The 144,179-nt window shown below is 41.7% G+C and overlaps 2 protein-coding genes, 1 long non-coding RNA gene and 1 other non-coding gene across 9 annotated transcripts in view; 1 reads left to right on the forward strand and 3 right to left on the reverse strand.

The window, feature by feature from the left end:
* LOC101104287 (serpin B8) overlaps positions 1-13,594 on the reverse strand; it is a 19,817-nt gene extending 6,223 nt beyond the window's left edge. Inside the window, exons 1-4 of one of the 5 annotated variants that reach the window (XM_015103582.3) lie at positions 13,531-13,594; positions 2,529-2,666; positions 966-1,051; positions 193-310 (exon numbers count right to left, since the gene is read on the reverse strand). In XM_015103582.3, the coding sequence (XP_014959068.2) occupies positions 193-310; positions 966-1,043 (196 nt within the window). In that variant the 5' untranslated portion in view covers positions 1,044-1,051; positions 2,529-2,666; positions 13,531-13,594. Of the gene's footprint in view, positions 1-192; positions 311-965; positions 1,052-2,528; positions 2,667-4,970; positions 5,149-9,354; positions 12,881-13,530 lie in introns of those variants that run through there. The other 4 variants (XM_027960758.2, XM_060405194.1, XM_060405196.1 and 1 more) reach the window with 4 other exon arrangements.
* TRNAK-UUU (transfer RNA lysine (anticodon UUU)) lies at positions 10,547-10,619 on the reverse strand. The gene has a single exon. It is a non-coding gene; the product is annotated as a tRNA-Lys (tRNA).
* Positions 13,595-39,336: 25,742 nt separating the features above from the next.
* On the reverse strand, positions 39,337-56,649 carry SERPINB2 (serpin family B member 2). Of its 2 annotated transcripts, none has more exons than XM_004020408.4 (8): positions 56,605-56,649; positions 52,159-52,338; positions 47,877-47,996; positions 46,043-46,171; positions 45,280-45,397; positions 42,019-42,161; positions 41,162-41,326; positions 39,337-40,536 (listed from the first exon to the last, which is right to left on the reverse strand). In XM_004020408.4, the coding sequence occupies exons 2-8, from the start codon at positions 52,327-52,329 to the stop codon at positions 40,132-40,134; spliced, it is 1,251 nt and encodes a 416-aa protein (XP_004020457.2). In that variant the 5' UTR covers positions 52,330-52,338; positions 56,605-56,649; the 3' UTR covers positions 39,337-40,131. The 2 variants fall into 2 exon arrangements, with proteins under 2 accessions (XP_004020457.2, XP_060261180.1); XM_060405197.1 differs by having other exon boundaries at positions 53,765-56,649.
* Positions 56,650-71,876: 15,227 nt separating this feature from the next.
* Positions 71,877-99,711, forward strand: LOC121817743 (uncharacterized). Its single transcript, XR_006057784.2, has 3 exons — positions 71,877-72,204; positions 96,385-96,465; positions 97,147-99,711. It is a non-coding gene; the product is annotated as an uncharacterized LOC121817743 (long non-coding RNA).
* The last annotated feature ends 44,468 nt before the right edge of the window (positions 99,712-144,179 follow it).

Consider the following 144,179-nt stretch of genomic DNA (forward strand, 5'->3'; position numbering starts at 1 on the left):
ATCCCATGGACAGAGAAGCCTGGAGGGCTCCAGTCCATGTCAGAATGGCGTTACCTGCTTCAAAACCCAGCAAGCATACATATAGGCTACTGGAAACAGCATCAGAGTGGTCACACTGCGGAGGTCGCATCTGGGCAGTCTTGGCTCTGTCTCCCTGATAACACCACCTTTCCCGAAATGAAAACCGCTCACCTTCCGTCTTCTCCATCACCCAGTCGTTTATGTGTTTCCTGCATTCTTCAGTGTCTTCAGCAAAGGACAACTCCTCCAGGTCAGCCTGATAGAACTTCTGGCAGGATTCTTTAAAAGCCTACAAATGCAGAATACCAAGTGTGGCCATATTCTACTTGGCAAAATTCCCCTAAAAGTGTGAAAACATTTTTTTTTCTTAACATGTTTCTGGCATAAATGCTTATACAGGGCACCCTGTACTTTAAAACTCATTTGCGTAATTAATCAAAATGTACAGACCACTGGCACTGTGCCAGGTGCGGGACACCAGGGTAAAGACAAGACTTTGGACCTGAGATGGCTCACAGTCTGCGGAGAGAGAAATATATATATACAGAGAGCTACAAGATGTTTTGAGAATATGGACAGTGGCAGCTATGCACAAAACAGCCTACGAACTTTCCTGTCAAACACTTCAACTCCATGTTGACCTTCTATTTGATTTTTATCTCCTCCACTACGTGGTCTAACCATGTTTTACTCATTTCTGTATGACCAGAACAGACCAGAGTGTCCAAAACATCCTTATGGAATGATTGGAAGGCTTGAACTAGACTATCAAAAAATCTTCCAGGTCTTCCAGGAGTGGAATCATTGTGTGTGTGTGTGTGTGTGTGTGTGTGTGTGTAGGGAATTAGGCAAAAAATGAGCAAGGGATAAGCCATGAAATGTAAATTGGGGTCAAATCAGGAAGGGCATTACATGCAACACGTTAAAATCCACAGGTAACTCACCTCACGAAAACTTGTTTTCTGATATAATGTGCCTGGCAATTGGCTCCCATCCTCCGCCCATCTCCTGTCCTCAAACATTCTAGTTTCTATGGAGGAAAGAAGATGCAGAGAGAAGAAGAACCCAAGCGACCATGAAAAGTGGAGAATGATCCCCTGTGTCCTCAGTATTCCCCAATTACAATATTCAAAAATCTGGCTGATATGCAAAAATGAACATCCATTAACCAGGAGATTCCTGGAATCACAAGTACTTACCCTAGAAAATCTAACTAGCTGAAGGACTCAGAATCATCTCCAAGGATACTGAACCCCAGAGCAGGCAGTCCGCACTGGGTAGCACCAAACAGCAGCCAGGACAAGGTTATATTTGAGTCTTACATAATAATCCTTGGAACTGCCGACCGCTAAGATGGCCAGACTTACCCTGATCATTTCATTAATCTTAAAATAACATCCTTCTGTTTATTGTAGAGCACAATTTTTTTGGATCTCACTTATTGAATAATGGCAGACTCTTACTGGACTAGGGACCTTTGGAATTATACACTGCAGTAAATAGGAAAAACTCAAATTCAAAATCTTATTTTTTAGGAACAGATTTTAATTTTAGAAAGACTATTCTATCATTTACCAACAAAGGTCCATCTAGTCAAAGCCATGGTTTTTCCAGTAGTCATGTATGGATGTGAGAATTGGACTATAAAGAAAGCTGAGTACTGAAGAATTGATGCTTTTGAACTGTGATGTTGGAGAAGACTCTTAAGAGTCCTTTGGACTGCAAGGAGACCTAATCAGTCCATCCTAAAGGAGATCAGTCCTGAATATTCATTGGAAGGACTGATGCTAAAGTTGAAACTCCAATACTTTGGCCACCTGATGCAAAGAACTGACTCATTGGCAAAGACCCTGATTCTGGGAAAGATTGAAAGTGGGAGGAGAAGGGGACGACAGAGGATGAGTTGGTAGGATAGCATCACTGACTCAATGGACATGAGTTTGAGTAAACGCCGGGAGTTGGTAATGGACAGGGAGACCTGGTGTGCTGCAGTCCATGGGGTCGCAAAGCGTCGGCCACAACTGAGCAACTGAACTGAATTGATTCTATCAGTGGTGTGCAAGGACCAGGTTGGACTTAAGAGAGATCAGATAGAAAACAATTAAAATAACAGTGTAGAAGGTGTGAGAACCTGGACACAGGCAATGACGATAGTGATTCAGAAGAGAGGACAAATTTAAGAGACTGTGCATGGTCAGCTCCACAGAAAGTGCCCAGTAAAGATGAGACAAGGGTTAGGGGTTGTGGTCATTGAGATGGGGGTGGGGGAAAGACAGGTGTGGGTGCAGGAAGATGGACAAATTGAAATTGACATCTGGGAGTATGATATATCAGAAACAGTCATTTTTTAAAGGACACAGTTCAGAAGTAATCATAAAATTCTCAAATACAGAAGTATAATTCTAAGCACATTTTTAAGGCAGCACAACTATACTTTATTTCTGCTCTTCCATAATTTCTGTTTTATTTTCAGTGTCTTTTTTCATCGATATGGGAGCATTACTTACTGGCAGGAAATCACATGTCTTTTCCCCAAAGAGCCTGTTGGCAGTTCTGAGCAGGCACTGCGGGCCGGACGTGCTGACTTCCCTGAGGAGTGACTGGAAACCTCGGTGGACATCTCCACCTTCATTCAGACAAAGTGCCTGGTGATAGAAGACAAGAACACTGACTTTTAACATGCCATTTTCTCCCTCGAAGAGCTCTTCCCAAACAAATTTCTGCGCCGAAAATAACAAAGGATCCTATTTTAAACCATCCTAGATGGTTTGACCATCTAGCACAGAGTTTCTCAACCTGGAAATATAGACTTTTGGGGCCACAAACCTCAGGGCTCAGTGGTAAAGAATACGCCTGCCAATGCAGAAAACCTAGGAGAGGTGGGTTTGATCCCCGGATTGGGAAGATCCCCTGGAGCAGGAAATGGCAGCCCACTCCAGTATTGTTGCCCGGGAAATCCCATGGTCAGAAATCCCAAGGTGGGCTACAGTCCATGGGGTCTCAAGAGTTGGACCCAACTTAGCAAATAAACCACCACCACCACTTTGCTGCGAGGCTGTCCGGCACACTAGAATATTTAGCTGCATTTCTGGGCTATGTCCACTAGATGTCAGCAGCACCTCTCAGGGATGACAACCAACACAGTCCAGACCTTGTCAACTGTCCCGGGGATGCCGAATCGCCCCCAAGTGGACAGACCTACTCTAGCAGGTTTATCTATGCCAGGAAGGCAGCGCTCAGGAGGGAGACTGAATAGAACAAACAGGGATATGGAATAACCTCTAGGATACAAAATCACTGCAGATGGTGACTGCAGCCATGAAATTAAAAGACACTTACTCCTTGGAAGAAAAGTTATGACCAACCTAGATAGCATATTCAAAAGCAGAGACATAACTTTGCTGACTAAGGTCCGTCTAGTCAAGGCTATGGTTTTTCCAGTGGTCAGGTATGGATGTGAGAGTTGGACTGTGAAGAAAGCTGAGCGCCGAAGAATTGATGGTTTTGAACTGTGGTGTTGGAGAAGACTCTTGAGAGTTCCTTGGACTGCAAGGAGATCCAATCAGTCCATTCTGAAGGAGATCTGCTGTGGGATTTCTTTGGAAGGACTGATGCTGAGGTTGAAACTCCAGTACTTTGGCCACCTGATGAGAAGAGTTGACTCATTGGAAAAGACTCTGATGCTGGGAGGGATTGGGGGCTGGAGGAGAAGGGGACGACAGAGGATGAGATGGCTGGATGGATGAGTCTGAGTGAACTCGGGGAGTTGGTGATGGACAGGGAGGCCTGGAGTGCTGCGATTCATGGGGTCGCAAAGAGTCAGACACGACTGAGCGACTGAACTGAACTAAACTGAACTAGGATACAAGAATGAGCAGAAATAGACATGGGAATGTTTCATTGGGAATTCCACAGAAGTCCTCCAGTCTAGACGGGATTTAAATGTCAAATAAGAGTGAGAATTAAGGCTGTTCTCTTATCTCCCAACAACACCAGCCCAAAGCCCCCCTCCTCCAGGGAGCTGAAGGAAACAGCCACCAGGGACTCAACTGTGGCTGGGGACTGATTCTGAGGAGGGTCCGTGCACCCTGATATGGAAATATGTGTATATGACAGTTTTCTGGGACACTTTCACCAGGGAGTCTACTTCCCTAAAGCAACAGCCACTACCTCCATGGTGCATGCGTGTGTTCTCAGTCACTTCAGTCGTCTCCGACTCTTTGCGACCCCGTGGACTCTAGCCCACCAAGCTCCCTTGTCCCTGGGATTCCTAAGGCAAGAATATTGGAGTGGGTTGCCATTTCCTTCTCCAGGGGATCTTCCTGACCCAGGGACTGAACCCGATCTCCGACATCTCCTGCCTTGGCAGGCTGATTCTATACCCACTGAGCCACCTGGAAAGCCCCCTTCATTGATAGCTAAGATCATATATAAAGCATATCAGGTCAATCAGATTATATATTGATTGACTGATTACATATACATATATATATGGCTGAGCTCTCTCTATATATTATATATATATTATAATCTAATATATATAGATAGATTATATCTTAAAAATTCCAGAAGTCCCCATTTGTGCCACACTTTTTCCACTTATGTATAATCTTATACTAGAAACAACGCATTAAACAAAAAGTTCATTTACACAGTTGCATTTCCATTTGAAATATAACATTAGCAAAAGTTTAAAATTGAACGAAGTTGAAATTCTTGGCTTTTTTGTGGAACAGAATTGTAGTTTCCCTTGCTCATCAAAGATGCAGCAAAGAGCGCTCAGCGTCTCCCATGAACACTGGCAGGAGATGTCTCTCACACAGTTCTTTCCACTTTCAGGTCTGCATTCTTTCCATCACTCCAGTGCCCCTCCCAGCCTCACTGGGGTCCATCAGCGGGTGTGAGGCAGGAACAGAGCAGGCCTGTGAAAGCAGAGGAAGCCCACATACCTGGGACATCTGGGCCGCCGTGTTCCCCTTGGCCCCCATTAAGACCATGGTCAGGACGGAGGAGAGGCTCAGGGGAGAGAAGAACACGTTTCGCGAGTGGTCCTCTTCACCCAACATTTTTAGTAAGTTGATGGCAAAAGTGCCATTTGCTTTGCAGAGAGCATCCATCAGTGGAGGTCTGTATCAAAAGCCAAACACAGGCACGTCAGCCACGCCCTCCACTAGTCACCTGCTCATTCGTGCCCCATCTGCGGACGCTGGGTGTGGTCAGCAAAGTAGCTGCACCCTCAAACATGCGCTTCGAATCTCAGAAACCTGTGCTTGAGTCTGAATTAAGGATCTTACGATGGAGAGCGTCACCTGGATTACCGGGTGAGCTCAGTTTAGTCACAGGCTTCTTATAACAGGACTGCAAGGGACTTCCCTGGTGGTCCAGTGGTTAAGCTCTGTGCCCCCAATGCAGGGGGTTCAGGTTCAATCCCAGGTCAGAGAACAAGATCCCACGTGCCTAAACTGTGATTTATTCACAGCCAAATAAATAAATATTTAAAAAAAAAAAAAGCAGGCGGGTCAGAGGAAGAAAAGGAGATATGAGGATGGAAGCAAAGATCAGGATGACTTGGGGTCAGAAACCAAAGAATGCAGGCAGCCTCTATGAGCTGCAAAATGCAAGGAACTGGACTCTGCCCTAGAGCCTCCAGAGAAAAAAAGTAGCTCTGCCAACCTCTTATAGACCTTTGACCTCCAGAAGTGTAAGATAAACCCCCTATTGCTGATCGTCTCCCTCAGTTTTGTGTCTCTGGCATAATCTTTAAGTAATGTTCTATGAGTTATTAACAATTTTGTATAAATAAAAATGTCATACATCTTCTTACATAGTTGCATATATAGTTCAGTTTAGTTGCTCAGTCTTGTCCAATTCTTTGAGACCCCATGGACTGCAGCACACCAGGCTTCCCTGTCTATCACCAATCCCCGGACTTTATTCAAACTCATGTTCATAGAGTAGGTGATGCCATCCAACCATCTCATCCTCTGTCGGCCCCTTCTCCTCCTTCCTTCAATCTTTCCCAGCATCAGGGTCTTTTCCAATGAGTCAGTTCTTTGCATCACGTGGCCAGAGTATTGGAGTTTCAGCTTCAGCATCAGTCCTTCCAATGAATATTTAGGACTGATTTCCCTTAGGATGGACTGGTTGGATCTCCTTGCAGTCCAAGGGACTCTCAAGGGTCTTCTCCAACACCACAGTTCAATTCTTCTGCGCTCAGCTTTCTTTATAGTCCAATTCTCACATCCATACACGACTACTGGAAAAGCCATAGCTTTGACTAGATGGCCCTTTGTTGGCAAAGTAATCTCTGCTTTTTAATATGCTATCTAGGTTGGTCATAGCTTTTCTTCCAAGGAGCAAGCATCTTTTGATTTCATGGCTGCAGTCACCATCTATAGTGATTTTGGAGCCCCCAAAAATGAAGTCTGCCACTGTTTCCATTGTTTCCCATCTATTTTCCATTACGTGATGGGACCAGATGCCACGATCTTAGCTTTCTGAATGTTGAGTTTTAAGCCAGCTTTTTCACTCTCCTCTTCCACTTTCATCAAGAGGCTGTTTAGTTCTTATTCGCTTTCTGACATAAGGGTGGTGTCATCCGCATGATATTCCTGACCTGCATAAAAATTTCTAAAGAGGCAGGTCAGGTGGTCTGTATTCCCATCTCTTTAAGAATTTTTCAGAGTTTGTTGTGGTCTGCACAGTCAAAGGCTTTGGCATAGTTGCATATATAATATCCCTACAATTGTAGTATTCTGTTCCTTTTTATTCATCATTAGAGCAATTTTTCCCTCATTAAAACTATTTGTAAACATGTTTTTTCTTTGCCCCCAACCCCCAAACTCTGTTGTTATTGTTGTTTCTCTGTTGGTTTTAATCAGAGGCACAGAGGTTGAGTTAATCATCTTGCTCAGTTCATGGGCTTTGAAAAGCCCACCTCCCCTCCATCCTATTTCCAATCCCATATTATGTCACATGGAAACAGCCAGAAACAGACTTTCCTGGTGGTCCAGTGGTTAAGACTCCATCTTCCAATACAACAGGTGTGCGTTTGGTCCCTGGTCTCAGATCTAAGGTCCATATGCTATGGGATGCAGTCAAAATTTTTAGAAAAAGAAAACAGCTGGATGGATTTCAACAGATTTGTGGGGTTGGTTTGGGACAGCCTGCCCTAAAATGCAAGTTCCTAGAAAAACACAAAAAGGACTTTAAATCCGAGAGACTAAAAAAATATATATATATATAGACACATCATTTTCCACTGGTGTTGTTGAAATTGGACTGAGAGCTGTGAAATGGGCCCCCTGGGAATGCAGATGGGATACGAAGCCCAGATCTCAAGTCATCAGGTGGACAGATAGAATCAGGCACTCATTATAGATCCAGCCTTGACCTTCCCCCAGCTTAACTAAACTGCAGACAAGTTTCTTTCTGCCTCTGATCCCTGACCTCCCTTTCCTTAAAGAACTTACTTTAGGCAATTGGTCATCGTAAGTTTTTTCTCTGCTTCTTGGCAGCTAAACATTTTGAAAAGCCTCTTTCTTATTTTACAACCCCAGACACTCTTTCTCAAGCCCCTAGAAGCCAGCCCTTTAAAATATAATCATCAAGGAAGATGGTCTCCATGGGACAGGGCAAGAAAAATGTCAGCAGGCACCGTTCTGCCAGTTGTGATAAGTTTTTGCGGCTATTATAATTTTAGAAAAAATTATAAAATGTGCATTTATTTCTATTAAACCTTCTCAAAACCTGGACTCCTAGTCAGTAAATTAATAAAACTCATCAACTCATCTCAGTTTCCCTGAGTCTCTTTGCTCTTACAGTTGAGAGCACTTTGAAAAATAAAAGGACAAATAATTACCCATGATCCCATGATCCTATAAGCTCATCTTTTCTATTATGTGATCTTTTTAAAAAATGTATGTGCATCTTTTTAACTCAAAAATTTTAAGGTGATGCAAGAACAATATGTTCCAGTTTGAAAAACTAGCAAACAAGCAAAACCAAAAGTACTGGAAGCTCTACCTAGAGATAAGGGTCATCACATGTTTGTTCATTTTTATAAGCATCTTTCAGTCTCCTGGTGGACTGAGCCGTCTTGAAAGTGAATCTCATTAAGCTTTGGAGGGGGTCAGACAGAAGGGGAAAGTGAAGGGGGTGGGGGGAAGGGCAACATTTCAACCAGAGCCTCCTCACTGTTGAATGGTTCCTTTGAAGCTTCTAAGAAATTTTTTCAAGAGAAGATGTCTTTGGCTTAAAAGAAACAAAAGCATGGTTGGGGGGAAAAAAAAAAAGTATGACATTTACCCGGTAAGTATAAAACTGTCCCATCCAGTACAGATTCCTTAAAGTTTGGCGGGAAAAAAGTATTAAAACATCATCCAAGAAAATACAACAGTGCTCTATAGTTAATACACTTAATAGAGGGACAAAATGTTGTTTTATTCTGCCCTCACTTCAGTAAGTCTCTCCAGACTCTTCAGCTGCTAGGTTCCAACACGAGGGCTGCCGGAGTTGGAAGGCTGATGTACCTGCAATGGGCAAGTCTCAACACAGAGCAGGACCCAGCCTGCCTCCTCGCCACTTCTGGTCAGAAAATAAAAACCCAGGAGGCAGGAAATTGTTATTCACTCAGTCATGTCAGACTCTTTGTGACCCCATGGACTGTATCCACCAAGCTCCTCTGTCCATGGAATTCTCCAGACAAGAATACTGGAGAGGGTAGCCATTCCCTTCTCCAGGAGATCTTTCCAACCTAGGGATCGAACTGGGGTCTCCCGCATTGCAGGCGGATTCTCTACCGGCCAAGAGGGATATTGAAACTTGATAGCACTGCACCTATCAGAAAATGGCACCAAAGAGATTCAAAGAAGGAGAGAGTTGGGTACCTGGAGATGAAACACAGGAATAAATTTGGATTGGATTTTACAGGAGCATAGAACTTTGGACTGTGGACTGAAAATGCACAGCATGATATTAAGTTGTGGTTAAGTTTTACTCAGGATCTCACTGAGGACTATAGTAAGGGAGATAACCTCTCTGACATAGCTCCGAGGGGGCAGGCAGAAAAGCACGATTTGGGCTACAGAATGCCTGCAGTCAGCCATTCAGCTCAGTAAAAGGTCACTGCTAGTCACGAGGACCAGAGGGCACAGCTAGTGTTTTTAGTGCTTTGTGATGTAGGGGAAGATGCAAGATCTCGGCTTATTAATTTTTTTCCAGTGAAATCTCTAAGGAGCCCATTTTCCCGAAGTACAGAGTGGCTTATCCTGTTCTTCATTCTGAGTTTTGTTCAGGGTGCACTGGCAGCCAGTGACTGCAGCAGCTAGATACCTGATCCTCGTAGAACTGGATGGTGAGCAACATTCTTTCTGTCACAGGAGCCAGGGTGAGGCTGGCATAAGCTTACGCTGGTGAGTGAGTCTGCACACGTGTCTGTGTGTGTCTGTGAGTATGTAGTTGTCCAATCTGCATAGGCAAAGGAATGAACTGGAATATCACATTAATTTCCTCTTTACATTTCAACTGCTCTTAATTGTAAACATCTATTTCGGGTTTCTTCTACATTTCCCCTTTCTTCCTCTCATCTCCTCACGTCCATTCCTTTGCAACATCAGGGTGCTAGTCAGCAGCTGAGTATTTTCCATCATCATGTCCCCCAAACACTGAAACACCTTTGTACACACTCACACACAAGTGCACCTCTCAGATGTGTCCCAGCTCACACCAGCGAAAAGATTTTACTTCTAGCCAATAAAATGGATTGGCATTAAACTTGTTTTCCTTTTACAGGTGAACAACATCAGGACAATTAAATACTGTCCTCAGGTCTCAGAAGAAACTAGAAGATTCAGCCACAAAAGCAAGCCTTCTGCTTCCAAGGAGATGTCTCTCAATATCCATGAGGGGCTGGTTCCACAAGCCCCGTGGATACCAAAATCCAAAGACACTTAAGTCTCTTCTATGAAATGGGATAGTATTTGCATATAAACTACACACATTCTCTGGTCTACTTTCCATAATCTCTAGATTATTTATAATCCCTCACACAATGTAAAATGCTATGTAAATAGTTGCCAGAGGGTGCAACTTCAAGTTTTGCTTTGGGGAACTTCCTGGATTTTTTTTTTTTTTTTCAAATATTTGCAGTCTCTTGCGGGTTCTGTGGAAGCAGAACCTCTAATAGAGTAGAGGACTGATTGTATTCAGCATAATTTCCTCCTGGGGCAGAATGCCTGTCACCCCCCTGCTCCACCCCCCACCTCCAACCCATGAAGTGAAGAAAGTTGCTCAGTCGTGTCCGACTCCTTTGGAGCCCATGGACTAAACAGTCCCTGGAATTCTCCAGGCCAGAATACTGGAGTGGGTAGCCTTTCCCTTCTCCAGGGGATCTTCCTCACCCAGGGATTGAACCTGGGTCTCTGGCATTGCAGACAGATTATTTACCATATGAGCCACCAGGGAAGCCCAAAATTCTGGAGTCAGAGGCACTACCATTGCGCCACAAGGTCACAAAAAACAGAGACGCTCAAACAGGGTCATGAACCCTGGCCCCTCAGATTAAAAGTCTGATGCTCTACCGACTGAGCTGTTCAGGCATACATACATCCAACCCATACATACATACAAAAGTGAATTTTTCCAAAAAGCGTTTATGTGGAACTTTCCTTATAAGATTAAAAAAAAAAAAAACAAAGGCCATAATTCCTGACTATGAAGAGGAAAAGTTAAAATTTTATGTAACTTCCTGCTCCTTCTGCCTCTGTAACTCAGCTTGCTCCTTGCAAAGTCTGGATCACGCAGGTCACGCAGTCTCAGAAAGTGGGGACTTAAAATACTAAGAACTGGAGCTTATCTCAATCATCCTCCTCCTGCTCTTTTCAGCTGTCCGGCCTCTGCAAACTTGCTTAATCCTGCCTTTCCCTGTAAAGGTCAGGCATTCCCCTCCCTATCTTGACTGCTGTCCCTGCTCACACGTAACCCCTTACCAGCCCGTTAACAGCTAGTGTTGCCCACTATAGTCTGTCTATAAAAACTTTGTAATCCCTTGTTTGGGGCTCAGAGCTTGGAGTGTCCTCAGTCCTCTGGGTCCACCGGCATAATAAGCCTGAGTTCTCCAACTCTCCCAGTGAGGTGCTTGGTTTCTTGAGTACTGGTTTCTGCAACAACTGGGAGCTCCCACCCTTGGGGAGATACACATGCGTAAATGCCTGGTTTCAAGCTGGCCTTGTACTCTGTACCAGGATAAACAACAAAGTGCTAAGGAAGCTAACAGTAAAGCAGAAAGAAATCTCTTCAGAAGCCCAGGAGAAGGGGAGCAATAAGCTGGTCCTTAAAGACTGGCAGGAGCTCGGGAAGGCAGTGAGTGTCAGGGCCAGCCGGTGCACAGAATACACAGGAAGCGCGTGGTCTGTGTGGGGCCCAGGGAGCAGGTGACTGCAGCTTCCTACCGGAGGCACAGTGCCCGAGACAGGAAGGGGGTGCCCCATACACCAGGTTGAGAGTTTGGGACTTGAGCTATGATCTAGGAAGCCAGGCACTGTTTTCAAACAAAGGCTTTATATGAGTTTTAGAAAAAGATTGTGGCTCATGGTTTGGTGCAAAAAAAAAACAAAAAAAACAAAAAAACGGGGGACCCCTGCTACTGACTGGAGACTACCCAACACAGAGGAAACGTCTGCACTAGACAGTGAGTGGAAGATGGAACTGCCAGGCTGGGGGGCTGATCACCTGAGGATAAGGAGGAGGACAGAGTCCCAGGCAGAGGCTCTTAGCTAATCCATCCAAAGGGTGGGACACCAACCACAGGAAGTCATACAAGTCAGCTTGGAATGGGGAAGGTGCTACATTCCATTTGAGATGAGTGGAACATTCCATTTCAAGGGCTCCAGTAACAAAGACAGTCCTAGGGTGTTTGTCAACAAAGGGAGGGGACTTAAGAGGAGAGGAAGCTCTAGAGCAAGAGATTGACAGCCCTTAGTCTGCATCCACATTCCAGGAACCTCTAGGTAAATGGATGGAATTAGAATCTACAGGTGGAAGCCTAAGAGAAAAAAAAAAGAAAAAAATCCACTTTGTTATGGGTAATTTCCAATTTTCGCAGATAGTGAGAGGAAAAGCCAAGAGACTGGGACTCAGCAATCCTGATGTCCTGGGAGAACTGGACATGAGTGAGGGACCAGGGAAGTGGGGAGGACGGAGGAGAGGAAGGTAGCACCCCAGGCTGGACCGGGGAGCGGTGGGGGGTGGCAGTTCAGACCTCAAATCCCTCAGCAGAGTTAGTGGGAGCAGGAACCAGGGAGCTGGGGGTATGGGGGAGTGTGCAATCCACACTGTGACTGCTGAGGATGGGGAGACGGGGAGGAAGCTGTTTGTTTCACTTGACAGAGAGGGCTTCCCTGGTAGCTCAGCCGGTAAAGAATCCGCCTGCAATATGGGAGGCCAGGGTCGGCAAGATCCCCTGGAGGGAGGGCATGGCAACCCCTCCAGCATTCCTGCCTGGAGAATCCCATGGACAGAGGAGCCTGGCGGGGTAGACCCCATGGGGTCGCAAGGAGTCGGACATGACTGAGCGACTAAGCACAGAAGAACACAGAGAAAGGACCCCATGAATAAGAACAGATGAACAGATGTTAAAGGAAAAAAACAAGGGGGGGGCGGAGAAATACAGAAATAAAGAAGGGAGGGACATAGGGGAGGAGGAACACAGAGAAGAATGTGGAGGAGGGGAGGGGAAGGGGGCTGGTTACACCCAATAAGCTGGGGGCCCGGCACCTCCCTGAGCTCACCGGAGGTTTCACTCACCAGGAGTTTCCCAGGCGAGGCTGCGGTGGGCGCCACAGACCTCCCGCTGCGCCCCGCCCCACCCCTCGTCCCCCGCCTACTCCCCCTCCCCCAGCCCCAGCCCCCTCCATTCTCCCCCTCCTCCCCCACCTTGTTAGAAGTATCACAGACTTTAGAACACTTGATAATAATCGTGGTCTATTAACCGTTTTTGCCCCGGGAAAACAAAACTATTAATGGAAATTCAGTATAGTAATTAAAGAGCTTACAGGCTTCCCTCCCTCCTCTCACCCTTCACCCCTCCTCCCCCGGCGAGGGCTCCTGCCAGTCCTCCTGCAGAAACCGCAGCCGCGGCGGGGCTCCCGGCCGCACCCTCCCTGCCGGCAAATCGCAGCGCAGTGGAGTCAGCAGGCCCGGGTCGCCCCTACTGCGGGGACCACCCTGTGGACCTCGGGCCTCCGAGTCCCGTCCTTGGAGAGTCACCCTTGAGGCCCCAAGGAAGCGGGCCCGGGATCCCGCGGGTGCGGCGGGGACCGGGGCGACCCCAGCCCCGCGGCTCTCCTGCCCGGATACCCCCGCGGGCCTTCCCCGGGTCCTCTCCACCTCCCTGTTCTGACCCGCCTTGCCTCCGGCCTCCCGCTGTCCCTACAACTCTCCGCTGGAGCTCCCGGCTAGAGGCAGCCGCCAGGGGATCCGGAGGGCTCGGGAGCCCCCGAGACCCGGTACCTGGGAGATTCCTGCTGCTGCGGCGGCGGCTCTTCCAGGTCGGTTGATGCTTCACGTCCGCTTTGAGTTCGGGCCAGGCTTCCGGCTGTGACTCAGAACTCCGGGAGATGGCCCGGCCTGTGCAGCGGCTGGATCGTGGGCGGAGGCTGAGCCTCTCGTGTATCTCGCTTCCCCGGGCCCGAGAGAGCAGACAGACTGGTGGCGGAGGCTAGCGCCTGGTCCTCTGAGGGTGTTTGCAGAAGGCCTCGCCCGTTAGGGCCTAGGTTTGCTTTCCTGGATTAATTTGCCTTAGTCTTAGGACTTCCCTGGTGTCTCAGATGGTAGTGTCTGCCTACAATGCTGGAGGCCTGGGTTCAATCCCTGGGTTGGGAAGATCTGGAGAAGGAAATGGCAACCCACACCAGTATTCTTGTCTGGAAAATCCCATGGACGGTGGAGCTTGGGGGCTACAGTCTATGGAGTCGCAAAGAGTCGGACAGGACTGAGCACTTCACTTTCACTTTTCTTTAGCTTATTTAGAGGGCTCCGCAGATGGAGCTAAGTGGTATAAAGAACTTCCCTGCCAATGCAGGAGACATGAGTTGTGGGGTTCAATCCCTTGGTTGGGAAGATCCCCTGGAGAAGGAAATGGCAACTCACTCCAGTATTCTTGCCTGGGAACTCCCATGGAAGAGCCTGGTGGACTACAGTCCATGGGGTCACAAAGAGACAGACACAACTGAAGTGACTTAGCACGCATGCCCAGCTTGTTTAGTAAGCCTTGTTTAGTAAGCCTATGGAAGAGCACTTTAAAAATCCAGATTCCAGTCTGTCTAGTTTCGTTTTTAGCCACTACACAAATGTCTATATTATTGAACATGTTGTTCAGTTGCTCAGTCCTGTCCTTTGCCCCCCAGGTCCCTCTGTCCAAGGGATTTCCCAGGCAAGAATACTGGAGTGGGTTGCCATTTTCTTCTCCAGGGGATTTTTCCAATCCAGGGATTGAATTTGCATCTCCTGCACTGGCTGGCAGATTCTTTACCACCAGAGCCACCAGGGAAGCCCATATGCTCTTTAGTTAATAGTGTTGTTTTCCCTGGGGGAAAAACGGAGATTAACAGACCATAATTATTTATTGTTCTAAAGTCTATGACACTTCTAAAAAGACAGGCTATATATGTTTGCACTAAAGGAGAAAAACAAATATCAGGGAATACTTTAAGCCTCATTATTGAAAAAGCCTGATGAGTGCACACACATACATGTGTGTCCAGGATGACTGCAATTTATTTTGCAATCATTCTTTGTACTAGCATCCACTTTGAGTCTATTTCCCCCTTGAGTTTGCAAGCTCCATGACTCCGGGAGACAGGGGACCAGGATCCGTCTGTGTTCAGAGGCATAGTATTCATGCCCCAAATATCAACTGATACAGCATAGATGTCTAGTAACCATTTTTTAAACGAATGACTGCCTGAATGCATCGTACTAACCTGCAGTTTCTAGTATCATTCTTTTTCCTCTTGTTTGTTTGGAAAATATTCTGTTGAATATTCTTAGACTGTCAGCTTCTGACAGAGTCACTCTGGTCTTCCTTTATCTTGGCTTGGTTTCCAGGCTCCGTGTTCACTTGTTAACCTACTTTTCTTTTGAGTCCACATGATACTTAAAGCCTAAGGACTTTTAGTGCGATAGAACATGGGAGAAGGCAATGGCACCCCACTCCAGTACTCTTGCCTGGCAAATCCCATGGACGGAGGAGCCTGGTGGGCTGCAGTCCATGGGGTCGCTAAGAGTCGGACAGGACTGAGCGACTTCCCTTTCATTTTTCACTTTCATGCATTGGAGAAGGCAATAGCAATCCACTCCAGTGTTCTTGCCTGGAGAATCCCAGGGACGGGGAAGCCTGGTGGGCTGCCGTCTGTTGGGTCGCACAGAGTTGGACACGACTGAAGTGACTTAGCAAAACACAGACACAGGGATTTCTTTTGTTGTTACTTAATGTGAGGTGCTATGGGTAGAGGCAAAATGTTTCATGATGATATGATAAAATGCCATATATATTACAATTTCCCTTCTTTGGAGCTAAAGCAAAGGACCCAGGTCTCCTGTATTGCAGGCAGATTCTTTATCATCTGAGCCACTAGGGAAGCCCAAAGTATAGGATCTCTTTTTTTAAAATTCTATGATACCAAACCAAGATTTTATACAGAAAACACGTTTTCTTGTACTATTTTATACACTGTTCATGTCAGATCCACAGTAGATTATATCTTTCACTCAGTAGATTAAAATGAAAAAAAAAAGTAACCTAGAATGATACACTCAGTCTCTAAAATTAGAATAAGAGCTAATGAGACTACCAATAAGCCACTGTGTAGGAGCATTTTTAGTAGGAGTTGGAAAAACAAAGGCAATTTTGTGGCGATAAAATTTTACTAAGAATATCTTCTTATACCTGACAATATGCATTTATATAAACTAGAAATTTACTCTTCTAGTTTATAAGATTTTTAAAAGCAAAGATGTTAATGTGACAACTTTTACCCTAATAATTCTTTCTAATAAAATTTTTATTTTAAAATACTTTTAAATTCACATATTAATATCAGTGATATCACTATATCATCTGTATAAAGGTTTTTCTTCACTAAATGATGCATGTGAAATATAAATGACAATGGAAATATAGTGACCAGGTAGGTCAAGCATTGTAAGGCATTTGATTAACCGAATTTCTGAAAGGTAAATAAAAGTCACATTAAAATAAAATGTTAAAAAAATTAAATTAGCCATTCTCTCTAGCTATATAGGCCTCATAGGATCACTAGAATATATTATTTCAAAGTAATTTTGCTAATATTTATGCATAAGAAAGAGGCTACAAACTGGTTTTATTAGAATTGTGTTTTCGATCATATGTGTATTTTTCACACTAAGATGCCCTTGTTTGATGAGAGACACAGGCTTTAGGGGGAGCAGAATCTCCCATAAAATAGAATGCTGTTGGTTTTGTTGTGCCTGATGAAGGAACGGGTGGTCTGCACTGAATTTGATGGAGGGGAGTTTAATTCTTACACTCACTTCACTCCCAGTACCAGCTGCAGCCTCTGTACCTTGTTCATTTATTTCCACAAAAGACTTATGGAAAACATTGGACAGAAATAGGTTTCTCTGAGGACATTCCTGAGAAATCAGCTTTGCTCTGGTTAAAGGCATCACTCATCCCTATACTTCTCAAAGTTGACTTGACATTATAAGTCTCTTCCAGCTTGAACTTGGGAGGTTTAACTGCACGTTGCCCAACTCCATCATGTTTGCGCTAGTCTACTCCCTCAGCTTCTTGTAGGTAATCGCCATTTCCAGCTGCAATTTGCAGCTGATGAAGAAAGAGTCAGTAATTTCCAATTAAGAGATAGAGGTTGAGTGAGACCTCTAGATATTACATAGATGAATTATAATCGCTCCTATTACCAAAGGTAATAAAACACACACATTTGGAAGTTTTTTGTTTATAATGAGATCCTTAACCCTGCTGACATATCATTTTGCAGATTAATAGTTCTCAGGATATAGGTTTAGTAGATTAGACCTTGAAATGGAAGTGCTTCTGTGATAATTTGCATGACAGCAACTACATACACAAATATATTAATATAAATATACATTTAGATGTCATCGACACAAAAGCATATACTCTAGGACATATTGTATGCCAGGGAACAAAAAAATATATTTTTATTAGTTTTATTAACTAGTTTAAAACTAGCTTATTAATTCATAAACTAATAGCTGATTTGTTAAATTAGTTTTATTAACACAGCACACAATCCTTCGAAAACAAAATCTGAGATAAAGTAAAATGTCTATAATCACACCAGTGTGAAACTAGTAGCTATCAATCATGGAAAAAAAGAAAGAAAACTAAAGAAAAGAAAATCCTTCTATCTTAAGAGTAATAACTTTTTAAATAGTAATTTTGAAGCTGCTTTTTCTCTTCATATTTAAAATTTTGAAACAATAAATATATATGTATATACACATGCTGCTGCTGCTGCTAAGTCGCTTCAGTCGTGTCCGACTCTGTGCGACCCCATAGACGGCAGCCCACCAGGCTCCCCAGTCCCTGGGATTCTCCAGGCAAGAACACTGGAGTGGGTTGCCATGTCCTTATCCAATGCGTAAAAGTGAAGTCGCTCAGTCTTGTCCGACTCTTAGCGACCCCATGGACTGCAACCTATGAGGTTCCTCCATCCATGGGATTTGCCAGGCAAGAGTACTGGAATGGGGTGCCATCGCCACACAGGTGTACATATATAAAGCAATGTTTGACTTTTTAAATAACATACTTGTTTAAAGCACATGCTTTTGCTACTTTGAAGTTTTCTAGATCCAAATATTGCTATCAAAGACACATATGTAAATGATGTGCATTAAGTGACAATGTTTTCAGGTCAGGAACTTGCATTTTCTAAAAAAAGGCTTCTCTTATAATGATGTAACTCAAATAGTTTAATATTCACACTTGGTCTTATTTTTACCATCCTCTCAAGTTTCACAAATTTTATGACACTACCTAGAAATCTTTCTAAACACTAGTAGGGCAGTGGAAGCAGAAATATAAACAATCTGGCACACATGAAAATTAGGCACAGGGCAAAGACAGACAGACCACTTATTGCATGTGAATTGCTCAGAAATGTGGTCTGACCAAAATCAGGCTTCAGTTCAGTTCAGTTCAGTTGCTCAGTCATGTCCGACTCTTTGCGACCCCGTGAATCGCAGCATGCCAGGCCTCCCTGTTCATCACCATCTCTTGGAGTTCACTCAGACTCACATCCATCGAGACCGTGATGCCATCCAGCCATCTCATCCTCGGTCGTCCCCTTCTCCTCCTGCCCCCAATCCCTCCCAGCATCAGAGTCTTTTCCAATGAGTCAACTCTTCGCATGAGGTGGCCAAAGTGCTGGAGCTTCAGCTTTAGCATCTTTCCTTCCAAAGAAATCAGGCTTAAGAGATATTTAACTGATGAATAACTTAAATAATAACTTGAAGGTGCACTGATACAGATTATATCTTCTGAAGAGTGTTTACTTGATAAAAAAAATGTTATTTAAGCAATGTTTTAGACTCTTTAATGTTTTTAAATGTATGTCTAAGGCTCACTTAAACATAAAGTTAATGAAATAGGTTCTACCAGAAGGAAGAAAAAGACCTATACTACCTGAAAGATTGTTATGATAAACCTACACAGCTTTGTTATTCACAATAAATATCTCTAGCTGTTGTTTGTGTGACTACCCAAAGCTAAAGGTTTCTGTAGACTACTTACCCTTCCTGAGGAATAGTAAAATCAACCTTACAAAGTTTTGTGAAGCTTAAATGATAATTTGAAAATACAGTACCTAGGGCTGAAAGGACATTGTTTGCCTTCCTGTACAGCAATTAAAGAACTGGGAGATCATGTCTTTATGTTTTTCTCAGGAGGGATAAACACTAGAACCATCTTCATGTCAGACTGATGTTTTGTGTTTTTTTTTTAATTTTTATTTTTACTTTATTTTACTTTACAATACTGTATTGGTTTTGCCATACATTGACATGAATCCACCACGGGTGTACGTGAGTTCCCAGACATGAACCACCCTCCCACCTCCCACCCCACATCATCTCTCTGGATCATCCCCATGCACCAGTCCCAAGCATCCTGTATCCTGCTTTTTTTTTTTTTTTTTAAGTTATTTTTCCATGTAAATAAATGTTCTCAGGTGGTGCTAGTGGTAATGAACCTGCCTGCGAATGCCGGAAACATAAGAGACACAGGTTTGATCCCTGGGTTGGGAAGGTCCCCTGCAGAAGGAAATGACTACCCACCCCAGTATTCTTGCCTGGAGAATCCCATGGGCAGAGGAACTTGGTGGGTCCATGGCACAGAGTCACACATGACTAGAGCAACTTTGCTTGCATTTGCAAAATAGACAGTGACTCACAGAGAAAAAACAAATATTACCAAAGGGGAGAGGAAAGGAGAGAGGTATGAATAGATTGATCGCTTTACCTGATCCAGTCCACCCATGTTTTCTGGCAGTAGTATGAGCAGACTGAGGTCATGGCTCTCATAGTAGAGTTGAAGGCCTACGGTTTATGGGTTTTCTATGTAAAATACTCAAAGTTTTTCTTTCGTGGATATCATTTGCACTGGTTTGCTTGTAGTCTGTAGAATGTATGCAGCAAAATCACTGGGGAGATCTCTCACCAAATTCTTAATTCTTTAGCAACATTGAGTCAAAGATGGTGATCCTCTGCCAAATGCTGAATAAAAGTATCCAAACCCTGGTTTCTGGAAATATGTGTTCTACTGGATAACATCATCAGTAAATGACGTGGGAGTTTCTTTCTCTGACAGTATTATGGCATCCTCTATGAATCATGGCAAGCTGGATTCTACCAGACACTTAAAAGAGTATGTAATCTTATGCAAACTCCAATGATTCAGAAACTAAGTTGCATTTCAGATTCAAACATTTGAGACAGTCTTTTAATATCATAAGACAAATTCACTAAGAGAATGAGAACACAAGCAATAAACTAGGAGCTAAGAATTGCAAAACACGTTTGATAAAGTACCAGATCTGAAATTTGTGAAGAATTCTTAAAACTCACAATGATAAAGCAATGAACCCTACTTAAAAAATAGGCAAAATATATGAACTGATACCTCACCAAAGGCAGACCTGCAGCATAAGAAAAGTTGTTCAATCCTATGTGCTTCTCCAATGCATGAAAGTGAAAAGTCAAAGTGATGTTGCTCAGTCATGTCCAACTCTTAGCGACCTCATGGACTGCAGCCTACCAGGCTCCTCCGTCCATGGGACTTTCCAGGCAAGAGTACTGGAGTGGGGTGCCATTGTCTTCTCCCCTATGTGCTTAGGGAATTGCAAATTAAAAGAGAAGATACCACTCCACAGCTAATAGAATGGCTAAAAGTTCAAAACTGGGATGACACAAACCTCTAGTGAAGATGGAAATGACATTCTCTGCCACTGAGAATGCAAAGTGTTAGTCATACCCAATGGCAGTGCAGTGGTTTCTTACAAAGCTAAGCACATCCTTACCATGTGATCTAGCAACTGTGCTCCTGGGTGATCACCAAAATGAGTCAAAAACATGTTCACACAAAATTTTGCACACAAATGCTTATAGCAGCTTTAGAGTGGGTAAACAAACTCTTGCATCCATACAATGGGAGATTATTCAGCAATAAAGTGAAATGACCTGTCAAGCCACAAAAAGGCATGGAGGATGTTTAAGTACATAAAGAAGGTGGTCCAAGAAGACTGCATACTATGCCATTCCAGTTATTTGGCATTCTGAAAAAGGCAAAACTATAGAGACAGTAAAAAGATCAGCAGTTGCCAGAGACTTAGAGGAAGGGATGAATGTGTTGAGTACAGGGCATTTTTAGGAAAATGAAATTATCCTATATGATACTGTAATGATGGATACATGACATTATGAAATGTTAGTAAAGCTAATGGTAAATGAAAGTAAAACCCTGCAGTTCAGACATTGTAGACTTGTTATTTATCCACTCTATGTGGAGCTAAGCATCAATCACAAAGTCCTACATTTCTGCTAAGGTAGTGGCCATGTGACCAGGGCTGTTCGTTCAGGATGCTCTGTGATGAAATGATTGTCTCAAGGATAAGCATATGAGTGGGACCAACCAGAGTCGTCTTTGGGAGCATCCTGTTAGAGCTAGCAGCCAAGACTCTCTATTAATAGTAGAGTTGTGAAGGTAGAATACAGGGCAGTCGTATTCCCTTGTCGTATGGATAAATTTCATCTTTAGTATTAGAGTATGAGAGTAATAATAATGGGTCAGGGGTAGGGGCAGAGAGAACAGATTATGTTTGAGACTCTAGAGGTCCCACTCCTGGTTCCTCTTAGTTGCTTTGATGTTGTTTAGTCTCTTATTCATGTCCAACTCTTTTGCGATACCATGGACTGTAGCCCTCCAGTGTCTTCTGTCTGTGGGATTTCCCAGGCAAGAATACTGAAGTGGGTTGCCATTTTCTTCTCCAGGGAATCTCGACCAGGGGATCTGCTCGACCAGAGGATCGAACCCACATCTCCCACGTTGGCAGGCAGGTTCTTTACCACTGTGCCATCAGAGAAGCTCTTGAACTAACAATAATACAATTCTCATGTCACTGGAGCTAGTTTGGAATGCTTTCCTATCACCCGCAGCTGAAAAGTCCTAGTGATTTTATTAAGCCAAGTAACTATCCATCTTATTTCTAGTCTGTTGGATTATAAATTCAGTCCCTTCTCCATCCTTATGCCACTGATTATCTAAAAACTGCCTATTGCACACAACCATATGGTTAGAATGATATGCCCTCAGCAACACTGTTTAAGTGAGATCATCTACCCAGGACTAAAACGTTTGCACAAACTTTGGCCAATCAGTTCCTTACCTAGGAATTTGGAATGTGACCTATCAAACTGGTCTCTAGAATGGAGGTTAGACTTCAGATTGAGAGAAGAAGGATGGGAGAAACAGAGTTGAAAAGATAGGAAATCACTTCAGTTCAGTTCAGCCGCTCAGTCGTGTCCAACTCTTTGCAACCCCATGGACTGCAGCATGCCAGGCCTCCCTGTCCATCACCAACTCCCGGAGTTTACTGAAACCCATGTCCACTGAGTTGGTGATGCCATCCAACCATCTCATCCCCTGAAGTCCCCTTCTCTTCCTGCCCTCAATCTTTCCCAGCATCAGAGTCTTTTAAATGAGTCAGCTCTTCTGTTAGGACCAAACTGGAGCCAGGACAGGCTGTAAGGGGCAGGCTAGGCCTGAGGTTTAGTTTCTAGGAAAGCTAAGGCACTGGGAACTCCCACAGGCAGTGTAGCTAGACCAATCAGAAAAATCCCCCCCACCCGCACCAGACCGGAGCCAATCCAGATAGGGATGCGAGGTTTAAAAGTCCCGCGCGTGCGCACGCGCGCGCATGGTTTAACCAATCAGCTATGCTGTTACAGAAGCAAAGAACCACCGTCTGTATAAAAGTATATGTGATTCAGAGCTCGGGGCTCTTGTCGGATTCCACTGTGCTGGATAAGACCTGGGCCCTAACTTGAGCTAGAAATAAACCCCTTTATGCTTTTGCATTGCTGTAGACGTCTTATTCTCTCAGTTTTGGAGACTCGGACTCTGGGCATAACACTTCATATCAGGTGGCCAAGGTATTGATAAAGAATGAATCCTGACAATATTTGAATCCTTGTTTCAACTCAAGTCCCAAGACCCAGCCCTTGGGTGTATCTGTGACCTTCCATTAACCTCCCTTGTTACTGAAGTAAATTCCTACTAGAAATACAAGTGTTCTGTGTGCCAGCCCAGAGGGCAACCTTAAAGAAAAAGATGAGCTTTTACAATGTTTTCTATTTATTTTTCTTCTGGAAAAGTAAGAGTTTGGCATAAGATATTGCTAGTTTAGTAGAACAAGAACAGAACTAGTAAGTGAAGAGTGTGGAATCTTGGTTCTGGCAGCCTTCTAACTGAAGCACAGCTCTAGTCACTTGGGGCTTCACCAATGCCTCAGCGATAGAGCATCCGGCTGCCACTGCTGGAGACCCAGGTTCGATCCTTGGGTCAGGAAGATCCCCTGGAGGAGGAAATGGCTACCCACTCCAGTATTCTTGCTTGGAAAATCCCATAGAAAGGGGAGTCTGGCGGGCTACAGTCAAAAAGTCTTTGTGGGGTCACAAAGAGCAATTAACACATGCACACACACAAACACTAGACATTAAAACACTGGACATTCTCTATTGACTAGAGAAACTGTAATGCAACCAAAATAAATAAAATTGAAATGAATCTAGTCACTTAGCCACGCTGCATTTCTAACCGGGGAAATAAATGCAGTAAATGCCTCACCTACACTAGCATAGTCGCAGCAAGGGATGAGTGATAAAATATGTGCATGGTCTATTTTCAGAGAATAAAATAATGAAAGGGTAATCTCCAGATGGGATGAAACTGGGGCTTTTTAGGTCAGTCATCCCTACCTGAGTAAAGAGCCATAGTTTACAGGAACATATATTCAGATAGAATGAACTTAAAATAGAATTTCATTTGCAATATCTTATAAAATGCATACTGGTTACTAACAGGCTCCTACCTTGTTTATTTTGAAAGACTTTTCTGTGGCATTTTGGACTAAGAATTGATGCTCCTAGACACTTTTAAAGTAAAGGGCATTCACCAGAACCATTCTGGTTGTAGGGTCCACAGCATCATCAGGTAGGAGATTCAGGATTTTTCCTACAGGAGCAAAGGGGCAGATTCCAAATGATCTAGTTACATCCTGGTGAAATGCCACACTTATAAAACTGATAATTATGAAGTACTATTAAATGGTAACATACAAGGATTCAAAGCAGGAAGTCATTATTGATAGAATACTTTTAATATCAACAGATCTATTTAGATTTCTTCTTCTAAATTTTTTTTTAATGTAGACCATTTTTAAAGTTCTTACTGAATTTGTAACAATACCACTTCTGTTTTATGTTTTGTGTTTTTTTTGCCACAAGTCAAGTGAGATCTTAGCTCCCCAACTAGGGATCAAACCCATACCTCCTATTTTGGAAGGCAAGATCCCATCCCCACTGGACTGCCAGGGGCATCCCCTGTTTAAATTTCATCTGTTGTTTCAATAGTGTCCTTTTTTTCTAGACCAGAAATCAATCCAAGGGCTCAAGTTGCATTTAGCTATCATTTCCTCTTAGTCTTCTTTAATCTGAGGCAGTTCCTCATTCATTCTTTGTCTTTCATAACCTTCATACTTTTGGGAAAAAAAAAATTGTAGAATGCTTAATTCTTGGTTCAGATTTGTCTGATGCTTCCTCAAGATAATATTTAGGTTATGCATTTGGGGGAGAATATTACTCTTGTGGGCTGAATTTTGTCCTCCCCAAAAGATACATTCATTCCTAACCCCCAGTCCCTGTAAATATGATCTTATTTCAAAATAGGCTCTTTGCAGATATAATCAAGTTAAAATGAAGTCATACTGGATTAAGTTGGGGCTATAAATCAATGACTGGTGTTCTTATAAAAGAAGGGAAATTCAGAACAGACACATGAACTGTGAAAATACAGAGACAAAGGAGAGCAAAAGAAGAAAACCATGGATCAACAGAGGTAGAGATCAGAGAGATGCTTCTATACTCCAAGGTTTGCCAGCAACCATGAGCGACTAGGAGAGAGGCATGGAATGGCTTCTTTCCTAAAACTTTTCAAAGGAGCAGAAGCCTGGTGTGCCACAGTTCATGGGGTTGTGAAGAGTCAGACACAACTTAGCGACTGAACAACAACAGAGCCCTGCTAACACCTTAATTTCAGATGTGCAGCCAGAATTGTGTTGTTGCATTGTTTCACACTAAGTCATGTCTCACTCTTTGTGACCCCATAGACTGTAGCCTGCCAGGCTCCTGTGTCCATGTGATTTCCCAGGTAAGAATACAGGAGTGGGTTGTCATTCCTTCTTCAGGAGATCATCCCAACCCAGGGATGGAACCTGCGTCTCCTGCATCTCCTCCACTGGTAAGGCAGATTCTTTATCACTGAGCCACTAGGAAAGCACCAGAACTATCAGAGACTATATTTCCATTGGTTTAAACCACACAGTTTGTGGTCATTTGCTATGGCAGCCCTCGGATTTATGGCACATTTCTATCATCATAGGGAGATCTGGACAGCTCTGTGATCTGGTGAAATGGATTCTGTCATGCTCCTTGAGTGTGTCAGCCTATATAGGGAAGATGGCAAGACCCTTACGCAAACCAATCTTGTGAGCATGACAGTTACTCTCTACTCAGCTCTGAAAGGCTTTGCTGGGGTGAAAGACAGCACATGAGTCATTCCCTGCCTTCCTGTCCATAAGGCCCCCTCCTGTTTTCCAGAGAACCAAGCAGGCAGAGGGTAGGAATTTGAGAGCTGAGATTTAGTTCAGCTCTGACACTACAGTTGCTTCTATTTTTAGTGGAAAGAACCTGCTTGTCAATGCAGGTAGACATAAGAGACATGGATTCAATCTCTGTATCAGGAAGATTCCCCTGGAGGAGGGCATGACAACCCACTCCAGTATTTTTGCCTGGAGGAGCCCATGGACCAAGGAGCCTGGTGGGCAATAATCAAGAGGGTTGCTGAGTTGGACATGACTGAAGTGACTTATCACAGCTACTATGTTGAGTCTGTGTTGTGTATTTCAATATGCTTTTGCCTGTACAATCACATTTGTTTCTCATATGATCTGGAACAATGCAAATAGTTTCTTTCTGTAAATACAGGTTAGTCTATAATTCTCAAACCAGACTCACATTTGGATAAATCCAAATCAGGCATAAGTTAGGGAAAACAGTCACTCCTGCTCAGCATGGCTTCTGAGTCACTAGTTCAGTGAAAAAAAGAACTGAGAATTTAGGGCTGCCAGCTCCCTCAATTCACTTCAATAAACATTAATGTTCAGAGCAACTACCATAAGCAAAGCGGTTATGTGTTAGCGATTCAAAGCAGAAACTTGAAAAAGGTAGTAATATTGCACTTGAATCTTTGAATCTAGTGGGAAAGGTAGGGACCTCAATGAACAACCAAAGAATTGTTAATTTTAGGAGCAACGTGGTGAGTGTCAAGGTAAAGGTTTCCAAAGGAGCTTTGAGAGCAAGTAGGAAGGCTCTTATCCCTGAGGGAGGCCCTAAGTTGTTATCCAGTGGCTATGAAGGGGCTAGGAGTGGCAGGAGAGGGGACAGTTTCAGACTGTGGGGACACAGGAGCAGATGTGTGGGGTCGTGAGGCAGCACAGGAATCTTCCAGGATTCTGTGCCACTTAGAATTCCTGAGCATTAATTTTGAGTCAGAGAATGACTAGAGTTGAAGTGGAGACACAGGCAAGACCCCCGAGGTAACGCTGAGCTTCTATGTCAGTTTAGGAAGTTACGCTTCATCTTTTATTACTAGTCCAGGCAACTGACTATCTTGGTTTGTCTAGGACTGAGACTTTCAGATGCCAAAGTCAGGAAATCCCCAGCAAGCTAAGGCAAAATTGTCACCAGAGCATAAAGTGTATCATGTTCCCAAGCTTGGGATATTGGTGGGATTGATGTACGAGCAGCAGCTGTGCAGTGCTGGAGCAGCGAGCAGCCAAGACTTGTCCAACTCAATGAAACTATGAGCCATTCTGTGTGGGGCCACCCAAAACAGACAGGTCATGGTGGAGATTTCTGACAAAATGTGGTCCACTGGAGAAGGGAATGGCAAACCACTTCAGTATTCTTGCCTTGAGAATCCCTTGAACAGTATAAAAAGGCAAAAAGATATCACACTGAGAGATGAACTCCCCAGGTTGTTAGGTGCCAAATATGCTACTGCAGGTCAGTGGAGAGGTAACTCCAGAAAGAATGAAGAAATGGAATGAAAGCAAAAACAATACCCAGTTGTGGATGTGACTGATGATGAAAGCAGGGTGCGATGCTGTAAAGAGCAATATTGCATAGGAACCTGGAATGTTAGGTCCATGAATCAGGGCAAATTGGAAGTGGTCAAACAGGGATTTGACCTGAGTACAAGAGTGAATGTTGACATTTTAGGAATCAGTGAGCTAAAATGGACTGGAATGGATGAATTTAACTCAGATGACCATCATATCTATTACTGTGGGCAAGAATCCCTTAGAAGAAATGGAGTAGCCATCATAGTCAACAAGAGTCTGAGATGCAGTACTTGGATGCAATCTCAAAAATGACAGAATGATCTCTCTTTGTTTCCAAGGCAAACCATTCAATATCACAGTAATCCAAGTCTATGCCTGGACCAGTAATGCTGAAGAAGCTCAAGTTGAATGGGTCTATGAAGATCTACCAAGACCTTCTAGAACTAACACCCAAAAAAGATATTTTTTCATTATAGGGGACTGAAATGCAAAAGTAGGAAGTCAAGAAACACCTGGAGTAACAGGCAAATTTGGCCTTGGAATGTGGAGTGAAGCAGGGCAAAGACTAAAAGAGTTTTGCCAAGAGGATGCACTGGTCATAGCAAACACCCTCTTCCAACAGCACAAGAGAAGACTCTACACATGGACATAACCAGATGGTCAATATTGAAATCAGACTGATAATATTCCTTGCAGCCAAAGATGGAGAAGCTCTATACAGTCAGCAAAAACAAGACTGGGAGCTGACTGTGGCTCAGATCATGAACTCCTTATTGCCAAATTCAGACTTAAATTGAAGAAAGTAGGGAAAACCACTAGACCATTCAGGTATGACTTAAATCAAATCCCTTATGATTGTACAGTGGAAGTGAGTAATAGATTTAAGGGACTAGATCTGATAGAGTACCTGAAGAACTATGGACAGAGGTTGGTGACATTGTACAGGAGACAGGGATCAAGACCATCTCCATGGAAAAGAGATGCAAAAAAGCAAAATGGCTGTCTGAGAAGTCCTTACAAATAGCTGTGAAAAGAAGAGAAGCTAAAAGCAAAGGATATAAAGAAGGATATTCCCATTTGAATGCAGAGTTCCAAAGAAGAGCAAGGAGAGATAAGAAAGCCTTCCTCAGCAATCAATGCAAAAAATAGAGGAAAACAAAAGAATGGGAAAGACTAGAGATCTCTTCAAGAAAATTAGGGATACCAAGGGAAGATTTCATGCAAAGATGGGCTCGATAAAGAACAGAAATGGAATGGACCTAACAGAGCAGAAGAATTAAGAGGAGGTGGCAAGAATACACAGAGAACTATACAAAAAAAGATCTTCACGACCCAGATAACCACAAATGGTGTGATCACTCACCTAGAGCCAGATATCCTGGAATGTGAAGTCAAGTGGGCCTTGGAAAGCATCACTATGAACAAAGCTAGTGGAGGCGATGGAATTCCAGTTGAGCTATTTCAAATCCTGAAAGATGATGCTGTGAAAGTGCTGCACTCACAGCAAATTTGAAAAACTCAACAGTGGCCACAGGACTGGAAAAGGTCAGTTTTCCTTCCAATCCCAAAGAAAGGCAATGCCAAATAAGGTGCAAACTACCTCACAATTGCACTCATCTCACAAACTAGTCAATTAATGCTCAAAATTCTCCAGGCCAGGCTTCAGCAATAAGTGAGCCATGATGTTCAAACTGGTTTTAGAAAAGGCAGAGGAACCAGAGATCATATTGCCAACATCCGCTGGATCATCGAAAAAGCAAGACAGTTCCAGAAAAACATCTACCTCTGCTTTATTGACTATGCCAAAGCCTTTGACTGTGTGGATCACAATCAACTGCGGAAAATTCTGAGAGAGATGGGAATACCAGACCACCTGACCAGCCTCTTGAGAAACCTATATGCAGTTCAGGAAGCAACAGTTAGAACTGGACAGGGAACAACAGACTGCTTCCAAATACGAAAAGGAATATGTCAAGGCTGTATATTGTCACCCTGCTTATTTAACTTCTATGCAGAGTACATCCTGAGAAATGCTGGGCTGGAAGAAGCACAAGCTGGAGTCAAAATTACTGGGAGAAATATCAATAACCTCAGATATGCAGATGGCACCACCCTTATGGCAGAAAGTGAAGAGGAACTAAAAGCCTCTTGATGAAAGTGAAAGAGGAGAGTGAAAAAGTTGACTTAAAGCTCAACATTCAGAAAACGAAGATCATGGCATCTGGTCCCATCACTTCATGGGAAACAGATGGAGAAACAGTGGAAATAGTATCAGACTTTATTTTTCTGGGCTCCAAAATCACTGCAGATGGTGACTGCAGCCATGAAATTAAAAGATGCTTACTCCTTGGAAGGAAAGTTATGACCAACCTAGATAGCATATTCAAAAGCAGAGATATTACTTGGCCAACGAAGGTCCATCTAGTCAAGGCTATGGTTTTTCCAGTGGTCATGTACGGATGTGAGAGTTCAACTATAAAGAAAGCTGAGCGCCAAAGAATTGATACTTTTGAATTGCGGTGCTGGAGAAGACTCTTGCAAGTCCCTTGTACTGCAGGGAGATCCAACCAGTCCATCCTAAAGGAGATCAGTCCTGGGTGTTCATTGGAAGGACTGATTGCTGAGGCTGAAACTCCAGTACCTTGACCACCTCATGCCAAATGAGTTGACTCATTGGAAAAGATCCTGATGCTGGGAGGGATTCGGGGCAGGAGGAAAAGGGTACGGCAGAAGATGAGATGACTGGACGGCATCCACCGATTCGATGCACATGAGTTTGGGTGAACTCCGAGAGCTGGTGATGGGCAGGGAGGCCTGGCGTGCTGCGATTCATGGGGTCGCAGAGTCAGACACGACTGAGCGACTGAACTGAACTGAACTGAGATAATTTATTAATTTCAAACTGAAGCTGTTAATATTTAAGTAGCACTGAAATAAAACAAGGGTAGGCAACATCCAACAATACGTTTATATGAAATGGACCCAAATTGGAATTTATCTAAGATTAAATCTATCACATTCATAGTTAAACCTTTTCATAATTAGCCTATTATTAATCAGTTGTAAACTAGGATATTTCTGTGAACAAAAATTCTGTTATTACTTTTTTTAGGCCGTTAAATATCTTGTAAATTACAAGCTTAAGGAGATATTCTCAGTCCAAACTGACAGAATATGCACCTTGCCTCTCTCATTCAGGATTATTATCTGTCCCATTTCCACATTTGTCATGGAGGAAACTTTGCTTCAGATCTTTTCCTCTGGAAGTTTTTTCTGAACTTGGGGGTTCACAAGAGCATGTCTGCCTCCAAAGTCCCATAAAGTAAATTTCACCACTTGCTTGGCACTCATCACACTGCTAGTTCTGTTTTTATATATTTATAACTTTTCAACTCTAAGATAAGTTCCCTGAGAGCAAAATTTCCTTACTCTTCTTTGTGCATCAACTAGCACCCAGCTCAGGACTTTGCACAAAATGGAAACTTACAGATACTTATTTTTTATTTAGAGTGTTAATAGTTTGGGTTCTAGTCACCATTTAAAAAAATCTATTTACACCTGAAATTTTTCACAGTTTAGTGGAAATGCTTATAGAGAAGTAGAGAAGTCAAGACTCTCTTGTATTTATTCTCACTCAATGAGTCTCCCTGAAACCGATCTTAATGAACAGAGAAATTCAAGCTTTCTCATATTTTTAAAATATTGTATTCAGCTTCTAAATTTCACCTCTAATCACTCTGATATTTTCATTTAAGTTTTTTAAGACTGGATAGCTATCAAAGAAATAGTGAGTTCAAACTATTATCATTTTATAGCCAAATAATTTCTCAAACTGATTAAATAATTTAAAATAAGCCAAATTCCTAGGTCTAGAGATTCCCATTAGGGCCGCTGTTGTGCAGAAATTGGTCTTGCACTGATATCATCTGGCCCTCTGAGAAACCTAGAATGAGAACTTTAGAAAGTCAGGAGATTGTTCTAGTTAAATGGTTGAATCAAGGAAGAGACATGTGCAGACAAAGTCTTGATTTTATCATGATTTGAATTAACAGTGAAAATTGTTGAAACCCCTCCTAATCATAGGCTTACCCTTAAACAAACAGCTTCTCAGCCCCTAAATCATCTCTAGTTGATAATACAGAAGCATCATCATCACTTACTTATTGCAGAAGCTGATGATTATTCTAGGCTAACATATTTTAATAAAAAGAGAAACAACTCTAGTTTTGTAATAACTCTACACCCTCATAAAATGTTTGAAATTTACCAAGTGTCAAAGTGAATATAAGCACTTTCTCCTGACAGATCCAGTGCCATCTTGCAGATAAGCTCCCTGTTTTCTTTATAGCTATGTCCATTTAAATGATGTTTTGTTTACTGCCTATATATTAAGCTTTATCTTCTATTTTTCAGATTTTTTTTTTTTTTTTTGGCTGTACTGGGTCTTATTTGTGGCATGTAGGGTCTTTGGTTGAGGCATGTGGGATCTAGTTCCCTGAACAGGCATCAAACTCAGGTCCTCTGCTTTGGGAGCAGGGAGTTTTAGCCACTAGACCATCAGGAAAGTCCCCTAAGCTTTATCTTTTAAGAACTCATGAATTTTTTCATATGGAAAATGCTTGACTCCATGGCCAAAGCATAATCACCTTGAAGGGAAGAGAGGAGAAATTACTATTTTAGGGCTGAGGACTTATATCTTTATACTTATGAATTATGATTATTCTAGAGTTTAGATACTTGTAACAAATCCCTGAAAATGATAATTCTCTCTGATGAAATTTAATTTCTTGTGGAAATTAATAGCCAGTTATCTTCAACTTCATTAACTCTCTTATTAATATCATCATTAGTATATCAGATGCAGCCCAGAACATACAAGAAGAACAATTCTCACCTTTAAAAAAAAAAGTACCAAAGTGCTAAGCCAGTAGTGAAAAGTGCTTTCTGAAAGATGCAGGATTTGGGGATGAAATTCTCATGAAATGATTTATCCATTCAAGGGATGGAGAGTGATCTTTTCAGGGGCAACTACAAGTAAAGACTAAAGTCTAGGTCAGAAGCCACATGTTCCCTTTTCAGAATGAATTGCTCTCCTGCAGTTTTCAGGAGATATATAGATATATCAGATATGCTCAGTTGCCCAGACTGACTCTTTGTGACCCGATGGATTGTAGTCCACCAGGCTCCTCTGTCCATGGAATTTTCCAGATAAGAATACTTCAGTGGGTTGCCATTTACTACTCCATATATCAGTATCAGTTCAGTTCAATTCAGTCACTCAGTCATGTCCAACTCTTTGTGACCGCATGGACTACAGCACACCAGGCTTTCCTGTCCATCACCGACTCCTGGAGTTTACTGAAACTCATGTCCATAAAGTTGATGATACCATTCAACTATCTCATTCTCTTGTCCCCTTCTCCTCCCGCCTTCAATCTTTCCCATCATCAGGGTCTTTTCCAATGAGTTGATTCTTCCCATCAGGTGGCCAAAGTATTGGAGTTTCAGCTTTAGCATCTGTCCTTCTGATGAACATTCAGGACTGATTTCCTTTAAAGTCCAGGAAACGCTCTAGGCCAGGATACTGGAATGGGTAGCCATTCCCTTCTCCAAGGGATCTTCCCAACCCAGGAATCAAACTGGGGTCTCCTGCATTGCAGACAGATTCTTTACCAACTGAGCTATCAGGGAAGCCCATATATCAGTATGCTGCTGCTGCTGCTAAGTCACTTCAGTCGTGTCCGACTCTGTGCGACCCCAGAGACGGCAGCCCACCAGGCTCCGCTGTCCCTGGGATTCTCCAGGCAAGAACACTGGAGTGGGTTGCCATTTCCTTCTCCAATGCAGGAAAGTGAAAAGTGAAAGTAAAGTCGCTCAGTCGTTCCTGACTCAGCAACCCCATGGACTGCAGCCTACCAGGCTCCTTCGTTCATGGGATTTTCCAGGCAAGAGTACTGGAGTGGGTTGCCATTGCCTTCTCTGATATATCAGTATACATACCTATAAACATACATACCTATAAATGACACATTTATGCAAAATCTCAATCTGTAAAGGGGCTTAACTAAAGAAATATAGAAATAAGAAAAGGATAGTAGCATTCATCAAAATGTCTCATCATAGATACACATATTCCCAACAAATCAGAATTGGAAAGAATCTTCTGTTCCTTCTAACCAAATTGCCTCATTTTATCTGCTAGGAAACTAAGGCCCAGAGAGGTTAAATGCGCTGATTAACATACATAGTTATCTAACAGCAAAGCTATCATCACAATCCTGGGCTCTGGAACCTAAATGCAAATGCTTTTGTCACTATATTTTATTGCTTTTAAGGTTTTATGGTAAAAAGGAGGGATTGGGTGATGAAAGAGGATAAGCAGGAGGAGGCAAAAAGGAGGGATGATGGTGAGCTGGAGGAGGTAGCAGGAAGGACTCTCCTCCCCTTTTCCATGAGAGGATATTCAAGGCCTCCTGAGTTTCCAGCAGTGCTAATACTGCCTACCTGGTGGAGCCATGCATATCAGAAAATAACCTCTCCACACTCCCAGTGCTTCTAAGTTTACCTAAAGCCATTTCTATGGGAATTAATAGTCTGGCAAGGTTTCTGATAAGCATGAAGTGTAAGGTTAGGGGCTTAGATTATTCCATGAAGGAGAGGAAAGTTAATGGCCCTTGGAATGGTGGCCAAGACTTGAAGCTGGGTAGGGGTAATAGGTAAAGAGTCAAATCGATAGTTCCCTACAGAAATGAGTGAGATCAAGTTTATGTTGCCAAGTCCAGTCTTTTGAAGGGGTAGAAGTGTTTTGGTTCAATCATTCTGAGACTATCCTATATCTTTTTGCCCCTGTTGACAGATACAAAGGTAGCAAATCCAAAAATGTGACTGGAGAAAACATCATTCATAGTTTAACAATTCATGGCAAAACCATCTCTTGCACATCTTTGGAAATGAAGGTGCTCTAATGCTTAGTCTTTTTCCAGCACAATCTTTGAACCAGCTCAGGGTTAAATCTCTCAGACTTGCACAGAATTCTTGGGGGTTGGCCTTCAACTATCATTTCTGTTCTGTGGAAGTCTTGATAACTGGTTTTTTAGCTAGGCACTTCAGTGAAGAAAAAAAACATTAACAAATATTTTTTAACAGAGACATATTTACAATACCTTGTTTTCTTCCACTGGAGCAGAATTGGCAGTGGGTTCCTTTAGTAAGAGATTGTGGCTGAGTTAATTAACTCTGAACTGTAGGAGTAATTTTTAGCAATTTTAGCACCATCCTTCTCTTAGCCCCACCCTCTGATTCAGTTTTACAAGCCCATACACTCTTCCTTTCAAGTTTATCTTGGCCAGAAGCTCAAATAAAAATAAAGATAGATAAGGTTTTACCTCAATTACTTAATTGCCCACATTTTCCATGACTGTCTGCATACAGAGCCTGGAATTATGACAAATTGTAACTTATACTTTCCTGGCTTCCTGTTTTCCCTAGTCTGCCAACTGGCAGCAATTCGTGGCTTCCCTAGGATATTTTTTTCCTACAAAAACAGAAAGTTTTAAATTAGTAGAATAATTAAGAGCAATGATATGGAGATTATTATAGGTGAACTGTTTCCTGTTAAATTGCTCACAAGTTACTAGGTGAAGTATCCAGGAAACGTTTCTGTTCTTCCCATTTGGGGGCTGGTGTCAACCCCCAAGCACAACTCCAACTAGTTTATGTCCATTGTCCCCACTCCAGAGACATGGAGTCTCGATGGATGTTTTAGATGCAGTTACTGGGTCTGGTAAAAAACCTCCTGCCAATGCAGGAGACACAGGTTTGATCCCTGGGTCAGGAAAATCTCAAGGCTTCCCAGGCAGCACTAGTGGTAAAGAACCCCGCCTTCCAGTGCAGGAGACCTAAGAGATGTTTGTTCAGTCCCTGGGTCACATCCCCTGGAGGAGGGCATGGGAAGATCCCCTGGAGGAGGGCATGGGAAGATGCTCTGGAGGAGGGCATGGCAACCCATTCCAACATTCTTGCCTGGAGAATCTCATGGACAGAGAAGCCTGGTCAATAGGGCTGGTCGTGGTCAATAGGGCCGCCAAGAGTCAGAAACAACTGAAGCGACTTAGCCCACACATGCACACACACCCATGTATCATATGGAAGCTCCAGATCGAGGGATTGTCCATCTTGACTGCCAGTGGTTCACCAGAGAGTGACTCAGACTATCACTGCATAGATGTAGTTATTTGCATTACATTCAATGTATCCATATTGGTTTGGGGGGGATCAGACAAGAAATTGTTTCACCTTTTCTAAAACCTCTTCTCTTAAACCACAGACTAAATCTTATTCATGTTTTCCCACAAACCTTCTCCAGATTCCTTTCTCACTGACCTCTTGTTTAAAATCTTTAGGGACTTTCCTGGCAGTCCACTGTTTAAGACTCTGCACTTCCACTGCAGGGAGCATGGGTTCAATCCATTATCAGGGAACAAAGGTCCCAGAGGCTGCACTGCACAGCCAAAAATAGATAACTAATAAAATGGAATCTTTATATATTGATATACTAGCTTGTAGGAGACAGGAAGAATAAAAGAAAAGCAGGCCTCAGCAAGGGCTGCAAAAGAAATGTATAATTATTGATTAAACTGAATGCTATAAGGCATGAGGCTCTTGGAATAAGTCTAGAGGGAACAGTTCATAATCTTGAAAACAAGATATGATCCTGGGGTCAGAAAACCGACCCCAGACTGTTTCTCAACTGGTGTCTCAGAGTCACATGTTTTGTTTCTGGCGGAAAATCTATAGATAGGAATATTAGTCTTAGTTACTGATTTGTTATTGATTACTGTTTCCCAATTACTCAATGGTTAATGGTCATTTTGTTCTTTGGCCCTGAAGGCCATGTGAGCTATAGCTTAACTCCCCACATATTGTTTCATTCACGGCTGAAAGTATAACAAAGCTGGCTTGGACTCAGTTTCGGCACCTTCGCCTTGAAGCAGTGTTGGTCCCCTGATCCTCGCTTTTCTCTGAATTCTTGTGTCTCATTTCTCATTCTCCTGCTGTATCACGCTTTCGGAAACCCTGGTTGTTGAGCCGATCTCGACACTAGCTATGGGCTTACCAGATGGCACTAGCGGGCCTTCCTGGTGGCACCAGTGGTAAAGAACCGTCTGCCAATTCAGGAGACATAAGAGGTGCAGGTTTGATATCTGGGCCAGAAAGATCCCCTGGAGGAGAGCATGGCAGCCCACTTCAGTATTCTTTCCTGGAGAATCCCATGGATAGAGGAGCCTAGCAGGCTGCGGTCCATGGAGTTGCCAAGAGTCGAACAAGACTGAAGTGACTGAGCACAGCACACACATACTAGCTATATTGATAAAATTTTGGTTTTGCATTGTTTTGATGACTGTTTGGAGGGGGCAAGGAAAGAGGTAATGCTATCCTAAGTCAACAATATAATACTATCAGCAGAATTTTGCTGATTTGTTTATTTGCTGTTAGTTGTGGCCCACCTGGTGTATGTTTAGCAATATGGACCAATATCCCTACTGAGCATGAAGGAATAGGAGCTATATGAATGAAGAACTGGTGTAAAGGCAGAGTTTTGCTCTAGCTTTTGTTTTTGCAATATTTGATGTTAAGATTGCAGGAATGTATTCAGTATTCAAAATCTGTTAGAAGATAAGAAAAGAACTCTAGGTACATTAGTACTATTCAAATGGGAATCCAGAAGAAGAAAGGAAATAGGGTGGAGCCCAGACAATTGTGTGGATAATGGCTGCTTTATTCAACCATTGGTCAGGTAACAAGACCACTGAATGGGTGCCTGGAGAACATCCATTTTTCACAGTTCTGGACTCTGCAGGTTTGAGATGAGGGTGCCAATGTGATTGGGCACTTGGTCAGGGCTCACTTCCTGGCTCACAGGGACTCTCAAGAGTCTTCTCCAACACCACAGCTCAAAAGCATCAATTGTGATTTCATGGGTGGTGTGAAAGGGAATATCTCCTGTCATTAGAAATCAAAGATGCCACATCTACCTGTGATGCCCGCCTCCCAAAATGTGAATATTTAGGCCCCACCAGTAAGAAGCAGACGAGGGAGGTCCCTGCCATTTGCCACATAAAGAATTTAAGGCAACACAATGAATCTAAGAATGTCACAGTCCTTCACAGGTGGGCAGAATCAGGTTATCTCCCTGAGGCAGACCATTATGTATGCCTATAATAACAAAATCGACAATGTAAGGGTTAAAATCACAGAGTAGATTCATTGTGAATTCCAAATTAACACTTCCCGGTTACATTAGAACACTAATTACATTCTGGGACACACTCTCATGACCAATTCTAATTCCAATTATCTCCCAAAGGGCCCCCTGAAAAACAACATTACATCAGGGATTAGGGTTTCAACACTTGTGTTGGAGTGAGGGTAACAAATATTCAGGCCATAGTGGTGGCTGAGAGTTTCCCAGAACTAAAGCAAGACACAGGTATCCAAATGGAAAACATCTCCTGATGAATAAACTAAATTTTGAAAACCATTTTAAAGCACTCATAATGTGATGAAATATTAAGAACAGCATCAAAAGCAAAAATAAAACTATTAAAACTACAAGAAGCAAAACTCCAGAGACATCACTTTGTCCACAAAGGTCCCTAGAGTCAAAGCTATGGTTTTTCCAGTAGTCATGTATGGATGTGAGAGTTGGACCGTAAAGAAGGTTGAGCACTGAAGAACTGATGCTTTTGAATTGTAGTGCTGGAGGACTCTTGAGAGTCCCTCGGACTGCAAGGAGATTAAGCCAATCACTTGTAAGGAAAATCAACCCTGAATACTCATTGGAAGGACTGATGCTGAAGCTGAAGCTCTAATACTTTGGCCACTTGATGAGAAAAGCTGACTCATTGGAAATGACCCTGATGCTGGGAAAGAGTGAAGAGCAGGAAAAGAGGGCAACAGAGGATAAGACGGTTGGATGACATCACCTACTGGATGGACATGAGTTTGAGCAAACTCAGGGAGATAGCGAAGGACAGAGAAGCCTGGCATGCTGCAGTCCATGGAGTAGGAAAGAGTCGGACACAACTGATCACAACTTAGCAACTGAACAACAACAAAGTGTGAAGAATACTTTGAACCTAGAATTCTGTGCTCATGCTCTAATTCAGTAATGAAGGTGATATATATCTTAAGACTCAGAACCTCACAATGATTCAGAAAGTTACTACTTATTACCTTCCTGAATGAATTGATAATATACATTTTTTAAATGAATCTAAAAGTAAGTAGGAGAATGCAAGGAAGAACCTATAATTTTTAAGAATATCTGATTTTGAGGAAATAAACCATAATTCAAGCCTTAAAAAATTAACTGAATAATTTTCTGGGATGCTATGCTTGATCATCTGACATTGAGACAGTTTTATTGCCAACTAAGGAAATGACTATAATCACTAGTATTTATATGCTAAGAATTTGTTTAATTTCTTGTTAGATATGAATTCATACCACCATCAGAGCAAACTTATGAGAAAAGCACTGTTTTCCCTAGTTTACAATGAAATAAAACTGAAGCGTGAAGAAGCATCATTCCCAGCTTATAATTAAGAGGACACATAAGTGTTTGAACTGGGATTCGGGTGCAGTTAAGTCAAAGTCATGAGGCTACCTCTTTAGCCACCATGCTCCAGTGGGTCACCCATCCCTGGCTTTCATCATAAAGAGGTCAAAGCCTGGAATGCATTTTCAGTATCCGAAGCCTGGAATGCATTTTCAGTATCCAAGCCACACTTCTGCAGCCAGGTCAGACTCCCTAATCCTTAGATCTTCCTTAGTTCTCAAGACTTAAATTACGTTCTTCTCTGCTGCTGATCCACTCTAAAGTGTTCAGTGCTATTTGAAGCAAACACACTTAAAATAAGTCGACTTATATTTTCCTTCTACCCTTGTGCCCAGCTCATCTCTACCCCTCTGAACTCTCTGTCAACTCACTCAGTGATTATGACCTTGATGCTATGTCTGCAGCCACTAGACTTGGTGTTTATTCCTGATGTCCTGATTTGAATACAGGGGTCCCCAAAGGACTCTGACCCAGACTATCATTTTGAATTGTTATATGTTTTTCTGCTGTGAGAAGGCAGTTCTAATAAATTTTTCACACAACTCCACCCTACCCCCAACACTGGGGCCCCTTGCAAAGCAGTTGGTTATTCCCTTGGCTCCTTTATTCTGTTTGCATGGGTCTCACAGATGAGCGGTGATGACTGATTTCTGAGAAACAAGATAAGGAGGTCTTATAACCTAAAGACCTAGTAGAATGTAAACAAGCAAATGGTTTGTGAAAATAGGTTTATTTTCTATATTTTAGCAACCTTACATAAGTTACAGCCATGTGTATATGATACATAATATTAGACATTTGTTTAGAAATGCACACAATATGTACTTCCCTGTTGTTCAATGCTTTCTTCTAGGTTTCTATTACAAAAGGTCATGGAAGGCCACCTACTTATCCTTCATTATAAGAACAAATGCATATGCATGCATGCTTAGTCACTAAATCATGTCTGACTTATTATAACCCCATGGACTGTAGCCTGCTAGGCTCCATCAATGGAATTTTCCAGGCAAGAACACTGAAGGGGGTAGCCATTTCCTTCTCCAGGGGATCTTCCTGACCCAGGGATCGAACTTGGGTATCCTGCATTGCAGGTGAATTCTCCATCCTCTGAGCCACCAGGGAAGCCCACAAATACATATTTTTCCTTAGAAAGAAAAATAAGTGATAACTGGCTTCTGTAAATGTATCAACTATACTAGGCAGTGACCATAATAAAAAAAAACAGTATATAAAAAAATAAATAATACAGTGAAAGTTAATGCTATAAAATAAACCAAGAGTTAGAAAGAACTAAATGAGATATCATCCCATTTTAGGAGGCCAAATGATTGATAAGGGGGTAATGTTATGATTCACAGATGTCACGCTATGTCTGTGTTATCTAGGTAGTGTGTAATAAAAGTTTTTCAGAAAAACAGAAACATGGAGAGAAGTTTTGGCACTTGCATAAATCCTGAGGCTTACACTCATTTTACAAATTCCTGTGCAGAAACAGAAACTTTCAATTTAGGGTGAGGCAAATCTGCCCAAAAAGAGGATGCTCTTGGTTATCTTGTGCATGATAAGGAAGAGGAAAGGATGGTCTGCCACGAACTGCGGGCCTCCGTGGCCTGTTCTTCCTGTCATGATGGCCCCAGTGCCAGCAGCAGCCTCAGTGCCCTCCTCGTTCACTTCCACTGAAGCCTGATGGAACACTTCGGACAGAAACAGGTCATTGTTTCCCGACATGCCTGAGAAATTGGCTCGGCCCTGGCTGAAGGCATCGCCCATGCCCATGCTTGTGAGAATGGTTTTGAGTTCATAACGCTCTTCTAATTTGAACTCGGGGATATACACCACCACGTCATCCTCAGCCATGGTGTCTTCACTGAGCCACTTGTTGAGTTTGTCATAGGTGATTTCACTTTCCAGCTACGAATCCAAAGCATAAAAAAAAAAAAACAATGAATGCTTAGCAGAGAAGGACAGCAACCTCTAATGTTGACAACCAATGACTTCACTATATTTTAGGTAATATTAAAATTTAACAGTTGGCAAAACTTTTGCAAGAAGATAGCATGTATAACATGTGTTTAAGACTGATGAACAACAGTGGGAAAGCTGGCACAGTTCCTCTCAAACCAGTTCATGTATTCAAACTGCACACCATTTCCTCAGGTGTTCAATTCAGTTCAGTCGCTCAGTCATGTCTGACTCTTTGCAACCCCATGAATCGCAGCACGCCAGGCCTCCCTGTCCATCACCAACTCCTGGAGTTGTAGGTATATGCAAGGGCTTCGCAGATGGATCAGTGATAAAGAATCCACCTGCCAACGCAGGTGGATTGAATAGGGAAGATCCCCTGGAGAAGGAAATGGCAACCCACTTCAGTAATCTTGACTGGGAAATCCCATGGACAGAGGAGCATGGTGGGCTATAGTCCAGGGGGTCTCAAAATTTTGGACCTGACTTAGCGACTAAATAGCAACAGCAGCAGACATGTGCAAAGGTGAGTTTGGCCCCAGAAGTTTAAAACAATGGAAGCTGGAACTCTTACCAACTCCAAGCCTGTAGAGGATTCAGCAATTCCATCTGGGAGCAGCAGGAACATACTGACATCGCCAGCATATGGGAGTTCTAGAATCTGGACCTTCAGGTCTGCTATGTATCCAATGTTTAGCTTTTCATTCAGGAACATCATCTCTACTGATTTGCGCTGAGTCTAAAGTAATTAAAAAGTAAAATATGAAAGTTGATAGTAAGATGTCAAAGATTTACAATCAGACATAAAAGAGAATGGGTTATGCTTTTATGCTAAAGAAATATGTTTTTCAAAAATTAAAAATTTGTTTTAAAATTTGTTTAGAAATGTCAAAATATATTTTAAAAATAAAAATTTATTATTTGTATATTCTCACAGTGATTCTGATCTATTTTGTTATTTTCAAGATAGTACCCATTAGTAATAAGATGGACAGTTATAATTATAATAATACTAAAACATTTGTTCAGTACCTACTAGGGGTCAAGAACTCTGCAAAATCTCACTGAATCTTTATAATAACCTTTTGGGTTGGAAACTATCATACTAGTTTCACTAATCAAAAAAATGGAGTGCATGAACCACAAGTAACATCATAGTTGGTCAGTAGTAGAGCCTAAATGTGAGTCCAGATTGTGTAATTATAAAGCCCATGATCTTCACCACTACTCATAAGGCCTCTCAGAAAACTACTGAGTGCTATTCAGTAACCTGAAATAGTCAATAAACTATCTAGTGTACATAACTTATAACTATTAACAGCAAATCATGTATGGGTATCAATGAGTGGTCCCTAATTATTCTTTCTCTATTTTGTCAAAGGCCTTAAACTCTATGTTAAGAAAATTCAATTTGTTGTCATTGTTTCATACCGAGTTCACTCGGAAAGGATAAAGTCCCTTTAATTTCTTCTGAAACGGAGTCTTCCACCTTCCTTTGAAGTAGACAGCATTCACCAGGACCATCTTGGTGTCTACATTAACAGAACCTTCAGGTAGCAAGTTTGGGATTTTGCCTACAGAAAATATGATATATGTTTAGGTTTCATGATTAACAATTATGAAGTCATTATGATTTCTTGAGTCTTTTGAGTCACCATCAAGCTCAGCATCCACATTTATCATACTCTGCAGAGATGCTGATAGTCACTTTCAAATTTTTCTCTTAATTTATTTAAATCATAAGTAAAACTGAGACCAAAATTTTCAGGTTTACAAAATTCAAGAGAAAATGAAGAAGTAATATAATTATGACTTAGAATTACTATCAGACTTGGAAATTTTTTTTAAAGTTTCTTTTTAAAATTTATTTCCTTTGGCCACACTGTGCTGCATGCAGGATTTTATTTCCCTGACCAGGAATTGAACCTGCATCCCTTGCTTTGAGAGTGCAGAGTCTTAACCCCTGGACTGCCAGAAAAGTCCCAGAAAATTTTAAATTCCTTTTATACTGTTTTCTCAGAGTTTTGTAGTTATATGAAGTTAGTTCATTCAGATGGGAGTGAAAAAGAGACTCAAGGAATATAATGGGCTTCCCTGGTGGTCAGATGGTAAAGAATATTCCAGCAATGCAGGAGCCCCGAGTTTGGTTCCTGAGTGGTGAAGATCCCCTGGAGAAGAGAATGCCAACCCATTCCAGTATTCTTGCCTGGAGAATTTCATGGGCAGAGGAGCCTGGTGGGCTGCAGTCCATGGGATCGCAAAGAGATGGACACAATTTAGTGACTAACACTAACAAGGAATATAATAGTGCATTTCCCCAGTAAGTCACTAGGGCTTCTTCTGGATCTGGTCTAGACAGCCCATGGGCCTCACTGATTCACCCAAAAACAATGTTTTGGAAGTTGTGCTAGACCTACATAAGGAATGGCACAGATTCCATTAAGTAAGAAAGGAAGAATTGTCCTGGGGAGGCTTAGAATATTGGAGCAACATTCTAAATCATTTAGGAAAAAAAAGTGCAATAAGTTCTATAAGAGAGCTGAATAATGCAGAGAACTGTGACAACACAGAGAAGGGAGTGAATGATTGAGCCCAAAAACGTTCCCAGAAATAATAATATCTGAGTGTGAATTTTTTTAAGTTAGTTTAAGAAACAGCCTATTTATAGTGAATATCTGCTCTGCAATATTTCAACCACATTACTTTATTTAACCTCACAACCACTCTAGTAAGGAAGTATTATTAGTGTCAATTTACACAAGCAGGAAATCAACCCTGAATATTCTTTGGAAGGACTGATGCTGAAACTGAAACGCCAATACTTTGGCCACCTGATGGGAAGAGTTGACTCATTGGAAAAGACCCTGATGCTGGAAAGATTGTCAGGAAGAGGAGAAGGTGGCAACAGAGGATGAGATGGTTAGATGGCATCACTGGCTAAATGGACATCAGTTTGAGCAAACTACAGGAGATAGTGAAGGACAGGGAAGCCTGGCACCCTGCAATTCATGGGGTGGCAGAGTCGGACAAGACTTAGTAACTGAACAACCACACAAATGGACACTATACTGAGATATTAATAACCTTTCCAAGGTCACAGTGCTTGAGAGCCAGTCAGAATTCCACCATCTTCCATTTCTACCGACAGTTACGGGACTCAAGCGAAAAGGTCACTGTAGTCTGACCAGTTTCAGTATAGTTATTCAATATCTTCATTCAGTATACCCCCTAGCAATAAAGATGCTTGGTTACTACTTGGAAATGGCAACCCACTCCAGTACTCTTGCTTAGAAAATTCCATGGATGAAGGAGGCTGGTGGGCTACAGTCCATGGGGTCACAAAGAGTCAAACAAGACTGAGCAACTTCACTTCACTTCACTTGGAAATCTGCTGGGACGTTATTTAACTTTGTGACACATAGTATTTGATCATAACAAGGAATAAAGAAATATTTTCTCAAATTACTATAAAAATCAGTCCAAATGACTATTTGGCATTTTTGCAATTCCACTGATTGATTTATAGCCATTCACCACAAATGCTTAGAAAGAAGAGAAATTCTTGCTGTTCTCAAAAAAGCAAAGCTTTCATGTGTCTCTTTAATTTTGCAATCCACTTTGACTTTCATTTCTGTTAAATCTTCACTTTTTCTGCTTTCTTTTTGTCAGTGGTGTGTCAGTCTTTTAAAACAGTAATTTAAAAATCTAGAAATGAAGAACTGAAGTAGGTCAACTATTTTCAGAGAAACGATAATACTTTTTTTCAATTCTACAGAACTTAATACAAGTTTTTCTATTATGGTAGCTAAGAAAGCAGGATAGCATACTATGGCTTGAAATAATGTTTTAAACATAGGATGTAGGGATTTCCCTAGTAGTCCAGCGGCTAATATTCCATGCTCCCAATGCCAGGGGCCCAGATTCAATCCCTGGTGAGGGCACTATATTTCACATGCCACAACGGTGACCCATCATAGCCAAATAAAAACGTGTTTAAAAGTAAATAAATCAACATAGGAGATAAGTGAAAATATGTTTTCTGCATTAAGTTATCAAACTCTTTGAGCATTAAATTGAAGAATTCCAGAATTAGACGAAGGCTCAGAAGAAGAGGGAACCCCAGATGTACCACTAACAGATAGTGGCATCTTGGATGAGTCAGTTAAGAACTGAGGACATGTGTAACCAAGGTAGAAATAGCTTAGATGATCAATGAGATAAAGCAGGGACTGAAAGAAATTGACAACATACTGACTCTGAATGGTGCGATAGAAGAAAGAGTTAAAATTTTATGATCTCTCCTTTTTCCATTGCTGATATTCTCACACCAATTACTCAGTTGACAATTGTGCCTTTGTTCTTTGCTTTTGTTCATAGTAAACATAAAGTCACAATTATTTCAATACTGAAATTTCCTATGTTAGAAAAGATCTGCCTCTTACATTCTATTCTAAGGTAATAATCCAAAACCAGATTATTGAAGTACTGAATATATATCTTCTATTAGGATGCCTCCATTATTTATTTATTTTTTTTTCTCACTTAAAACACCACAAAGCTCAACAAGTATCAGGTTACATTAGCCAAAATAACTAAGGTTGGGAGTAAGGGTTAAGTTTAAGGACTTAAAAAAAAAAAAAAAATCAGTTTTCTACCTGGAAAGAAGAGCAGAAACTATTTCTTTGGTTTTACCTTTAGTTTGGGTCTTGACCCAGGAATTAATATCTTTTCTGGTGTCTTCTGCACATTCTAGGAAGTCCACTGCCTGGGGTTCTGTAGAGTAATATTTCTTGGAGAGTTGCATGTATTCCTTTAAAGTGAAAACAATAATGACAAAGGGTACATAGAATATACACCCAACAAGTGAAAGTGAAAGTGTTAGTCGCTCAGTCGGGTCCGACTCTGTGACTCCATGGACTGTGGACCACCACTCTCCGTCTGTCCATGGACTTCTCCTGGCAGGAATTCTAGAGTGGGTTGCCATGCCCTTCTCCTGGATACCCCACAAGCCATGGTGTAATTGTAAATTACAGGTTTCCTGTTAAGATTGGGGAGCCTGAAGAACGGGTAGCAGGGTGGCTGGGGGGCTGATTATGCGCTCTCTTAACCACCCCCCGCCCCAATCCAGTCCAGACTGCATTTGTTCTCGTGCATACTGTGCGTTATGAACAGAGTACAGGAGAGGAGGCTGGGCGTGGGGTTAGCGATTCTGGGAATAGCTGTGCCCACCTCCTGACTTGTGACTTTACACGTGGGATTTTTACAGTAGAAAGAGGAAGCACCCACGGAGGGAGCGTAAGCATAGCTGCGTTGTATCTTGTCCCATGGACTCGGGGAGCCTTAGCGAGCCCAAGAGGAATTCTGACCCACTGGGAATCAATCAGAGAAAACAGCTTCGAAAGTGACCTAATTGCAAGTTTGGGGCCCTGCCATTTAAATCGCAGGTTTCACTCACTTCCTTGAATCTTGCAGACTTCTCTCCAAATAGCTTATTGGCACTTTCCAATAAATACTCCCCCGTGGACGCGTTGATGGCGTTGCTGAGAGAACGGAAGGATGAATGGATTTCCCTGGCAGCTTGTGCCTTAAAAGAAGAGGAGGGTTTCGTTTTATATAACTCAGGACTCCTAAACACGATATTTCTGAAGCAATAGTATTTTTTTTCTAGGATATCAATAAAATGATGTATTAAAATATACATTTTTTTTGTCACTTTGAAGGTAACTCCGAGGAAATACTGTTGATATGGATGTAGTACATTAAAATTTATCAGACAATTTTTAACTTGTTTCAGATTTTGCTCTGCCTATGGATAGGATTTAACTGTGACAGAACTGAGATCCTAGAAAAAGTCAGGCTCCTTTGATACTTTAGCTAAACTATAAAGTCACTAAGCAATTTTTATTATATTAAAATGTTACCTTAGAAATGTTCTTTAAATATTTATTTAACTTCAACATGTCCCATGGCATAATTAAGGGGTAGTCTGTGCAATGGAAAATCTGGAGTTTAGAAAACATAAAATCGAGGGGAGTTCCAATCCTCAACCTGAAGTTTGCAAGCACGATGACAGACACAGGGCTTAGTCACAGAAACGGCTGGGTGAAGTCGAGGTCAGAGCCCTGAAGATGAACCACCTGCTGTCCACCCACACCTGGCAGAATCGCCATATTGAAGAGGCCCTGTCTCCATCTTGAGTCTGTAATTCCCTGGGTGACAGGCAGGTGGAGCATCAGCGTTCCCAGGAAGGAAGAGATACCAGGACAGGCAGGTGGAGTGTCAGCGTTCCCAGGAAGGAGATACCATGAGAGATATCTCCTCATGACCTAACTCAGGGGTGTGATAGTGGAAGTTGTTTACCAACAGCAGCCCATCTACTCTAGGTTCTTATAATGTAGCTGGATCGCTGGTGTTTATGGAAGTGAATTACTGGGAAAAGATTATTAACCTGAGATAAATTAGATGAATGGATGATAGTTAGATAGACAGTAGATGATGATAAATAGGTAGATAGATTGCTATTGTTCAGTTGCTAATTATGATGAAGATAGATCAGCAGATAGGGAGATAGATAGAGAGACAGATAGATACTGATTGATAGTAGATGATGATCATAATGGCGACAATAGACAGATAGATGTGTGCTCATGCTCAGTTGCTTGGTTGTGTGCAGCTCTTTGAGACTCTTTGGACTGTAGCCCACCAGGTTCCTCTGACCATGGGATTTCTCTAGCAAGAAGACTGCAGTGGATTGCCATTTCCTGCTCCAGGGGATCTTCCCACCCAGGGACTGAACCCACATGTCCTGCTTCTCCTGCATTGCAGGCGGATTCTTTACCACTAAGCCATCGGGGAGGCCCTGGATAGATCGATAGAGAGGAGATAAAGGATATGTGAAGGTCAGAGACGTCTCCTGAAGTCACCAAGCCTGGCCATCTCCATTCCTCAATTACTTGACACCGCTGACTCTGGGAATCTGCATTCACACATGTATTCTAGGAGTCTCTACGATGGCTTTAGAATAAATTATACATACCAACTAATGGCAGAGTGATGTGACAGAATTTAGAAACAGTCTTGACCTGGAAGTCGTAAAACCTGGATTCTACCCCAGCTCTGCCCTTCCTTATCAGAGTGACCATAAGACATTCACTCAAGGACTGTGAGTCTTAGTTTTCTACTGTGAAAAGTGGACATTGTACTAGGTTTCTTCATAAATATTGTGACTTTATAACAAGAAGTTTCTGGAAGTGAAACACAAAAGAACTAGGAACGGATGAGTCAGATACCTGCAAAATAGCATCAGGATAGGTGTCCCTCTGGATCTGCTGCATGAAATCACAACTGGTGAGACTCTGTTGGGTCACTGGGGTGCCTTTGTGGACTCCAACTTGGTTAAACTGAAGCACCTAAATTGGAATTCGAGAAAATTTGGTACATTTTTCTGCTGCATTATTTAGCTTTTAAACCAACAGTTGTCAGGTACCTCTTAGTGGTCCTGCGTCTAGTTCCCTGCCTTTGTGTCTGGACAACAAGTCAGTGAGATTCCCTTCATAGGAATTAGCATGAGTTATTTTATACTAATTCAAATACTGGCCATTTTGACAATAATTTTTTTTTATTATGAGATGATTTATAACATTTTAATTAAATTATCACCCAACTCATATTTGCCTTGAAAGAAGTATTAAGGTTAACTCCTGACCTTTCATCTCCCTATTCAGTGGCCTTACATGATATACCCTTCTGTGGCGGTTTAGATACTAAGTTGTGTCCAACTCTTGTAACCCCATGGACTGTAGCCTGCCAGGCTCCTCTGTCCATGGGATTCTCCAGGCAAGAATACTGGAGTGGGTTGCCATTTCCTTCTCCAGAGGATCTTTCCAGCCCAGGGATCGAACCAGGGTCTCCTGCATTTCAGGCACATTCTTTACTGACTTAGCTACAAGGGGAGCCCTTTATACCCTTCTAATCTGTCAAAAATGAGCAGCCACAGCTATCTTAAGCACAAAAACAGCTTGCTCAGTATTACCAGGGATCATTTAAACATTTCCACACATGAAGAAATCCCCCACTTCTGTCCGTGTTGGGGGCAGATGGCAGGAGTGAGATGAAAATATGAATTTCTTTTTAAAAATATTTATTTTCATTTATGGATTTATTTGGCTGCCCCTGGTTGAGTCAGACAGAATCTTTAGCTGAGGCATGCAGGATCTTTCGTTTCCACATGTTCCCCGACCAGGGATCAAACCCAGGCCCTCTTGCATTGGGAGCACAAAGTCTTAGTCACTGGACCACCAGGAAGTCCCAATGTGAATTTCTTTATGTTGTACGTGGCAGATCCAGCTAACAGTGAAGCTGTTAACAGCTGCTAACAGGTGCAGACTTGTCCTGGAAGGTACTCAGGTCCCCTCTCCAATATTGTAGACTCCTCAGCTTGGCCCTGCTGCCACCCACCCATCCCTACCTCCAGCATCTCTTGGGTCCCAGCCCTATAGGGCCCCAGGCAGGGAGGAGCTTATTGGTAAATACGTTGATGGTGGAGGTTCTGCCAAGTGAAGGAATGCAAGTTTGTCCAGCAGATGGTGAATTTCTAGGCTGGAAGGAGAGGTGTTAGGATTTCTGGGATCTTTCTCTGCTCTTCAGATCATATGTTATAAGTTCCTACCTAATACTCTCTGAAAAGAAGCAGTTTTCAGAATACTCTCTGACTGCCACTGCACAAGGGGGACTATTTTGTTTAAGAGCTTCTCTGGTTGGCCTACCTTTTAAGGAAGCTGACCCATAAGTCAGGGTCTCTGGGCAGCACTGAAGCCCTTTTGAGTCACGGCAAGAGTCCTTGCAGGTGTGGGGCATGTGAAATGATCCTGAGCCAGGCTGAGGCAGGCACCCTGCCCAGAGAGGTAGCCTGCCCTGGGCCAGTCTGTGGCCTTATCCTAAAGATAAGAGCTGGGTAAAAATACTCCTGCAAATCTCACATTGTTTGTGCTCTGTAAGAGGGTATGTACTTATTCTATTTACCCTTTTTTCCATTACAACCGCTCCAGCCTTACCAACTACACCTGTTCCAAACTTTGTGTGGCCTCTTCCTGCCCTGATCTTCTCATCTGTAAAGTGAGTATGGTAATCAGAGCACCTACCTCATAGGATTTTGTATTCTGTGGATAAATTCCTAAAACATTCAGATGCCTGGATGGGGCATTGTAAGTATCAGCTAAGAAAACAATTAGTTCCACCATGTACCTCTCCAGTTAACTGTAATCTTCATACCCATCTTGCCCAATACACATTTTCATTTACATTTTAAAAATAAGACAGTTGCCACTAGACTCTTCTGAGTTATCAAATGGTATTTGAGAGGTCTGTAACCAATGTACAAAATATGTGGTTAATCATCCACATTACGTATGATCAAATTAATATAGTTCATAGGTACAGAAAGTCTTCCATCCAAGTACTAACCAGGCCCAGCCCTGTTTAGCTTCCAAGATCAGGAAGGTCCAGGGTGGTATAGGCATAGACCATACAGAGTTTCTTTTAGGGGAGATGAAAATATTCTAAAATTAGATTGTGATGATGGCTGTACAATTCTTGTGAATATACTAAGAACTACTGAATAAACTTTAAATGGGTGAATTTTATGAAATGTGAATTATAAATCAGCAAAGCTGTTCTTAAAAAATAAAAGAAAAAAAAAAAAGAAAGCTGAGGCTCAGAGCATTTAAATGTCTTCATTTACACACCTAGTAAGTAGCAAAGCCATCAACCAAAGACAGGCAGGTCTGTCCCCAAAGTCCAGGCTTTCACCTTCTTCCCATGTAGCAGAGTTACAAGAAAACTACTGCATATAAAATCCTTGTCCCATGTACAGAAAATACTTTCCAAACACAGAAAAACTGTGTTGTACCTGAGTGACCAATAAGTTACTTTTCCTCTGGTATCAAAATCAAGGTTTTTACTTTTAGCACCTAGAGCACTTTGTAAAAGATTTCCCTGGTGGTCCAGTGGTTCAGACTCCATGCTTCCAATGCAGGGGGCATGGGTTCGAGCCCTGGGCAGGGAACTAACATTCCACATGCCTCACAGCATGCCCAAAAACTAAATAAAAATAAAAAATGAAGTCCTTGATGTTTTCTAAAGTTTTTAATGGAGTTCACTGCCTTTCTTTTTTTTTCAAGGCAAAGAAAATAAAGGGGAAGGTGTTTTACAAAATCTGGCTGGTATCAGAGAGTTGAGCAATGGGGCTTTGTCTTAAGTCTTCATGTTTAAACTGCCACAAACACAGAGAGCAAAGCTCACATCCTTTTTCCTCCTGCGGTGAGACTGGCTAACACTCTGTGTGAGCCACTCCAAACAAGTCCTGCTTTAAATGGGTCATCATGTACCTGGACGACTGTATCCATCTATCTGTATTCACACACTTGGGTGCGATTCTTACGAGAAACTCAATAGTAGCCAGCAGCATTCTGGTGTGACTGAAAGCAGCATCCCTGCTTGTGGGAAACCAGAGCTTGTACTCATAGCATTCAGTGCTAATGTCTATATAAACAGGACTAGGAAAGAATTTTAATGGTATAATTACCTTGTCTGGTCACGGACCCAGGGAAGACAGGATCCCATGAATTATTTTTAATTAATTATTTTACTTGAAGGCTAATTACTTAAGAATATTGTAGTGGCTTTTGCCCTACATTGACATGAAGGATCATGTGAATTTTAATAGCGCTGCATTCATCCCATAGGTTGATTGCTGCGTACAGGCAAACTAGTTCAACATGTTTCCACAGTCCCAGACTCAATGAAAGGGTCTCCTGACTGACCTGGTGTCCATTCACCAAGGAAGGAGGCCAGTGGCCCTGACAGAAATCCCCCACAGTGCTGTCTCACCCCTGACCACCTTGACGTTGAGGACTGGCCATCCCATCAGCCCCATTTTGTTGACATGAGCTCACGGGGTGGAGAATGTTGGCTGAGGCCCTCTAGAGTCATGGTGCTCTCTGTGCCCCCCCCCCCCCCGGAGTGCAGAGACTGAGCTCTGGGACAGTTTTTTTTTTTTTAAATTTTTATTTCCTCTTCGTAGAACTCTCAAAACCACTAAGAGGAATTCTTTACATAAATGGAAGGAGCCTGAGATGACAGAGCAGAAACCAGAGGAACCCCTGGGAAAGGTGTTTCAGTCCCACTGCTCATCCGTCAGTGACACTTGTCTTAAAACCCATAAGAGATAAAGCACACAAATCCTCTGAAAAATATAAACATTATCAGATGTCAGATCTGGTCACTGTTAACTATTTCTAACATTGCAGGAAACTCTGATAATCCTCCTGCTATATCAACCATTGAGGGTTTTTGTGGTTTGGCTCTTTTATAGATTTGAATCTAAGTAACATGTGCTGTAATGGTTTGTGATGATTGCTGAGGCCACTGGTTCAATCCCTTGTGGAGGAACTAAGATTCCACAAGCCACTGACTTTGTTTTAGTCCAGATACCACAAGCATATAATCAGATCAGTTCTGTAATTCAGTTCAGGAATCCTTCAGTCCCAATTGGGAACCTGAACAGAAACTTACCTGGGCTATCTGGTCTGCAGTATTTCCCCGGGCGCCCAGGTAGACCATGGCCATGGTGGAGGAGACGCTCCAGGGACAGAAGAAGATATTCTGGGTGTTGGCGCCTGTATTTGCCAGGTGCTTGAAGAAATTGAGGGCAAAGATTGTATTTGCCACATTAAGTTCTTCCATTGTCTCAATCTGGAAAGAAAATGAGGAAAAGCAACAGCTCTAACAGATGAGTCAACATTTTGAGGGATGTCAGCAGTATAGTACAGGCTGTACCCTGCACAGGGCAGGGGTTCCCTCTCTATTCTCCCTTCACTGAATAGGGTCAGAAGCATTGTGACCCTGGGACCTGTGCAGCCACAAAATGTTCCACTCTCGGTGCAATGAGCTGCTGTCACAACCCGGCAATTCCTTAATGATTTTATACAAAGGGTCCTGCCTGCATTTCCCTTTTGCACTGGATCCTGCAAATTATACAGCTGATTCTGAGATACAGAGAACAGTCCTGTGATGCGTGGTGACCCTCCACCTCATAATAATGATAATAACAGCAACAACAATAAATAGCCCTGATTGAATTCTTAACTGTACAACAGATGCTGTGTTCAACATTTCACCTGTACTAACCAGGTAATCCTTACACAAGCCCTGTGAGAAAGGCACTGCTATTCTTGTGCTTACAAAGGAAAAAGCTACTGCCCAGAGAGCATCAGAAAAGTGACCCATGTCACTCAACTGTAAGGGACAGGCCTGGATATTGAAGGTGGGTGGGTACCTCCAGGGTCATACTCTCAACCTCAGTGTTGTACCTACAAACACACATCACACATACAGACACACAGATACACACACGAGGGCCTTCCCTGGTGGCTCAGTCAGTAAAGAATCCACCTGAAATGCAGAATACCATCTGCAATGCAGGAAACTCAGATTTGATGCCCAGGTTGGGAAGATCCCCTGGAGAAGGAAATAGCAACCCACTCCAGCGTTCTTGCCTGGGAAATCTCATGGACAGAGAAGCCTAGTAGGCTACAGTCCACAGGGTCACAAGAGTCTGTGGACACGACTTAGTGACTAAACCATCACCATCGTGCACACTAGAGGCAAATGCACACATATTTAAATGCACACATATTTAAATGCATGCCACGTGCACTCATACTCTTGTTGGCCCCAGTGGAGATGGTCAAACTCCTTTCTAGAAATGACCTAGACTCAACTTTCAAGAGTGGGCATTTCACATCACCTTATCTCCCATTCCTGGGCCCCCTCCACTCACACCACAGTCCTTCTTCCAAAATTCCTCTGTGCTGAGCAGTTTGTTACTGGGAGTGCTGGAAAGGCCCCCTCCTTCCACCGCCCCTAGCAGGGGAGTCAGCACCAGGTCTCCCTGTGAGGGTGGTCCTGGATATATGGAACTCACACACACACACACACACACACACACACGCACACCATCCACCATCTGAAGATAAATGACAGATACATTTCCATGACCTAAGACTCACATGCAGTCAAATGCTTGGACACACCTGGGTGTAGGTGGGTACCTGCTGGTTCTAGCCAACAGATTGTATCTTATGTTTTCATAATGGCTTCAAACACACCCTGTACTTACCCAAATCTATAAATATACCAAGTGACGCTGACACTCATCACTCCACAGGAAGCCTTCTGGGGACGGTGGCTGCAGAGCCGCTGGGAGCGGCCCTGTAGGAGGTGCTCTATAGCCGTGGGCTCCCTCAGGAGGGTCTCCAGGCTCCTGGCTCCCTAGTCCATGGGTGTCTTATGTGAACATTTGGTTCATGAACATTTCTTGTGAAGAAAGTGATTGCCATTTGTATCAAAATTTCTCGTGTGAGTTAGCACCCAATTGTATTTTATCAAGACAAAATAGTAAATTCAATAAAATTTGTCCCTGAAACTCTCTCATGTCTTCTTGTCTCCTTTAATATTTGATATTCACAGGATCAGCGTGAGGTACATAGAGGTTACATCCTGATGCCCAGAGAGGTTAAGTAACTTATAAAAGTTCACAGAGTTTGTATGTAATGGTGCAGGGATTCAAGCTTCAGAAACCCACTCTATCCAATGTCACTTAAACTTTACCTGCTGAAGTTTAATTACTATGTGTAAGAGTTTCACCCAGCTACTGATTTGAGAAATGCTAGAAAAAGGAAATAAAAAGAGGAAGGAAGCCAGTTTTTGATACTTCTAGAAGGTTTATTAAGGTTATTAAAAGTCAGTTTCTTTTTTGCTTGCTTCATCACTGAGATCAGATTAACCTAGGTGACAGAAAATTGTTTCCTCTTCCTTCTACATTTTAAATCATCTTTATAATGAATCTTCCTTTATAATGATCTTCCTGGGTAGATCTTTTTTTGCAAATTGTCTCAAAAACATTTCAGAAACAGAGAATTAATAGCATAAATATTACTCTATCGTGTATGAAAAAATAAAGAATCAGAGCTAGAAAATAAGCTTAAGCCTGGGAATTCCCTGTGGTGCAGTGGCTAAGACTCTGAACTTTCATTGCTGAGGGCATGAGCTCAATCCTTGGTCAGTGAACTAAGATCTCACCGTGAGAACTAAGTCTGCACCGTGAGATCAATTAATTAATTAATTAATGTTGGCCCCTCTTATACCCAATTCTTTATAATGACCTGAATAGTCAGTCACTTTGACACTAACAAAATTTAAGTGTCAAGACAGTAAGGGCTTTTAATGCCAAGTTAGAATTTCAGTTGACTGTAACTATTTTTTTTTAAATTAAAAAATGAGTAAGGACAAAATTAAATCACCCCAGATGTATTTATTTGTTTTAAAAACATTTAAAGTTTATTTTTAAACATTTAAAGATAGGTGCAATTAACTGCATTTGACATAAAAAATAATGTGTTGTGTCTATATCACAGTTACCGAATTCCTTCAGCCTTACTGTTTTATTTAACTTGTATAATTACTTGTCTGATAAAGCTAGTAATTCCTGTTATACCAGTGAGAATATGATGTCCATAGCACAGCTAGTTTCAAAGCCTAGACTAGCTTCTGATCCCAGCTCTAGGGCTGTTCCTACAGATGTTTCAAATAAGGTTTGAGAAGTTTATATTTGTAGAAATCTGTGAATATATTTCATATGCTGCTACTGCTGCTGCTAAGTTGCTTCAGTCGTGTCTGCCTCTGTGCGACCCCATAGATGGCAGCCCACCAGGCTCCTCTGTCCCTGGGATTCTCCATATATATATATATATATATATATATATATATATATAATATGTGTGTGTGTGTGTGTGTGTATGTGTCTTCTGACTCTACCACACATCCACCCTGCATTTAAATGGGAATCTGCCTAAGACCATGTAAAATGGAAGTCACTGAGTGACATCAGAACCTCTCAGAACAGGAAACACCTGTTGTGGATTTCTTAGCACTAGAGTGAGCTACACAACTTCAACAATTTCTAGATATTATGCTCCTAACTAACATTTAATATCATCTTTAGAGGAACAAATGGATGAAAAGCATATGTGGGGCTGCTCTCTGTGATGTTCGTGTCAGTTCCTGCAGCACAAGTTGACAAACGTGCCACTGAAACTTGGCACAGACGACAAAGAGCTCAGACCCACAACCACAGTCCTTCTGCTCACTGGCACTGAACGTGAGATTTGAGTTTGCTCTAGCATTTTATATGAATTTTTTTTGCAGTAACACAGTGTAAATATTTTGAAATTGACCAGAAAAATTAATGACACAGAAAAAACAATACTTCAAGGAAATTTCCTATTCCAAATTACCAACTTTTGCCCTCACAAAATTAAAACCCTTTTCTGTATTAGATTCTGTTCATAATGAAGTTATTTGTTTATGGGATATTAAATTATTTATTGAACTATTACTTCAGTCCAATCCAGCAGCTGGGCTGTTCTTTCTCTTTCACTAAACTGACCAATTATCAAACTAAATTCAGTGAGTGTATTCTGGTATTGAATTGAAGCACCCAGATTTTGCTTAATTTCTGGTTAAGATGAAAACTGAGTCCTCTTTTTGTCTTTATCATATTTATACACAATTTATAAATTACTTTCAGTTACTAAAATAATCCTTTTTAATTGGTCTGGCTATTTTCATTAAATTCAGTGCCAAATACTAACTAGTAAAGAATACACACATTCTGAGCTGTTTGGTAAAACTGACATCACAACCAGAATGTACATTTTGGTTTGATGAATGTTACATAGGCATTTGCTGGTCTCTGAGATTTAAGATCAGGTCTAAGTTAATTTAATTCAAATCTTGAACCAAAATATTCTCAAACAAGCAACTAAACAAGAAAACACCATTAAATTTTTACTCATCCTCTGAAAACATCCCACAGTTTAATTTTCATTATATTAATAATACCAGTATGCAAAATAAAACCCTATTTCATAGATAGAGATAAAGAAATGACTGAAATACCTGGTTCTTCTCTGCCTGACAGGAAACAGTCTTCTGAGTGTTGTTAGAGTTCAGACATGGCAATGACTGGTTTTATAAAGCTCTGCCCCTCCCACATGGCATTTTTTTCTCTCTCTATCTGTATCCTTTGAGTGATTCAACATTTTACTCAGACCTCATTAGAATAGAAATGCTTGTTTGCTAAGACATCATTTAAGAAATTTGTTGGAAAGATGACATCATTCAGAAACTTGAGAATTTGGCAATACCTATACATGCCTGTTAAAATTAGCTAAAATCTGTCAGCCCTAGTTTCAACAGTCCCCGCTATAACTTGCTCTCCTAGTAAGAAATTCTACAACATCTCTTCTATCTTTTGACATTTTGCAATACTTAAAAGTAATGGAATCCTTTGTCTTTTGAATCTAGACAGCCCCCAAGCAATTCTTTGGGAACAGAAAAAAACAAACAAACCACTTTTCTTCCTTATAAATTCTCTATTTTAAACCCTCTTACATTTTCTCAAGCTATAATTTCTGAAATAATTCTGGGTTCCACCCTAATCTCCTGTCACAAACCACACCCAAAGAATGTTTCATTTGCCCTTTTATAGAACATAAATTTTATCTTTAACTAAACAGTGAAAATCCACTGTGTATTTTAACTTTTAAGTGGGTAAATTATTTTAAGGTGTTAATTGGAATTTGTGATGTCGAAAATATGATTCTGAAAATTACTAGATTTTTAGATACAACCAAAGGAATCTGAGGAGTAAAAATAGATAAAAGATATGCGTAATGAAAGAGAAGCTGAGTTTTAAAATATTCATATTGTTAGAGCTTATTGAAAAGTGTTTACAACACATTGTAAAGATGGCTTTTCTTCTCTTCACTTTGTTTCTTTAGTGAAGCATAGTTGATTTAAAACTGCACAGCAAAGTGACTCAGCTTTACACGTATATATAGTTTTTTGTTTGTTTTTTATATTCTGCTCTCATGGGCTTCCCAGATGTCACTAGAGGTAAAGAATCCTCCTGCCAATGCAGGAGACTGAGAGAGGCAGATTCAATCCCTGGATCAGAAAGATCCCCTGGAGTAGGAAATTGGACTCTACTCCAGCATTCTTGCCTGGAAAATCCTGTGGACAGAGGAACCAGGTAGGCTACAGTCCATAGGACCACAAAGAGTCAGAGATGACCGAGCGTACACAGACACCATTATGGCTTATCCCAGGAGATTGGATATAATTTCCCTGTGCTATACAGTAAGGCCTGGTTATATACCTATTCTAAATGTAATAGTTTGCATCTACCAGCCCTCAAATCCCAGTCTATTCCACTTCCTCTCCTCTCTCCCCCTTGGCAACCACAAGTCTGATCACTAGGTCTGAATCTGTTCCACAGATGTTCACTCACTCCACATTTTAGATTCTACATATAAGTGATATCATATGATATTTGTCCTTCTCTTTCTGACTTACCTCACCTAGTAAGATAACCTCTAGTGGCACACTTAACTTTTATGCATAGGAAATCCCCAAAGCAATAGGGATGAAAAGAAGTAAAAGCACCGTGCTTCTTCTCTGCTGGTGTAGCAAGCCCCATGTCTCCACTTGAAGAGATGAGTTGACAATCTGGGGTGTCCTTGAAACCAAGCCTGTGAGTTTGAGCCCTGTGTGAGCTTCTTAGCTTGATTGTGATCCACAGAGCCAGACTTATCTTTAGCTCTTCTTGCTAATGTGAGTCTCTGGTCAAAAAGGAGGAGGCTGACTTAACACAAAGTGTTAGTCGCTCAGTTGTGTCCGACTCTTTGTGACCCTATGGACTGTAGACCTCCTGGTTCCTCTGTATATAGGATTCTCCAGGCAAGAATATTGGAAAGGAGAGCCATTCCATTCTCCAGGGGATCTTCCCACCCAGGGATCGAACCCAGGTTCCCTGCACTGCAGAATGATTCTTTACCACCTGAACCACCAGAATTAACTCAAACCCCTTGTTATTATTAAAGGGACAATGAGATAGGTGTGTTCTTCAGAATCTGTATCTGGCCATCAAAAGCCAAATTATTTGGTTTACTAATTTCTGGAAGATGTCAGGTCACATAAAGAAAAAGAGCTGAAATTTCACTTCAAGAGTGATCTTTCAAATCCTCGGTTTCTCCATTAGACCACAGAAAACTTGCAGGCAACCACTGACCCTTTTATAAAATTTCACAGCCACTTCTCTGCCTCAGTGAACTTTTAGTGGGTGCTATTGCTTAGTGGTCTAGGTCTCTCCTGTTTCAATTTGTTCAACTGTTTTTTAACCACACATAGGCAGCACAACAGTCTCCTAAGCCAATTTATTCCCACTGAATCAAATCTGTATGATTTGATTCACACTCCATAGTGTCCAGTCTGACTTCTACCAAACTTGGTGAATTCCTGCGATATAGAACCATACCCTTTCAAGCTGAACTTGCAACATAAAAATGTATGATTATTGATTAATTAACCTTGTGTGTTCCAGCTGTTTCACCTGGGTTGAGATTCTGTCACTAACTAGGTTATATACTTCATTCCTTTTCAGCAGTAAGAACAGTGCTGAGCATCAAATGGACACTGAATATTTTTTTGATGAACTGAATAAGATGCTAAAACTCTCTAGAAAGACCTTATAGTGTGGTGAGCAAAGATGTGGATTTTGAGAGACTCCAAAAGTCTGATTTGAAACATCTTCATGCCATTTAGTGGGAAGCCCTGGTAGCTCAGACGGTAAAGAATCCACCTGCCTGTGCAGGAGAAGAGAGTTTGATTCCTGGATCAGGATGATCCCCTGGAGTAACAAATAGCAACCCACTCCAGTATTCTTGCCTGGGAGGTGGGCTACAGTCAATGGGGTTACAAAAGAACCGGACACGACTTAGTGACTAAACAACAACAAAGATGCTATTTACTAGTTGTATGTCCTATCCTTGTGCTTAGTCGCTCAGTTGCATTTGACTCTTTGCAACTCCATGGACTGTAGCCCACCAGGCTCCTCTATCCATAGGGATTCTCCAGGCAAGAATACTGGAGTGGGTAATCTTGTGCAAATACCTCAGGTTCTCTAAGCTTACATTTCCTAACATGCTCCACAGCTGGAGCATTTCATTGCCAATGCAAGAGCAGTTCATTTTTCACATCTTTCTTCCTGATTTTCAGTATTATTCAGAGCTTTCTTGATCTTGGGAAGAAGGACCTAGTTGTTCATCTAGAAGGCAGAGAGATAACCCAGTTCTAGTCAATGAGATGTGGGAGAAGTCTGCTGGGGAAAATCTGGGGAAATTTTTCTCTCCTGATAAGAGGGAGATATGCAAAGAGAACCCCCTGCCCTACATCACACCTCCTGCCTGACCTTGAGCAAGGTTGTGTGAGGATATGATATGGGGAAATGCTATAGCCATATCGCAACCATGGGAAGCTGGAAAGACTTGTAGAGATGCCAAACCAGAACCCTGACATCAGAGTTCCTAGCCAATGCTGGAAACCACCTACATTCAGTTTTTGTTCTTATTGTTACTGTCATAATAGATTATAAATAGATCTGTATTGTTTAGGCATTGTGAGCCATCTCGGGTCCTCATTAGCAGCCAAAAGCATTCCTAAAAGACACAGACTTTTGTGAAGAATGAATGAGTTACTGTCTGTCAAGTACTTAACATATTATTCTTCACATGGCAAGTGCCCCATGGTGTTAGCTGGTATAACAGAGTGATTGCTGGTGTCCAAGTGTGGAAGTCGCCGCCCTACCTAGATTAAAGCAATTTGATAAGCTCAACATCCGAAAGAAAGACATTCACCAATCAAGCAATTAGAAAAAGTTGTAAAAGGCAATATATGATTCAGAGCCAAATTGAATAGGGTCAAGGTAGGAAGTGTTATAGGGAGGAGAGGAAAGCATTAAAACTGTGTGTGAGGACCTCAAGGAAACAGTTGAGATAAATTTTTAAAAATGGAAATTGAAAAAGAAAGACACTAAAATTACAAAGTGGGGAGCACACTGGCTGGCTGAGGTCTGCCTGGAGCAGTCAGTGTCCAGGAGCTGGAGAGAGGAAAGAAGACAGCATCTTACAGAGGGCCCTTTAAAGCTAGATGGAGTTGAGAGCTAATCTAAAGGTGTGCTTGGGTGCTCAGTTGCTAAGTCTTGTCCAGCTGTTTGCAACTCCATGGACTACAGTCCACTATGCTCATCTGTCCACGGAATTTTCCAGGCAAGAACACTGGAGTGGATTGCCATTTCCTTCTCCAGGGAATATTCCTGACCTAGGGATCAAACCCTCATCTCCTATGTGTCTTGCATTGGCAGACAGTTTCTTTACCACTAAGTCACCAGGGAAACCCAATCTAAAGGCAGCCTACTGCACACCCTGGAGAAGGGAAGTAACTTGTAAAAAGTGGTGTTTTACCAAGAAAAATCTGAGAAGTCTGGAAGAGAAAGAACCCAAAGGATGAGACACATCTTAGGATACCAGTTTGAAAAGCACAACTTCTACAAAGTGTTCCTTACTGTTGTAAAATATGTTTGATTAGGTCTTATGGTAAGATTAGTGACCCTGAAATAGTACATGTAACAGTTATAGGACAGATCATTTCTGTAGGAGTAAAGAATAAAATGAGCAGAATATCTTTCACCTTATTTTCTTATCTTCTAGGAAATGTGTATGCAATTATCTTGAGTGGAAAAAGGAAGGATATAAAATTAAACATATAGTAAGACATCAACTATATATATATTTAATATGTACAGAAATATGATTTGAAGGAAATATGTCAAAATGTAAACACTGATCTCTCTGGGTTATGGCTTTATAGATATTTGTCATTTTTTCATTTACTTCAGAAATTTTCACATGTACTATAATTGGTGTGCATTTATTTTAAAATCAGAAATATATTATCATAGTATATTGAAGTGTTCATTTTCTTTCCAGTAGCACTATAATAAAGTGTGCATAAAGTAGAAAAATACATAGAAATAATACCCAAAATTAGAAAACAACTTTATGAATAAGGTTCTAATATTCTAATTTAGAGATGACACACAGTGTCCTTTTTTTCAAAACACACATTCAACTGTGATTGAATAGCACTTGCAGTTAACTATTCAGTGTCTGTCTTCCTGCCAGATGGGTAAACATGATGAGTTCCACAAACACAATCATCTTTCCTGATGGCCAGGATAGACACTTGGCTCAGATTGTTTCCCACTAAATGCTTGTTAAATGACTTATTCATCCTCAACACATTTTGATGTCTTTCTGTTCTCTCCATGCTAAGTGAACAAACACTAACTCTTTCCAATTATCCTTTCCATGTGATTTGCTGGTATTTGGGGACTGTACAATTTAGAAAGATGTATCTCCCCCAGCAGTAATGTCATTAATGAAGTTATCCAAAGGATAATGTAAATGTAGGTTAAAAAGGAAGTCCTGTTTGACACAAAAGTCCATATAGTGGGACTTCCCTGGTGATCCAGTGGTTAGGACTCTGAACTTCCACTTTAGGGGGCACAGGCTTGATCCCTGGTCCAGGAAATAAGATCCCTCATGCAAGGCATAGCCAAAAAAATAAAACAGCCCTTAAAGATAAGACATCAAGAGAGAGAAAAGCTATGGAGAACACCCCAACTTGAACACCAGCTGAACTCAGACATTTCCAACAAATATCAGATTATTCCAACAAATATCACTGGAACGAAAAATGAAAAAAGAAAAAAATCCAGACAACTCATAACATTGTAAGGAGAATAAATTGTTAAAAAAACAAAAATCCATATAGTAATCTTATTTTATAAAAGACTTTCAGTTTTTACAACACTGTTTTTATAACAAAGATCATTAGAACAAATTAACCTGTGTGTTTAAATAGCATGATTCACTCTAGAAATTTAAATAGTTGTTGCTGGGAGCAGGACCAAGTGTATATGAAAGTAGTTAACCCTGTAGTGTGAATTTGGGATCACCTTGACTAAAACATCCTCCAACATAATTTCCCTGAAGTATCTTTCCAAGAGAATAAACATCTCTTTTTACAATTAGCAATAAAAATAAAATATAGCATGCTAATGTCTCCTGGAGAGATAATACATGTTTTCAAATTCCTGCAGAGAGGATTTTGATGGAGTAGATGGAGACATGGTCAGGGAAGGAGTTTCGGGGTGTGTGAAGAAGATAAGCAAGAGAATGAGAAGGTTTTTAATGAGATTGAGGCTAGGCCACAGAGAGTGACACTTCCAGAATCCAGGACAACAGAAAGCAAACCTCACCTATTTTGAGATGTTGCCCTGGGCTAGCCATGAGTGTGGGAAAGTTTGTACATGAAACGAGCTTTGTTAGGGAGTGTAACACCTCATCAGAGTATTTATCTTGTTGCCAAGTGATAAACCCAACATGGATGCTGTGGTTGGAAGACTGTGGGAACATATATCCAGGGTGTTGTGGCTCAGCTGTTTGAGAAAGTCAACAACCTTCCTAAAACTTGTCATGACAAAAGCATGCAAAGGACTCCTTTTTCAGAGCAGCCTCAGAATGCATCATGAATCACGAATTCACTCACCATACACATCAGGTGAAACTCTACACTTACAATGATGCATTTCCTTCAAGGATCTAGTGATATATTCTTGGACTCCTGTAGCCACAGTTGCATGCATCACTCAACCCTCTATTACCCTTGTGATCATTTTCCTATAAATGGATTATTATATCACATAACATGCCTTAATTTACTCTCTCTCTTATCTAGTGTGTTCCTACTACATCTCAGTCAATGGTGTATGCCTGGAACACATTTTAGTTTCAACCTTCATAAAACATACATAGATGATAAATAATCACTTCATTATTTAAGGTACTTAAATAATCATTTAAGGTACTCCAAATGGAGGTATCAATACTTTTGTTTTACACCTCTATGAATTTCTGTATTTCTTTTTCCTTTAAGTAGATAAAAGACCTGAGACCAATTGACATTCACTACTAAGTTATATGCCTGATTCACATACAGATTCAGATTTGATCTCATATTAAATGATTAGGGAAAAGGAAGGACATGGCAGAGAAAAGTTAGATGAAGTGTGAGCCAGGGATGTGTTTTATCACAGGATCGAACCAGAGAATCCAGATTATCTTCAAATTATGATAGTCTTATTTAGGCTTGTGTCAAATGAGGAGGAGGGGGAGGAAATTGTTGCTCAGGTCTTCCCATCCATTAGTCACAATTCATGGAATGTATCGATAGCAATATGGGGTTGTGAGTGAGATGCGTGGATGACTAGGGAGGAGGAGGGAAAGGAAACAGCATAGACTTCTACAACTCAGTCTCCAGCCTTTGCCTCTCCCAGACCTTGAAATGCCAAATCCAACTTCCTATGGACATCTCCACTGTTTGACCATGGCCACTCTGGATTCAGGGTGTCCAAAACTGGACACGTCATCTCCACATCATTCTCCCAGACATGTTTCTCCTCATATACTCCCCATCTACTAGGAAGCCAAAGTCAAAGCCACATTCTTGATGCCTTTATTTTCATCCACTGTCACATCTATCATTTAACAGATCTCACTAATTTTAGTTTTAAGATATGTTGAGTTGATAAGCTTCTCTTTTTTTTCCTCTTAAACTATTGCCCTGGCTCAGATCTTAATCATCTCTGCCCTGATCTGTCTTCCATGTCTTGTCCTTTAAGCCACAGCTTGTTGTATTCACAATGTAAATCTGACCCAGCCTTGATTCTTCTTCAAATTCTTCAATGAGTCTCCATTATGCTACCTGTCAAGTAAGGCTTCCCTGGTGGCTCAGGTGGTAAAGAATATACCTGAAATGCAGGAGACACAGGGCACATGGGTTCGATCCCTGGGTTGGGAAGATCCCCTGAAGAAGGAAATGCAACCCACTTCAACATTCTTGCCTGGGAAATCCCATAGAAAAAAGAATCTAGTGGTCTATAGTCCAAAACTGTCACAAAGAATCAGACACAACTGAGCACACACACACTCAAAGTCCTAACTGGGTTTACATGAGTCCAAGACCATTTATTATCTAGCCCATGCCTTCCTCTCCAATCACATTAAAGACTTCTAGATAAGTTTTTAGCATAATACTGAGTTGGTCAAAAAGTTTTTTGGGTTTTCCATAACATATTATGGAAAAATCCACACAAACTTTTTGGCCAACCCAATAGCTGGCACATAGTAAGTACTCAAAATTAATGATTACTATCACATTCATTAATTAATCATTCACTGATTACTATCACCTCTATTATATACTTAGAAATTATATCAAAGTGCTATCTTTGCATAGTTGTTTCCCCCTAAGTCTCTTTCAGGGCAGAAATTAGATGTATCATTTTGTAATTTGGTATAATATGTGCTCATTGTGGATACCTACTTACTGTTTTTTGAACTAAACTGAAAGTGAACTTTCGTGTCTCAATGTTGATCTTCTGTAGAATTGCTGAATTACCCAAAATGTGGTTTTTTCTTCCTTCCCCTTCTCTATGACGATAGAAAATATTAACTGAAAAAAAAAAACAACAAAAAAACCCCACAACCTGAAAGTTGAGAGTTGCATTTTATTTGGTGGGAATTTCCCAGGAGGCAGCATCTCAGGTAACCCTGAGAGAACTGTTCCAAACAAGGCGATGGGGGAGAGCCAGGTTATATAGAAGTTTTGCAACAAAAGGGAGATAGTCTGAATGTCAAAGTATTATTGTAAACTAAAGAAAATCAGTATCCCCAGTTAAGGAATTTAGCACTTTTCAATATGTGGGAAGATGCAAAAGTCTGGGCTCACTGAAATCATTCCTTTGGAATGTATCTCAGCTGTCTGGGGCCCGGATTCTGTTTTCACATCCCGAGTTTCCTCAGGGCGCACTGTGGGGAGTGAGTGTAGTCTGGTCACTTCTAGATGGCGATACTCTTTCCTTCATGAGTTTCCTCAGGGCTCACCAGCTCACCATCTGTGGTGACTGCAATCTCTGATGACTGTGATGTCCTTTTTTTTTTTTTTAACTGATATGGCAGCAAATACTCTATTTCTCAAAAACCCAACGTGCCAGGACAGAGAATAGTTAACAGTGGGTCCCATGAACTGGATATGAGGTGAATGCTGGGATCCTGGGTCTGGGAGCTCAGGGAAATTCAGGGGCAGGTAGGCAAAGGAACAGATCCCATTCATCTTGGACACCAAGCATGGAGGGTATCAGGCCTGTAGAAGGGGAATCATCTCCTCTACTCCAGTGTTTGAGTGAAGCTGGGACCCCAAGAGTTCTAAACAGTGAGGAAGTATCAGTACTCAGGAAGGAGGCAAAGAACTAAAAGATGATACGGGTCAAGGCCACAGAAAGTGGACTTTATAGGGGAAGAAGACTACTCCATCTGCCTTCATTTTCCAAGTTTTGTATTGGACACTTGACCCCAAAAAGAAGTTAGTAAAACTTTTAATTTAAAAAGGAATTTTTAAAGGTGCTGCTAAACACCACTTTTTAGGTTATAGATTATGTGAGATTGGCAAGACTATTAGTCTCATTGAAAGAAATAAATGATTTATGTGAATGACACTGAAGTGAATAAGCTAATGAAATCATACAAAGATCAGAACATCTCAGATTTCCATCAGGTCTGGACTTGTGATAACTTTTTTTTTTCCCCCTGACATTTGCTTCTAGTTACATAATCTATTCATTTGGAGCTCTGACTGATCTGAAGTCTGAATCAAAGGAATGAATATTCCCCAAAGTATATTGTGTCTCAGTGAATTTTGCTCTTATCACCCTTCCAACACTATTTTAATCCTATTTCTTGGTAATTTCCATATTTGCCCCCACAAGCTTGTTGCCTTAATATTGGGTTTGCCAAGAAGTACGTTTGGGTTATGGAAAAACACAAGTGAAATTCTTGGCCAAACCTGTTTGAAAGTGTTGGTTTATCTGTCCACACTTTGGCAGGACATGAGATTGACTATAATAATTTAACTTTTCTATAGTAGTTACAAACTCTTATTCCATAACCAATTCTTATACTTGCCCAGGCAAACAGAAATGGGTTATGGAATAAGAGTTTGTAACTAAAGTGGATTATAAAAAGTTTTTGGAGAACTCCACCATCAAGGAAGAAACTTTGGTCATCATAATTGTCACAGTCATGACTTCTTAGCCTGAATCTATGACTCATATTGAAATCATTTTGCATGACTTTCTAATACGGAACTCATGAGTATAATTTAAGTATTATAGGTTTATGGCATCATAAACTTGAAACAAGATCCTCTTCCTTCTTATGATATCAGTGTGAAAATTTGCCCACATATCCTTCATTTCCAATACAGCTATCTAAAATATGATAATAATCATGAGTTCTAACAGCTTTGGATAAAGTTATAAAGTAGGAGCAATTTGAAAATAGTTGCATGTTCTGTATTCAAAACTACTGTTGCTATAAATGAAATTATGCAGGTGAAGCATGAACAGAATGTCTAATCATAATAAGCACTCAATATTTTTATTATTGGAGAAGGAAATGGCAACTCACCCCAGTATTGTTGCCTGGAAAATTCCATGGACAGCGGAGCCTGGTGGGCTACAGAGTTGCAAACAGTTGGCTGCAACTGAGCACATTATTATTATCAGAGTATTTTTAGTAATTATCTCTTGAGATATTAAGAGATATAATTAAGACATAATTATCTCTTAACGATAACACTTGAGCATTATATTGACATCTGATAATAGTTGACTGTGTCATTTTTGGCTGTCTCTTCCACATTGTGGTGGTCCCATACAAATTATAAAATATTTTAAGGTACATTGTGTTAGTTGCCCAGTTGTGCCTGACTCTTTGCAACTCCATGGATTGTAGCCCACTAGGCTTCTCTGTCCATGGAACTCTCCTGGCAAGAATACTGAAATGGTATTGCCAATTTCTTCTCCAGGGAAACTTCCCCTTCCAGGGATAGAACCTAGGTCTCCACATTACACGCAGATTCTTTACCATCTGAGCCACCGGGGAAGTCCCATTAATACACATTATCTTATTAAATATGTTCAATGACTGTTTAACCAGGATAAATCATTGCTTTACAGCTGAGGAAACAGGATAAAAGAGCAGTCAAAGGATGTGCCTCATAGTTAATGAATGGTCAAAGTTAAATTAAATCTAAATGTTTTAGGTCAATGCTCTTTCCACTTTTGAAATGTATGAGTCTATATTTCTGTGATTATTTAAGGAGCTATCAGGACCACCAGCATCAGACAATGTGGTATTCATTCTTGACCTCCCCAGAGCCTGGCAAAGTTATTAGCAAATGAGAAGTCTTCAGTCAATAGGTTAAACTGGACACTCCCAGGATAAGTGACCTCTGGCAATGCATTGTCCAACATCCTAACCTACATATGGCTGGAGTAGCTCTACATTAGATGCCGTCAGAAAACTTCCATAACCCTCTTATTCTTATCCATCAAAGGGTAGACAGAACGAAAACCACAGTCACAGAAAACTAATGAAACTGATCACATGGACCACAGTCTTGTCTAGCTCAATAAAACTATGAGCCATGCCACATAGGGCCACTCAAGATGCATGGGTCATGGCAGAGAGTTCTGACAAGACGTGATCCACTAGAAAAGGGAATGTCAAACCGCTTCAGAATTCTTGCCTTGAGAACCCCATGAACAGTATGAAAAGGAAAAAAGATATGACACTGAAAGATTAACTCCCCAGGCAGTAGGTGCCCAATATGCCACTGGAGAAGAGTGGAGCAATAACTTCAGAAAGAATGAAGAAACGGAGCCAAAGCAAAAACAACACCCAGTTGTGGATGTGATGGGTGATGGAAGTAAAGTCCGATGCTGTAAAGAGCAATATTGCATAGAAACCTGGAACGTTAGGTCCATGAATCAAGGCAAATTGGAAGTTGTCAAACAGTAGATGGTAAGAGGGAACATAGACATTTTAGGAATCAGTGAACTAGAAAGGACTGGAATGGGTAAATTTAACTCAGATGACCATTATATCTACTACTATGGGCAAGAATCCCTTAGAAGAAATGGAGTAGCCCTCATAGTCAACAAAAGGGTCCAAAATGCAGTACTTGGATGCAATCTCAAAAACTAGAGAATGATCTCTGTTCATTTCCAAGGCAAACCATTCAATATCACAGTAATCCAAGTCTATGCCCCAACCAGTAATGCTGAAGAAGCTGAATGGCTCTGTGAAGACCTTTTAGAACTAACAACCAAAAAAAGATGTCTTCTTCATTACAGGGGACTGGAATGCAAAAGTAGGAAGTAAAGAGCTTCCTGGAGTAACAGAAAAATTTGGCCTTGGAGTGAAAAAGGAAGTAGGTCAAAGGCTAACAGAGTTTCTCCAAGAGAACGTGTTTATCATAGCAAACACCCTTTTCCAACAACACAAGAGAAGACTCTACACATGGACATCACCAGATGGTTAATACTGAGGTCAGATTGACTATATTCTTTGTAGCCAAAGATGGAGAAGCTCTATACAATCAGCAGAAACAAGACTGGGAGCTGACTGTGGCTCAGATCATGAACTCCTTACTGCCAAATTCAGACTTGGCTTAAAGCTCAACATTCAGAAAACGAAGATCATGGCATCTGGTCCCATCACTTCATGGCAAATAGATGGGGAAATAATGGAAACAGTGGCAGACTTTTTTTGAGGGGCTCCAAAATCAGTGCAGATGATGACTGTAGCCAGGAAATTAAAAGACGGTTACTCCTTGGAAGAAAAGTTATGACCAAGATAGACAGCATATTAAAAAGGAGAGATATTTCTTTGCCAGCAAAGTTTCCTCTAGTTAAAGCTATGGCTTTTCCAGTAGTCGTGTATGGATGTAAGAGTTGGACTATAAAGAAAGCTAAGCACCAAAGAATTGATACTTTTGAACTGTGATGTTGGAGAAAACTCTTGAGAGTCCCTTGGACTGCAAGGAGATCCAACAAGTCCATCCTAAAGGAAATCAGTCCTAAATATTCATTGGAAAGACTGATGTTGAAGCTGAAACTCCAATATTTCAGCCACCTGATATGAAGAACTGACTCATTTGAAAAGACCCTGATACTGGGAAAGATTGAAGGCAGGAGAAGAAGGGGACAACAGGGAATGAGGTGGTTGGATGGCATCACTGACTCAATGGACGTAAGTTTGAGTAAACTCTGGGAGTTGGTGATGGACAGGGTGGCCTGCCATGCTGCAGTCCACGGTGTTTCAAACTGAACTGAGTGACTGAACTGAACTGAACTGAATAGGAAGATCCCTTGGAGGAAGGCATGGCAACCCACTCCAGTATTCTTGCCTGGGATAGAGGAACCTGATAGGCTACAGTCCATAGGGTTGCAAAGAGTTGGACTCAATTGAAGTGACTTAGCATGCACACATGCAACCTATTAATAATGCAGGTGGCTTTCTTCATAGTTCTTAAACTCTAACGAAACCTAAGCAGAGAAGGATTATAGGAGGAAAATTTCAAATTAAGAGATCCAGCCTCCATCCTTCAGCTCAGCCTTAGCTGGTTCACCTTGCTCAAGAAAATAGGATCTGCTACATTATAAGGAAACCCCTAACGTCCTCTCTAGTAAAGCCTAGTTTTTCACATTCCCTCTTCCATTTACAGGCTGATGGAATCAAATTTCTTGGTAGACTTGATGTAAAAACCTAATCTAATTTTAAAAATAATGTTATTGAGTTATGTATTTTCAGCTGTGTTGGGTCTTCGCTGCTACATGGACTTTTCTTTAGTTGCAGGCAAGGGGTTACTCTCTAGTTGCCATATGTGGGCTTCTCATTATAGGGGCTTCTCCCTTGTGGAGCACAGGCTCTATGGCATGTGATCTCAGTAGTTGCAGCTACCAGGCTTTAGGACACAGGCTCAATATTTGTCTTACACAGGTTTAGCTGGTCCATGGCATGTGGGATCTTCCAGAATCAGGGACTGAACCCATGTCTCTTGCATTGGCAGGTAGATTCTTTACCACTGAGCCACCAGGGAAGCCCCTAAAAAACTTACCTAAATTTTCGATGATGCAGTCAGGGCAAAACCTGAGCCCTCCCTCAGCATGCCTGAACGCCACCAAGTCCAAGTTTGTTCTGCTCATCATACATCAGGCCATTAAGTCTACAGACTTATTGGAATTAACTGAAAGCTGGCAGACCCATAAGACAGCAGACACACATCTCAAAATAACCATCTTATCAGGGTCTGGATGCCAGTTTCTTTTATAGAACAGAGATGGGAGGGGAAGGGAGGTGAGGAAACAAAGCATAAAGGCCGTTTATTTTGTAAACTAGGAGAGGATGTGTTAATATCTTCTTTCCTGCAGTCATTCACAAGTGGACAGAACGAGATTGTCTCTGTGTGAGCTGAACAAAGCCACAGTTAGGCAGAGGGGCAGGGTTCCCTGAGAAAGGTCATTATTTGTTGTTGCTCAGTCCCTAAGTCGTGTCTGACTCTTTGTGACCCTTAGACTGCCTCACGCCAGTCTTCTCTGATCTCAACTATTTCCCATAGTTTGCCCCAACTCAAGTCCATTGAGTTGGCGATGCCATCCAACCATCTCATCCTCTGTCGCCCCCTTCTCTCCTGCCCTCAATATTCCCAAGCTTCAGGGACTTTTCCAATGCATAGGCTCTTCACATCAGGTGGACAAAATAATTCAGTTGATTTAGGGTTGATTTTCTTTAGGATTGACTGGTTTGATCTCCTTGCAGTCCAACGGATTTTAAGAGTCTTCTTTAGCAACACAGTTTGAATGCATCAATTCTTTGATGCTTCAGGCCATTATGTATGATTATAATAACAAAAGCAACAAAAAGCAAAGTTTAAAGTCAAAGAAACAGATCAAACTAGGAGTCAGAATTGGCTCTTCCTTGTTAAATGAACGGCTGCCTGAGCAGGGCTAGCCCTCTAGCTGCTCACCTCTAACCACACAAATGCTAGTTGAGGATCTCTGGAGGTACAAAAGGCTTAGCACCATATGTCCCCAGACTCCACTCCTTTAACAGAGATCTGTGCTGAAGACTTGGTTGTTGGCACCCCTGTACCTTTGCTCCCACCCTCCAGCCCTAGTCCAGGAAAGAGCTCCAGAACCTCTAGTCATCACCACATCCACCCTGAGTGCTGACCCAGCAGCTCCTCCCTAATGATATGTTTCTGCTCATGAGGAAAGACAGGAAGACCACTCCACATGCAAAGCACATTTCCTGCAGATTCATAATGGCAACACATCATGCAGCTGCTGTGTCATGGGGCAACCAAGCTGTGCACGTATTCTTGCAACATTTTTGGAACGCAGGCCCAGCAAATGTGTACGTGGTAGGAAGCATACTCATTCTAAGGAAAGCTATTTGACACAGACCATTTTGAAGAAAATGTCTAACACATCTTTTTTTTTTTTTTAAATGGTTCCTTTAAATGATTGCATAGCAAAAGAAGAAATGGAAGTAAAAGTGAATGGTATTGTGAAATTAAAAGAGTATTCACAACATAAAAGTTGACAGTTACTTTTTATTAGTCAGGAATTTTTAGGACTTCGAGCTGGGGAGGCAGCATCTTAAGTAACCCAGGAAGAACTGCTCTGAGGAGGTGAGGAGGCATGGGACCAGGGGCGGCGGGGAGGGGCGTGAAGGGGATACAGATTACATAGAGGTTTTGCGACAAAAGGCAGGTAGTTTGAATGCTAAAAGATTACTGTAAGTTGAAGAAAACCATATATCCCAAGTTAAGGAGTTTAGTACTTTTCTGTATGTGGGAAGATGCAAGAGCCTGGGTTCACTGAAATCATTTCTTTGATATGATAAAATCTTTGAATGATAAAATCATTTCTCTCAGCTGTTTGGGGCCAGGATTCTGTATTTTCTCATCCCAGAGTTGCCTCAGGGCTCACTGTGGGGAGTGGGTGCTATCTGATGACTGCTAGATGGCAGGTATTCTTTTCTTCCTAAGTTTCATTAGGGCTCACCAGCTCACCTTCCCTGGTGGCTACAATCACTGATGATTGTGACATTCTTTGTTTACTGATAAGAGATGGTTGGATGGCATCACCAACTCAATGGACAAGCATTTGAGCAAGCTCTGGGAATTGGTCATGGACAGGTAAGCCTGGTGTGCTGAAGTCCGTGGGGTTGCAAAGAGTTGGACATAACTGAGCAACTGAACTCATAGTAGGAAATATTCCATTTATCAGTATCATGCCGATAAAGCCCACTGAGTTCTCTATGTATAAAAAACACATATAGCCTACAGTGTATTTTTGTCCAGACAGGCAGCAACCAGAAATAATCAAAAAGCAATTCCACACTTTACCTCTGTCTCTTGGAAGAACACTAACGGGTTTCCAGTTGGGAACCCATAGTGCCATCTTGTCAATCCCTTTGCAACTCTCTCAGCCCTGGCATCTCCCTCTCACTCTGGACTCTGCTCATCTGTTCCCAGACTCTCTCTGCTCACATCCCCTCTCAGACCTTTGAAACTCCTCACTCTGCACTTCATCTTGCTTTCTCTCTCCCTCCCTTTTCTTAGCCCTTGATTGTATCAGTTAATTTACCCTCTGGCTTCTTGTCATTTCCTCTTTGTGATATGCATTAGTCAACTTTCCCTACCTGGAAGACATTCCAAGAAGCAGGAAACCTCCCCACAAAACAGAAGCAAAGAAAGAGAAGGAAGCAGGGGTGAGAGATTGTGAACAATCATTCAGTAATAAATCTTCCATCAATTTTATCTACTTTATTCAATAAAAAACATTATAAATTTAAAAGTCAACTTATAATGAAAAGGCACATTGTGTTAATTAAAAAGTGTGATGCTATTTGTCATCAAGTTCTTCTATGAGCACAAAGAACTGTAAAAAATATTTGCCTCTCCCAACCCCACCCCACCCAGTTCCTCCCAACTTGTTTAAACATATTTATACCTCCCACATTCCCAGTTTCTGGTTCCATATCCCAGTTTTCATACTTGTTTTTACCCTTTGTTTGCTCTGGCAATTCTTAAATTTCACTTTTAATGTTTTATTTATTTATTTTATATATACAGATTGTCCCACCTGACTTCTAGTTCTTCCTGCTGCTTCGTTTTGATATTTTATACCACTTCCTAAGATGAGAGTGTCCCCTAACTCCTCACCACACACACCTAGATTCTTCACTCCAAATTCAAACAGGTATAATTTACATGTCTTGTTCTCTGGGCAATGACCTTACAGTAAAATCAGATTTATCTTTGCCTTGAGTTAAGCAGGCCTTCAGTGAATGCTGAGTGAATTCAATTCCATGGAGTTATTTTTCAACATACTGACTCAAGCCCTCCAACTACGCAAAGCTATCCTCCACATTTTTGCATCTCCATTCTAGCACCTTCTCTGTGCACCCTCCAGGAACTGTTTCATTTCTTCCTTCCTCCTCCCTATGCCTGCAGCCCTCTTCCAACAATGCTGGGCCATTGTAACTACCTCAAATGTGCTCCCCTAGTTTTTTACTTATATACAGACAGTAACTTTTTTCAGTAAAAAGAGCACAAGGTTTGATTCAATTAACAACAGTAATAACACCATAGTGACAGTTGTTGAGTATCTACCATGTGTGTTTACTGTACAAAGCAATTTGCAAGCATTATCTAATTTAAAGTATACAGTAAAGTATACAATTTAAAGTCCATAGAGTCATAATGCTTTAGACATGACTGAAGTGACCTGCCACACAATTGCACTCATCTCACATGCTAGTAAAGTAATTCTCAAAATTCTCCAAGCCAGGCTTCAGCAATACGTGAACCTTTAACTTCCTAATGGTCAAGCTGGTTTTAGAAAAGGCAGAGGAACCAGAGATCAAACTGCCAAAATCTGCTGGATCATGGAAAAAGCAAGAGAGTTCCAGAAAAACATCTGTTTCTGCTTTATTGACTATGAAAAAGCCTTTGACTGTGTGGATCACAATAAACTGTGGAAAATTCTTCAAAAGATGGGAATACCAGACCACCTGACCTACCTCTTGAGAAACCTATTGTAAATCAGGAAGCAACAGTTAGAACTGGATATGGAACAACAGACTGGTTCCAAATAGGAAAAGGAGTATGTCAAGCCTGTATATTGTCACCCTGCTTATTTAATTTATATGCAGAGTACATCATGAGAAAGTCTGGGCTGGAAGAAGCACAAGCTGGAGTCAAGATTGACGGGAGAAATATCAATAACCTCAGATATGCAGATGACACCACCCTTATGGCAGAAAGTGAAGAGGAACTAAAAAGCCTCTTGAGTAAAGTGAAAGAGGAGAGTGAAAAGTTGGCTTAAAGCTCAACATTCAGAAAACTAAGATCACGGCATCCGGTCCCATCACTTCATGAGAAATAGATGGGGAAACAGTAGAAACAGTGTCAGACTTTATTTTTTGGGCTCCAAAATCACTGCAGATGGTGATTGCAGCCAGGAAATTAAAAGCTGCTTGCTCCTTGGAAGGAAAGTTATGACCAACCTAGACAGCATATTAAAAAGCAGAGACATTACTTTGCCAACAAAGGTCCCTCTAGTCAAGGCTATGGTTTTTCCAGTGGTCATGCATGGATGTGAGAGTGGGACTATAAAGAAAGCTGAGCACCGAAGAATTAGTGCTTTTGAAATGTGGTGTTGGAGAAAACTCTTGTGGGTCCCTTGGACTGCAAGGAGATCCAACCAGTCCATTCTAAAGGAGATCAGCCCTAGGTGTTCTTTGGAAGGAATGATGCCAAAGCTGAAACTCCAGTACTTTGGCCACCTCATGCAAGGAGTTGACTCATTGGAAAAGACTCTGATGCTGGGAGGGATTGGGGGCAGGAGGAGAAGGGGACGACAGAGGATGAGATGGCTGGATTGCATCACCGACTCGATGCACATGAGTTTGGGTGAACTCCAGGAGTTGGTGATGGACAGGGAGGCCTGGTGTGCTGTGATTCATGGGGTCACAAAGAGTCGGACACAACTAAGTGACTGAATTGAAGTGACCTAGTACACACACATGTATAAAATCATATCATCTACAAACAGTGATAGTTTTACTTATGATTTTTCAATTTGGTTTCTTTTTATTTCTTTTTCTTCTCTGATTGCCACGATTAGATCTTCCAAAACTATGCTGAATAAAAATGGTGAGAATGGACATCATTGTCCTGTTCCTGATCTTAAATTTTCACCATTGAGAATGATGCTTGCTTTGAGTTTGTTGTATATGAGCTTAATCATGAGCTTAATCATGTTTAAGTAAGTTCTATCTATGTCCACTTATTGGAGCAGTTTGTTCTGTTTTGTTTTTCTCTTAAAGGCTTGCTAAATGTTGTCAAAAAGCTTTTTTTTTCTCATCTGTTCAGATAATCACACTGCTTTTATCCTCCAATTTGTTAATGTGTTGTATCACAATGTTTCATTTGTAGGTAGGGAAAAAGCCTTGTGTCCCTAAGAAAAAGACCACTTGATCATGGTGTCTGGTCCTTTTAATGTATTGTTGGACTTGGTTTTCTAGTATTTTGTTGAGGTTTCTGTGTTTATGTTCATCACAGTTATTGGATTGTAATTTCTTTTGGGGGGTAACTTCTGTAATTTTGATATCAAGGTGATGGTGGCATTTAGATTGAGTTTGGAAGTATCCCTTCCATGGCAAATTTTTGGAGTCATTACAGAAATATTGGTATTAACTCTTCTCTAAATTGGTTGAATTCACCTATGAAACCAACTTGCCTTGGACTTTTATTTTTTGGGGAGTTTTAAAATTATTGATTCAATTTCCTTACTGGTAATTTGTCTGTTCATGTTTTCTATTTCTTATTGCTTTAGTACTGGGGTATTACACATTTCTAAGAACTTGTCCATTTCTTCTAGACTTTCTATTTGATTGGTGTATAATTCATTGCAGCAGTCTCTATAGTCCACTGAATTTCTGTGTAATCTGTTGTACCTTCTCCTTTCCATTACTGATTATATTTTATGGGCTCTCCTCCATTTTTTTTTTTTTTTGATTAGTCTGGTTTAACATTTGTCAATTCTGTTTAAGCTTTTAATTTTTAGGAGTTTATAAAAAGTGAGCATATTGCTTTAGTGCCCAGGGGGTATTTTTTAATAATGCCAGATAACACTCACTAGATGATTTTAATGTTTATATATCTCTTCTCTCTGTAGCCCATGTTCTTCATTTTTATATGTTGAGCTTATAGAAACTGATATCTATATTTGATAATGCAAAATCTTTTATCAATTTCAAAAATTTACCATTTCCTTTATATCAGTATCTTTCAATTCATTCCTTTAATGTGTATCAGAAATATTTAGTGTGTTGCTGTGTGACGCACATATGTTGTGTTCCATCAGGCCTACTGAAGTATCAGGCACCTGATAAGTACTTGGATGACTGAACAGTTTGTGTAGTTGGCTGAGTTCACATATTATTGACTTATACACAAGGAAGAAATGTAATAAGAAATGCTGAGATAAAATTTTGCACTTTTCTGGAATTAACATAGAAAGTTGAGGAGATCATAAAGAACATAATTGGCAGATATTTCTTTTAATTATAAGTACTCTACAGTAAATAATTTGTCATTTTGTGAATTCTGAAAATTATTAAAAAAATCATCACTGTCATAATGATTTAGACATGATATATCATATCAATATATAAAGGAATTATTTATTTATATAATAAATATGAATTATAATATATTATATATGATAAATATTAAATTCTTTATATAGTAAATAATTATTTATTATATAAAAGACAATATATAAAGAATTATTGTGAATCTTTTAGAAATAAAATCTATTCTACATATGCGAAATATATCAGTGAATAAAAAAAGACAAATTACACTTAGAATTTAGCTGAGGGGAATAAATAGAATGCATTAAAAAGAAGGTAATTCTAAGACCTTCCTTCCCCTTCATGGGTCATAGCCTTGTCGTGGAAATGGGTCTTGCATAACTCAGTGGAGCTATGAGCCACGACATGCAGGGCCACCCAAAATGGACAGGTCATTTGAAATGTTCTGGCAAAATGTGATCCACTGAAGGAGGAAATGGGAGACCATGCCAGTAATCTTGCTGCCAGAACCCCATAAGCAGTATGAAAAAGCAAAAATATATGACACTGGAAGACGAGTCCCTCAGATCAGATACTGTCCAATATACTACTTGGGAAGAGCAGAGGGCAATTACTTTTAGCTCCACAAGGAGTGAAACAGCTGGGCAAAAGCCTAACAACATTAAAAATGCTGACATTAAATTTAAAAAATGTTTCCATGAATGAAAGCTATGAGGAATGTAGACAGCATATTAAAAAACAGAGACATCTCTTTGCCAACAAAGTTCTGTACAGTCAAGGCTAGAATTTTTCTGGGAGGAATATCAATAACCTCATATATGCAGATGAAACCAGCCTTATAGTGAAAAGAAAAGAGGTACTAAGGAGGCTCTTAATGAAGGTGAAAGAGACGAGTGAAAAATTTGGCTTAAAACTTAACATTCTAAAAATGAAGATCATGACATACACACCATCACATCACTGCAAATAGATCAGAAACAATGGAAATAGTGACAGACTTTATCTCCTTGGGTTCCGAAATCACTGCAGGTATTGACTGCAGCCATGAACTTAAAAGAACACTTGCTCCTTGAAAGAAAAGCTCTGACAAACCTAGACAGCATATTAAAAAGCAGACATATGTGGCTTATAAAGGTTCATATAGTCAAAGCTATGCCTTTACCAGTAGTCATGTGTGGATGTCAGAACTGGATGATAAACAAGCCTGAGTGTTGAAGAATTGATGCCTTTGAACTGTGGTGTTGGAGAAGACTCCTGAGAGTCCCTTGGACTGTATGATAAAACAAGTCAATCCTAAAGGAAATCAACTCTGAACATTCATGGGAAGGACTGATGCTGAAGCTGAGACTCCAGTACTTTGGCCACCTGATGCGAAGAACTGACTGATTGTAAGAGAACTTGATGTTGGGAAAGATTGAAGACTGAAGAAGGGGACAACAGAGAATGAGACGGTTGGATGGCATCACTGCCTTGAAGGACATGAGTTTCAGCAAGCTCTGAGAGTTGGTGATGGACAGGGAAGCCTGGCTTGCTGCAGTCCCTGGGGTCGCAAAGAGTTGGACATGACTGAGCAACTGAACTGCTGAAAAATTAGTGATATTGAGCATCTTTACATATTTTTAGTGGCCATCTGTATGTCTTCTTTTGAGGAATGTTTATTTAGATCATCAGTCCTTTTTTGCCCTACATGTGCTGTTTGTATGTGTTAGAAATTAATATCTTATCAATCACTTTATTTACAAATATTTTCTAGCACTCTCTGGTTTGTTTTTTCAATTTGTTTATGATTTCCTTTGCTTTGCAAAAGATTTTAAGTTTAATTAGGTCCCATTTGCCTGTTTTCTTTTATTTTCATTACTCTAGGAGACATATATAAATATATATATTGCTGCAATGTATGTTCTACCTATGTTTTACTCTAAGAGCTTTATTGTATACAGCCTTATACATAGATCTTTGATCTAATTTGAATTTATTTTGGTATATGATATTAGAGACTATTCTGATTTTTTTCTTTTACATACAGTTGTCCAGTTTTCCCAGCACCACTTGTTGATGATACTGTCTTTTATCCACTGTATAGTCTCGCCTTCTTTGTCATAGATTAATTGGCAATAAGTATGTGGGTTTATTTCTGGGTTCCCATCCTGTGTTACTGAAATATATGTCTGTTTTTGTGCCAGTGTTATATAGTTTTGATGACTCTGGCTTTGTAGCATAGTTGGAAGTCAGCAAGCTTGATTCCTTCAGCCCATTTTTCTCACTCAATATTGATTTGTTTATTTGGGGTCTTTTCTATTCTAAAACAAATTGTTAAAAAAATCTGTTCTAGTTTTGAAAAAAAATCTCATTAGTAATTTGGTAGAGATCTCTTTGAATCTGTAGATTACTTTGGGTCATACAATCATTTTGACAGTATTGATTCTTCTAATTAAAAATCATGTTATATTTCTCCTTTATTATCTCCTATATTTATCATCTTTGATTTCTTTCATCAGTATCTTAGAGTTTTCTGAGTATCAATCTTTTGCCTCATTAGGTAAGGTTTTCCTAGGTGTTTTTTTTTTTTTTCTTTTGGATGTGATAGTAAATAGAATAGTTACCTTAATTTTGTTCAGATTTTTCATTTTTAGTGGATAGGAATGCAAGAGAAATCTGTGTATTAATTCTGTATCCTGAAACTTTACTAAATTCATTGATTAACTCTTTTAGTTTTATGAAAGTGTCTTTAGAATTTTCTACATGTGGTATTAAGTTTCCCCTGTAGTGCTAGTGCTAAAGAGCCTGCTTGCCAATGTAGGCGATGTAAGAGAGATGGTTCAGTCCCTATGTTGGGAACATCCCTTGGAGAAGGGTTCAGTAATCCATACCAACATTCTTGCGAATCCCATGGATGTGGGAGACTGGTGGGATACAGTCCATGGGGTCATAAAAAGTCAGACATGACTGAAGTGATCTAGTACACACACATGTATAATATCATGTCATTTACATACAGTGATAGTTTTACTTATTATTTTTCAATTTGGACTCTTTTTATTCCTTTTTCTTCTCTGATTGCCATGACTAGAACTTCCAAAACTCTTCTGAAACAAAATGGTGAGAATGGACATCATTGTCTTGCACCTGATCTAATAGGAAATTCCTTTAAATTTACACAGTTGAAAATGGTGCTTTTTTATTATTATGACTGACTGCTCTTGCTGAGGCATAGGGGAGGAGTGACCCCAGGGTCCCCCATGGCCCAGCAAGAGGCAGAGTACCTACTCTTGAAGGGGCATGCAGAAGGCTGTGTCCCAGGGTCCCTCATGGCCCAGCAAGAGGCAAGAGTGTCTATGAAGTTGTCAGAAACTCAGAGAAAACTGCCATAGAAAATCACATTTAATTTCCATCTAAAATAAGACACAAATGGACTTATCTATGAAAGAGAGAGACTCATAAATCCAGAAGCAAACAGATGCCTATGTGTGGACTTCCTTATATCTCAGATGGTAAAGATTCTGCCTGCAATGCAGGAAATTCAGGTTCAATCCCTGGGTAAGGAAGGTACCCTGGAGAAGGAAATGAAAATTTACTCCAGTATTCTTGACTGAAGAATCCCAGGGACAGAGGAGCCTGGTGGGCTACAGTCCATGGGGTCACAGAGTCAGACATGACTAAGTGACTAACATACACACACACAAAGGATGCCTATGGGGATTTGGTTGTGCTGTCTGGCCAGATTGAAGTAGAAATTAAGAAATAAAAATCACTATGTATAATTTAAGAAAAATAATAGAATACCACGTACAGCAGAGAGAAATACAGCCAAGATTTTGCAGTAACTTTAAGTGGTATATAGCGATGAAAATATTGAATCATGCTGTTGTACCCCAAAGCAAATAGAGTAATGTGAATCAACTGTACCTCATTTGAAAAAGAAAGAGTGGATGGATGGCTACAAATACAAGAAATAATCAAGACTGAAGGTTTGCAAAAATAAAAGTGAGAAAAGTTTAGGAATAGAAACTCCCATCAAGAAATTAATTTGGATTGGACTACTAAAAAATCTCCATTGGTTCATCCACTAGAAAGCACAATATGGAGGACCTTTAAAATATGAAACATGGAAGTGCCTGAGGAAACAGCAATTGCGTACCTGGTCATACAATCAGGAAAAAGAAAGGTTTTCGAAGACAAGGGTACCCATGCCATCCGCACTGGATCAGTTTCCAAAGGAAGGCCACAGCTGCAACCTAAGTGGACAAAGACACAGAAATGAATAAAGAAAATGGGTCTTATACACATAATGGTATAGGAATCAGCCAATAGGAAGAATGAAACAATACCACGTTCAGGCACCAGCAAGAAGGTAGAGAGGATCATAGCAAGCGAAGTAAGAGAGACAGGGAGCGACAAATAGAACGTGATCTCACTTATAAGTAGAATCTAAAAATGGATACATAGGAGCTCTTTGAGCCAAGATAAACAGTTCACAGACTTAGAAAAAACTCATCTCTCTTACTGTTAGCAGAGAAGAAAGGGGTTGGGCACATAAAAATAAGCTACTTGTCTAACGTGCACACTACTGTTTAGAAAATAAGCCCCAAGGACCTACTGGGTAACACTAGGAATAATACTCCACTATCTGTCGTAATCTATACAGGACCAGTCCCTGAAATACAGCATATAGACATCAATGTGTGAGTGAATCAAGTGACTATGAATTAAAAAAAAAAAAAACTGGCTTGTAATTCACCTATACACTCAAGTTCAAACAACTAGATAAACACAATAAATATAGAAACATATGCTGACTCTATTCCCCTCATCCCATAATAACCTTGGCTGGTATCATATCTCTGGAGACTGGGTAGGCTTGAGTCCCAGGCTGGATTGGTTGCTTTGGGGCTCAGGGTCCTGGGAGGATGTGGCAGGCAATATGACCCCACAATGTTCCTGGAGTGTCTCTTGCCCGCTGCAGGAGCCCTCAATCTTCAGTACAGGTGAAGTAAATGAAGAGATTTGAATTAACATAGACACACACATATATATCTAATAGATGATCCAAAACGACCTACTGAATAGCAGGTGGAAGTTTACTGAACACACTGTGATCACCTAGATGTGAACAAGAACTTGAAAGAGAATAGATAAATGTTCACTCATGAATGTATCAAGTTCCTGTACAACTGAAACACACATAAAATCAGAAATCACTTATATTCCAATATAAAATCACACTGAAATGTTTTAGAAAAGGCAGAGAAACCAGAGATCAAATTGCCAACATTTGCTGGATCATGGAAAAAGCAAGAGAGTTCCAGAAAAACATCTATTTCTGCTTTATTGACTATGCCAAAGCCTTTGACTGTGTGGATCACAATAAACAGTGGAAAATTCTGAAAGAGATGGGAATACAGACCACCTGACCTGCCTCTTGAGAAATCTGTATGCAGGTCAGGAAGCAACAGTTAGAACTGGACATGGAACAACAGACTGGTTCCAAATAGGAAAAGGAGTACATCAAGGCTGTATATTGTCACCCTGCTTATTTAACTTCTATGCAGAGTACATCATGAGAAACACTGGGCTGGAAGAAACACAACCTGAAATCCAGATTGCCAGGAGAAATATCAGTCACCTCAGATATGCAGATGACACCACCCTTATGGCAGAAAGTGAAGAGGAACTAAAGAGCCTCTTGATGAAAGTGAAAGAGGAGAGGGAAAAAGTTGGCTTAAAGCTCAACATTCAGCAAACTAAGATCATGGCATCTGGTTCCATCATTTCATGGCAAATAGATGAGGAAACAGTGGATGACTTTGTTTTTTGGTCCCCAAATCACTGGGGATGGTGATTGTAGCCATGAAATTAAAAGACACTTACTCTTTGGAAGGAAAGTTATGACCAACCTAGATAGCATATTCAAAAGCAGAGACATTACTTTGTCAACAAAGGTCCGTCTAGTCAAAGCTATGCTTTTTCCAGTAGTTATGTATGGATGTGAGGGTTGGACTGTGAAGAAAGCTGAGTGCTGAAGAATTGTTTTTGAATAATTGATCTTGGAGAAGACTCTTGAGAGTCCCTTGGACTGCAAGGAGATCCAACCAGTCCATCCTAAAGGAGATCAGTCCTGGGTGTTCATTGGAAGAACTAATGTTGAAGCTGAAACTCCAATAGTTTGGCAACCTGATGCGAAGAGCTGATTCATTTGAAAAGACCCTGATGCTGGGAGGGATTGAGGGCGGGAAGAGAAGGGGACGACAGAGGATGAGATGGTTGGGTGGCATCACAAACTCAATGGACATGAGTTTGGATAAACTCTGGGAGTTGGTGATGGACAGGGAGGCCCGACGTGCTGCGGTTCATGGGGTCTGAAAGAGTCAGACATGACTGAGCGACTGAATTGAACTGAACTGAAAGGGTTCCCAAGCTCTGTTTCTGTGAAACATGGGCTACAAAGTTGCCAAGTGTTGTTATTGTTTAGGGGACATCTTCATGCCTAGGTTTGATGGGAGTTTTATTTTTCTGGCCACTTGACCCAGTGTTTTGTCATTTACAAAGCACTTATTGCTTGATTCCAATTACATAGGAAACCACCTTTCTTACTGCAATGAACTAGAATCAAATAAAGCTGGTTGTCATCCAAAGGAACACAAGTAAAAACATTATCCTGAATGTGCACCTTAATCAAAAGACACACAAAGGAGTGATTCAAAGCATCACAAGAAAAATTAAAGATGGGAAACACATACACATTGTAAATAAGTATCTGTTAATAATCTAGATTCTAAAGTACATGCAGAAGAAAGTGAGGGTGCAAGGAGAGAACTCGGGAGAGCAGACCAGACTAGGACAACTCGCCTCTGATATTGGGAGCTTGCTTCCTGGGTTTTCTAGAGAAGTTGTCTCCTGGATGTGTCGTCATCTTCATTGGTGTTCTGGGATTAGGTTTATAGCCCCCGAAAAATCAGCTGTAAACTTCTTGAGGGGCCTGGCTTGAGGTCTCTGGACCCTTTAACTTACAGCTGTATGCTCACTCCTGCTAAAAGTGGAGGGGGCAAGTTTTAAGTAGAGACCAAGTATAGCTTTGGTGACAGCTGGAGGCATTTTGAGAAGAAGCTGCAGAAGTTCAGACCATGAAGACCAAGGTACATCCCAACAGATCTTAACAAGACACTCCGAATTTATGACAGTATGAACAAAATACAACTAGATTTTTTTTTTTTTGCCTTGAGAAAAGTTGAGAAAGTGAAAGTGTAGTTGCTTAGTCCTGTTTGACTCTTTGCAAACCCATGCACTGCAGCCCTCCAGGCAAGACTACTGGTGTGGGTTGCTATTTGTAAAATTTTAATGAGCTATAATTAATAATTTATGCAAATTTCCACAATGTAAGCATGTTATGATTAAGCATGAATTTAAATGTGATTGACCCTTACTGTCATATATCGGAAAGTCCTGCCTACCTCCTGGGATATACGAATGTGAAATTTAAAGCCTAACTTCAGAAGATATTTGAAGCAGTATCAACTTCCCCTACCCAAAGAAAAAGAAACTTAAATTTATTTAAACAGTCTATCAATCTGATCCCCAGCGTGTGTTAAAGGCCAAGAGAAGAGTGTTCTGGAGCAATCCTAGGGGCTCTATGGTGGCTCAGTGGTAAAGAATCCGCCTCCCAGTGCAGAAGATATGAGCTCGATCCCTGGCCCAGGAAGATCCCACATGCTGTAGAGCAACCAAGCCAGTGCCACAACTATTGAGCTGGTGCTCTGGAGCCCTGGAGCCAGGACAAGAGAAGCCACAATGCACCACAACTAGAAAAAAAGCCCACAGAGCAATGAAGACCCAGCACAGCCATAAGCAAATAAAGAAAAATTTAAAAGATTCTGTACTGTACTATAGGTACTCATTAGTTATCTATTTTATTCTTAGCATCAGTAGTGTGTATATGTCAATCCAAATCTCCCAAATCATCCCACCTCTCTGTCCCCCTTGGTGACCTAAATGAGAAGTAAATCCAAACAAAGAGGGTATATAGTTATACATATACATTCAGCTGTATGTATAACTATATCTTTTTTTAAATTTTGAATCCCCTCTGTTTTTGAAATGTGCAAACTTTTATGTTTGCTATACAGTAGAAATGAACAGAACACTGTAAGGCAATTATACTCCAAGAATTTTTTTTTTTTAAAGAAAAAAGAGATTCTGGTCTCATGCACCATTCAAACTTTACCTTAAAAACAGATCTCTCTCTCCAAAATGAATGAGCCAGGTAAAAGCAGAATTTGCCTTGAACCTGCTAAAATATTTTAGGTGGCTTGTACAGTCACATAAGAAAACACTTGTGAGTTTCTATATTGCACAAAAACAGTATGTCAAGGATTCAGGATGGCTCAGTATCTCAGGCAACAATTTGTTGTGTAAACAAACATCTGATGAGGAGACAGACGTTCCTGTGGTTCCAAGGAACAGACTACTTATTCTTCAGAGTCTGTCATTTAGGAATCACCCTGTTGGGAAGGCCTCGGTCAAGACAGCGTCTGAACTGACTTTCTATGTGGCCTTGAATATCTCATCTGCAAGTCACACACACACTTGTCTGACACGGAGTTCATCACAACTTGACAACACAGTCACATTCTCAAGCTTCCTCGAATTACTCGTACAAATGTCCTCCCAGTTTATACTTACAACGTGTGGTTTCTGAGTGTAGAGAGGATGAAGTCTGACTAACAAAACTGCATTTTCAAAACTTTCAGTTCAGTTCAGTCGCTCAGTCGTATCCAACTCTTTACAACCCCATGAATCACAGCACGCCAGGCCTCCCTGTCCATCACAAACTTTAAATGTTATTATAAATGACATTGAAAACGTGTCACTGGTGACATCTTGCTCCATTATACTGGATAAGAAGTAAAAGTGTGCCAGTCACTTTAATCGTGCAACTCTTTGTGACCACGTGGACAGTAGTCCACCAGGCTCTTCTATCCATGGAATTCTCCAGGAAAGAATACTGGAGTAGGTAGTCATTCCATTTTCCATGGGATCTTGTCAACTCAAAGATCAATGATCAGTGAATCAAGTCAAAACGTAATGTTTTGACTTTTATTGGCACTAAAGAATGTTACTTTTGCTTATAAGGTCCAAGGACTTCTTCACGACTCTTTTATGTTTGAGTGTCATTTTTTCCCAATGCTCCAGGCCTTCGCCATACCTGACCTCAAGAGAAACCACTTTACAGAGGCTAACCTACTCAGGTTTCCTTACTGCCTAGCTGCCCTGAACTACCCACCTCTGTTTCCCTCCTGCATCCCACATGGGAGAACAAAACGTCTGGAGTGGAGACTCCACAAGTGGAAATTACCACAGGAGCCAGTCCTGGGGCAGGAAAGTCTTAACTGTAATATATGAGTTGCCAGGGGCTCAGGGGAGACAACCTGTGTTAAAAAATCCAGAAAGGACATAATGAAGGGGGCTGACACCCACAAGATTGTGGGGTTTTCCCTGAGGAGCTCAACCAGGTCACCAGGTCCTCACATAAAATATCAATGAGAAAACTCTTTATGCTCCAACAGAGAGAGCACTCTGTTCTTCTTAATAAGGCTGCACTTGAAGAAGCCTAGGAATGAGACAGAGAAGGCAATGGCACCCCACTCCAACACCCTTGCCTGGAAAATCCCATGGACGGAGGAGCCTGGTAGGCTGCAGTCCATGGGGTCTCGAAGAGTAGGACACAACTGAGCGACTTCACTTTCACTTTTCACTTTCATGCATTGGAGAAGGAAATGGCAACCCACTCCAGTGTTCTTGCCTGGAGAATCCCAGGGATGGGGGAGCCTGGTGGGCTGCCGTCTATGGAGTCGCATAGAGTTGGACACAACTGAAGCGACTTAGCAGCAGCAGCAACAGAAGAAGAACCTAATCCACCTGGGGATCATCAGAGCCTAACCGAAGGAGCAGAGAGAAAGAAACCAATGAAATATATGAAATAATTTATCATTATTCAGTCACTAAGTCATGTCTGACTCTTCGGAATCCCACGGACAACAGCTTCCCTGTCTTTGACCGTCTCCTGGATGGTGCAGGAGTTTCTTTTGCTCAAACTCATGTTCACTGAGTCACTGATGCCATCCGACCACCTTTGTTATCCCTTCTCCTGCCTTCAACCTTTCCCAGTATCAGGGTCTTTTCTAATGAGCTGGCCCTTTGCATCAGATGACCAAAGTATTGGAGCATCAGCATCAGTCTTTCCAATGAATACTCAAGGTTGATTTCCTTCAGGATTGATTGGCTTGATCTGTTTGCTATCCAAGGGACTCTCAAGAGTCTTCTCCAGCACCATAGTTTGAAAGCATCAATTATTCAGTACTCAGCCTTCTTTACGGTCCAACTCTCACATCCATATAAGACTACTGGAAAACCCATAGCTTGACTAGATGCAGCCCTGTCAGCAAAGAGATGTCTCTACTTTTTAATATGCTGGCTAGCTTTGTCATAGTTTTTCTTTCAAGGAGCAAATGTCTTTTAATTTTCAAGGTGCAGTAACCATGAAATGGTGAGTTTTGAATGTTGAGTTTTAAGCCAGCTTTTTCATTCTTCTCTTTCACTCTCCATCAAGATGCTCTTTAATTTCTCTTTGCTTCATGCCATTAGAAAGGTATCATCTGCATATCTGAGATTGCTAATATTTCTCCTAGTAATCTTAATTCCAGCTTGTGACTCATCTAGTCCAGCATTTCACATGATGTACTCTGCGTATAAGTTAAATAACCAGGGTGACAATATCCAGCCTTGATATACTCCTTTCCCAATTAGTTCACTGTTTCATGTCTGGTTCTAACTGCTGCTTCTTGACCTGCATAAAAGTCTCTCAGGAGGCAGGTAAGATGGTTTTATATTCCTATCTCTTCAAGAACTTTTCACAGTTTGTTATTATTCATACAATCAAAGGCTTTAGCATAGTTAATGAAACAGAAGTAGATGGTTTTCTGGAATTCTCTTTCTTTTTCTATGATCCTAGAGATGCTGACAATTTGACCTCTGGCTCCTCTGCCTTTTCTAAATTCAGCTTGTACATCTGGAATTTATTGGTTCACATACTGCTGAAGCCCAGCTTGAAGGAGTCTAAGGATTAGCTTGCTAGCATGTGAAATAAACAGTTGTGCAGTATTTTGAACATTCTTTGGCATTGCCTTTCTTTGGGATTTGAATGAAAGCTGACCTTTTCCAACTCTATGGCCACTGCTGAATTTTCCAAATTTGCTGGCACACTGAGTGCAGCACTTGTATGACATCCTCATTTTTAGGATTATGAAACAATATTGGCTGGAATTTTATGCTCAACCTACATAAGACCAAAGACAAACAAGAAATCCTGAGAGACACCCGGGGCGGGGGCAGGGCGGGGGCGGGGCGGGGCGGGGCGGGGCTGGGCGGGGCGGGCGGAAACAAAAACAAAGCAACTTGTCTGGTGCTGAAATAACTTTCTAGATCCAAGGTGGAGCTGCTCCTGCCTAGGGTAACATGGCAGCAAATTGAAACTACATGATTTTTGTGTCTCTGGACATGTTCCTTTTGACCAGAAACACTGCCTATCCAGTCAGTCAATCCCCAAAGGCCAAGCTAGTTCTGGGCTCTACACTTATTACCTGCTCCTTTTCGTCTAAACAAGATCGACTATATTGCCCAGCCAATAAGAAATAGTCTATTTATCTCCATTCTGTTCTTCATTCTTTCTTGGAAAAGCTTCTTGCCTTCTCCTCCATTTTGCAACTTTCCAAATGGAGACTTTTTGCTTCATGAAGGGTTAAAGTTTGTTTGTATTTCCTGAATTTTCTTTAATAATTCTCTAACACCCTAGAGGAACAAAGCTAAGGATTACATTTCATTTCTGAGAATCCATGAAAGTAAGAAGAGAGTCCAGTATTTAGTGTTGAGAAAAAAATGACCAACTTAGAATTCTATATCCTGCAAAACTGTCTATCAAAGATAAAGGAGAAATATAGACTTTTTCAGACACACAAAAACTGAGTGAATTCATTGCCTTGGCAGAAATGGTAAAAGTAAGTTGTTTAGAGAAGGAAAATAATAAATTGTTTAGATAGAAAAAAATAACAAATTGTTTCGCTAGAAGGAAAAAGTTGTTTAGAGAGAACATCAGAGACTCAGGCCTACATAAAGGAAGAAAGAACACTGAGGAAAGAATAAGTGAAGTCAAAAATAAACTTTTATTTTTCTTAGTTCTCATGTATCTATCAGATAATATTTTGTTAAATAAGACTACCAATAATATATTCAATTATCTGAGAATGTATTATATACTTATATATGCTTGTGTATACTACACAGTTGCACTCATCTCACACGCTAGTAAAGTAATGCTTAAAATTCTCCAAGCCAGGCTTCAGCAATACGTGAACCGTGACGTTCAAGCTGGTTTTAGAAAAGGCAGAGGAACCAGAGATCAAATTGCCAACATCCACTGGATCATGGAAAAAGCAAGAGAGTGCCAGAAAAATATCTACTTCTGCTTTACTGACTATGCTAAAGCCTTTGACTGTGTGGATCACAATAAACTGAGGAAAATTCTGAAAGAGATGGGAATACCAGACCACCTGACCTGCCTCTTGTGAAATCTGTATGCAAGTCAGGAAGCAACAGTTAGAACTGGACATGGAACAACAGACTGCATCCAAAAAGGAAAAGGAGTACGTCAAGGCTGTATATTGTCACCCTGCTTATTTAACTTCTATGCAGAGTACATCATGAGAAACGCTGGACTGGAAGAAACACAAGCTGGAATCAAGATTGCCTGGAGAAATATCAATATGCAGATGACACCATCCTTATGGCAGAAAGTGAAGAGGAGCTAAAAAGCCTCTTGATGAAAGTGGAAGAGGAGAGCGAAAAACTGATGCTTGTATATGGGCTTCCCAGGTGACTCAGCAGTAAAGAATCTGCCTGCCAAAGCAGGAGATGTAGGTTCGATCCCTGGGTCAGGAAGAACCCCTGATGAAGGAAATGGCAACTTGCTCCAGTATTCTTGCCTGGGAAATCCCATGGACAGAGGAGCCTAGCAGGCTATAGTCCATGGGGTCACAAATAGTCGAATATAACTTAGTGACTAAACAACAACAAAAACATGCTTGTATATAAAATTTAAAATTGACAGCAAAAATTCGAGGGACTGAAGGAAGGGAAAATGATTATTTTGTTATTTTATGGTTTTTATCAGTTCAGTTCAGTTTGGTTGCTCAGTCGTGTCCGACTCTTTGTGACCCCATGAATTGAAGCACGCCTTGCCTCCCTGTCCATCACCAACTCCCGGAGTTCATGCAGATTCACGTCCATTGAGTCAGTGATTCCATCCAGCCATCTCATCCTCTGTCGTCCCCTTCTTCTCCTGCCCCCAATCCCTCCCAGCATCAAAGTCTTTTCCAATGATTCAACTCTTCGCATGAGGTGGCCAAAGTACTGGAGTTTCAGCTTTAGCATCATTCCTTCCAAAGAAATCCCAGGGCTGATCTCCTTCAGAATGGACTGGTTGGATCTCCTTTCAGGCCAAGGGACTCTGAAGAGTCTTCTCCAACACCACAGTTCAAAAGCATCAATTCTTCAAATTACAACATTATTTTAAAGTGGCCAATGGTTAGCTGTAAATGTATGATGCAAACTCTAGGGCAACCGCTAAAAAAGTAGAACTGAATCTTTAAGTGATATGCTAATAAAAGGGAGAAAATGACATCATACAAAATGCTCAGGGAAAATCACAAAAGGCAGGAAGAGTGTCAAAAAATTAGATGTAAAAGGGCAACAAATAAACTACAGTAATAAATATGGTAGATACTAATGCAACTACATCAGTAAACACTTTGAAAGTCAGTTATCTAAATGACCAATAATTGATTGTAAGCTGGATCAAAACAGCCGGCTCAGTCACACATTGTCTATAGGAAACTCACACTGAGTATGAAGACAATCAGATGAAGGAAAATCCACATGTAAACAGCAGTTAAGAGAAAGCAGGAGTGGCCTATTAATTTCACAGAGAACAAGTTTCAAAGCAAGGAAAGGTCTTAGGGATAAAGAGGGCATTAAATAATGGTGAAAGGATCAATTATCAGGAAGACATAAAAATCCTTCATGTGAATGAACCTAGAAACGGACAAACTGTGTGAAGGACAAACTAATAGAATTGCAAAAGACATAGATGAATCCACTATCTGAGCTGGAGATTTCAACACCTGTCTATTAGAAATGGGCAGATCATCATCAGGCAGAAAATCCGGAAGGACACAGTAAAACTCAACAATAACAGCTAGGAACTTCCCTGGTGGCCCACTGGTTAAGAATCCTCCTTGCAATGCCAAGGACATGAGTTCAAACCCTGGTTCAGGAACTAAGATCCCACATGCCATGGAGCAACTAAGCACATTGCCACAGCTGCTGAAGCCACATGCTTTAGAGCCCACATCCCCAATTACTGAGCCTGCACATCACAACTAGAGAGTCTGTGAGCTGCAACAAAAGATTCCACATAACACAATGAAGATCCCATATGCCACAACTGAGACCAAACACGGCCAAATAAATAAATATTAAAAAAAAATAACATTCATCAACTGGATACAATTCACATCTATCAATTATGGCAACAACAGAACACACATTATTCTCATGCTCAAATGGAAGATTCACAAAGATATACCATGCCGCATTCTGGGCCACAGACACACTTTAATAAATTTAAAACAACAGAAATCATATAATGAACTTCCCTGTTCATACAGTGGATAAGAACCCACATGTCAATGCAGGGGACACAGGTTTGATCTCTGGTCTGGGAAGATTCCATATGACACTGAGTGACTAAGCCCACACACCACAACTACTGAACCTGTGCTCTAGAGCTGTGCTCCACAACAAGGGAAGCCATCTCAAAGAGAAGCCCATGCACCAGAAATGGAGAGTATCCCCTGTTTGTCGCAACTAGAGAAAAGCCCACACAGCAGTGAAGGCCCAGCACAGTCAAAGGTAAATTCTAAAAAATGAAAGGAAACTACAGACTCAGCAGTTGCCACAGGACTGGAAAAGGTCAGTTTTCATTCCAATCCCAAAGAAAGGCAATGCCAAAGAATGCTTAAACTACCGCACAGTTGCACTCATCTCACATGCTAGTAAAGTAATGCTCAAAATTCTCCAAGCCAGGCTTCAGCAATACGTGAACTGTGAACTCCCTGACGTTCAAGCTGGTTTTAGAAAAGGCAGAGGAACCAGAGATCAAATTGCCAACATCCACTGGATCATGGAAAAAGCAAGAGAGTTCCAGAAAAACATCTACTTCTGCTTTATTGACTATGCTAAAGCCTTTGACTGTGTGGATCACAATAAACTGTGGAAAATTCTGAAAGAGATGGGAATACCAGACCACCTAACCTGCCTCTTGAGAAAGCTGTATGCAGGTCAGGAAGCAACAGTTAGAACTGGAAATGGAACAACAGACTGGTTCCAAATAGGAAAAGGAGTACATCAAGCTGTATATTGTCATCCTACTTATTTAACTTCTATGCAGAGTACATCATGAGAAACGCTGGACTGGAAGAAACACAAGCTGGAATCAAGATTGCTGGGAGAAATATCAATCACCTCAGATATGCAGATGACATCACCCTTATGGCAGAAAGTGAAGAGGAGCTAAAAAGCCTCTTGATGCAAGTGAAAGAGGAGAGGGAAAAAGTTGGCTTAAAGCTCAACATTCAGAAAACGAAGATCATGGCCTCTGGTCCCATCACTTCATGGGAAATAGATGGGAAAACAGTAGAAACAGTGTCAGACTTTATTTTTTGGGCTCCAAAATCACTGCAGATGGTGACTGCGGCCATGAAATTCAAAGACGCTTACTCCTTGGAAGAAAAGTTATGATCAACCTAGATAGCATATTCAAAAGCAGAGACATTACTTTGTCAACAAAGGTCCGTCTAGTCAAGGCTATGGTTTTTCCAGTGGTCCTGTATGGATGTGAGAGTTGGACTGTGAAGAAAGCTGAGCGCTGAAGAACTGATGCTTTTGAACTGTGGTGTTGGAGAAGACTCTTGAGAGTCCTTTTGACTGCAAGGAGATCCAACCAGTCCATTCTGAAGGAGATCGGCCCTGGGATTTCTTTGGAAGGAATGATGCTAAAGCTGAAACTCCAGTACTTTGGCCACCTCATGCGAAGAGTTGACTCATTGGAAAAGATTCTGATGCTGGGAGGGATTGGGGGCAGAAGGAGAAGGTGACGACAGAGGATGAGATGCTGGATGGCATCACTGACATGATGGATATGAGTCTGAGTGAACTCCAGGAGTTGGTGATAGACAGGGAGGCCTGACGTGCTGCGATTCATGGGGTCACAAAGAGTTGGACACTACTGAGCGACTGAACTGAACTGAACAGACCAATATATCTCATGAGCATAAGTGTAAAAATCTACATTAAAATGTTAGCAAATAGAACCCAACAATGTATAAAAATAGTTATACAACACAATGAAGGGTAGTTTATTCCAAGTAGGCAAAGTTGATGCAAAATTTCTATTAATTTTAATTTTAAAAGAATAATAATCCTGGCTGATCACATCAGGCTTTCAAATTGATCTTGTTAAGGAAAAAGACAGAAAAAGCAATACCTCAAAAGTATGGCCCAGGAATGTTCACTTCAGCTCCTGCTATGTTTGTGTCTCCCCCAGATTCATGTGTTAGATCTTGATGCCCATGTGATGGTATTAGGAGGTGGGGCCCAGGGGAGACACTTATCATGAGAGTGGAGCCCTCAGAAATAGGGTCAGTGCTGTTACAGAAGGACCATGGAGCCCTTCCCCATTTCCCCCTGTGGGGTCCACATGGACCCGACCCTGACCCTGACCCTGAGCCGAACCACACTTGGCCTTCAGCCTCCAGAATCATCTATTGTTTATTAACTCCATGGCTGTGGTCTTTTTTTATAGTAACCCAAAGGGACCCAGGCCCTCCCCTCACTCTACTCCCATGAAACAATTTCTGTGTGTGTGTGTTGTGTTTTGTACATGTGCTGTGTATGTGTTTTCCGTGTGTGTGTTCCATGTGTATGTTGTGTGTGTGTTGTGCTGAATAAGGCCACCGACTCTCACATTTTACAGGGATGAGCCCTAGTAGCTGATCAGACATGCATAGTTTCCTTCTTCCAAGCTCTTTGCTCCAGATCATCTCTTATTGTCATGAGGGTGATACTCTCTCATCTGTTCCACAATTTTAATTATTTGTTGCATGCTGGGAGACGTGGTAGAGACTGAAGGCCTGATATTCCAAGTTGAGTGGGCCCTGGTTGTGGTTATGGCCCTCCTGCTGGGGTCCTGGGCTCTGGGGACCATCTGATGTAGGCATGTTCTCCATGTTGTAATGTCTACGACCAGGGACCATCAAAAAGGAGCTGGTGATGAAGCTTGCTTTATCCTTTCATGACCTCTCTTTTCCTTGGGGATCTTGAGCAAGTGTTCAGGTGTCCTGGGTTTGAGAAGCAGATTAAATCACACGCATTCATGCTCAGGAACTTCCATGTAATAGCCAGTCTCATGGATCTGAGGGATTGTTTTCTTTCTACATGAAATTCTGTGGACATGCACTCTAGTTCTCTAGATGAAACTTGCTTACCCATGCTTAACTTGCTTACCCAAGATTAACTTACTCAGAGATGTAAGACTCAAGCAAAGGAACAGCATTGGACTTGGGTTTACAGGAAGTTCTAAAGCTCCATGTGCCCAAGGGAACAGAGTTACATCATACTGCTTATTGCCCTGAGGACTAAAAGCTTTCCACTCTTTCGGATGTAGAATACTCATCATCCTTTTCATGCAATCATGAACTACTGAAGACAAAAGATGTGCTGCTTCTTTCTCACGTCCTCAAATTATTGAAATTATCTGATAAAGGAAGGCACTAATTTAAAATACCATACCATACCTACATCTAGTCAGCAATTTTCCAATTAACAATCCCAAGGCAACTAGCTAATTTGCCTGTTATATTAGTTGCACAAATGTTTTAATCTATTGTTCTGTGAATTACAGTGATGTATATTAGCAAAGCAAATCTTAGTTATCTGCATGCATATATAACTGCTGTTATTTATGTAAATCTCACCTACATGACATTTTAAAAGTGTATTAAATAGCCTCCCTTAGCATTAACACTGCTGGAGAAATCTAATTCCAAAGTTATCATCATTAAAATGCCATTAAACATTTAATACTCTCTCCCTGAGACTGACAAAAGAATTCAACAATGTTTGCATCAGAGCTTCTTCAGTTCCTTCCTTTTCATAATTTTTCATTTAATACCATCTTTCAGTTTTATATAAAATAAATGCTTTTCTAGAAATTCTCATTTGGTGAGAATTAAGAACCTTCCAAAACATCATGCTACTTTCTGCCTCTCTGCTATTAATCACTTTTATGAATGAAAGACACAAATAGGTACAAAGATACATAAAGATCCCTGATTTGTGTCCTGTCTATGAGAAGGGTTGGACGATGGCCACTCTGACTGGTGCGAGGTGGTGTTTCACTGTGATTTTGATTTGTATTTCTATTAATTAATGATGCTGAGCATCTTATTATATGCCTGTTGTCCATCTATTAGTTTGGGGCAAACATAAATGTGGTTTCAAGCTGTGAATTTTAAATCATTATAACTAGGCTCATACATATCTTTATTAATCAAAATAGGAACCATTAGAATCAACACATTTTTGCCAATGAGAAATATGTTTGTTTATTGCTGTAGCCAAAAAAAAAAAAAAAATCAGTGCTTCAGGATATGACAAACTCTTGGACAACTTTTTTTGCATCCTGTTGGTTGTGGAAGCATTCTCCCTGCAAAAAGTCATCAAGTTGCTTGAAGAAGTGTTAGGTGGTTGGTGAGAGGTCAGATGAATATGGCAGATGAGGCAAAATGCCATAGCCAATTTGTTCAACTTTTGAAGTTAATTGTGTGATGTGCAGTGGGGCATTGTCATGGAGAAGAACTGAGCCCTTTCTGTGGACCAGTGCCGGCTGCAAGCCTTGCAGTTTTCAATGCATCTCATTGATTTGCTGAGCATACTCCTCAGATGTAATAGTTTCACTGGGATTCAGAAAGCTGTAATGGATCAGTTCAGGCAGCAGACCATCAAACATTTACCATGACATTTTTTTTCTTGCAAGTGTGGCTTTGGGAAGTGCTTTCGAGCTTGTACTCAGTCCATCCACTGAGCTGGTCTTCAACGGCACATATTTTAGAAAATGGTACGTATTAAATAATTTCATTGATACTGTTGCTATTATAAGTCCATCTGGGAAAAGTGTATGCTAGTTACACACACACTCTCACCAACCACCTACCACTTCTTCAAGCATCTTGATGGCTTATCGCAGGGAACATGCTTCCACAACCAACAGGATACAAAAACGAAAAACTGTCCAAGAGTTTGTCATATCCCGAATCAATATATGTATTACTGTTGCATTACCTCAAGAGAGAAGAGAAGTTATATTTTTAAAGGCTCTCATTTGAGATTCAGTAGAGAAGAAAGGCTAAACCCTTTTGCTAAGTAGCTGTTATAAAATAAATAGATTACAATAACATTTACAGAGCCTTAGCTTCCATCAAGGAGAAAGAAAAGAACTAAACAAAGCAAGTAGAGCACCGTTTCCTTTACCTTGGATCCCCCTACACGTTAGCGGGGATGAGAACAACTGTCTTGCTGGTGCTGTGACATAGGGAGCAAAGCCTTCCTCCTCAGGTCTGAGAGACACCATGTCTCAGAGGTGGCTGAGGCCATGCAAAACAAGAGATAAAGCATTTCAGCATCAGAACCAGAAAAGAAAGAGATGGACTGGACAATCACAGTCCACAAAAGAACTATGAAATGGATTTCACTGTTTGTGTTTGTTCTAACTTGGCCAATTCTTTCTGTATTTTTTGAGAGTTTCCATAGAGACAGAATGATCCCCTTCTAAGCCACAGAGAAACAACATGGACAAGAGAAAAAGGAAACAAAGAGAAGACAGAATTTAATTTAAACTTATAATGACGGGAAATGGAAGAGAAATCCTTTTCTTTTGCAGATATGATTACTTGGAAAGGCAATAATTTTGCTAAAAAGACTTTTCTGATAGCACTCAGGAATGGCCTTGCACTTACTGTTCTACCGCAAGCCTCGAATAATGGAATTCTGTAGAATGAAAATTCTGGGGAGAGCTATCTAAATGCTATTTTACAGGGAATCATTGATTTTCTCCCCTCCCCAAGTAATCTCCTTTTAAAAAGTTATCAAAGTTATACATATATGGGGGAAAATTCATAAGTTACTGCAAAGCAAACAAAGTTTTAATCATTTTCTGTGATTCCACTACCCAGAGAAAACAGAGAAAATGTCCACTAATGACATTTCTGATTAATGTGTATGTTTCTTGCTATCTCTCCACAGCATTACACTACATCAAGTTCCTGCTTAGAGGCATGTATATTGCTGTGTTTTTAAGAAATGATTTTAAACTATTATGCAAGCAAAGCTTTAAATATAAAACTGAAATGATATGCTCATTACTTCCTTCTGAAGAATTCCAGCTACTGGAATTGCTTTCATGTATGGCTTCTATAAAATTCTCTTGTGTATTAATTACTTCACGGGTTTCCTTGGTAGTCCAGTGTGAAGAGTCTGTCTGCCAGTGAAGGGAACATGGGCCTGATCCCTGGGTCCAGGAAGATCCTACATGTCATGGAGTAACAGCTTGTGCCCCACAGCTACTGAGCCTGTGCCCTGGAGCCCCTGCTCTATAACATTAGAAGCCACTGCAGGGAGAAGGCCACACACCACAGTTAGTGAACTGTCTCCATTTGCCACAACTAGAGAAAAGCCTCAGCAGCAGTGAAGACCCAGCACAGACAAAAATTAATTAATTAAAAATGAATTACTTCATTTGATTTGTAAAAATATCTTGGGTAGGCCAACTCTGATCATGGTTAAAAGTTTATCATATGGGTGAATAAATTGAAGCTGTTTAATGGAAAGCCACACTTGAACTGAACTGTATCACTATAGATTCTATGTGATTTTACAGTAGTAAGTGGCAGAGATACCTGTGATATATCAAAGTGTTGTTGAGTGTAGCAATTGTAATAAATTGACAAAGTGAAAGTGAAACTTGCTTTGTTATGTCTGATTCTTTTCTATCCATGGACTATACAGTCCATGGAATTCTTCAGGCCAGAATACTGGAGTGGGTAGCAAGTCCCTTTTCCAGGGAATCTTTCCAATCCAGGGATCGAAGCCAGGTCTCCTGCATTGCAGGCAGATTCTTCACCAGCTGAGCCACCAGGGAAGCCCAGTAAATTAACAAACTCCATGTAAATGTCACGTGGTGATGTGCCAAGAGTGGTGTGGCTGGGTTTAATACAGCTCTGTGTCAGCTGCAGCCTTGGTTCCTGGAGAGGCTCCTGGAACTGGGTTTTTGTTTTTTTTTTTTTTTTTTAACAAAAGCCACCATGCAGAGCCACTTTAAATTATCACAATTTTGCCTTCCCTGCTGTCCCATTTTCCAGTTAGCTTTGCTGAATAAATGCCCTTCCCCCTCCAGACCAGTCTGTCTCTGGCCTCTGGGCAAGAAGTAGACGGCACAAGGAGCTAATTGTGCTCCAGCTAACGAAACCACATGTGAGCCCCCATGTCCTTGTCTCCTGAAGCAAAATGTTGACTCAAGGTACTGATAAACCTATTTGCAGGGCAGCACTAGAGACACAGACTTAGACAACAGACTTGTGGACACAGTAGGGGAAGGAGAAGGTGAGACAAACTGAGAGAGTACCTTTGACATATATGCACTACCGTCTGTAAAACCGACAGCTAGTGGAAAGCTGCTGCGTAGCATAGGGAGCTCAGCTCTGTGCTCTGTGATGACCTAGAGGTGTGGGATGGGGATTCACTCCATTGACTCACAACTACACAATGATTCACTTCCTTGTAAAGCAACTATACCCCAATAAAACAGATAATGTTTGTAAAAAAAATGCATCACTCTGGAACTGTCATGTACCTCAAACAAAATTAGCAATAAAGTACATTTTAATAATCTTCAAAAGAAAAAAAATATTAAATATTTCAATTCTGATTTTAATTTAACTCAAACTACTACATTGAATACCAATATATCACTTAAATGCTAAAACTTATACATACAAAGTCCTACTCAACCTGGTGATGTAGCTTAATAATTAAAGTGAAGCCCTGTAAATACCTGGATGGATTTAATAACCCCATAAACAAACAAGTTCCAGTCTCAGTTCAGTTCAGTTCAGTTGCTCAGTCATGTTCGACTCTTTGTGACCCCATGAACTGCAGCGCACCGGCCTCCCTGTCCATCACCAACTCCCGGAGTTCACCCAAACTCACGTCCATTGAGTTGGTGATGCCATCGAGCCATCTCATCCTCTGTTGTCCCCTTCTCCTCCTGCCCCCAATCCCTCCCAGCATCAGGGTCTTTTCCAATGAGTTAGCTCTTTGCATGAGGTGGCCAAAGTATTGGAGTTTCAGCCTCCGCATCAGTCCTTCCAATGAACACCCAGGACTGATCTTCTTTAGGATGGACTGGTTGGATCTCCTTGCAGTCCAAGGGAATCTTAAGAGTCTTCTCCAACACCACAGTTCAAAAGCATCAATTCTTCAGCGCTCTGCTTTCTTTATAGTCCAACTCTCACATCCATACGTGACCACTGGAAAACCATAGCCTTGAGTAGATGGATCTTTGTTGGCAAAGTAATGTCTCTGCTTTTGAATATGCTATCTAGGTTGGTCATAAATTTCCTTTCAAGCAGTGTCTTTTAATTTCATGGCTCCAGTCACCATCTGCGGTGATTTTGGAGCCCAGAAAAATAAAGTCATCCACTGTTTCCCCATCTATTTGCCATGAAGTGATAGGGCCAGATGCCATGATCTTAGTCTATTAATGTCTCGTATTGGTATAATTACAGATGCAATTATCTGCATCTGGTGAGAATGGTCTCTAAACATAGAAGATTAGAAGATGCAGACACAAGCTGCACAAAAAAACTATGCCTTGTGTAACCCTGCCCTGTGGGAAACAGTAGGGATGAAAGGTAAGCCATAAGAGGAGGCTCAGCAGGTAGAGAACCCACCTGCAAGGCAGGAGACACAGAAGATGCAGGTTCTATCCCCAGGTCGGGAAGATCCCTTGGAGGAGGAAATTGCAACCCACTCCAGTATTCTTCCCTGTCCCATGGACAGAGAAGCCTGCCAGGCTATAGTCCATGGGGTTGCGAAGAGTCAGACACAACTGAGAGACCAAGCACACACAAGAGGGAGTCTGAGGAAGTTATATTAACTAATTAGGGTTGGCACATTGCATGCCAGCTACTTTGGTCCTAAGATTAATTCATATCAGTAGAAATCCAGTGTAAAGCATGGGATTACCTCAAAATAAAGTTAAGTCCTAGCGAAGTTGTAAAAATCCACAGTTAAAAGAAAATGAACTATGAAATAAATTTAACACTGTGTATGTTACCTATGAAAGTTAAGAGAATCTTGAGTTCTCAACACAAAGAAAAACTATTTTTCATGTTTATTTAATGTATTTATGTAAGATTGGATGTTCACTAAATTTTTTGTGATAATCATTTCATCATGTATGTAAGTCAACTTATTATGGTGTATATCTTAAAATTATAAGGTCTCTATATGTCAAGTGAATATCAATAAAAGTGGAAGACAAGTTTTTAAATTAAAAAATAAAGTAATAAAAAAGCATAAATAAGCCATGAAGCTGACTTTAACACTTATGATTACACCACAAGGAAGATCCACCCTGGGATTAGATATCCTTCTATGCTTAGCCCTCAGTTCAGTTCAGTTCAGTTCAGTCGCTCAGTCATGTCCGACTCGTTGCGACCCCATGAATTGCAGCACGCCAGGCCTCCCTGTCCATCACCAACTCCTAGAGTTTACTCAGACTCATGTCCATTGAGTCAGTGATGCCATTCAGCCATCTCATCCTCTGTCGTCCCCTTAGCCCTATATTCACATAATTATAACAACAAAATTATTCACCAGAATAGGATGAGCATCAGCCTAAAGTCAAAGAACTTGGTGGTGATTCACTCTCCTCTAGAGGATCCTGTTTGATAATCGACCCTCTGGTAAACCCCATCCTCAGGGAACCCTGGGGAGGAACAGAAGAAAGCATAATTACCATAATGATCAGATGTTCAGTCAAGGCATAGCCCAAGGGAGGGGAAGATGTAGGCTGTGTTTTGTACCTCAGGAACATAGCTTATACAAAAGTTTTTAAGAAATTTAAAAAAATGGAGAATTAATGGTAAATAAAGAATAGAGAGCTTGATTGAGTCATGAAGCACACACAGTCACTCCCTCCAATATCAATAACTTCATAACCCATTAATAAGCCCCTAACATACAAGAGGAGATAAGTCCTGACAAGATGAGCATCCTGGAAAGTGTTCTTCAATGGACTAAGTGAAGCCTAGGGGAGATTTTAAACCTCACAACACTTATGCTAAAATCAGAGCAAACTTTGCACCAGATTCAACTCTCATAAGTAAATAAAAGACTCACTTAGTATCTACGTGTAGGAGATAGAGATTTAAAGCTGGTGCTATGGATAAAGTGCCATAAAGGATGATAAAAGACGTTAAATATCCTGGAGCCAGAGGAGCTGCTATAGACAGTTTACAAGAACAAACTCATCCTATCATTTATGAGTAAAGCTAATAAGCCTTATAAGCCTGGTGATAGCCGGTTTTCCAGAAAAGAACTTTAGTTCAACCTTAAATATTACTTAAAAATATAACTTTTAACATAACTTTCAGTGTTATCTTAAAAGGTATGTTTTTAGACACAGGTTTTTAGTTATAGGGTACTAATGTCTCTGGGCTTCCCTGGAGGCTCAGCAGTAAAGAATCGCCTGCCAATGCAGGAAACTCGAAGATCCCTGGTCAGAAAGATCCCCTGGAGGAGGGCATGGCTACCCACTCCAGTGTTCTTGCCTGGAGAATCTCCATGGTCAGAGGAACCTGGTAGGCCAGGGCAGGCCAGCCAGAGCCTGGTAGGTCATGAGTCCACGGGGTCACAAAGAGTTGGACATGACTGGACAACCAAACAACAAGAAACATCTCTAGAGAATAAGCATATACAATACCACAGTCAGCTTAAAAGCAGTCATCAATGAAGAAAGCATTCAAGGTCAACCACATAATCACCTATAAATACATCAACAACTGCCTGGAGCCAGCGTGAGGAACTCCGCCCGTGGCAAAGGTCATGAGGAAGGAGGCTCGCATAAGCAAAGGCAGAATTAAGCCTCAGGAGACCCCCTGTTCCCGAGCATCTACCCCCCAAAACCAGAGTCTGCCTGCTTTACTGTGTTATGCTTTCCACCTACTCTTCTGACATTAACAGGGGCTGTCCCCCCACCACCTTTTTCTGGAAAAAGTTAATTTAGAGGTTTTAGATAATAAGTCCCCGGGGCATAATAAGAGTGTTTCAATCCAAAAACCCCTCTGATGGCTTTCTAGCCTGCCTGCCGGATTCTTACAGCTGCATATGTGATTGTTTGTGGCCTCCCGACTGCAAGAGGCACAGGAAGCTTAAAACATCCTAGGAATGTAGGGGCTTCCAAGGAGTCAAAATCATTAGAATAGGACTGATTAAGGGTTTCATTTGTTGAGCCAATTCTTGCTGCCAAGTTTTCATATCTTTTATTTGTAGATATAGTTAGTATACATACATACATATATATATATATATATAACAGGTAGTAGACCTGGTATTAGCAACATTAGATCTTTGAGCTAAGTACTTTCTTTGTTATAACCCGCTGCACCTTTGTTCTACAGAAATGTAACTTTATTTAGTACTTTGAGGGTGATGCAGATTAAAGAAAAAACACTTCTAGGGAAAAAGAGTTTCCTGGTTGAATAGATATTTATCTAGGAAAAGAGCCATAAAAATATTAACAGGCCCCCTGGCCAGAAGATGATGTAAAACCACCTGGGACCTTTTGTATACGGGAAGGTATGCAAGAGGAAAGCCTGGTCTCAATAAGGGTCAGGACTGCTGCCCCTGCATAACTCTGCATATTCCATTATTTCTTTATGTACAACTTCGGGTATATAAGCTGCTTTTGAAAATAAAGTTGTGGGTCTGGCACCAATGCTTGGCTCCCCCATGTCATTCTTTTCTCCCTTTTCTGGCTGAATTCCCATCTGGAGCATGAAGGCTCACAGTGTCTACTTATTTGCCCTGGCTTCTAAGACCCACACAAGAGGGAGCCCAAGGCGAGGCACCTTCTGCTATTCAAGTGGGTGCCGGTGGCCTACGTAGACGGTGCAAATTCCTTGTCTTGGAGTTTTATTGGTTTTCCACATAAACCAAGTTATTCAGCATCTTTTCTTCACTAATTTTCCTACTACACTATTCTTTCCTAATCTCTCTTTATATTTCTAAATAAATAAGTTTTCCTCACCGACTCCGTCCCTACTTCAAATTCCCTGGATCCACCGGCGCTGGACCCCAGCAAACAACTAATTAATATCAGACTACTTTATTAATTATACAAGAATACACAGAAGAATTATACAAAAAAAAAAAAAAAAAAAGATCTTAATGACCCAGATAACCATGATGGTGTGATCATTCTCCTGGAGCCAGACATCCTGGAGACTGAAGTCAAGTGGGCCTTAGGAAGCATCACTACGAACAAAGCTAGTGGAGGTGATGGAATTCCAGCTGAGCTACTTTAAATCCTAAAAGATAATGCTGTTAAAGTGCTGCACTCAATACGCCAGCAAATTTGGAAAACACAACAGTGGCCACAGGACTGGAAAAGGTCAGTTCTCATTCCAATCCCAAAGAAAGGCAATGCCAAAGAATGCTCAAACTACTGCACAATTGCACTCATCTCACATGCTAGCAAAGTAACACTCAAAATTCTCCAAGCAAGGCTTCAACAGTATGTGAACTGAGAACTTCCAGATGTTCAAGCTTGATTTAGAAAAGGCAGAGGAACTAGAGATGAAATTGCCAATATCTGTTGGATCATCAAAAAGCAAGAAAGTTCCAGAAAAACATCTACTTCTGTTTTACTTACTATGCCAAAGCCTTTGACTGTGTGGATCACAACAAACTGTGGAAAATTCTTCAAGAGATAGGAATACCAGACTAGCTGACCTGCCTCTTGACAGGCAGGCCTTGACCTGTATGCAGGTCAAGAAGTTAGAGTTAGAACTGGACATGGAACAACAGACTGGTTCCAAATCGGGAAAGGAGTACATCAAGGCTGTATATTGTCACTCTGTTTATTTAACTTAAATGCAGAATACATCATGCAAAATGCTGAGATTGAGGAAGCACAAGCTGGGATCAAGATTTCCCAGGAGAAATATCAATAATCTCAGATATGCAGACAGCAAAGAGGAACTACAGAGCCTCTTGATAAAAGTGAAAGACAGTGAAAAAACTGGTTTAAAACTCAACATTCAAAAAATGAAGATCATGGCATCTGGTACCATTACTTCATGGCAAATAGATGGGGAAACAACAGAAACAGTGACAGACTTTATTTTCTTGGGCTCCAAAATCATTGCAGATAGTTACTGCAGTCATCAAATTAAAAGAGGTTTGCTCTTTGGAAGAAAAGCTATGACCAACCTAGACATTACTTTGCTGACTAAGGTCCATCTAGTCAAAGCTATGGTTTTTCCAGTAGTCATGTATAGATGTGAGAGTTGGACCATGAAGAGAGCTGAGTGCTGAAGAATTGATGCCTTTGAACTGTGGTGTTGGAGAAGACTTTTGCGAGTCCCTTGGACTGCAAGGAGATCAAGCCAGTCAATCCTAAAGGAAAGTAGTCCTTAATATTCATTGGAAGGACTGATGCTAAAGCTGAAACTCCAATACTTTGGCCACCTGATGTGAAGAACTGATGCATTGGAAAAGACCCTGATGTTGGGAAAGATTGAAGGCAGGAGGAGAAAGGGACAACAGAGGATGAGATGGTTGGATGGCATCACTGACTCAATGGACATGAGTTTGAGCAAGCTCCAGGAGTTGGTGATGGACAGGGAGGCCTGGCATGCAGCAGTGCATGGGGTCACAAAGAGTTGGACATAACTGCGCAACTGAACTAAACTTAATTTATTAATTAATAGAAGCAATACTCCTCATATTAGTAACAAGAAACGTTTCTCCTTGCATAAAGCTTATATCAGAATGCATACACTGAAAGTTAACAGTAAAATAAGCCTAAACCAATACCTAGTGAAAGTGAGTTGCTCAGTTGTGTCCGATTCTTTGCGACCCCATAGACTATTCAGTCCATAGAATTCTCCAGGCCAGAATACTGGAGTGGAGTAGGGGAAAGTAGACTTTCCCTTCTCCAGGGGATCCTCCCAACCCAGAGATTGAACCCAGGCCTTGCGCACTGCAGGCAGATTCTTTACCAGCTGAGCCACAAGGGAAGCCCAATCAATACCTAATTATTTATTAAAACAATTGTGAATCAGCATGCTGCTGAAAAGAGTAGCTGGGGTCTGGCTGCTCTCTTCTTGAAAGCCAATAAACACTCCAGGTTGGCAGAAAGAAACGTGGGCTTTATTTTAGATGCCAGAAACTGGAGAGTTGGGTGGTGGACATCTGTGCAAGGCCGTGCCCACCACCAACAAGCAGGGTGTGAGAGCTTTTATAGATTGGGGTGGTGGGGGGAGTGGGTGGGAATGGGGCAGAGGGGCTACATGCAGAAACAGCACAGTCAGCTCTGTCAGTCACCTTCAAATTGGTCATCAGTGGTCTGACCAGTGTAATCTTGTTTTAAGTACAGTTAATCTTCTGTTCCAGGGTCAGTTTGTTCTGGCACAAGGGATCTTTTACCTGTGGCATGTGGGATCTAGTTCTCTGACCAGGGACTGAACCTGGGTCCCCTGCATTGTAAGCGCCAGCTGTTAGCCACTGGACCACCAGGGAAGTCCCTACCTTGTCCTTTGTTGCAGAAACCAGTACTCGAGAAACCAAGCACCACACTCGGAGAGTTGGAGAACTCTGGTTTATTACGCTAGTGGGCCCAGAGGAGTTAACACTCCAAGCTCTGAGCCCCAAAAAAAGGGGTTACAGAGTTTTTATACATAGACAGCCATGATTAAGTGGGTTTGCGGGGTTGAAGGGGCTGGGTAATTGCAGAGAGCAGGACAAGGGTGAGTGCAATAAGCTCCAGTTCCTACTATTGTGAGTCCCCACTTTCTGAGAACTATGTGATCCAGACTTTGCAAGGAGCAAGCTGAGTTACAGAGGCAGAAGGAACAGGGGGTTGTGCAAAATGTTAACTTTTCCTCTTCAGTTTAATCACTGAAATTGATCTTCTTGGGAAGAGGTGGGAATAAAACAAGAGGAGAAAATCCTATGAAGCACTGATTAATCCATTAATCCAAAAATCATCCAATTTTAAGGGAAAACATACCATGTCCTCTACCTGCCTCCTGTCTGTAGAAAACCTTTAGCCTCCCCGGCTTATCTGAGATCCAAAGTGTGCATTTAACTAGAGAAGTGAGGACATGCAGAAAGAAAGGAAAACTGTCAAAGAGGAGAAAACAGTAACATAGCCATTAAACAAAGTCAAGGACCTAAGCTCCTTCTCAAGGGCTGTGGATAATGTTCTGAGCCGTGTCCTGTGAGCTGTCTTATACACACTCAAATCCCCAACAGGTGGAAAAGTTAACTGCATGCTGCCTACAAGCACACAGACTCCAGATCCATTAGAACCAGAAGGTGATGATGCTAATTCCCGATGACCTCACCACCAGCCAATCAGGAGAAGGTCCCTGAGCAGATAACCCACTCCATAACCCCCTTCTAACCTTGTCTTTAAACTTCCCATGAAAGCCTTCCAGGAGTGTGAACCTTTTAAGCTCCGTCTGCCCTGGTTCCCTTGCTCAGAACCTGCAACATATGCTTCCTTTCCTTCACCACAACTCAGCTGTTGGAAATCTCAGGGGAACAAGACACACTACAGTAAAAGGGGAGAGAGAGGGTCTCCAGGTACACACCATCCTGACTCGTGCGGAGGGGTGAGACCTACACAACCCCCAGACCCTGCACCTGAGGTCACATGTGGACACTCTCGAAGGTGACCCCACCCCCAGACCCTGGCGGGGGGTCACAAGTCCACAGTCTCCAGGGTGACCCCCTCCCAGACACTGAACCTGGGGTCACGTGTCCACAGGTATCCACACAGATGGACCTTAAAGGATCATTTCTAAGAGAAGTCAGTCAGCATAGGAAGACAATAGTGTATGATGTACCTGCTAGGCAAATTATTAATAGCCATACAAAGTGTCTTATTTATGAGCCCAAAGAAACTCTGAGATTTCAAACACAAACGAAGGGTTCCAAGAAATAGAAAAAAAAAAAAAGTAAAAAGAAAAGAATGTGAAAAGCCAGAAAATGAACTAGGAGATCTGAACACAGACATAGAAACCTGTATGTGTAATCAATAATCCCCAAGGATTATCCTCTTCCTTTCTCCCTTCCTTCCTTCCTTTCCCATGTTCATGGGAATCTGTACCTCTAACCTATACACAGAAATTGGTATCTCTAGGAGAGAATCCTGGAAAATCCACAGAGGAGCCACCATCCATGGGGTCACAAAGAGCTGGACATGACTGAATGACTTCACTTCGCTTCAGGAGAGAATCCACAGAAATTATCTCCTATCTTCCTTCTTTGTAGACACAGAAAACTCTATCTGAGATACATCTGCCACCAGGACCTGATGCTCACAACTCTGTTTGACCGTCTACAGCCAAAAAAAAAAAGAAAAAACCAACAACAACAAAAAACATATCTCATAGATATGTTATACCTGAATTGGGTGGCCTTATAAATAGCTGTGAAAAGAAGAGAAACGAAAAGCAAAGGAGAAAAGGAAAGATATAAGCATCTGAATGCAGAGTTCCAAAGAATAGCAAGAGATAAGAAAGCCTTCTTCAGCTATCAATGCAAAGAAATAGAGGAAAACAACAGAATGGAAAAGACTAGAGATCTCTTCAAGAAAATTAGAGCTACCAAGGGAACATTTCATGCAAAGATAGGCTCGATAAAGGACAGAAATGGTATGGACCTAACAGAAGCAGAAGATATTAAGAGAGGTGGCAAGAATACACAGAAGAACTGTACAAAAAAGATCTTCACGACCCAGATAATCACGATGGTGTGATCACTCATCTAGAGACAGACATCCTGGAATGTGAAGTCAAGTGGGCTTTAGGAAGCATCACTACGAACAAAGCTAGTGGAGGTGATGGAATTCCAGTTGAGCTATTTCAAATCTTGAAAGATGATGCTGTGAAAATGCTGCACTCAATATGCAGCAAATTTGGAAAACTCAGCAGTGGCCACAGGACTGGAAAAGGTCAGTTTTCATTCCAGTCCCAAAGAAAGGCAATGCCAAAGACTGCTCAAACTACCACACAATTGCACTCATCTCACATGCTAGTAAAGTAATGCTCAAAATTATCCAAGCCAGACTTCAGCAATACGTGAACCGTGAACTTCCTGATATTCAAGCTGGTTTTAGAAAAGGGAGAGGAACCAGAGATCAAATTGCCAACATCCGCTGGATCATGGACAAAGCAAGAGAGTTCCAGAAAAACATCTGCTTCTGCTTTACTGACTGTGCCAAAGCCTTTGACTGTGTGGATCACAGTAAACTGTGGAAAATTCTGAAAGAGATAGGAAATCTGTATGCAGGCCAGGAAGCAACAGTTAGAACTGGACATGGAACAACAGACTGGTTCCAAATAGGAAAAGGAGTGCATCAAGGCTGTATATTGTCACCCTGCTTATTTAACTTCTATGCAGAGTACATCATGAGAAACGCTGGGCTGGAAGAAGCACAAGCTGGAATCAAGATTGCCGGGAGAAATATCAATAACCTCAGATATGCAGATGACACCACCCTTATGGCAGAAAGTGAAGAGGAACTAAAAGCCTCTTGATGAAAGTGAAAGAGGAGATTGAAAAAGTTGACTTAAAGTTCAACATTCAGAAAACGAAGATCATGGCATCTGGTCCCATCACTTCATGGGAAATAGATAGGAAAACAGTAGAAACAGTGTCAGACTTTATTTTTTAGGGCTCCAAAATCACTGCAGATGGTGACTGCAGCCATGAAATTCAAAGACGCTTACTCCTTGGAAGAAAAGTTATGACCAACCTAGATAGCATATTCAAAAGCAGAGACATTACTTTGCCGACTAAGGTCCATCTAATGAAGGCTATGGTTTTTCCAGTAGTCATGTATGTATGTGAGAGTTGGACTGTGAAGAAGACTGAGCGCCGAAGAATTGATGCTTTTGAACTGTGGTGTTGGAGAAGACTCTTGAGAGACCCTTGGACTGCAAGGAGATCCAACAAATCCATTCTGAAGGAGATCAGCCCTGGGATTTCTTTGGAAGGAATGATGCTAAAGCTGAAACTCCAGTACTTTGGCCAACTCTTAAGAAGAGTTGACTCATTGGAAAAGACTCTGATGCTGGGAGGGATTGGGGTCAGGAGGAGAAGGGGACGATGGAAGATGAGATGGCTGGATGGCATCACTGACTTGATGGATGTGAGTCTGAGTGAACTCTGGGAGCTGGTGATGGACAGGGAGGCCTGGCATGCTGCGACTCATGGGGTCGCAAAATGTTGGACACCACTGAGCGACTGAACTGGCTGATACAGCAACAATCACAATATCGCAAATCAACTATACTGTAACATAACATTGGCATGATATTAAAGAGAAGGAGAGAGAAGCAGTGCCTACTTTATTCCCCTCAACCTCCCTGATTGGGGCTGCTACCTGGACTGGGGTGAGTTTGATGCAGCCTGGCAGGGTGCCCTTCACTGAACCCTTTTAAACATCTACTGCCTGCTATGTTCTGGATCAGACCAGATTCCCCAGCGGAATCCCAGCCTCCAGGGACTTGGGAGCAAATATTACAAACCCTGCATGTACCCTGGTGCTGGGCATTCCAGTTCAAGCCTCCTTTCTGGTGTGCAGCCTCCTAGGCACCTAAGCACACTCAGCAGGAACCTGGTAGTAATTAGTCCAGAGTGTGTGTGTGTGTGCATGTGTGTGTGTGTGTGTGATGCTTTATGGGGGGAAAGTAGTGAAACACAGGCCCTTTGGGGTTTGTTCACTTCACTCTTTGTTCACACTTCACTCTAATCCACAGTCCAGGATGCTGACTTTCCCAGGAATCAGAGATGTGCTTTAAAAAGTGCAGTTGCCTGTAAACATTTCCTGTAACTACCACTTGACCAAGGAGCCTGACCAGCACCTCTAATTCACAAGGCCTGGGGTTTCTGTTAACGACAGTTGCCCTCAGGAAACCTCCCAGGGCGGGGGTTGCAGAAATAAATTCCAAACACAACAGAATGTCAAGAAGTCAGTTGCCACAGTAAAATGTCCCACATGCTCTTTAATGTGAAGAAAACAAGAAGGAAAAAAAAGCAAACCTCCACCCCAGGAGTAGATGCACAGAATCCCTAATTGCTGCAGGAATACCAATCAAAACAATGGGAAATCAAATCCCACCAGTCAGACTGGTCATCCTCAGAAGTCAACAAATAATAAAAGTAGGATACAGCTAGGAGGTGAGGTAATCCCAGTACATGTTCAGTGGAAATGGACATTGATAACAGCCACTAGAAAGCACAGCCTCCGCATGTCAAAAAAAAAAAAAAAATCTCTCAGATCTAATCCTAGGATCAGACATCCCCTCACCTGGGCTGATATCCTGAGAAAGTCATCATTCAATAAAAACACATGCACCCCAACATTCACTGCAGCTATACTTGAAACAGCCAAAACAGAGCCTGCAAAATGTCCACTGACAGATTAAGTGTTAAGAAAATGTGTTCCATATAGACAATGGACCATTACTCAGCCTTGCTGAGTAAAAAAAAGCGCCACTGAAATTAAGAAATTATGCCACTAGTCTCCAGGAGGATGGACCTTGAAGGATTGTACACTAAGTGAAGTCAGCCAGACTGAGGAAGACAACAGCCTTTGATGTTCCTTGTAGGAAAAATTTAAAAAGAGATACAAAGGAACAAACTTACAACCTAAAAAGAGACTCTGAGAATTCAAACACAGAGGGTGCCAGCAAAAAAAAAAAAAAAAAGAAAGGGCAGGGATGAATTTGGAGGTAGGGACTTACATATACACAGAATCTGTAGGTGTAATAGATAATGCAAAAGGATTATCTCTTTCCTTCCTTCCATATATATGCAGAAATCTGTAGCTGTCATAGATGCTCAAGAAGAACTCGATGTTCAGTAAGTGGAACTTTGCTCGAGCTTCTGTAATAATCTCTATGGCAAAAGAATCCAAAAAGGAACAGACATGCTGTATATACGTCATAACTGAATCGGGTGGTTGCACACTAACGGCAAGCACAAAACTACAAATGTAACAGCTTCAGCATGAAGTTAAAGAAAACAAAGAAAAAAAAATCAATGACTAATTTATTCCCTGCATGCACCCTCCCTGATTTGGGCAGCTATCCCATTCCTGGAGCCTGAGCAGGCTTGTATCTCATGTTTGGACTGGGGTAGGGGCGAGAATACAGACGAAATATTTTTTAAAAGATGGCTAACCCTGTGATTTTGACCCTGTAAGGTATAATAACCAAGACTGGGGATCAAGGTAATCGTAGAAGCACAGTTGAGTTCATACAGACGATGGGGTACATGTACACAATGCAATATTTCTCAGCCATAAAGAAGCAGGAAATAATCCAAGGCTGCCACAGGAAAGAAAGTGGAGATGATTATTCCAAGTGACGTAAGGGACACAAAAGAGACAAGTATCAGTATCATGATATCACCTTTAGGTGTAATCTAAAGATAGATACAATTGAACTTCTTGCCTGGAGACAAAGCCTTGCAGACTTAGAAAAGAAACTTCTAATCGCCAAGATATAAAGATATGGGGCATGGAGAAATGAGTTTCTTCAGAGTTGCTTCAGACAAATACATGAATACTACTATTTATAAAATAAATGACCAGGACCCACTGTTTAACACAAGGACACTTACTCCACACCCTAACATAACCTATATGGAAAAACAAAACAAAACAAAACAAAACCTCAGTATGTATTAATAGAAGTGAAACTAATTGTGGTGGAATAAAAAAAAACACACACACACACCCACAAGACTGTAATTCACCTATAAACTTCAGTTCAAATGATGAGATAAAAACAGAAAAAGCAAAAAAAGGGAATGATGACTCTGTTTCCCTCAGGACATAGTGACCTAGACCTAGACTGGTGTCACATCCCTGGAGCCTGATTAGCTTGGGTCCCAAGGCTGGAGTATCCTGGGGCTGAGGGAGCTGGGAGCATGTGACAGGCAGGGTGCCTCCACAATGAACCTGGAGTGCCTGTTGCCCTCCAGATACAGGCAGGATAATTTAGGGATTGGAATTAACAATCCCTTAAATCTATCTATCTATCTATCTATCTATCTATAATATATCATATTATATACACACATTAAGTTCAGTCGCTCAGTCGTGTCCGACTCTTTGCGACCCCATGAATTGCAGCACGCCAGGCCTCCCTGTCCATCACCAACTCCCGGAGTTCACTCAAACTCATGTCCATCGAGCCGGTAATGCCATCCAGCCATCTCATCCTCTGTCGTCCCCTTTTCCTCCTGCCCCCAACCAAAAAGTACTTACTGAATAGCACAGGGAAGTTTATTGAATACACTGTGATCATCCATATGTGAAAAGGAAACCAAAAGAGTAGATAGACGTCTATGTATTAATATAACTAAATCGAGTTCCTATACATCTAAAAGAAACACAACTTTATAAATCAATTATATCCCAATAGAAAGTAACAAGGAAATTAGTTTTTTTTTTTAAATGCGGTATGAAGGCGTGCTGCCACCTTGTGGCCATTTTCTGTAACAGCATGGTGAAGAGCTGTACTGCTGGGGGTTTAACTTTCACAAGGATTCAAGGTCTGTAAGTTGTCAACTAAAAAAAATACAGTCACAAGCTGAAAGTAGAAAGTTATTTTACTTGGTGGGAATGTTTACAACTCCAAGCCTTGGAGACAGCATCTCAATAACTCTGAGAAAACTGCTCCAAGGAGGCAAGAGAGGGGAGTCAGGCTGTACACAAGTTTGCAACAAAGGGAGCAGGCAGTCTGAACAGCAAAGATCAGATACCCGGTTAAGGAATTTAGCATTCTATGCATGGGAAGATGCAAACCTCTGGGCTCGCTGCATTCATTCCTTTCTTGTGCCTCTCAGCTGTCTGGGGCCAATCCTCTTTCTTAGTTCACCTTGCTTCTTGCATTCCCCCACTCCTCAGCAGTTGCCATGGCGGTTGGCAGCATCCTCTGGATCACCTTTCGGGGAGCCCTCATTCACATTTGGAGGCCAGAAATCTCTGATGGCTGTGACATTTCTTGTTCATTAATATGGCAAGAGATATTTTCATTTCACAAAGAAAAAACCACCTGCCCTCCTAGTTCAGTTCCGTTCAGCACTTAGTCGTGTCTGACTCTGCGACCCCATAGACTGCAGCACGCCAGGCTTCCCTGTTCATCACCAACTCCCGGAGCTTGCTCAGACTCAGGTCCATTGAATCGTGATGCCACCCAACCATCTCATGGAGAAATGCCTTAGGTGTAGTCATCAGAAAAGAATTCAAAACAAGGCGAGCATTAATGAAGCCAATTTCAAGAAGTAAGTTGAACTCACACCCTTTAAAATAATCACAAGAAAGGGTGTCAACGTCACTATTTATTAGAGACATGAAAATCTAAACCACAGCCAGGGATCACATTACACCAGTCAGAAGACCATGAACAAACACTCTAAAAACAATAACTGCTGGAGAGGCATGGACACAAGGGAAGCCTCCTCCACCAATGCTTGGGATGTAAACTGGTAACAGCCGCTATGGAGGACATTGAGAAGCTTCCTTCAGCCATGAAAATGAGAATGAGTTAGAATACTCCTTAATGCCATACACAAAAATAAACTCCAAATAGATTAAAAAATCTAGTTGTAAGCATGGATGCTATGAATTCTTCAGACAAATATAAACAGGACACAATTTGACATGAATGCAGCAAGTTCTAAGTGGATCTTCCTCTTAAAAAAATGAAAGTAAACCACAAATCAGAAAATGGGACTGAATTAACCTTAAAAGCTTTTGCACACCAAAAGGAAACCCTCAAAGAAAGTCAAGGACAGCCCTCAGAATAGGAAGAAATATTTGCAAAGGAAGAGACACAGGGATTTATTTCCAAAACATACAAACAGCTTATGCAGCTCAAGATCAAAAAACATACAAACCAAGAAAGAAAAAAAAAAATGGGCCAAAGATCAAAATGGATATTTCTCTGAGAAAAGCCTACAGATAGCAGATAGGCACATGAAAAGATGCTCAGCATCCCTAATGACTAGAGAAATGCAAATCAAAAGTCCAATGAGGTAAGTACTCACATTCATCAGATTGGCCCTGAACATATTAAAGATTAAATGCTAGAGAGGGTGTGGAGAGAAAGGAAACTTCTGCACTGTTGTTCGCTCTGTACTTTGCAGAATGTAGGGAGGGTCACTTAAAAATAGCATACAAGTGTTACTGGCCAAAATCTTGGCTTTCTCTGTCCACTGAAGCTGAATGAAAAAATACGGAGATGGAGACAGAACTTGGAGGAAATAGAAAGGTGGCTTTAATCCTCAGGCAGTGGAGGGGGCAACACAGTAGGCTTGTGTCTCAAGAACTGTGCCCATGCCGTGAAGAGTCTAGGGCTCATACAAGGCAAGGGTTCCCCATGAGGGCTTGGTGATGAACAAGTGTATTAGAATCTTCTCCAAAACAGTCATAGGATGGCATGGTAACCCAGTAATTGAAGCTGGCAGGTCGGTGGCTCTGCAGCCTTCTTTTTGATCTGTAACTACCAGGGGAGCGGTGGTGTTGTAAGGGTAAACAGTGGACAATAGGTGTGAAGGGTAGTTCCTGGAGAGTTAGGGGCAGAAAAGCAAACTAAGTTACAGACATGCAGAGTTATGAGCAGCTAAAGTAACAAAACAAAACAAAACAATGGAATGCTCAGGCCTGCTCACTGTTCTCTTTATCTTCTCTGTTCTCTGGAAAGAAAAGGAAAAAAACAAAACAAAACAAAACAAAAAAACCCTTATGCCTCACCCTCCTCCACTTCCTTTTTCCTTTTCACTGCAACAAACTCCCCAGTCATTTTATTTCCTCCGCATCAATGGAGACGGAGAAGGAAATGCAACCCACTCCAGTATTTTGCCTAGAGAATTCCTTGGACAGAGGAGCCTGGAGGGCTGCTGTCCATAGGGTCACACAGAGTCAGACATGACTGAAGCGACTTAGCATGCATGAAATGGCAACCCACTCCAGTGTTCTTGCCTGGAGAATCCCAGGGACAGGAGGAGCCCGGTGGGCTGCCGTCTATGGGGTCGCACAGAATTGGACACAACTGAAGCGACTTAGCAGCAGCAGCAGCTGCAGCAGCAGCAGCATATCAATGGAGAAAGGGATATAGGCGTCATTCTTGTTCTTGTCTGGCTGAGGACAATACCTCAGTTTTGTCTGCTTGACGATCACCACCTGTTCAGCCCAAGGGCCAATCTATCTCCTACTTCAAATTTTCCTTGAGAGATATGAACCCCAAGAAATCTTTATTGGGGTGATGAGGGACAGAAGGTCAATCTTTTATAACTTCTTCAGTGCTGACATGGGACTCATAGACCCTGTCTAATTGGAGTCACAGAGCACTCGTCCCATTTTAGTAAGAGGATCCAGAGTGACTGGAGTTATTCCTGCAGGTTCTGTTTGGAGGAGTGGCTGTAATCTCTTTGGGGGCACTGGTTTTTCTCTTCATCATTATTATCTTGACAGTGAATCTGCTGTCATCTGGAGGAGACAAGTCTTTACAGGTAGTTTAAGGAAACAGAGGCCATAGATCCGTAAAAGTTATTGTAACTAGGGCTCACAGAAGGAGTAAGAACCAGGTTATGTTTGATGATGGTTTTGATTGTGATCCAGATAGGGTCAGAGCTTGGGTCATCCTGTCCAAAGGGCTGGAGCCATTAGGACTCAGAAATAGTTGGAGGAATGACAACCTGAACATTAATAGACAAATTAGAAAAAGTTAAGCCTGAACTGGAGCTTGAATCCTAATTTAGACTTAACACTTTGAGGGGACTTGCAGCCAGGTATCCAGTTGTATCCTAGGTTTATTGACATAGGTCTTAACCTTTAATGTGGCTATTGGTCATTACACATTTTTTTTCTTTTTTCTTGTCAACATAGGATCCAGAGAAATTTCCTTGTCTAAACATATAACAGTTACAAGAAGAGACCTTTCAAAAGTAAGACTGCAGTCACCTACTGCCAGCAGAATTGGTTTTCACAATGGCTGATGGCATGCTAAGTCTGACACAGCTCAGAAAACTCAAGTTCTCAACAGCACAAGGACTTGTCTGAAACCACACCATAGTGTCACCTAGTTATTCCGTAGCTACTCTATTTTGACTTTAATTGCAATTTTTTTCCTTAATAGCCAAAGTGGCCGTCACTGTCAGTGATGTTAGTGTTTCTCTAGGTTTGAGAAGATACAAGAATCAGGGGTCATAAAAATCTCCTCCCTAAAGTGTCTAACTATCTGAAGGCCTCTTCTGCAGTGTTTTGTTTGGAGCACAGAGGGCCTCATTCCTAATTTTCACCCTGAACTCCTTTCAGGGGGTGTTAAAGGTCAGCAGCTTCAATGGCTATGATTAATCTTTGTAGAGGTAGATGGCAGAGGCCCTTCAGGGTAATGAATCTAAACATAGTTTGGGACGTTATATAACCATTTCATCACACACTTGGTAATGTAAGGGACAACACTTAAAAAAATTAATTTATTTTAATTGGAGTATGATTACTTTACAATATAGTAGTGGTTTTTGCCAGACAACGACATGATCAGCCACAGGTGCACATGTGCCCCCCCCCCCATCCTGAAGCCCCCTCCCACCACCTCCCTCTCCATCCCATCCCTCAGGGTCTTCCCAGTGCACCGGCCCTGAGCGCCCTGTCTCATGCATCGAACCTGGACTGGTGATCTATTTCACACATGGTAATATACACGTCTCAATGCTGTTCTCTCAAATCATCCCACCCTTGACTTTTCCCACAGAGTCTGAAACTGTTTCTACATCTGCGTCTCTTTTGCTGCCTTGCATATAGGGTCATCATTACCATCTTTCTAAATTCCATACATATGCATTAATATTCTGCACTGGCATTTCTCTTTCTGACATACTTCCCTCTGTATAATAGGCTTGGGACAACACTTCTGAAACAGACAATATAGAAAACAATATAGCTAGCAATAACAACAAGGTCATCAGTAAGAACTAAAGTCAAGAACTTCCATTATGTGTAGCCCAGTATATACCTAAGTCATCTGACTTAGTTTGTTCCACACCAATCCTTATTTTTTTAGAGAAACTATATACTGGCATTGTCTACAAGGCACCCAGACTAGTTTTCTAGTGTTATTAGACTGATTATCCTTAGTAGGATTTAATTGTTCCCAGTAGAGAGGAGACTTTAAATAGGTGCAAAGTGTAGCTCCTGCAGAGTTAGTGGGGGAGGAAAGCAAACTTAGTTATAGAAATGCAGAGCAGGAATGGCTAAAAAAAAAAAAAAGAACTAGGAATATTCAGGTCTGCTTACTCTTCTCTTCATCTTCTTTGTTCTCAGGAGGGAGAAAGAGAAAAACAAATTTCTCTCTTCTTTTTTTCTTTTTACTGCAACTTTTTTCTTTTTACTCTCTTCATTTTTCTTTTTTCTGTTTTCACTGCAAGCTCAGTCCCACATGTGGGCATAAACCCAGAGAAAATAGAATAAAATTATAAGACATGGGAACCCCTGCAATCTCGGCCCAACAAGTTACAGTAGGCAGGTCCGGGAAGCAAGCTAAATGTAGAAATTACAGATGAATGGAAACAGAGGATGGGCACATGTACGCAATGCAAAACTTCTCAGCGATAAGGAAGCAGGAACTGCTGCCAAGTCCAGCCGCAGGAAGCAGAGTAGAGATGATCATTCCAGGGAGAGACAAGTATCATGTGATATCACCTCTAGGTGTAATCTAAAAATGGATACACATGGAGTTCTTTCCCAAAGAGAGACAGACTCACAGATTTAGAAAAGGAACTTTTGGTCAACAAGAAAATCAAGATGCAGTAGATTGAAAAGGAAAAAAGAAAAAAAACAAAAAAACACAAGATTATGAGTCACTTCTGTTCAAATTGTAGGGTGAAAAAAATATATGGAAAAAGAAATGCTGACTCTATTCCCCTCAGGCCACGTGACCTGGGCTGGTGTCACAATCCTGGAGCCTGGTTAGCTTGGGTCCTGAGGCTGGAGTGTCCTGAGGCTGAGGGAGCTGGGAGCGTGTGGCAGGCAGGGTGCCTCCACAATGAACCTGGAGTGCCTGCTGCCCTCTGCAGAGGCCCCCACCTTCAGAAACAAGTGGGAGAAATTAAGAGTTTGGAATTAACATATACATGGTAATATATATCAAATAGATGATCAAAAAGTAACTACTGAATAGCATAGGACAGTTGATGAACACACTGTAATCACGTCTACATGAAAATAAACCCAAAGAGAATTAAAAAAACATCTAGGCATAACTGAACCATGGATCTGTACAACTGAAACAAACACATCAGAAATCAACAATATTCCAACATAAAATAACACGGAAATTACAGGAAAGAAAAGAAAAAGGAGAAGAATAGGACATGAAGCAGTGCTGCTTCCTTCTGGCCTTTCAATTTCACAACACCATGAAAAGCAGTGCTGCTGGGTATTTAATATGCACAAGGATCAAGGGGCTGCAAGTAGAAAATAACTGCCTTCCAGAAATGTCCTAGGTGTCACTGAAAAAAAAAAAAAATCAAAACGAGGCAGGCATTCAAGTGGACAATTTCAAGAGGTAAATTTAACTCATGCCCTTTAAAAGAATCACATGAAGCGATGTCAACATCACTGAAGATTAGAGACATGCAAATCAAAACTGCAATGAGGTATTTCCTCACATGGTTCACAATGACCATTGTCCCAAAGTTGACAACAAATAAATGCTGGAGAAAGTGTGGACAAAAGGAAACCCTCCCACACTGTTGGTGAAACGGTGAATTAGTTGCAGCCACTATGAAGAACAGTGTGCAGGTTTTTTATGAAATGATTATAAGAATGAAATTAGAACGCTAACAGCATACCCCAAAATAAACTCCAAATAGATTAAAGACCCAAAACAAAGGACAGATAATATGAAACTCTTAAAGGAAAAAGCAGAACACACTTTGACATAAAATGCAGCAAGTTTTTCTTTGAATCACAACAAATAAAATAAATAAATAAATAGGACCTAACTCCCCATAAAAGCACTGGCACAGCCGAGGAAATCATAACCACAACAAAAAGATAAACCTCATAATGGAATCAATATGTGCAAACAAAGACACGAGGAATTTCTCTCCAAAACATACAAACAACTTATGCACCTCAATATCCAACAAACAACCCAGTCAAATAGGGGCACAAGATTTAAATGGACCTTTCTCCACAGAAGACGTAGAGACAGCCATGAAGCACATGAGAAGATGCTTAGCATCTGAAAGTATTAGAGAACTGCAAATCAGGAGTCCACTGCGGCATCAACCACACACGTTAGAATGTTCAGTGTAGAAAATCTACAACAATAAATGCTGGAGAGAGAAGAGAGGAAAAAAGACCCTCCTCCCTGTTGGTGGCAAAGAGAGTCATTAAATCCATGAAGGAGACTAGGACAAAGGTTTATTAAAAACTAAACAGAGAAGTGCCATAGGACCCAGCAACCACATTCCTGGGCACAGATTCAGAGGAAACCATAATTTAAAAAGACAGGTGCACCTCAGTGTTCATGGCAGCACAATGTACAACAGCCAAGACATGGATGAAGTCTAAGTGGACAAGGACAGATGAATGGATAACAAGACAGGGTACACACACACAGAGCAATATCGCTCAGCCTTAAAAAGGGTGACGTCACACCACGTCCAGCATCAAGGAAGGAAGCAGAGATGATGACGCTAGGTGAAGTAAGACAAAGGAAGACAAGTATCATATGATGTCTCTGGAGGTGGATCCTAGAAACGGATACAAATGAACTTGTTCACCAAACAGAAACAGACTCACAGCATAGCAACGCACCTTATGGTTACCAAAAAGGAAAGCTGGTGGGCAAAGGAAATGAGACAGTGGAGATGAACACACACACACGACTCTTTGCAGAATAATCAACAAGAACTCACTCTAGGACGAGGACCCCTAATCAACACGGCATAATAAACTATACAGGAAGAGAACCCCCAAAAAGAACCTGCGCATGGCTATGCACGAGTGAATCATGTTGCTGTACACCTGAAACAAATAAGCACACTCTACAACACTGTAAGTCACCTATACACCGATACAAAATTCAAATTACAAAAAGAAAAGTCAAAGTCGCTCAGTTGTGTCTTTTTGTGACCACGTGGACTATACAGTCCATGGGATTCTCTAGGCCAAAATACTGGATTGGGCAGTCTTTCCCTTCACCAGGGTATCTTCCCAACCCATGGATCAAACCCAGGTCTCCCACATTGCAGGCAGATTCTTTACCAGCTGAGCCACATGGGATGCCCCAAGAATACTGGAGTGGATAGCCTATCCCTTCTCCAGGGGGATCTTCCCCACCCAGGAATCAAACCAGGGTCTCCTGTATGCTGACTTTGTTCCCTTCAGGACTCAGTGACCTGGGCTGCTGCCACATCCCTGAAGCCTGAGCAGGCTTGGGTCCCTTGGCTGGCCTGCCTTGGGGCTGAGGGAGGTGGGGAGGATGTGCCAGCTAATGAACCCTGCTCCATGGACCTGGCGTGTCTGCGTCCCTCTGCACCGGCCCATCAGATCCTGGTGGGTCCTCCTGCAGTGAAACTACAGCTACTGCACCCAAAGGATGTGGAGCCTCTGGGCTGGAAGAGCTTTGGAAAGTCCCCTGGGCTCCATGTCTCCGGGTGATAGGGTTCCCACCTCCAGCTTCCTTCCTTAGGGTCAGCCCACCTATGATGAAAGCACCCTCCACAGAGTGGTGATGCAGGAATTGGGATGTGTCCAGGGCATAGGGGTAAGGAAGGAAGAAGGAATGAGATACGAGCCTTCAGTGCTTCTTCTAGCGCATTCCACTCTAAATGACAATCCAGGAACAGAACTTACCCGAAGGCTCTGGTTTCCCCAGTAACCAGGGTAGGAGCATAAAAACATGCTGCCACCTTGTGGCCATTTTCCATAACAACAACTTTGAAACCTTTGCTCCCTGGCGCTTAACATTCACAAGACCTGCAGGCTGTAAGTAAAAAACACCTGTCCTCAAGAAATGTCCAAAGGGAGGCGAACAGAAAAATATTAAAAACGCAGCAGGCGTTCCAGAAGATAATTTGAATGAGTAAGTTTAACTCACTGTTTAAAAAAAAAAATCACATGTAAAGATGTCAGCATCGCTAAATATGAGAGAAATGCAAATCAATACTTCAAGGAGGTATCACCTCACACCAGTCAGAATGGCCACAGATGGAGACTCTACAAGCAATAAATGGTGGAGAGGGTGTAGAGCAAACGGAACCCTCCTACGCTGATGCTGGGAATGGAAATTGGGAGCAGCCACTGTGGAAGACACTGGGCACATTCCTTAGCAATGAAAACCAGAATGAAATTAGAATGCTCCTCAACACCATACACAGAAAGAAACTCCAAATAGATTAAGATCTAAATAAAAGGACAGACATTATGAAACTCTTGAGGAAAAGAGCACAGGCCTTAACATAAAATGCAGCAAGTTCTTTTCTGATCCACCCTGTAGAATCATGAAAATAAAAATAAACAAATGGGACCTAATAAACATTAAAAGCATTTGCACAGCAAAGGAAACCATCAGTAAAAGGAAAAAGTCAACCTTCAGGATGGGGGAAAAAAAAAAACAAAACAAAAACCTCTTGCAAACAAAGATACCTATAGGGAATTTCTCTTCAACACATACAAACCACTAGTACAGCTCAATGTAAAAAAACAAACAAAAAAACAAAAAAAAAACAAGCAACCCCATAAAAAATCAGCCAAAGAATAAATGCACATTTCTCCAAAGAAGTCATAGAGATGGTCATAAAGCACATTAAACAGTGCTCAGCATCACTAGTTCTTAGAGAAAGGCAAATCAAATGTACGATGAGGTATCACCTCACATTGATCAGTATGGCCACATCAAAAACCCTACAAAAATGAAGTCTGCAGAGGGTGTGGAGAAAAGGGAACCTTCCTACACTGTTGAGGGGAATGTCAGTCAGTACACCCACTAGGGAGGACATTATGGAGGTTCTTAAAGAACTAAACATGGAAGTACCCAGTGAGCCAGCAGGCCCACACCTAGGTGTAGACCCAGAGGAAACCAAGATTTAAAAAGACGCCTGCACCCAACGATCGTGGCAGCACTAGGTATAGTAACCAAGACACAGAAGCAACTTAAGCGTACAAGGACAGATGAATGAAGACAGAACACGGGGTATAGGTACATAATGCAATGTTACTCAGACTCTGATGCTGGGAGGGATTGGGGGCAGGAGGAGAAGGGGACGACAGAGAATGAGATGGCTGGATGGCATCACTGACATGATGGACGTGAGTCTGAGTGAACTCTGGGAGTTGGTGATGGACAGGGAGGCCTGGCGTGCTGCGGTTCATGGGGTCACAAAGAGTCGGACACGACTGAGCGACTGAACTGAACTGAACTGAAAGGGCTCATAATAGTCATAAATCAGAGAGGGCTGTAAATGACACCTGCCCTCAGGAAATGTCCTGGGGTAAGCCATTGGAAAAAAATTCCAAACAGGGCCAACTTTCAAGAAGCCTGATTGAGGAGGTAAATTGTTCTCGTAAGATGTAAAATAATAATAAAAGCACATGGAAAGATAGCCCACATCAGTAATTATTAAATCAATGCCAAACAAAACTACGAACTATCACCTCACAATGGCCACAATGGCCGTCATCGAAAAGATCTACAAAGAATAACTACTGCAGAGAATGTACAGAAAATAAAATCCTCCCACAGTCTTGGTGGGAATGTAAACGGTGAAGCCATGATGGAATACAGCATGGAGTTTCCTTGAAACACTAGACACAGAGGTATCGTGTGATCCTGCAATCCCATTCTTCAGCTTAGGTCCAGAGAAAATCACCATTCAAAATGACGCATGCACCTTGATTTTCAGGGCAGCACTGTTTACAATAGCCAAGACACAGAATCCACCAAAATGTCCACTGACAGAAAAATGAAGGCTATCTGATACATCTATACACTGGAATGCTACTGAGCCATAAAACAGAACAAAAGAAGATATTGGCAGCAGCTTGGATATACCAAGAAATTATACTATAAATACTTTTCAGAGAGAAAAAGACAAATATCCTAAGATATCACATACCGGTGGAATCTATGACTTCATAGCAATGAACTAATCTACAAAATAGAAGCATACAGACTGAGAAAATCAAATTATGATTATCAAAGGAAAATTAGAAGGGACATATAAATTAAGAGTTTGGGATGAAAATATACACACTACTATACAAGATGATGGAGAAGGCAATGGCACCCCACTCTAGTACTCTTGCCTGGAATATCCCATGGATGGAGAAGCCTGGCAGGCTCCAGTCCATGAGGTTGCGAAGAGTCGGATACGATTGAGCGACTTCACTTTCACTTTCACTTTCATGCATTGGAGAAGGAAATGGCAACCCACTCCAGTGTTCTTGCCTGGAGAATCCCAGGGACGGAGGAGCCTGGTGGGCCCCCATCTGTGGGGTCGCACAGAGTCAGACACGACTGAAGTGATTTAGCAGCAGCATACAAGATGATAATGAAAAAGGACCTACTGAATAGAACTGGCGGCTCTACTGAACAAACTGTAATAACCTATATGAGGGAAAAAACAGAAAAATAATAGATATACATCTATGTATAACTGAATCAAGTTCATGTACACTTAAACAAAACTTTGGAAATCAACTCTACCCCAATATAAAATAACAATAAATTACAAATCACTTGAACTTGGTCTATATGAAACCAGACCCTGTGAGTTACATATATGACATGCTATGACATGAATCTGACACCACCAAAGGTTTTCTTTTACCCAGCAGAATGCAGAGCAGCAACTCACTTAAAGGTGCCTGACCTCATGTGAATGCCACAATATGAAGAGAAGAAAAAGGACCACAGGTTAATCAGGGCAACATCCTCAATTCAGATGTTGGAAATCTCAGAGGGAACAAGACACACTGAGGTAACGAACACATGTAGGGTCTCCGGGTACAGGATCCAGACCCATGTGGATGAGGTGAGTCCCACACAGTCCTCAGACCCTGCACCTAGGGTCACATGTCCACAGTCTCCAGGATTACCCCTCTTCCCAGACCCTGCACCTGGGGTCACACATCCACAGACTCCAGGGTGACCCCCCTCCCAGACCCTGCACCTGGGGTCACACATCCACAGACTTCAGGGTGATCCCCCTTCCAGACCCTGCACCTGGGGTGTCAAGACCCTTGGTTAGGACACCAGGTCTTTGCTGGTTGGGCCCTATGGTGGAAATGAGTGAGTTCCTATGATCTCCTGGCTTGGTAGGTAGAAGTGTTGGGTCAGTCTCCCTCCCCCACACTTGTCCAGAGAAGTCCTCTTTTCCCTTCGGTACTATGTGATACTAACTGCTTTTACCACTGTCATGATAATGTTGAACACACTACCTCAGTTCTGGGGTCTCGGTCTTTTGTTGTCCCACTGGGGTGCTACAAAAATATGCCAGATGTTGGGCTGGAAGACGAGGGGCAGGTCTGGTCTCTGCAGAGTACCGACGGTCTACTGGAAGGAGATCGCAGAAGCAACCTCTTCTGCTGCCCACTGTTTTTTTTTGCCTGATCCATGTGCCCTGCAATCAGTTGCCCAGGTAAATCTGCTCCCTTCTCGCCATGCTTGTGCTGGTGAATTGGAATAATTACCAGGTATCTCACCTGAGGAATCTCCAGGAACCCCAGGGATGGGGAACCTCACAGGGGTAACAGAGAATAGGCATGGAACTGTATAAAATAATACTCTAAAGCATTAATTCCTAAACACAAGTCAAATGAAGCTCACATGTATTCTTCCCTTTGTCTTAGCTTTGGGTGTATGGTCTCCCTCTGCACATGATTCTGACCCACACAGATGGGGTAAGACTCACACAGTTCCCAGACTGCCCCTTCACCTGGGGTCACACTTTCTCTTGGTCAGGAAACCATGGCTGTGGTCAGTGAGCCCCCAATGTGTAAACAAGCCATGTCCATCTAGTCAAACCTATGGTTTTTCCAGTAGTCATGTATTGATGTGAGAGTTGGACCCTAAAGAAGGCTGAGCCCTGAAGAATTGATGCTTTTGAACTGTGCTGTTGGAGAAGACCCTTGAGAATCCCTGGGACAGCAAGGAGATCAAACCAGTCCATCCTAAAGGAAATCAACTGTGAATATTCACTGGAAGAACTGATGCCAAAGCTGAAGCTCTAATACTTTGGCCACCCAATGGGAAAAGCTGACTCACTGGAAAAGAGCCTGATGCTGGGAAAGACTGAAGGCAGGAGGAGAAGGGGACAGCAGAGGATGAGATGGCATCACCAACTCAACAGACATGAGTTTGAGCAAGCACCAGGAGATAGTGGAGGACAGGGACGCCTGTGTGCTGCAGTCCATGGGATCACAAAGAGTAGGACATGGCTTAGAGACTGAATGACAACAACCAGGTAGCCTGTCTGAGGTGTCTTGATGAGCCCCAGGGAAGGTGAACTTGTCAGAGGGAAAGACGAAGAGCCCTACCTCAGCACTGACCCCTGGGAGGGCCATGGAACCCCACTCAGAGAAGAGCATGGTTTCCCAGAGAAACCCACCTCGGCTCCAGGCACCAGACATCTGAGCGCTGACATTCAGACACAGACATGGAGCTTTCCAGGATGTAGGCTAGACCAGGTCTCTACCCAGGTCTCCATGTCCTATTGCACAGAGAACCTGGTCAGGGGCAAATGGTTTCATTGTAGAAGCCCATGGTCTCATCTAAACATAATCAGTGTGGACAGGACTTGGAGAGGTCTGAATCTACCATGTAGACAGAACTTGGTCAGGTTCAAAGTAGCTTAGGACTGTGTTCCCAGAAGGTACAGGTCACACACCTGGGGTCATCGATGGACAGGGGGCTCACCTGTGTGTGGGAATTAGGATGTACCTTTCTTGAAGAAATCATCCCTGGGCTCCACACTTCACCCACCGTAGGAAACAGAACAAAAGCTTTGTCACTAAACATTTCAACAGGCAAAACAAAAACTGTGGCCAGGTTTTGCAGCCACGTGGTGGTCAGGGCACAGGGGAGAGCCTGGTGGAGTGCAGCCCTGGGTCCTGCAAGGACAGACCGGAAGTGGCCCAGCTGCAGTGTTCCAGGCTTCCAGCAGGAGGCGCTGTCCCAGTCACTCGAGAAGGACAGTCCCATATGGTCTGGCAGGGAAAGCAGTTCCATTTAACCTGATGGTCAGTTAGGGGTGCAGTGTGCTCAAGTATCACTTCCCTGCAGGTTGGGGAAGAAGGTGCTGACACCTCCTAGGTTCCCGCTCAGGTGACTTTGTGACGAGGCTGATGCCCACAGGGTACCATGCTGCATCCAAGTGGAGAATGAGGGCAGAGGTGGGGCATAGATGCCATCAGAGCAGAGAACCCACGGGGAGCTTCCACCTGCACCGGCCTGCCCACCTCGGGTCCCAAGCCCCCAGCCCATGACCCACTACCACCACCATCCCTGCCCCGTGCACATATATGCACTGTGCACCTCCACACACCGTGCACACAAGCAGCACGTGTCCACCAACAGGAACACACACACGCATAGCAGACACATGGGGAATAAAATGAATACCCTAAAGCGTTCATTCCTAAACGCAAGTGAAGCTCATATACATTCTTCCCTTCTTCTGACCTTTAGCTGTTTTCAAAGTAAAAAAGTTTATAAAGTAGTTAATGGTGAATGACTTTTGGATCATGGGACTCTTTGAAGTTATTCCACAAATATTGCAAGATATGAGAGATGAGTGTAGATATTCCATGTGTCCCTCAACAGAGGAACAGACAAGCAGACCATGGTTCATCCACACAATAAACGTCCAGCCTGAAAGGAAGGCAATTCTGACATAGGCTACAATGTGGGTGAACCCTGAGGGCATTATGCTTAGTGACATGAGCCAGAAACAGAAGAATAAATGATGTTTGAGTCCACTTACACAAGGCCCCTAGAGCAGTTGGCTCCACAGACACAGGAAGCAGGATGCAGGGTGCCAGGCGCTGAGGGAGGCGGATGTGGACTGAGTGCCTCATGGGGACTGTTCTGATTTTGCAAGACAGAAGTAGTGGCTGAACAACACCAACACTGCACACAAGTGTGCACTGCGTCAGCATCTACAGCAGCTGAGACATGGCAGTAAGCCACATGTACACGGACAGTTAAATGAATAAAGACGTCATATATTCATATGCGTATCTTCTACAAGATGGCAAAGTAGAAGGATGCACACTCATCTTCTTCTGCAAGAACTCCAAAATTGCTGAACAACCATCCACAGGAGAATGTTGGATTCCACCAAACAAACAGACAAACAACAAAACCCACATCCAAGGACAAAGGAGAAGCCCCATCTACATGGTAGGAGGGGAAAATCTACATTTAGGATCAAGCCTCATACCCATCAGAGAGGCTTAGAGGGCTCAAATAAAATCTTATGTGTACCAGGAGATACCACAGAGATTGAACAAGACCTGGCTTTGAGTGTTTGAGTATCTCCTGTGGAGGTACAGGTCAGCAGTGGCTTGCCACAAGGGCAGGGGCTCTGGGTGCAGCAGACTTGGGTGTGGAATAAGCCCTCCTGGTGGAGGCTGCCATTAAATCCACCATAGAGCCATCGGAAATTACACAGGACTGGGAAACAGACTTTTGGAGGACTTGAACTAAACCTTGTGTGCACCAGGACCCAGGAGAAAGGAGCAGTGAATCCACAAGAGACTCACCCAGACTTGCCTGTGAGGGTCCAGGAGTCTCTGGTGGAGGTGTGGGTTGGAGGTGGCCTGCTGCTGGACTGGGGGCACCAAGTGCAGCAGCGCATGCACGGGAACTTTTGAAGGAGGTCGCCATTATCTTCATTACTTCCACCATAGTCTCGCGTCAGGTCAGACAACATGGAGGGAACACAGTCACTCCCATCAACAGAAAATTGGATTTAAGATTTACTGAGCAAAAAAAAAAAAAAAAAAAAAGATTTACTGAACAAGGCCCCACCCATTAGAATAAGAACCGATTTCCCCCATAGTCAGTCTCTCCCATCAGGAGGCTTCCATAACCTCTTATCCTGAGCCCTCAGAGGGCAGCAGAAACCACAATCACAGAAAACTAAGCAAACTGGTCACATGGACCACAGCCTTGTCTAACTCAATGAAACTATAAGCCATGCTATGTAGGGCCACCCAAGACGGATGGGTCAGGGTGGAGAGTTCTGACAAAATGTGGTCCACTGAAGAAGGGAATGGCAAGCCATCTCAGTATTCTTGCCTTGAAAACCCCATGAAAAGTATGGAAAGGCAAAAAGATATGACAGTGAAAGATAAACTCCCCAGATGTGTAGGTGCCCAATATGTTACTGGAGAAGAGTTGAGACATAACTCAAAAAAGAATGAAGAGATGGAGCCAAAGCAAAAGCAACTCCCAGGTGTGAATGTGACTGGTGATGGAAGTAAAGTCTGATGCTGTATAGAGCAATATTGCATAGGAACCTGGAATGTTAGGGCCATGACTCGAGGTAAATTGGAACTGGTCAAACAGGAGATGGCAAAAGTGAGCATTGATATATTAGGAATCACTAAATTAGAATGAACTGGAATGGGGGCATTTAACTCAGATGACCATTATATCTATGACTGTGGGCAGGACTCCCCCTTAGAGGAATTGGTTTAGCCATCATAGTCAACAAAAGAGTCCAAAATGCAGTACTTGAGTGCAATCTCAAAAATGACAGAATGATCTCTGTTCATTTCCAAGGCAAACCATTCAATATCACAGAAATCCAAGTCTATGTCCCAACCAGGAATGCTAAAGAAGCTGAAATTGAACGGATCTATGAAGATCTACAACACCTTCTAGAACTAACACCCCCCAAAGATGTTCCTTTCCTTATAGAGGATTGTAATGCTAAAGTAAGAACTCAAGAGATAGCTGGAGTAACAGGCATATTTAGCCTTGGAGTACAAAATGAAGCAGGGCAAAGACTAACATAGTTTTGCCAAGAGAATGCACTGGTCATAGCAAACACTCTCTTCCAACAACACAAGAGAAGGCTCTACACATAGACATCACCAGATGGTCAACATCAAAATCAGATTGATTATATTCTTAAAGCCAAAGTTGGAGAAGCTCTATACAGTCAATACAAACAAGACCAGGAGCTGACTGTGGCTCAGGTCATGAACTCCTTATTGCCAAATTTAGACTTAAATTGAAGAAAGTAGGAAAAACCACTAGACCATTCAGGTATGACCTAAATCAAATGCCTTACGATTATACAGTGGAAGTGACAAATAGATTCAAGGGATTAGATCTGATAGACAGAGTGCCTGAAGAACTATGGATGGAGGTTTGTGACACTGTATAGGAGACAGGAATCAAGACCATCCCCAAGAAAAATAAATGCAAAAAAGCAAAATGGCTGTCTGAGAAGGACTTACAAACAGCAGAGGAAAGAAGAGAAGCTAAAAGTAAAGGGGGAAAGGAAGGATATCCATTTGAATGCAGAGTTCTGAAGAATAGCAAGGAGAGATAAGAAAGCCTTCCTCAGCAATCAATGCAAAGCAATAGAGGAAAACAATAGAATGGGAAAGACTAGCAATCTCTTCAAGAAAATTAGAGATACCAAGGGAACATTTCATGCAAAGATGGGCTCAATAAAGGACAGAAATGGTATGGACCTAAGATATTAAGAAGACATGGCAAGAATACACAGAAGAACTATATAAAAAAGATCCTCATGACCCAGATAACCTAGATGGTATGATCATTTACCTAGAGCCAGACATCCTGGAATGTGAACACAAGTGGGCCTTAGGAAGCATCACTGCAAACAAAGCTAGTGGAGGTAATGAAATTCCAGTTGAGCTATTTCAAATCATAAAAGAAGATGCTGTGAAAGTACTGCATTCAATATGCCAGCAAATTTGGAAAACTCAACAGTGGCTAGAGGACTGGAAAAGGTCAGTTTTCATTCCAATCCCAAAGAAAGGCAATGCCAAGGAATGCTCAAACTACCACACAATTGCACTCATCTCATAAGCTAGTAAAGTAATGCTCAAAATTCTCCAAGCTAGGCTTCAACAGGACATGAACCATGAACTTCCAGATGCTCAAGCTTCATTTAGAAAAGGCAGAGGAACCAGAGTTCTAATTGCCAATGTCCACTGGATCATCAAAAAAGCAAGAGAGTTCCAGAAAAATATCTATTTCTTCTTTATTAACTAAGCCAAAGCCTTTGGCTCTATGGATCACAACAAACTGTGGCACTGGCACATTCTGAAAGAGATGGGAATATCAGACCACCTGACCTGCTTCTTGAGAAATCTGTATGCAGATCAGGAAGCAACAATTAAACTGGGCATGGAACAATAGACTGGTCCCAAATAGGGAAAGGAGTACATCAAGCCTATGTATTGTCACCCTGCTTATTTAACTTATATGCAGAGTACATCATGAGAAATGCTTCGCTGGATGAAGCGCATGGTGAAATCAAGACTGCTGGGATAAATATCAATAACCTCAGATGTGCAGATGACACCACCCTTATGGCAGAAAGTGAATAACTAAAGATCATCTTGATGAAAGTGAAAGAGGAGAGTGGAAAAGTTGGCTTAAAACTCCACATTCAGAAAACTAAGATCATGGCATCTGGTCCCATAACTTCATAACAAATAAATGGGGAAACAGTGGAAATCATGACAGACTTTTTTTTCCTAGGCTCCCCAATCACTGCAGATGGTGACTGTAGCCATGAAATTTAAAGACACTTGCTCCTTGGAAGAAAAGTTATGACCAACCTAGGCAACTTACTAAAAAGCAGAGACATTACTTTGCCAAGAAAAGTCCATCTAGTCAAAGCTATGGTTTTTCAAGTAGTCACGTATGGATGTGAGAATTGGATTATAAAGAAAGCTGAGCACCGAAGAATGGATGCTTTTGAACTGTGGTGTTGGAGAAGACTCTTGAGAGTTCCTTGGACTGCAAGGAGATCCTACCAGTCTATCCTAAAGGAAATCAGTCCTGAATATTCATTGAAAGAACTGATGCTGAAGCTGAAATTCCAATATTTTGGTCACCTGATGTGAACTGACTTATTTGAAAAGACCCTGATGCTGGGAAAGATTGAAGGTGGGAGGAGAAGGGGACAGCAGAGGATAAGATGATTGGATGGCATCACCAACTCGATGGTCATGAGTTTGAGTAAACTCGGAGTTGGTGATGGACAGGGAGGCCTGGCGTGCTGCAGTCCATGGGGTCGCAAAGAGTCAGACACGACTGAGTGAACTGAACTGAACTGAACTGACTGGCACAATTGTTGAAGTCATTACTCCTGGCTACTCCTCATCCTCTTTGGTGGGTTTTGGGGTTCTCTTCTTCCAAACAAGGGCAGGAGTCCTGGGGACAATGAGTGGAATTTCTTTCTTATTGGGAACACCCACAACACCTAACAAGATACAATAAGGGCAAGGCATCACATAAATTCAAAGTGTTTATCTTCCAGTACTCTCTTTGCCTCCTGCTGTTTGATTGTTTTCTCCATTTCAAAATCAAAGCCAGTAGGCATGATGGGTGGCTTCTCTGGCATTTTTTTAGGGAAAATGCACTCACGGTAAAGATTTCTGGAATCCAATTTCCGTGCTTTAAATTTGCAGAGCCCTGCTTCTACAGGACTACATTTTTTTGGATTTTCCAACACCTCCACCACTTCTTGCTGCATTTTTATTCTCTTCTCTGATTCTTGCTTTTCAGTGCTTTTTAGGATCTTCTGTACATGAGAAGAACAACCTGAAAAAAATAGATATGCAATTATGCATGACTGAATTAAGTTCCTGTACGCCTTATACAAACACAACATTGGAAATCAACTCTATTCCAATATAAGAGCAAAATGAAATTGCACAGAAACAAAAAGAAAAAAGAAAGGGACATGAAAAAATGCTGCCGCTTTGTGGCCATTTTCCATAATAATGTCGAAAGCTGAGCTGATGGGCACTTAATATTCAGAAGGTCTGTGGGGTCCTGAGTAAACCACACCTACCTTCAACGAATGTTCTAGGAGTGTTCATCAAAACACAAGAGTCAATTGCAAGATGTTTCACTCATACCCTTAAAAAAAAAATCACAGGAAATGATGTCAACCTTGTGAAGTATTAGAGAAATCCAGATCAAAACTACAATGAGGTATCACCTCACGCTGGTCAGAATGGCCATTATTAAACACTTTATAAAGAATCCAAGGCTGGAGAGGGTGTGGAGAAATGAGAATTGTCCTCCACGGATGCTGGAATGTCAAATGGAGACAGTGTGCATGTATGCTAAGTCACTTCAGTCATGTCTGATTCTTTTTGACTCCATGGACTGTAACCTGCCAGGCTCCTCTGTCCATGGGATTCTCCAGGCAAGAATACTGGAGTGAGTTGCCATGCCCTCCTTCAGTGGATCTCCCCCCCCCCCCAGGTTATCGAACCCATATCTCTGATGTTTCCTGTGTTGGCAGGTGGGTTCTTTACCACTAGCACCACCAGGGAAGCCAAAGGAGACAGCATGGAGGTTCCTTAAACAATGAAAATGGAAACAAAACTACAATATTCCTGTCGACTTAAAAAATATTCACAACCTAAAAGTTGATAGCTATGTTTTATTCGAAGGGAATTTTCAGGACTTCAAGCCCAGGAGACACCATCTCAAGTAACCCTGAGAGAACTGCTCCCAGGAGGTGAAGGGAGGAGCCAGGTTACACAGAAGTTTGTAATAAAGGGCAGGTAGTCTGAATATCAAAAGATTATAGTTAAAGAAAACCAGATATCCTGAGTCAAGGAATTTAGTGCTTTTCTGTGTATGGGAAGATGCAAGAGTCAGGGCTCACTGAAATCACCCCTTTCATATGCACCTCACCTGTCTGGGGCCAGCATCCTGTTTTCACATCCTGAGCTTCCTTTCCTCAGGGCTCACATTAGGGAGTGTCTGCAGCCTGATGGCTGCTAGAGAGCAGATACTCTTCTCCTTCCTGAGTTCCCTGAGAGGGCCCACTGGCTCTTAGTGGAGGGCTGCAACTGATGATGACTATGACATCCTTGTTTACTGATACAGCAGGAAATAGTCCATTTCTCACTCCCTAACACCATACACAAAAATAAGCTCTAAATGATTTACAGACCTTAATGTGAGGATGAACACTCTAAAAGCCTTGAGGAAAATATAGGCAGAAAACGCTTTGTTGTAAATTACAGCAAGTTCTTTTTGGATCCACATCCAAAAAATAAAATAAAAATAGGCCAAAAGGATGTGATTAACCCTAGCAACATTTTCACAGCAAAAGAAACCCCAAATTAAAAAAAAAAGACAACATTCAGAACAGGAAAAAAAAATTTCAAAGCAAAGATCCCTACAAAGAAGTCATCTCCAAAATATACAGACAGCCCAGGCAGCTCAATATCAAAAATAAAACAAAAATACCCAATAGGAAATGGGCCAAAGATCTCAATGGACATTTCATGAAGAAGGCATACATATGGCCATTAAGCACTTGAAAAGATGCTCAGTCTCACTAAGGGTTAGAGGAAGGCAAATCAAAAGTCCAGTGAGCTCTCACCTCACACCAGTCAGAATGGGCATCTCAGAGAATCTCCAACAATGCATATTGCAGAGGATGTGGAGAGAAGGGAACTCCCCTGCACTCTTGATGGGAATGTAAATCAGTACATCCATTAGACAAAGAGTACGAACTTTCTTAAAAAACAAAAACAAAAACTAAACATAGAAGTACCACAGGATCCAGAAATACCACACCTGGGTGTAGATATGGAGCAAACCAAAATTTGGAAAGAGGCCTGCAGCCCTATGATCACAGCGACACTAGGTACCATACGCAAGACATGGCAGCAATCTAAGTGCAGAACACAGATGAACGGATAAAGAAGATGGGGTGCCTAGACATAATACAATATTATCCAGCCATTAGAAAGGATCAAACAATGACATTTCCTGCCACAGGGAAGAAAGTAGAGGTGATCATTCTAAGAGAAGCAGGGGAGACAGAGCAAGACAAGAATCATATGGTTTCACTTCTAGGTGGACTCTAAAAATGGAGACAGATAAACTTCTTTACCAAAGAGAAATGGCCTCACAGACTTATGGTTCCCAAGAAGAAACTTATAGTTCCTAAGGAGGAAAAGAGGAGGGCAGGGAGAAATGAGCTTGTTCAGATTAACATACACACACTACTCTTCATAAAATCATCAAGGACGCACTGCATAACACAAGGAACCCTCTTCAACATTCCATAATAACTTATATGGGAAGAGAACCTGAAAAAGAACATATATATGTCTAGCTATGCATGAATCAAGCACCTGGAAAGACAATCCCCCCCCCCGATCATTACTGTGCTCAGTTGCTCAGTCATGTCTGAGTCTTTGCAACCCCATGGACTGTAGCCTGCTAGTCCCCTCTGTCCATGGAATTTTCCAGGAAAGAACACTGGAGTGTGGTGCCATTTTCTTTTCTAGGGGATCTTCCCAACTCAGGGATCGAATCTGCATCTCTCCCATCTCCTTCATGGTAGGCACTCTTTACTGCTGAATCCACTAGGGAAGACCCATTCATTATTAAATTAATGCTAAATAGGAAAAGGAGTACATCAAGGCTGTGCAGGGAGACTGCATAGTGAAGCCCAGGATCATTGACCTGTTTAGGAGCAGCTGTTTGTTAGTTCAGGTCCTGCTCTGAGGGGCTCAGGGTCAGACCTGACCAACAGGTGGACTGTGGGTGCTCTGCAACGAGGTCTCTGTACACGGTTCCTGGGTGCTGAGCCCTGTGGGGTACCTGCCCAGGTGAGCCTAGGAGGGACTTCAGCCCACCAGAAGACTGCTCCTGGGAGGAGTGTGTGAACAAGCACCCTCTCTGTGCAGCGGGCATAGAGTAGCTTAGAGACTCCCCCGTGGGCAGCATTGGGATGAAATGAGAATCAGGTTGCACAGTGGAGCCCCTGCTGAAGGGGTTCAGGACTGATGCTGAAGCTAAAACTCCAATACTGTGATCACCTGACGTGAAGAACTGACTCACTGGAAAAGACCCTGATGCTGGGAAAGACTGAAGGCAGGAGAAGGGGAAGACAGAGGATGAGATGGTTGGATGGCATCACCGACTCATTGGACAAGAGTGTGAGCAAACTCCAGGAGTTAGCAATGCACAGGAAAGCCTGCCTTAATGGCGGCCATGGGGTCGCAAAGAGTTGGACGTGACTGAGCAACTGAACTGATGTATGTAGTATTAGGCTTCCCAGGCAGTGCTAGTGATAAAGAACCTGTCTGCCAATGCAGAAGATGTAAGCGAGATGGATTCAGTCAGTTCAGGAACACCCCTTAGAGAAGGGTTCAGCAACCCACTTCAGTGTTCTTGCTTGGAGAATCCCAAAGACAGGGGAGACTGGTGGGATATAGTCCATAGCGTCATAAAGAGTCAGACATGACTGAAGTGACCTAGTACACACACATGTATAGAATCATATCATCTACAAACAGGAATCATATCATCTGAAAAGAGGAAAAGTTAAAATTTTTACATAACTTCCTGCTCTTTCTGCCTCTGTAACTCAGCTTGCTCCTTGCAAAGTCTAGATTATGTAGATCTCAGAAAGTGCGGACTCGCTCACCCTTGTCCTACTCTTTGCAATCGCCCTAGCCCCTGCAAACCCACTTAATCATGCCTGTCCATGTATAAAAGCTCTGTAGCCCCTTTGTTTGGGGCTCAGAGCTTGGAGTGTTAATTCCTCTGGGCCCACTAGTGTAATAAACCTGAGTTCTCCAACTCTCCAAGTGTGGTGCTTGGTTTCTCGAGTACTGATGTCTGCAACATTTCTGGAGGCCCCAGCGAGATTCCAACCATGCCGGCCCCTTAAGCTGCTGGACTGGTGGCCCGGCCGGGTGGGAGCAGAGGAGCCCCGAGACAAACGAGGAGGCGCACCACATGAAGAGCTCCGGGTTCTCTTTCAGACCCGCGTTCCTACTCTCCGAACGGCCGAGTCCCCACCAGACTCATTGGGGGGACGGACCAACTCACCAGGAATGGCCACAGGATAAGATAAGGCCCCAGGGCCGGTCCCCAGTCAGGAGGTCCTACCCCAACGGGTAGAAGAGACTGATCACCTTGGAGCTCCCAGGAAGGGAGCATCAGATAGGGAGCCCTGGGGACTCGGGAAAAGAGGTATTGTGATAACTTCGAGTGATTGTGTATGCATGATTGCTGATTGAAGGACATGAAAGAGCACCACAGTCCTCAGACTACAGAGGCTGAGAGGGCCCAAAACCTGTGATTCCGTGATGACTTCATAAGGCTGAAAGGCCGTGCCAGGCTATGGGGGATTTGATTCCTCTCCTCGAGGCTGGTCTGGGTTGGGGGTTTATACCGACCTGCCAATGCTAAGAGGCATCTTTAATCTCCCACTGCAGAGCGGCAAGGCAGACAAAAAATGAATGTGAATGAGTGTGCGGCCTGATTTGCCTGCACTTCAGGCTCAATTGTGTGGCTTCACAGCCTTCGTGGCTATGAAGTCCGAGTGGGCCCTAGCTTGGGGCTCCACGGTGACCTCATATGGCTCAAGGCAGTGTTGGCCTCTGGGGGACCCAAGCCCTTCCCTGCGAGACAGATCTGGATCAGGGACTTTACTGTTCCGCCAGTGCAAAGCGGAGAAGGCAATGGCACCCCACTCCAGTACTCTTGCCTGGAAAATCCCATGGGCGGAGGAGCCTGGTAGGCTGCAGTCCATGGGGTCGTGAAGAGACGGACAAGACTGAGTGACTTTCACTTTCACTTTTCACTTTATGCATTGGGGAAGGAAATGGCAACCCACTCCAGTGTTCTTGCCTGGAGAATCCCAGGGATGGTGGAGCCTGGTGGGCTGCCGTCTATGGTGTCGCACAGAGTCGCACACTACTTTGCAGCAGCAGCAGCAGCAGCAGCCAACGCAAAGAGGCACCTAAGTCCCCCCCCGCCCCCCGCCCCTGGGACGCAGCCAAGCAGGCATCTGAATGGTCTCCTCTTTTGAGAAGCACCCACCCTTGTTTGTCTTTGCACCACTGACTCAGGGCAGGATACACAGGAAGGGAGAAATTATTGGTTACTGGTTATTTTTCTGTCAACTGACTCCTTCAGTTGACGTCTAAGAGATTTCTTCAAAACCCTGCCAGGTAGATTGCATTTGTCAACATTGTGGGAAGTTCCTCTAAGCCAACACTTTTAGATTGTGTGATAAAGAATTTAAAGAAGGGCTTTAAAAAAATAATTAATTTCGATTTTAATTGGAGGCTAATTACTTTACAATACTGTGGTGGTTTTTGCCATATGTTGACATGAATCAGCCATGGGTGTACATGTGTCCTCTATCTTGAACTCCCCTGCCACCTTCCTCCCTCTCTGGGTCATCCCAGTGCACCGGCCCTGAGCGCCCTGACTCATGGTTCGATGCATCAGAAGTGCTTTGTAGGAGATTACAGAGTCAAGATGACCCCCAGGAAGCTTCATAATTTATGTGAGCTTGATTGGCCATCCTCTGACGTTGGATGGCCGCCAGAGGGCACTCTCGACCTGCTCATCTGGGTCATTAAGATCTTTTTTTGTATAGTTCTTCTGTGTATTCATCCCACCTCTTCTTAATATCTTCTGCTTCTGTTAAATCCAAACCATTTATGCTCTTTATTATGCCCATGTTTCCATGAAATGTTACCTTGGTATCTCTAATTTTCTTGAAGAGATCTCTAGTCTTTCCCATTCTATTTTTCCTCTATTTCTTTGCATTGATCAATGAGGAAGTTTTTCTTATTTCTCCTTGCTATTCTTTGGAACTCTGCATTCAAATGGGTATATCTTTCCCATTCTCCTTCGCCTTTAGCTTCTCTTCTTTTCTCAGCTGTCTGTAAGGCCTCTCAGACAACCATTTTGCCTTCTTGCATTTCTTTTTCTTGGCAGTGGTCTTGATCACTCCTGTACAATGTACAGTGTCATGAACTTTGGTATATGGTTCTTCATGCACTCTATCAGATCTAATCCCTTGAATCTATTTGTCACTGCCACTGTATAATCCTAAGGGATTTGATTTAGGTCATACCAGAATGGTTTAATGGTTTTCCCTGCTTTCTTCAGTTTAAGTCTGACTTTTGCCATAAGGCTCTCATGGTCTGAGCCACAGTCAGCTCCCAGTCTTGTTTTTGCTAACACTATAGGCCTTCTCCGGAGAAGGCAATGGCAACCCACTCTAGTACTCTTGCCTGAAAAATCCTTTGGACAGAGGAGCCTGGTAGGCTGCAGTCCATGGGTCGCTAGGAGTCACACACGACTGAGCAACTCCACTTTCACTTTTCACTTTCATGCATTGGAAAAGGAAATGGCAACCCACTCCAGTGTTCTTGCCTGGAGAATCCCAGGGACGGGGGAGCCTGGTGGGTTGCTGTCTCTGGGGTCGCACAGAGTTGGACACCACTGAAGCGACTTAGCAGGAGCAGCAGCAGCATAGGCCTTCTCCATCTTCGGCTGTAAGAATATAATTAATCTATTTCAATATTGACCACCTGGTGATTTCCATGTATAGAGTCTTCTCTTGTTTTGTTGGAAGTGGGTGCTTGCTATAACCAGTGCATTCTCTTGGCAAAACTCTGTTAGCCTTTGCACTGCTTTATTTTGTACTCCGTGGCCAAAACTTGCCTGTTACTCCAGGTATCTCTTGATATCCTACTTTTGCATTCCAGTCCCCTATAATGAAAAGTACATCTTTCTTTTTTAGTGTTAGTTCTAGAAGATCATGAAGGTCTTTATAGAACAATTCAACTTCAGCTTCTTTGGCATTAATGGTTGGGGCATAGTCTTGGATTACTATGATATTGAACAGATTGTCTTGGAAACAAATAGAGATCATTCTGTCGTTTTTGAGATTGCACCTAAGTACTGCATTTCAGACTCTTTTGTTGACTACGATGGCCACTCCATCTCTTCTAAGGGATTCTTGCTCACAGTAGAAATAATGGTCATCTGAATTAAATTCACCCATTCCAGTCCATTTTAGTTCACCGATTCCTAAAATGTCAATGTTCACCCTTGCCATCTCCTCTTTGACCATTTCCAATTTACCTTGATTCATGGACCTAGCATTACAATTTCGTATGCATTTTTTTTTTTTTTTTTTACAGCATCAGACTTTGGTTCCATCACCAGTCCCTTCTTCAAATGGGCATTGTTTTCCCTTTGGCTCTGTCTCTTCATTCTTTTTTGAGTTATTTTTCCACTCTTCTCCAGTACAGTATTGGGCACCTTCTGACCTGGGGAGTTCATCTTTCAGTGTCATATCTCTTTTCATTTTCATATTGTTCATGAGATTCTCAGGGCAAGTACAATGAAGTGGTTTGCCATTCTCTTCTCCAGTGGACCGCGTTTTGTCAGAACTCTCCACCGTGACCCGTCCAGCTTGGATGTCCCTACTTGTTGTGGCTCATAGTTTCATTCAGTTAGACAAGACTGTGATCCATATGATCAGTTTGATTAGTTTTCTGTGATTGTTGTTTTTATTCTGTCTCCTGGCTGATGGATAAGGATAAAAGGTTACGGAAGCTTCCTGATGGGAGAGACTGACTGTGGAGGAAACTGGTTCCTGTTCTGATGGGTGGGGCCATGCTCAGTAAATCTATAATTCAATTTTCTGTTGATGGGTGGGGCTGTGTTCCCTCCCTGTTGTTTGACATGAGACTAAACTGTGGTAGGGATAATGAAGATAATGACAACCTCCTTCAAAATGTCTTGTGCACACACTGTTGTATTCGATACTCAGCAGGCCACTGTTGACCCACGTCTCTGCCAGAGACTCCTGGACCCTCACAGGCAAGTCTGGCTCAGTCTCTTGTGGGGTCACTGCTCCTTTCTCCTGGGTCCTAGTGCACACAAGGTTTTGTTTGTGCCCTCCAAGAGTCTGTTTCCTCAGTCCTGTGTAAATTCTGTAATCAAATTCCACTGGACTCCAGAGTCAAATTCCTTCGAGTTTCTCAGTCCTTTTGCCAGATCCTCAGGTTGTGAAATATGCTGTAGTTCCTAGAACTTTCTTAACCGTGCAAGAATTTATTTGGTATAGTTGTTCTGCAGTTTATGGGTCATCTGCTCGATGGTTCTACTTTGGGGTTAATGGTGATCTCCTCCAAGAAGGCTCAATGCCACATGCTGTGTAAGCCAGGTCTGATGCACACAGAGCCCCTTGCCCCTGCGGCAGGCCACTGCTGACCCATGCTTCCACAGGAGATACTCAAACACTCAAAGGCAGATCTGGCTCAGCCTTTGTGCAGTCTCTGGGTCCTGGTGCACACAAGGTTTTGTTTGAGCCCTCCGAACATCTCTGGCAGGTATGGGGTTTGATTCTAAAAGCAGTTTTGCCCCTCCTACCATCTTGCTGGGGCTTCTCTATCTCTGGATGTGGTACATCTTTTTTTGATGGGATCCAACATTCTCCTATCGATGGTTGTTCAGCAGTGAGTTGCAATTTTGTAGTTCTTGCTGGAAAAGATGAGCAGACTTGCTTCTACTCTGTCATCTTTCTCTTGGTCTTCCTAGTACTACACAAGTAAATTCTCAAAAGGATTTCAAAGGTTTTCTGCTGCATAAATAACCTGTGTTCCATATTATACTGTCTTTAGAATGTCAAATTCTCCCACTTTTCTTTTATCTTTGACCAAAGCTTATGCTCTCTAACAGATCTATCCTTGAATTTCCTTTCACAGTCTATGTGGGAATGGGAAACCAGTCCTGCCCACATATCAAGGCCAGTAAGAACCCAGGGACAACATGCTTTTGCCTGCAATTTGTGTTGCATTATACAAAGTGGCCATATCACAGAAAATTACAGCTATATACTATACATTTTACTCCATTAAGAAGCAAGAAGTTTCTGTTTCCTTCTGGCAAGTATAGTTGGTGGCGGCTGCTGCTGCTAAGTCACTTCAATCATGTCCAACTCTGTGCGACCCCATAGATGGCAGCCCCCCAGGCTCCCGCATCCCTGGGATTCTCCAGGCAAGAATAATGGAGTGGGTTGCCATTTCCTTCTCCAGTGCATGAAAGTGAAAAAAGTGAAAGTGAAGTCGTTCAGTCGTGTCTGACTCCTAGCGACCCCATGGACTGCTGCCTAACAGGCTCCTCCGTCCATGGGATTTTCCAGGCAAGAGTACTGGAGTGGGGTGCCATTGCCTTCTCTGAAGAATAGATGGCAGCAGCATTAATTACTAAGTAACCATTATTTGAAACTACCTTGGAAAAGGAATTTCTATTCTAAACCTGCCTAAAAGATGTGAATAAACTATATTAATGATCAAAGATAGCAAGAAACAGCAAGTAAAATTTATGTTTCAATTATAATAAGCTATTGAACATGCAAATACAATGAACTTTGTAATGCATATGAATTATGTTCTGACCATGAGGAATATCACAGTGTCTCCACTTGGTAGAGTAAATAGCATCTGATTTATTAATAAAGACTGTCAATGTAAATGCTAAAAGGCTGCTGGAATGCATGAACACATAGCACTCATCAAAAGCGTATTGGTATCCTAGGTCATTTTCTCTTCATCATGTTTCAATGTCAATAGCATCTTTGTGAAAACTCCTTGCTTTTCTTTCTATTTTCAACCGATAATTAGACAATGATCATCATGAGCTTGGGAAATCTGTTTGACTCTTAAGTTGCTTTTTATTACTTTGATATCAGCACTCCTTGTTTCATTAATCATACATTACATTAACAATTTTGGCCCATTTTTCATGAAGATCAACTTTCTGAGGAATTACGTGAGAACTTATATATGTCTCTTCAATAATTTAATGTATTTTGGTATATTGATTCATTTTACCTAACTTTTTAACATTTTAAATTCATTTTCTGTTATAAGGCCTATGATAATTTCTCACTTGCTGTTATCTAGTATTCTTGGTAATTAATATACTGTACTAATTTCCTTTGAACAGGTTCAGAATGACAAAGAGAATGCATGGTAACTGTGATGAATTGCTAATGTAACAAAAGTGTTTGCAAGTTGGCAGAATATGTTACCAAAATACACCATTTTACATCAGAATTGTTTTGAGCTAAAGATAATTGAAAGACAGAAGATGCACAAAAGTATTCTAAGGATATTCCCTTTTCTACCCGAAAACTTTAGATTAAAACTCCCATGTGAAATATAAAAGTAATATTTTTCTATGAGGAGTCACAATGGAGAGAATTCTGTGCAAGCAGATCTTGTTAAAATAGTTCTCTTCTTTTAGATTCCACACACAGTTGCGTCATTTTCCACAATGTCATCTCTTTGTTCAACCTAATATAAAATAATACAGGTTTTTCCGTGTTGTCAAATATTCATTTCCGTACAAGGTCTCATGTCTCATGAAACATATATGTTTTTTTTTCCCGTAAGTCTGTCTCATATCAGTTGTACTCCAAGATCAGCTGAAAAAATCTAATTTTGCCTAACCTACATGTATAAAGAGAAAGTACCTTCTATGTACTTCCCAGAGAAAACCATGGTATACAGTGTTTTATTTCTTCCACCACAAGGGCTAGTTTATACCATTGCTATTATTCCCCAAATAATTTCTTGCTCAGATGGAGCTAGTGTTAGCCTACAGTCTATACCCCTCTCTTTAAGGAAAATGTTATGACTCTAAACCCATCCTCAAATATTGTGTCTCTCCGGGTGTGTGTCAGGGCTAGTAATGAATAATCTTTGGCTTGTAGACCTGCACAACCAAAATTATTGTAGCTGAGCCTAGAACTACTAAACTTGGATCTCTTGTGTGGGCCGCAGAAATCTTTAAGTCTCCTCAGGCAATTTTTAGGCAACCAAAAGTGCACTTTGTATCACTGACTCCAACAAGAAATATTTATTGAGCACTTTCCAAATCAAGGAGTTCTGAGTGGATCAGATGCAAATTGTATTTTGAGAGAGTATACAATCTAACAGAGATAATTCCAAATGTAAATAAAGTTACAATGTACTTGAAGTGGATATTATCATAAGAGATTCAGACAAGGTATCATGCACAATTACATCAGATAGATATTCTTACAATTCAGATTCTTTGTAAAATATTATAGAAGAGTGAGTTTACAGCAGCATTTTGACGGATGTTTAGATATGGAATTACAGATGATGAAGATGAAAAGGATAGTGGTATGGAAAAAAGAAAAAAAGAAACAAACTAAAGAACAAGGTGCAACTATAGCCAAGGGCAGAGACTCAGTTCAGTTAAGTTCAGTTTGGTTGCTAAGTTGTGTCTGACTCTTTATGACTTCATAGACTGCACATTGCCAGGCTTCCCTGTCCTTCACCATCTCCCAGAATTTGCTCAAACTCATGTCCATTGAGTCAGTGACGCCATCAAACAATCTTTT

The sequence above is a fragment of the Ovis aries genome, chromosome 23, assembly GCF_016772045.2.
Source record: "Ovis aries strain OAR_USU_Benz2616 breed Rambouillet chromosome 23, ARS-UI_Ramb_v3.0, whole genome shotgun sequence".
Classification (NCBI taxonomy): Eukaryota; Metazoa; Chordata; class Mammalia; order Artiodactyla; family Bovidae; genus Ovis; species Ovis aries.

What these genes read in the sequence shown, in the direction of transcription:
- SERPINB2 (XM_004020408.4), bottom strand. Translation starts at nt 52,329, where the DNA reads ATGGAAGAACTTAATGTGGCAAATACAATCTTTGCCCTCAATTTCTTC. An exon ending in ATCCTTTCCGAGTGAACTCG is followed by an intron (nt 41,327 to 42,018) that starts GTATGAAACAAT and finishes TAATTACTTTAG; the next exon opens with ACTCAGCGCAAATCAGTAGA. An exon ending in CCTCTACAGGCTTGGAGTTG is followed by an intron (nt 40,537 to 41,161) that starts GTAAGAGTTCCA and finishes TTGGATTCGTAG; the next exon opens with CTGGAAAGTGAAATCACCTA.